Source organism: Atractosteus spatula, chromosome 8 (assembly GCF_055471065.1).
Source record: "Atractosteus spatula isolate fAtrSpa1 chromosome 8, fAtrSpa1.hap1, whole genome shotgun sequence".
NCBI lineage: Eukaryota > Metazoa > Chordata > Actinopteri > Semionotiformes > Lepisosteidae > Atractosteus > Atractosteus spatula.
In genome coordinates, this window is record NC_142713.1 from 28,110,997 (window position 1) to 28,244,230 (window position 133,234).

Below are 133,234 nucleotides of genomic sequence, written 5' to 3' on the forward strand. Positions count from 1 at the left end.
AAATTCTCTTGTGAACAAGCAGACCTGGCCCTGTACCGTGATAAGTGTGATAGTTCGGGCAGAGGCACACTCACATATCCACAAAATCAGCAATGGAAGTTTTACATATTTTTTTTCTCTACCCCACAGTAAAAACAATAAATATATACATATTCCATTGGAATACACCATTCTCTTTTTCAGATACATGCTTTCACCTCCTGAAATCAGTTATATTTTCTTTCAATTGCATTATGCTAAACATTACTGAAGAAAACTTTCTTTAAAACATTCTTCTACATATATAACAGAGCAAATTGAACTGCATACTATTCAGCTCAAAATATGTATGAATTAAATAGGGCCCGCAGTATTAGGGCATATAGGTCCTATAGTCTGTATTACTGAGAAGAAAATGTATTTACAACAAAAACAATTTTGTGAACTCTACTCCTAATATATGTTTTAAATTTATCCAAATAATGTTAGGTTTGTTTCCTAAATGTATCGTAATGTTACATATTGTGAAACATTTGTAAATGTGTGGCTTCTGCTAGCTTTATGGATTTCAAAATATTTCTTAAATGTCTCATGCATGAAGTGAAAAAAGATCTAACAAATAGTTCTGTTTCTTTACTCCTTTTTAATACAGCATGTTTCTCATTAAAGATCTTAGAACAAGACCCTTCTGCTTGTCCCCAAGTCACTGATTCATAGTTATTTAACTATTTGCTCAGTTACACATATTTAACTGCTAGTAAGAAACTTTGTAGTTCACAAATTTGAAATACACGCATTTCTTTTTGCTTTGCTTGTAAAAAATCCAAGTCCCCTCATTTCTCTGGCGTGAGAAATAAAAATATGACCCGTTCATTTCACAAGTAAAACATATTCCATCCATCCATTTTTTATTTACCACTTCAGGTAATTCAGGGTCACTGGGGAGCTGGAGCCTGTCACGGCAAGCAACAGACACAAGGCGGGGTACATCCTGGACAGGACACCAGCCCATCGCAAGGCAGACCGATACAGACACTCACACACTCACACCAGGGCCAATTTTCCCAGAAGCCAATCAAACTTCCAGTATGTCTTAGGATTGTGGGAGGAAGCCAGAGCACCCGGAGTAAATCCAACATGCAAACTCCACACAGATAGCACCCCAGAACCTGAACCCAGCGTCCCAGCACCACAAGGCTTCAATGCTAATCACTGCACCACCACTCTGCCCTGTAACATTTTCAAATACCGAAATTCTTTACAACTTGAAATAAAGGGACCCAAAATGTTTAAGACATTTCAGTATAACAGTAAGGCTTCAAAGGCAAGATACAAAACTCGTCTGAAACCACAAATTGTGTGAAAAAAACCGAGTAAGATTCAGTTTGTGATCACTTTCACTGTGTAATCTTCAATGCAACGTTTTGTTTTAGAAATAGTTTTATATATGATTTTGATATTCTGAATGAAAGCGAGGAATAAGGAATAATATATTAATAAGTTATAAGTTCTATAGCAGCAAACATAAGTCTGGCAGGTTAGTAATGTGTCAAAAAGGATTTCATTCTGCTAGGCAGATACTGTATCTTTAGCCTGGTTTCGTGTTTTTAATGTCTGTGTGAGATTCATATTTACAGTATAACTACGTTAACCTCTTAAGCAGAGTTGGATGGACATTAAGGACATTTAAGGAGTCGGGGACATTTAAAATCATTAGCAGAAGACTTTTACGTTATCCTTAGCTGCATTCAATGATCTATGCTGCAATAACTTTAATGCCACCCTATGTGGGGTGATTATATTGCACTACTTGCAGAGGTTCTGAGCTGAATAATTCTCATGTTCAATGCCAAACCCAGGCTAGCTTGATTGGTAACAGGTAATTAAGCATGACTTTCATTGCCCTACCCCACAGAGCACTTAAATATCTTATACCTACAAAAACAAAAAACATTCACATATCTGACTTATTTAATTGATAAGGAACAAGTAAAGGTTTATTCCATGCTGAAAAGAGAAGAAAAAAAACCATAACGTTTCAGCAGCCAAAATGTTGTGTTTCTTTCCTTCTCTCCTCAGCATGGAATAAACCTTTACTTGTTCCTTTGCAGCCTACACATGCTGACCTACAGTACATGAACTGCTTATTTAATTGATGTCAAGTGCTTCTTTGGAGTGAAATCTTTCAAGGTGTGGTGAACAACTTTTTGTATCACTCAGCAGTGTCTCCCTTACACACTGTTTAGGGTGACAGACTAAAATACCAGTCTTCCTACATAAGCAAAAGGAGCAGACACATAAACTATATACACATGTACAACAACATAACATATTCAGACACATACCATACCTCTTCTGCTCTTTAAAACTTTAATGAAAAGTAAACCCACTGGTTAATTCATTCTGAAAAATCATTGATCATTGTGGAGCCACTTGTTATTCAGCACAAAACTCTCACATGATTCAACTGGCCTCTCTCACTTTGTTTCTTGCTGTGCGCTGTTGGAGCCTCAGGCCTGGCCTACATGTCTGCGTCTAGTACAGGACGGGAGGGATCTAGAGAATCCAGAGAAGGGATCTGTTGCTCCACACAAAGGTGGGGACCCACAGAAGGGCACAACCCAATAGGAAGCAGCTTCAGCACCACATTTTGGAAAGAATAATGCACTGCATTCAACTGGTGTTGTGTTTAGCGTGTCTACAGTATGGAGAAACAGAAGAATCTTGTCATACTCATTTTCGCCAAAGGCCTTGGCATTCCATTTGGACTTCTAATGCAACAGGTGGGTCAGAGAAACGGGCTATTACCACTCGCTGAGGTAGAACAACCCGTTCCACCTGCGCTTTCAACTCAGGGCTATTTAAGACTACCTTGTGGAGTGCCACAACGCTTAGTCCTAATGATTCATTGCTTGTCTCAGTATTCTCATTGTATTTATCCTCCATGCTCTGACTGTGTTTGGATGATCTAGTTTCTGTCTCCAGTTCTCTCTTTGGTACTTCTGCCAACATCCTCTGGTTTTGATCTTTCCCCTGCCTTCAGATTACGGTTCTGGACTGTGTTTTGTTTTTGCCAGCATCTCTCCGCCTGCCTAATTTCTCACCTTTGCCTGCTTCCGGATCTAGTCTCTATCCTCCAATCACTGCACCATATTGTAAGAACAACAATCTCACACTTCCTACACAATGTTTGTCAATTCTCTACAGTATCCATAGCACTGTTTGGAGTTTTAGGGAACAGAAAAGCCTCTATGTTTGAAACTCGGTAATAGCTCCTAATGTCTATGTGATTTGTCCTGCTGTTTCCTTCTTCTGAGCATGAACTACGTCACCTGTATCACCTTCCTTATACAGTATATCATGGAGGACTGTATGCTATGCTACACATTTTCAGCCATCATTCAAAACCTCTGAATCTGAATAAAAATGGGGAAAGTAAGATAAGACCACTTTATTAGCCATGTACAATTTCTTGCGTTAGGAATTTGTCTTTTCACATACCCTAGCTTGCTCTCCATGAGACACACAAACACACAGACAGGGAGAGAGAAGCTTGGGGTCAGAGCACAGGGTCAGACATTTATACGGCGCCCCTGGGGCAGCTAGGGTTAAGGGCCTTACTTAGGGGCCCACTGGACTAGGATTCCTCTGCCGGCCACGGGATTTGAATCGGCAACCTTCCAGCCACAGGCACAGATCCTTAGCCACAGAGCCTCTGCACCGCCCACTACTGCCCGGTAGTGGTAATAAGACCTTTAAGTGATTTTTAATAAACAGCTATTTGCTTAAGGAGGACTCCTGTAGGAGGAGAACAGAATCAAAATCAGATGTTCTCTGATTTCTACACTCCAAAACAGGGCTTTTATTAGCAAAAAATAAATAAATCATGTTTGACCACACACAGGAAATTTAAAGTTCCCCAAATGGAAAAAATAAAAACCAGGTTTAATGTCAGTGATTGATTCTCAGTTTTGCTCCATAGGTCAGGTGTCCAACCTTGGTCCCAGAAACATAGAGCATTTTTTTTTCTTTTTAGCTGAGCTGTGCTGTAATTTAACTGGTAGCATAATTTAGCAGAAATTCTTCAGCAGGACTCAGGAGCCTGTTGTTGTAGTGTTGTATTTATTACTGAAGTGAAGTCAGTTTTGGTTTTTGCTTGAATCCTCTTTTCCTTGGTAAAAAGGAAAAGTGGTATCTCTTTCAAAACCATTCGCATCAGTAGTGAGAGCACTGGTACTGTAGACCTTGACGTTCTTGTACAGAGAATCTGTCACCATATGTTGTTTCAAAGTTTTGTTTTATAATACACTATTACAGAGACTGAGAACTTTGATACTAGAAATGTTTAAAAGCCTGTCTTTCTTAATATATAGCATATGCACTCTGTAACATGATACGAACACAAGATTGGAGAAAATACACAGGACATTCCTCAATATTGCAAGATACAAGTCATTAATGTTATGTCACTGTCAAGTTAGTATTCTATGGAAGGTTAACTCTTTGATTCAGCTGCATCTTAAAACTGGAAAAAAAAAATTGTAAAGTTTTTGCAGCACAGTCAGACTCTTTTTAGGGTATCCAGACACTGGAAGTTCGGCCTGTGTGTGCTTCATGAAGGTCACGGCAGTGTTCTGCGAAGGGATCAGATTTCCCTTCCTTTTTCTCTTTACAACAGATTGAAGTTGTAATGTGTGCTTTATGCCAGCGATGCAAAACCCACTACTTGCAGAACTGGATTTACATACTCTTTACATTAAACTGCCCCAGACAACTGCTTCTTATTGTTTTCTGTCCTAAATCATTTAGACCGATTTTAAAGTATTTTAAAGATAAAAGGGTACTCTGTGGTATTTGTAATATACACATTGTTTCATATTGTTTTCTCCTGTACCAAATGAATTTCCAAAATATCCGGGATGACATTTTACCTACCCTGGGTTATAAATCAAATATGGACCACTAACACAAATTTCACCATCTCACACCAGCACTCCTTAATGATACTTCATTATCATTGATAATGATAATTCACAAATGTTTGGGAAAAGGTGTAAATACTCTTGTAGTGTTCCACCAGGGTAGGAATCAAGTATGTGTTCTGGGATTTCAGAGCTAAGCTAAAGCAATATTTGCAGTTTTTCAATCAAAAGTCAAAAGCTTGATCTTGCATACAGTGCCTTTAATTCTGTCCCAGAACCACAGGGTGTGAGTGAGATCAGTGCTTTAAGCTCAAAAACCCTTAGGATACCCTTATACATCTTGAAACAAAGTTAACCTACAGTATCACAATCAGTCACAAAGGTCCACGTCAAATTTACTAAAAAAATAAAGATATATCTCAATTAAGGCTTGACCTGGTCTTGCTGGGCCACAGTGCTAAATCATTATTTACTTTATACCCTAGATCTTTTTAAATCGCCAACACCTTTAGAACTAAGAAAGGACTATACGCCAATAACTAGTGGAACCAGTTGGGTAAGAGCAGAGCTGGAAACGAATACTGCAGATACAGCAACAGCCTAGGACTCTGACTGGACACTGAGGAATCTGAAGTCCTGGAGGATTTTCTGGTTTTTGTGGACTTCATAATAACCGTCATTAGCTTCACTCTCTGAAGTGTTTGGGAATTAACTCTTCACGAACATGCTCGCAGACTTCTGTGTACAGGAAAGCATTGTACTGTGAACTCAGTAAATATGTTTTGGCTTACCACATATTCAAATTCAGAATATAATGGGCTCTTGTACAGATACTATGCTGACAGGAGAGATTGTGAATGTAATTTTTGGAAACATGAGGGATATTAAAGTAAAGCGATACTGTAAATATGAAAGTTTTTTAAGAGCACAATTAAATAATAATAAACAAGGTTTTATAGCCAGACAAAAGCAGACTTACTGCATAGGCAGACCTCCATTGACTATGTCTAAGCTACATTCACAAATTACACCAAAAGCCAGAAGTAACCCTGAATCGACAGAAGCGTTTGTGTTTTCTAGCCTCATCCTGTCAATTCCCAGAAACTGTGCAATTTTGGGCCAATTCAGTACAGTCCTTAAGGAAACCAGGTTTCTGGTACAGTGCTGTTAATGGACCTAATGACGTTAAACACTTGTACTGACTACCGTGCCATTAAAAAATCCCAAGGTACTTTTCAAAAGAGCCATCCCCTCCCTAAATTTGGTGAAGCAAATTCCCCCTTCCCTGCCTTATTGGAGGTGTCCCCTCCTATCTATTAAGCTCTGTTTTGAAAAGCACTTTATAAATGCAATTTATTCTATTACAATAACATAAATCAGTGGAGAAGTCAGAGGGTTCTTTTGTTATATTTCCATCTCCAATATTAATTTGTAAATGTAATTAATAATATATCCAAATATTCTTAATCAACTTACCATTTTTTATCCAAACAGAAAGACAAAAAAATGCCCTTGTATCCAAGGGGTTCAATTACACCAATATTATGAAATTCTGATTTTCTGAGAACACTTGTGCTGCACATTCTGCACATAGATCCTGTAAGCTCATCCTGTAGTCCTGTGGAATCTTATGTGTTATTGTGCGTGTGATATCCTTAAATCTAGTGTGTATTCTCTTGGTAGTGCTTTGTGTATTTTGAGTGGAAATATTTACAGAATATCATTTTTTTTAAGTAAAACTCTGTTTGCAAGGTGGCCAGGATTGATAGGCTATGCAGAGATGTGCCAGGATTATCAATTGCTGATGCTGAGAAACGGTGGCTGAGAGCGTAAAAACTATCAATTTGCAGTATAAATAGAGCCGTGACATCCTTTACATAAATCAAAACCGAACATAAAGTACCTTGTGAAAGCGGGCTGTTGAGACGCAGCGAAAGCTGAATATTTACAACTTGGTGATGTGGAGCAAAAATATGCCAGGCTTATTGCGCAGAATTATGCAATTTATGAATGTATGTAAATTGAAATCAAATTTGATGAATTTATGAATCAATTCACAAAAAATGCAATTCAAGATAAACTTCAAAGCATATCTATTTGACACAGTATAGTTTTGCCACTGTTTATGCCATAAATTACGTTAGCCCTAATAAGGGCTAACATCTATTCTCTCCTCCAATGGAAGTCAAGAAAGATCTTCTTAAAGTTACTTTAATCTACCATTCTCTATATATGAATATAAATCAGCCTCCTCCTCCCTAGCCTGCACGGGCTGTTTGTTTTTGCTGTGTCACAAGGTAGTGGTAGCTACTTGACTCCTCTGCTCCAGGAATGCTGCAGATCTGGTAAACTAGGCACCACCGAGTTACTTTAATAACAATAACACTTACACATACAGCATAAACTTTGCAAAACAACTACTGTCATTCTATGCATCAATAAGCAGCTATTTATGTGAACTTTCCTTACTCCATCTGCCTGATGAATCTAGCAGCTCTTTCCGAAGTAGAAGGCAAACTGTTTATTTCCCTCAGATCATTACGATGCTCACTTGTTGGGTTATTTTCCTGCACATATGACAACTTTCTGTGCTCACTAGGGGCAGGGTGTTGATTTGAGCAAAGCTGTTACCTTTGATCACACAGCATTGCTACATAGCTGAATGGAAAACTCATAGAGCCTGATGGGTGAGGTCTTTAATTTACAAGGACCAAAGAAACATTCATTTATATACAGGTACATTTAAATCCAGTAAATCTGGAGTGAAAAGTGGCAGCATTAGTATTCCAACCATTCTGAAGCACACAAACATAGATTCAAAGCTGAATTCATCAGAGGATACAGGGCCTTTTTTGGAAGTGACTAACTCAGTTTTCTGTTGCAATATCTGTTATTGCAATTTCTATAACTGATCCTTTGAACTTTGTCAATTTAAAGGCTGTGAAAAAACATCTAGCAGTTTGTTCTCTAAACACGTTTGTTAAATTCACCAGATGGCCATTTTGGCATTTTAAAAAGTATCTGTGCAATTGTGAAAACAAACAAATCTTTGTATTATCCGCGGTTACAGCAATGGAATAAAAGTATATACCATTGCTTTAAATATTTGATGGTCATGTTTGATTCTAAAAGACTACAAGAAAGATCACAACACTGGTTAAGCAACACTTTAAAACAGAGACAATTTTGAAATTCATATGACAAAAATATATGCAAGTAAGAAAACTCATATTCACATTTGTGGCATTAGAGTTGTTAAAGCAAGCATTTATTTATTAACACGTTGATGTCATCCTCACTTATAGCTGAACGGACATGTCAGCCATTTTGGTTAGCTTTCCTCCTCACCGGAGTCAATATAACCTAATTTGTGCAAGAAAGGGGATTTTTTACTCCCTCTCAGAAAAATTATTGCTTAAAAACAAAGTCACAGCAGTAGTTTATTTTATTTGGAGCAATTTCAATCTCAAGTTTAATAAACCTTTTCTTTCACATATAGTTTGTGCTGTAAAATTGCGCTACAAGCTGATGTACAGTATAATGGTGCAAGGAAAAGGTAATACTAGGCTTTATTAGAAGAGGAGATTTATGAATTTCAGGAAGAGTGTTGACAAAAGGTTGACAAAAGGTATTTAGGATACTTAATCATTACAAAATTCGAATTCATTTTTATTTGTCCATTATTATAGAAAAGTTTAAAATATTAATCAATGCTTCCAAAAATAGGTTCATATTCATTTTTTGAACTTTTCAGCTGCTAAATGTCTATCACATTTTCTGATGAAGACTTGTTTGCCAAAACATCAACCAGTTTTAATAAATCATCATAAATAAATCTCTTTAGAGTAGAGAGAGTGTGCGCTCAGTGTATTCTACAATTTTCTGTGACAGAAATCAGTCATCTTAAGTGTGCATTCTTTTTCTCCTTCTTTTTGTATGACTCATCGTTGACACATACAGTAGGTTACTTCTGCTCACCGTCTTACGATTAAAGAAAATGTGTAATGTGTTTATCCAGGGTCTTTTACTTCTCAAGTTATCCCCTTACAGAATAACTTATAATATAAAATTCTTTAGGATTCTTTGGTGACTTACATGCTTACATTGATTTATTTGATGTAACCCAAAACTAAGCTTCAAACAGTTCATTTGGAGTTGCTTTTTTCAAATTACACCAAGGCCAGAGAAATAAAAAACAATATTGTTTATTCATTACTGCGATGTACTTGGTGGATTGAAAAAGAACCTATCCTGAAGCTGAAAACAATTGTTGCAGGGCTGTAAGCAGTATAGTGCTTTTCTCATACAGACTGCTTGTCTACCAGCTTATTACGGTCCAATTGACAAACTCATGGAGGACATTCTTCATTGTGTTCTTATGATGAAATCACTACTTTTATTGACCCCGAGATATTGGTAATAATATAATATTTAATAAAACATCTTGCATTAATATGAGAAACAAAAAATATAAAATGACTACGGTGAGCTGGAAATGGCACGAAATTAAAGACTCCCAATTTGAGGTCTATTTATATGATTTTCAATATTCAAGCAAATGAGGGTCTGTTCTGACTTTTTTAAGATTCTGGTAAGCAGAACCTTCTAATGCTACTTTGTTTTAGAGTGCAAACAGGTTTGAAAAGGGCCATAACCGTTCTGATGAAGATGCACACAGCCATGTACTCAGCCAGCAGCAGGACAGCTCGGCACTCTGTCCCAGCCACACTGATTATCGCCACTTCTTGCGGTGTCGCACCTGGGGCGGTCTCCTGATAGGCTGGCAGTAAATGTGCATGGGAATGTTCTTAAAATAACTGAACACCCATGGCCTGCAAAAAAAAAACACACAAAGGATTTTGTAGAATAATTGTGGGGATCTTCTTTTGTATAGTTACCAAATCCCTTGACTACAGGGGGGAAAAAATCCTAAGAATTTTCAAAGAACATTCAAGAGAAGACAAACATTGCAGAGTCTGCCACTGAATGTCCCCGCGTTCGGATGGGAACGTACTTGTTCACACGTTGGCTGAGGGCGATATAGCTGAGGTTCCTCCACCTGTCACGGTTCACCTCACTGCGTGCTCTCTCCAGGTCCTCCTGTCTCTCCAGCTCTTTGCGAGACTTTTCTCTGAGCTCCTGCTCAATGCGGGCAAGCTGCACAGGAAGGTCAGCACCATTAATCTCACAGTGTTCCCTCAGAATAACTCGTCAGGCAGCCACAGTCAAGCCTTGGCCAACAAGCGTATCTATTGCCTTTCTCTTCATTTGCAACACACAGCATTCCTCTCTCAAAGATGATTATATTATCTAAAAGCAGGAGCCTAGGACACAAACTGAAAAAAAACATTGAAAGCAGACATTTTTTAAAGCAAACCAACACAGAAAATAGAAGACAGAGTGTGAGTCTGTTTGAACTATATAGTCAAAAATGGTGACTTCTTGACACCTCAGATATATTACGGCTGGCACTTATCCTACAACTATTCAGAAATCCAATTGACCGCACATTTAATATTAACAGCCTTGGTTAATTGAACTACATGAATATACTTTCTCGGAGTGATGTTCTGCTCAATTGATTTCACTGTTAAAAAGTCAAAACAATGCAGAAAAGAACTGAGTAAGCCAGTGTTGAAAAATGAAAAAAAAATCAGATTGGCAGCTTTCATTAAAGCCAAACAAGGCAAAAGTCAAAGATAATCATGGGTCTCACAACCACCCAGCAGTACCTTCCCATTTTAATGCTGTTTTCGTCATTATCCCACATTTATTTACCCTTTAACACTCAGGAATCTGATACCTGCCTGCTCAGGGGCTTTACACAATTTAACAAAACTAAGGTGTGGATAATGACTATGACTAGAGGAATCTGGTGATAGTACTGTGGTATTGTAGACATCTATAGACAGTGACTGATGGGACACTCAGATTCCAGGATTTGGTTTGAAAATGAAATGAACTTCAAGTGCTATCTAAATTGTCCCGTCATCACAGAAATTTGATTTCCCAAATACATAAAAATAATAGTTTTGTCAGTTGAATGCAAACATTCATCATATTATATTTCTCTTTGTTGTTTACAGGCATGAATTATATAATTATAGAAGTCCCTTGAATTTGAAGTTGGAACAGTTGGTAAAAGCCCTTAATTCATTATTCTTATATTTAATGGATATAAAGCAGCTTCTTTAGAGAAAATAAAGACCAAACAATAAAAGAAAGTTATAACTAGGAAAGGAAACAGACTTCATCTTAAAATCAGTTGGGGGGAAGAATGATTTTAAAACAGTCAGATTGCAGAAGCTTGACGTGCATTTGGCCATGACACTGAGATTACAATTCCCAGACATTCACGAGTGTAATGTTACCCATTAGAAAAATAAATACTGAGAAACCTGATCTGAAAGGCAGAAGAAACACCCAAGTGTGTCTTATGACAATGCTTGAGTATTGGCTAAGATTTTCTGATTCAATGAATGCTATGAATGTAATATTAAGTTAATGACCTTGCACTGTAAAAGCTACCGCAACACTTGGCTGTCAATTTGTAGTAGATGTGAGCAGCCGTGCTCCCAGTCCCACACGTTATTCGGCTGTAGAAATGAACCCATAGCTTTCATCCATACTCCAGTCTAGGGACCTGGTGAGAAAGCCTTACGGTACAAGGGGAAAGCAAGCACCACTGGCAAACTTTTCTTCTTTTTCTTTTTTTACCCATGAAAGCCGAGAGCCAATTTTTATTCTGAACGGTGTGATTGTCGGAATGAAGCATGCTTTTTGGCTTTCTACGAGGAGTCCCTCAATGTGAAAGTGTTACCTCTGCCAATAGACAGTACTCCTCTTGTCTTCTCTGCTCCTCTGAGAAACCGGTTTGACCTTTCTCCTCCCTTTCCTTCTTCTCTTTTCTCGTTCTTGATGAAAAAAAAACACACAACCATCCTGAATAAATTAGACATCTGTTTGCCCTTGCGATGTGCCAATGATGTGTTACATTTCAAGCGAAATACAAAAGGCCTGCAGAGCACAGAGCCAGGGTGTGAGGCAACTGATGATGACAAATACCTTTTGAAGAAACCCCACAGAATTATCCTGGATAGGAATTCATACATCTGAGAATCTGCAAGGGCTCAAATTGACATTTAACATTAGTCTCTCCTGACTACTCTCCCAAGTCTCTGAAAAAAGGAAGTGTTGGGAAAAAACTGTCATCCAGTTTTGCTTAAATTTCTTTTTTGTTCCAATTCTTTTTTTTCGCCTTTTCTCTCTTCATTCATTCTCTGCTTCTTCACTGCGGTTCACAATGGAAACTAAAAACGAGCTGATTCCAATGCCCCAGCACCACTGAAGTTGATGAGAGAGTGCTGTAAAACGACTGCGTTCTGGATAAACCATCCTAGGCACAGAGAGTTCCATGATGGCTCACCAGGCCCTTGGACGCTCAATACATATTTCCTTCTACCTTTGCTGGCTCTCTCAAGTCCAAGTATTTTCCTTCATCTGGTGACAAAAGCAGTCTAATGATTTGTGCTCTCCTGTTTCAAGTAGTGAGCTGTAAACAATATTAAAATGCCTGGTTTACTTACATGAGCCTCGGGTAACATGTTTCAGTAATCTTATTTTACATGTCTGCAGAAGTACAATGGCAGGGGCGGATTAGATGACAAAACGCAAATGATACAGAGAGTCTGTTATGCCGAGCAACAGGCATTTAAAATGCTGTTCTTTAAATGGTGATAAAGGCAGCTTCATGTAAATTATATGGAGGATATTTTTTCGTTGATCAATTGTGACCCGGTAAAATTACAGGTAGGATCACACTTCTTCATCAGTGGGAATAAAATAAATCTGCTGTTTTCATGTCTTCAGCACTAGATATAGTCCCTAGGAATTCATTACCTGGTACAGCTGAAAGTATGGATTTGCCTTTTAATTTGTAAGTTGCTTTTAGCTTTTAAATTATTTATGAGCTAAAGTAGAAAGAAATTCTTCTGGAAAATAAACTGAAGTAAAGAATTATTCTAGAGTTGCACAAGTGTCTCTTAACTGTGCTTTACTTGAGGTGCCTTAGAGTCAGTCTCGATCCAGTTTTACAGTAGCATTGCCACTACAGTTCTTCAGTTTCTCATGCTTGACTTAACATAACTTCTCATAACAGTAGAAACCTACCAAACCACAGATTACAAATATGGAACAAACAGGAGAATGCAGAAAGAAAAGGCTTCAGAGGAGGCCAGAGTTCCAATAATTTGAAACTTGGCAAGTACTCCACTAGAAAAGACACGGGCACAGCTCAAAACAGTTAGCAAGTAAATGTTTAATAACAAAGTGTACAGCTCTTAAGAATATAGGACAGAGCTTTTATTGTGAGGACAGATAACAAGAAAACATCAAAACATTAGATGCCAGAGCTGCCCTGAGCCAACTTCCGTTTACAAGTAGGCAGTGAAAGTATCTTTGTCTCAACAGAAGAAATGTGTGCCAAGTGCTGTATTTTTTTGCTCTTTTATCTACACCAGATAACTTATAAGTAGCCAACAGAGCCTTTAAAATGCAAAAATTCATGTTGGGGGCTCAGTTTCTAAGGGCAATTAGGCAGTTTAAACTGAAGATATTCAGCTGATTTTGAAAGTCCAGTTACATTTAAGTGGTTAACCCCACTTTTTTATTCCAGCATCCTAATTGCTTCAATCTGTGTAAAATCACATGTTGTTTTTTGTGCTTCACAACAGGCATTTTAAATTGACCCTGAAGGGTTGATCATCAGAGGTAGTATTCTCATATTATCATCGGTCAGAAACATCTCGGTCAAAGGATAAAATGTCGGGAGTTGGAGTTGTGAATGTGCAGTGCCCTGATTTTGTTTTTGCCATGTAGAGAAGGGTCATACTCCTGGGAATATAACTGGATCTTTTGAATAGGAATTTCTTTTTACACCTTGAAGTGGGAGATTGCATGAGTGTTATACAAAGAGTGGTGTCAGGTGTGACGTAACTAACTCTTACCTGCTCTCCACAAGGTCAGAGTGCTCTGTCATCTGCTTTTGAATCAGAGCTAAATTCTCCCTGTCTGAATACGGATGCAATCCAATCACATCTGTGAGGACCTGTAGTTGAAACCAATGCATGTGAATGTTTAATGATTGCTTGTGCTGTTGCACACTTACCTTTATGCGCTGTTGTTTCTGCTGTATATCATTTTTGTATTTGTATAATCTACTTTGTAAATCTAATACATTTAGTAAGACAAAACTTAAATGCAAGTGTATTGCTTTCTGTTGTATGTCCTGCATACATTTCTAATGCCTAGGCAAATGATTCATGGAAATGCTGTTTCATCTATTCAAATACTTTTTGCTTGTTAGATCTGTAGCTTGTACACTTTGTCAAGTGTCGTGTCTGTTTTCACACAGGTCACATCTGCACATTTTCTGTCACAGATATTTATTTTATTTCAGTGTATTATTTTGCAGATATCAAATGTTTTTTTCTTGCTTTCGAGATCTGATTTTATTAGCCCTATTCATCTGAGTGGACTTCGGAGTTAGACATAGGTGCTGCTCTATTATCCTGAAATATAGGAGGCTGAGACTCATACTCAGTTCTCATTTTCATTTAAAAATCAAGTTAAATTTAGGACTCTCAAGTGGCTCAACTGACAAAGACACTTAACAAAACATGGGTAAAGATATAATATATAAGCAAGGGTTCAAGCTTGGGTCATTACATTAGCTTATAGTGATTGTGACCCCCGGCAGTGGCACACAATTGGCTAAGTGCTGCTCAGGATATTGTGGAATATGCAGTCCGAGGTCTCTCAGCTCTTAATGACCCTCACAGCCTTCTGAGTAATTGTAGTCATGCGGTACAGTCAGTGAGAGGTGCAGTTCTCTCTGAACCACTAGCACAGAGCTGTGTTGCTTGTGATGTGTTAAAAGACGACTGGCTAGAAAGTGGGTGCATTGGAGGAGTCTGTGTACATTTCTTCATGCTTCCCTGAGTGCAATTATGTGATTTGTAGCTACGAACTGAGACATGAAAAACACACAACTGACTATTCAAAATTGGGTGGGTATAACATATTGGTGATTCTAAATTTTTAAAAAATCAGGTTAAATTTTAATGTGAGACTACCTTTATGCCTACGACCACTTTGAAAAGTGAGACTGGCAATGGAACTAGACACCCTCTCCCACAGAATTCAACCAGGAAGCAGCTGCTGTAACACGTAACACTGCACTTTGCTACAATGCCCAACTGCAGGAACTACCATGGCTCTCTGATGCATACTGTCACTCACTGAGGGATTTTATGACAGGTTGTCTCAGGCACTCTCTATGAACCAGTTTCTTTTTTGATGTTCAAACTGTCTGCACCACTCTGAGGACTGTCCAGAGCTGTCTTCAGCAGCTACAGAAGAGAACTGCAACAACTCTGTCACCACCGAAAGCAAAAAAGGATAAGTAGTTGGATATCCTTCAGGTGGAACAGTTTTAGACTTTGACATCATTACTGACAAGATCAAAACCATGACAACATTAGAGATTTAGAGAAGGACATGCCGCCTTTAAATGGAGTTTTTAATGAAAGTTCGGGAGGAATGAAGGCAGCCGAGCTCATTCGACACAGCTGCTGCAATTCCCACTAATTCTGACGCAAGCAACCGGTCTCCATATATATCAAACGTCACCCTCTCCTCTTCCTCGTTCGGTTTCTGCATCCATCCTCCACCCCCTCCCTACCTTTGCAGCTACCCAATTGGTCGCATGGGGGTCCTATCCTCCCCATCCAACGGCCGGGAGGTTGGCCTTCAGCCAAGCGGGTTACTCCAAATCTCCACATCCCAATAAACGATTCTAATTTCTCCCAAGCTTTCGGCTGCTGTCATTCCTCGTGAAATTGTTTCTAGCCAAACTGCCTCTTGTTGTCTGTTGTTGACCTGCCAGAGTGAGCCAGGGGATACGATTCTATTCATATTTTTCAGATCATAGTATGAAAGTGACCACCCTTGCTGGCCACACATCACCATGTCCATTGAAGTAATGAGGGTATGTTGATTTTATATTATTATGAGGCAGTTTAACATGCCAGCAGCCATATAACCCTGCAACTCACAACTGGCAGCCCACTGAAGCTAAGCAGGTGTGAGCCTGGTCAGTACCTGGATGGGAGACCTCCTGGGAAAAACTAAGGTTGCTGCTAGAAGAGGTGTTAGTGGGGTCAGCAGGGGGCACTCACCCTGTGGTCCATGTGGGTCCTCATGCCCCAGTATAGTGACGGGGACACTATACTGTAAACAAGCGCCGTCCTTTGGATGAGATGTAAAACCGAGGTCCTGACTCTCTGTGGTCATTAAAAATCCCAGGGTGTTTCTCAAAAAGAGTAGGGGTGTAACCCTGGCGTCCTGGCCAAATTTCCCATGCCTCCTAATAATCCCCCTCTATGAATTGGCTACATTACTTTGTTCTCCTCCCCCCCCCCCTCCCACTCCGACGGCAGGTGGAGCGACGCGCCGGTTGGAGTATTTCTCGGTCGCAGTTAATAGCAACGTCAGTTCAAAGATTTGGTTCAAACCACCAAATGGAGACTGGTGTGCTAACAAGCGGACCCTGCTGATGTGGGATTAACGCTAGGAAAGAGAGAGATGAGGCAGCTTTCATGTAATCATGTTACTTGTTTGTTATGGGATGAAGAATATTATGTTTTGTTCTCTCCTAGTGTGTGCGGTTTTTTTTTTAACAGTTTGGTGTTGCACCAGTTCCCAGGGAGAAGATATAAATATATATGTACTGTATCTGTCTGGGCTGATTCTTTACACCAGGAGGACATTCACATTGTGTCATTTCAGGAAACCTATCTCCAGTCTGCAAATGTTGACAGATTTCAAAATAAACATTACAAAAGTAATTTAACTTTCTTGTAAGGTTTGTCAATGAGTTATATATGGTATACAGTATATAGTAAAATATAAATACATATTACTGTCAAGTGACACACTAGCATAGTGATTAGCACTGCCTCTCAGCACTGGGCTATTTACATGGAGTTTGTATGTTCTACCTGTGTTCACATGGGTTTCCTCCCACAGTCCAAAGACATGCTGTTAGGTTAACTGGATTCTATGAAAGTGTGATGCATTATTGGTAATGTTTTAAGTAGTAATAGTGAAGGTAAAATCCAACATGAGACAGTAGCAGAAGTGTTGTGTTTGTTTCTGGGCTATGTTAGGCTTAGACGCTTTCAGAATCTGTGAAGTACAGTATGTAGACATGCCAAGCACTGACAATTACCTTGAGGGCACAGGCAGCTCAAAATAACTGTGACGTAAGCACTGTGACATTGTAACGTGTAAGTCAATAGTAAACTATTACACAGAATGAAACATGGGCTGTTTGTAAAACGCGTGGAGAATTATATACCAGACAGAGCCCAGATCCAGTCTATTGACTCTATGTATTTGATACAACAAATACATTTGATTCAGTCTATTTACTTGATACAGGACAACACCTTTCCTAGCAAAATATCTCAAGACAGTTACTCCACAGCCCAGTCTGATGCAGAACAACACTTTTTGTTTGGTTGCCTCTAAAAAAAGCAACTGTCAATAAGTTAGAATTTTTAAATGTCATGAATAACAACATTCATTTCTCCCCTGCTAAAGTAAATAAGGCAGAGGTAGTGGCTGTAAAAAATAAAAACTAAGATTTTTCAGTCTTTTTGATTTTGCCTAGTAATTGTCCAAACTTTTTTTTCTCAAGGAGCTCTTCTCTTCTCTCTCTTTCCTGACATCTCCCTCATCTGTGAATCATTCACTGCTGACTCCACAGGAAGAGCAGAGTAAACGGAGCCTTGTTTCACGTCTGTCACTATTGTTAGCTGTAATCAAATCTCCCGGCAGTGTGAGAGTGCTGCTGTGGGAGGAACTCGACACCTGGCCTCCTGCAGTGGCTTTGAAGTTATTTACTGCATTATCTTCACTCAGGTGCAGTAAGGCTTGGGCTAAAAAAAGTACTGTCCCGGTGAGTGATGTGATCTTCACAAAGGAAGCGGGAGGTAGCATCACTTCCTCCAAAACAATACATCTTATCCCCAATCAGTTAGTAAGCCTTAAAAATTCTGCCTTAGATCCAAGGTTACCTCATATTCCCCCAATATATATATACACTTTATGGACAGCATTTACGTATTTTAGGACATGTTGATATAACATAACAGCACTCTAAACTATCATATCTCTCTCTGAGACCAGCAGTCTCTCAGTCATCATGTTAATGTTGCTTTTTTAGCCCTATACAATTTCTTGCATTAGGAATTCATCTTTTCACATACCCCAGCTTGCTCTCCATGAGAGACAGACACACAGACAGGGAGAGAAGCTTGGGGTCAGAGGGCAGAGTCAGCCATTGTACAGCACCCCTGGAGCAGTTGGGGGTTAAGAGCCTTGCTCAGGGGCCCAACGGAGTTCCTCTGCCGGCTACAGGATTTGAACTGGCAACCTTCCAGTCAGAGGCACAGATCCTTAGCCACAGAGCCACTGCTCCACCCCAACTGAATAGACTGGATCTGGAGTCTATCTGGTCTATTAGTCTCCAGGTGTTTCACAAACAGCCGATACTTCGTGCAGTGTAAAAATGCATGCAGCTCTCATTTGAATTTGCTACAGACCCACACACACTGCCATGTCACACACAACACATTGTCTTGCCCTTCGAGCTGCCTGTCAGTGTTAGCGTGCCAGGTTGTGACCAGCCCCAGGCAGACAGGGACAGAGTGTAGCTGCCATTTGCCCTGCCAAAAAGCAGCAGGTGGAGGCTCAGGAGGACAAGGCCAATGCCAGCCAAGAATGCACTGATTGAGGAGAATGACAAAATCTGTTTCTGGGTGTTGATGATTGTTTATGAGTTATCAGATGGGATGCGGGCTGCTCAGGCAGACATGATTAGTGGCGTAGTGTATGTGGAAGGCTGCGGTGAAGCGTGCCATATGAATGTGCTTTGAAGTGTTTCCTGACTTGTTTTTACAGGATTGGAAATGACAGCCCTGGCTGAACTGCTCTTTTGCTGAATTCGTTTTGCATTGAACTCATCCTGAGCAAAGCAGAGGAAATTAATTCATTATTGGTGGATGAATTCCATTTCTATCAAAGACAAAGCACAAATGGAAATCTTTGTTTTCATTGCTTGGCCTTGACTACGCTTGTAAATCTCTACTGGGAGAACTATGATTAGTGCATGTGTGTGAATAAAACCAGGATCCATCCCATCAGCTGCTGGCCCCAGTTCTGTAAAGTGATGCATTGCAAAATCACCTAAATATGCCATAACATTTGCAGATAAAGGAAGATATTGAAAGTTGCATTGAGTTCATTGTAAGAACATAAATTACATTTTCTTAGTAACATTAGTAAGCAGATTAGATTATTTTTGTGTTTAATTTGATGCATGCATGCTTGTATATTATTGTATGTGTGTTAACCTTTCCTTTTTCACATGGGTACACAACAGCTATGGGTTGCTTCATATAGTCCTGTACCGTACATTTATTGTGAACACAGCTACTGTGTTACAGTACATGCAGTGTGCCGTTCCATTAGCAGAAAGATAAAAGTCTACCCTTTTAAAACTGAGTATTTGCATCGTATGTGTGAAGAACATATAAAGACAATGAATATTATAACAAGAAACAAGCATTTCAACTTCAACTGCCTTCAACTTGTCATGAAACCTTTTAAAAAACCTGTGTTAAAAAAATAGCTGTCAAGTTAACCACTAAAACACATATACACACTTTTCGCCTACTGTCCATATGCTGTTTTTCATTATTTTTCTGTTTCTGTCCATGAGAAATGCAGGAGCCATTGGACATTACTTCACAAATATTCCATTTTCATTGTAGCCAATTAACAGCTTTCTTTTTATAACGTAACTCACCTCGCCCTCTTTTTCCATGCTGGCTGGTGGTGTGTAGGTATCTGTGAGGATCCTGAGCTGAAGCACGAGGTCTTGAACGCGCCGCCGTCACTCTGACTGCTGCTGGCGGCTGTCCTGCCAGTCCTGCTCGGCAACATTGCTTCTTTCTTAAATAATGCATCCGAGAAGAATCTACTGTTTCTCTTCCACTCTCAAGTGGAGCAGAAAGATGCATTTCCTCTCAGGTGACTTGGCCCCCCTCTTATCATCAATCTTATTCGCGTAGCCACTGGCTAATTAGTCTTCTGAGAATGACCAGTTCTCACTGAATAAGTCATAAGAGCCATAGGTTAGGATAACACGCTACACCAGTAGCGGTGCAGTGTCATTGCTTCACAGTTACTTTAGTTGTTCTTTTTTCTTTAATTTCTCCTTTTATTTTTAAATGATTGAGAGCACTCCTGTCGTGTGCCCTGGTGAAAATAAATAGACTCCATCACCACCAATGTGTAGCCCTACCTGGATGATGCACCAACAGCCAAAGTGCACCAGAACTATATTGGCTATGCTTTGTTGTAGTTTCCTCTTTCCATGTACCATGCTTTCAGGCATTTAATGCATTAAATATTAATTGTACTAAATATTTTTATTATTGTGACCCGCCCATCTTGGAATCACCGATTGGTTTGTGTGTTGCTGTCTCAGTTCATTCATCATTCATCTCCTGGCAAGCTGCAAGTTCTACGGACGTACACTATACAGAAGACTTTGGCACTAGCTGCCAGAGCAGAGGCCTGCAGGTGCCAGGGAAACTGGGAGACAAGAGAGCAAACCATACCTTGGTCAACCCTAGTCCCAGTTGGTAAGAGCCTCTTAGTCAAAGTCTGTCTTTCAGAGCTCAGTCAGTTCCCACAGCCCTTAATGAGTCTCTCAGTAGCCATCATCAACGTTAACATTTTAAGGTCAACATCGGAAGCTTATTTTTCTAAAATGTGCTCCATATTTCTCTAATTTCAGACACATTTCAGATGATTTTGCAAATATGTGTTTAAGACATCTCTTGTCCATTTATATGTTGCCTCCATTAGCACCTTCACCCTTTTCTGATTTCTTTCGTGACGCAGGGGACAATTATTATTTTTTTAGATCAATTTGAAAATTGATTGGCATGTTTATAACTGTTGAATATAACGAGCCATAGGCAGAGCTTTAAAAAACAAAACTGCATCTACATCTTGCCTGCACATCTACATGATCAAATTCTGTCTGTATAGGCCATATATTTCCTCCGCCAGATGTTTTTAATCAGTGGTGTTGATTGTCTTTTCCAAATAGTATATAGCATGTGGTATATACTGAGTTTTGGCAGAAGCAAAAAAGTCGCCCATGCTTAAAAGAACATCTGTTTATTCTGGACCCATTCATAGTACAGGCACAATCTGAGTGGAATTGATGCTTTTTACTGCTTTTATTCCTAATGATACCAGGAGTGTGCATATGCATTTGTGAGGATTAATCAGTCATCCTGATCAGTGGGATTGTAATGCATTCCTGGTACAAATCTGAGAAAGTAGGTTAACTGACACACATTTCCAAAGATAGGCTCGTGTCAAAGAGGTTCACTGGCTAGTCTATTGCAAAGTTGGGCCATCATGACTGCTTTCATGGGTTTGCCTTGAAAGGCCAGTGCGAGCTGGGCTACCATCTGTCACAAAAAGACTGAGCTCTTTCTCTTTTATACAATACCTGTCCAATGTGCAATCACCAATTGGCTATCAACCCAGCAGCATAGCTCCATCTGCATGGGACTAATGCGCTCTTCTGACATGCAAAGGCATTTATCTTTTGACACACGGCATGTCTTGCAGAAGAGTTAGCACCAACTGGAGGAGCTGCCCGTCTCCCATTGATGTCATTGCGAATTTGTAGGCAACTTAGTCAGGGTCAGGGTGTGCTGTTACACTGAATGCTATATGCTATGGAAACTGTAGCTGACTAAACCTGCCTGAGCTACAGCAGAACCTGGACCATCGCTTGCTACCTGAGGAATACCAGTCACCTAGTGACATCTAGTGACATCTAGTGACATGAACCAGGCTCAAACCAGACACTTCAAGGACACAGACCTCAAAATTCTGCCTGAGCACATTCCTTCACCAGATGAGCCACAAGAGAACATTCAGAATACTACAATTTTGACTGCTACTAGCAGAGAGAGACAGAGGTCTTTCTGAAGCATTTTGATGTATTGGGCAAAAGGTTCTTTACTAGATTGGGTCACCATCTAATTGTCAAAATCACACCCCTGTTGATGACTCCCATGGAAATGAAAACTGAAGTGCTTGCACACAACTCATAGGTGAGTGTATTCTGAGAACCATGAAAGCCAATGTATTTTGAGCTTGAAATGCCCTGTTTTTTTCTTATACTATGTCCTCCAAAGGCACTGGGATGGTAAAATCAAAACACATAGTAATAAGGAGACTTTCCATTGGGTAATAAAACACAACACTGAAGCATCTGGTCACACAGTCAAATCAGCCCCTCCACAGCATAACCCTTGTAACAATATCATCAACTGAACCGAGAACTATTTTGCAATGAAGGAGCTCACAATCTTACATTACAATGGAAGGTAAATAACACGATAGCCAGTGTGTCTCTGTATTTACGGCAATAACATGAAAGCTGGATTATATTCGTCTGTGTTCAAACAATATTGTAGAGGGGATTGAGAATTAAGCCTTGGGGATCTCCAAGCCTAGCAGCTGCTACTTGTCAAGACTCCAATGAAACATTGAAAGAGCTTTTGTGCATGAAATTAAACTGGTCTTTAAATGCTTCCAAAAAAGCCTTGACATTTACTGCTCCATAAAGATCACAAGTGAATCAGTGACCGAAGCACTCGTCATTGTCCCTGACCTTCAGGGGTCCAGGCAAACCCAAGCACTGTTAAATAAAGGCCCTCATAGCTTCAAAACCACAAGTGACCAGAGCTCTTTGGCAGAAATGTACCTTGGTAGCATTAAAAACACGGAGTAAAAGGAAAATTGCCAACAGCCTGTATAATTTAATATAGTGCAGATGTCAAGATGAACAGCTGGATGGAAATCAATCACAGCTGTCCTCAAGGACAACAACTACTTGCGAAGAACAAGAGACCTCCTGGAACGCCATCAAAAAGTTCCAGTGTTTTTATTAACCAGCTAAACCAAGAGTACTTGGTATACGTTTTAAGTTCAATTCTAAAATAAACATTTGAACAGCTTCACCAATTACACAGTAACAAAAGGAGAGGATGACCTATATTCCTTTGAGAGTTTCTAAATATTTGTGTATGCTGGGAAGAGTGTGACTTCATAAAGGTGTGTTGAGATATACTCCATTGAGAGACATAAAAACTGATTTAAAACTCACCAGTTCGTTTTTACATCAACGTTTGCTAAAATCCAGCCTTAAGATGTTAAAAAGGTTGAGTAAACCTTGTCTTCAGTAAATGCAACTTTCAAGTATTGATTGTAACCTGAAAGCAGCAAGCAAAGTAACTGAGAAACTGCCCAGTAATCCTGGAAGATCCACTGTCCATGAACTTCACCACACATGAAAGTGGATATGAATAAAGACAGGGTAAACTGTTATACATTCCATCCATCAGCCGTGTCTCTCTGTGCTTTCTAAAGTTCTTTATCACAGAAAAATTAAATGATTTCTACATAGATACTGGGTGCTTTTTCATCACACCAGCAGCTGTATCACCCTCCATCTCACACCTGGCGGCCTACTGAAGCTCAGCAGGTGTGTGCCTGGCCAGTACCTGGATGGGAGACCTCCTGGGAAAAACTAAGGGTTGCTGCTGGAAGAGGTATTAGAAGGGCCAGTAGGGGGACGCTCACCCAGCAGCCTGTGTGGGTCCCAATGCCCCCAGTATAGTAATGGGGACACTATACTGTAAAAAGGTGCAGTCCTTCGTATGAGATGTAAAACTGAGGTCCTGACTCTCTAGAGCCTCTCAAAAATTGTAGGGGTGTTACCCTGGTGTCCTGGCCAAATTTCCCATTGGCCTTTAACAGTTGTGGCCTCCTAATAATCCCCATCTCTGAATTGTCTTCATCACTATGTTCTCCCCCCCACTAATAGCTGGTGCTTCTCTCCCCATTTGTGTGTATCATGGAGAGTAAGCTGGGGGATGTGAAAAGAGAGATTCTTAATACAAGAAATTGTATATGGCCAATAAAGTGATCTTAACTCTTATCTCTTATCCAGGTGGATGCTGCACATTGGTGGTGGTGGAGGGGAGTCCCCATTACCTGTAAAGTCATTTGAGTGGAGAGTCCAGAAAAGCGCTATATAAGTGTAAGCACTTATCATTATCTATTACTGTTGTAAATCTGTACAAAAGGAAGTTGTTTTGGTTTCATTAGAGGAAGCAAAGTTGGTCTGTTAGGTGAAAGTCAGGCTTTAAACTTTTGAATTACTACAGCTTTAACTGAGCTGGCCAGAAGTATACAGTAGGTCTTGGGTGGAATTTTTTTTCAATCTGATTTCCAGATTAGATTTAAAATGGATTCATTCCACAATGTTTTCTGTGTTTCTCAGATAAAGTGCAATATATTTCCTTCACAAAAAGCACAAAATTCCATTCCCACCTTACATTGTCATGTATCACAATATTCTTATAATCAAATTATTCTTTCTGTCATCTGCCTGCCAGTCTGCAGTTCTTCAATTAAATAGCATGTGGATTGAAACATTTAGGAGGCCTTCTATTATTAATTTGACATTTGCACAAAGAGAGAACCCTTCCATTCTTTGTTTGTGGTGCATTTGTTTGTGTAGTGCTAGGTGCTTATGGTTATTGTCAATCACCACTGTTTTTTTTTTCATTAAAGAAAGAATTCCTGAGTATTGTCAGCAGAGAAGTGTAAATACTGCTCACATTCATTCTTAATAAGATGCAGTGAGTGCATGTGAGTGTGCCGGCAGACCAGACACGTGTGGATGGCTTTCAGCAGAGCTGGCCAGGCCCAGCTGGGAGGGAGCTCCATCTGTCACTGTATTCCAGGACCAAGCTCCCTCGCTGCTCCCTCAACCCACAGACTAACATGTAATGGAGTCTGCAGCCTCTGCGTTCTCAACACCCTCACCCCGTCTCATCCTATCTTCAGGGAGTGACATATTAACATTGGGCTCTGTAGATCGCCAATCAAATCAGGCTCTTTGTTTCTCTCAACATATTTTCACCCCCATGTTTACACATTAGCCATGTTTCAAATGTGATCTGTGCAAACATATTCATGAATGCTGTTAATTTTCAATCGCTGGTGCAGTTCATGTTTACTTCACCCTGTGCACACCCTAGAAGTGATTACCCTTGCAGAAAAGAACAGCGGCCTTTTCTCAGCTGAAGAGGATGGCTCCGGCTTCTCAGACTGGGACAAACCTGGACCTGTGCTACTACTTTGTCTCTGACCCTCTGGGTGGATTGCAGCACGTCTCAAAGGAAACAAAGCCAGGTCACCGCTGGCTTCACAGCTTTGATCTGACGGGAACAATATACACACATTGCTGCCAAAGCACAGCTGATTGCAAAAAAAAGTTAAAACTGTACTTTCGTATCTATAAAGGGAAATACCAGAATCCAGGTGTCTCTGTATGACATACTGTCACAATTTAAGCTGATATTTACATGGGTCTGGGCACAGTACACGCCAGGAAAAATGCCAAAACTGTGTACTATTCCGCACCCTTTCTAGATGTCACTCAGAAACTTTAAATAAAGCATTTTGAAGGTGATACACTTCTGGCGCATGGTCTATGAACCATTTCTATCAGCCCTTTGACATCTGGATCACATGATCTTGCCGTATGTATGTAGAGTGTACTTTATTATTACCAAGCTAAAGTGGGTTTCATCTCTCCCTTGATGGAAACAAGGCGAGAATGTCTCAGTCATGTGAAAGGAATTGCTGTGTGGTTAACATTAAAGATATTGTAATCAAAGCCGTGGCTGTGGAAGAAAGGAGAGACTCTTATGGCAAAACCTAAGAGCAGAGGCCTACCCCCTCCTCTGTTCTCCCCTTTCAAACACGTTAGGCTGTTCTGGAGTAGTCGGCTTCATAAACTCAGGGAATCTAACAAAATACGTCAGCTTCAGTGGTACATGTACACAATTGTGCTGTATTTTTCTGAACAAAGTCCAAGAGATTAAAGAAAATGGAAAATAAAGATCTTCAACACAATGCACTGCAAGTGAGCCAAATCCCTGAATGAAAACACAACAGACTACATATCACTTTGGCAATGAGAAACCTATGGCTCAGACTCAAGTCTGGGTCTAGGCAGAGAAATACAGAAAGGTCCTATTAACTTAATAGTTAATGATCAGTAGCTGGGTGGGCATCTAGTTTAACTTAGAAAACACAGAACAAACATCATACTGTATTGCAAATTATTTCAAGACAGAAAACTTTGTTCTAGACAGCATCTGGAATCTAATATATAGAACATTTTCAGTAGATACAATTTTCACCTTTTTGTAACCTCTGGTTTGCATGACCCCAAGGTTTGACTGTAACATTAATGTATAAGTCTTGCAGCAGGAAGCAGGCATAAACAAAATTAATTCTGTTGACTTGCACTTCCTCTTTTGGACATTGTACTGCCCTCTAGTGGAACAACGTTGTAAGTTTTTTTTGCAGTATATACAGTATAAGAGGATAGTATTCATCACAATTTAAAACTGAGAACAATGTACTGAAACAGAAACGTAATGCCAGCCTATTATGAACATAACTATATATTTTTGTAATTATTTTCTGATAAATCCGTGGATATAAGACTACATTTCACTTTCTCCTGACAGCAATTGAGAAAAAATACAAAGTATTGAACAGGAATAAACAACATATTAATTGTGATTACTTTGAAGACTGAAATATTCTGCTGATCAGTGAAAGTGATCTCACTTTCCCAGAGGGACCAATACTTTTAGTAATCTCCGTGCTTTGAGTAAAACCAAATCTACCTGATACTTTTATGTAAGGGAGCATAACAAAAAAATGTGTGGCAATCTTTTTGGTTCATAACAGTCATTTCATCACAGCTCTGCATGTACAAACCATACAATGTGCACTTTTATTTTTACATATATTTCACAGAAATACACTGACACGCTGTGTCACTGGACGAACATAGTTCACCTACAGCAGAGAGCAAAGACTCTACACCTCTGTTTGAAAGGTGATTAATCAGGTGCATCTTCGATAGAAGTAGATGTGATAGTCTGTGAACAGCACTCCAACATAGTTAGGGTCTGTGTTGCAATCTGCTTGTCCCTGTGGGAAACAAACACATTTCATATTTTTCTTTTCAAGTCTTAACCAGTTTATCCATCTACAGCTGGCAGTATTATCACATGGTTAAAGAATTAAAACAGGATTCAGTTTTTGTGGTGCTAATAGCATGAAACAAGTTCCAGATAGATCTGTAATCTCAGGATACAAGAGGATTACTGCAGCTATATCATAGTCTCGCACGATAGAATCAGAACAATCAAGGTGCATTTTGGTAAGCATAACATCCTCATGTACAACCTAAATTTGACCCTAATATTGAAACAATTCTAATGTTCTTAGCTTTAAAATAAGTCCAGAATCAAATCAAGTTATAGCCCCAAACCCCTAGTCTTGAAAATAATAAACATTCAGCCTAATGGTTACCATAATGCTCACCTAAAATCTAGCCAAAAATTACAAAGTATTGAACTTTTGAAATTACTTTTAATTTCAAAAGTAACAACGATCCTATTCCACATTCTGGTCCTACTGTATATTCTAAGTATTAGCCTTAAACCTTACTTTAAGAGAGCTGTAGAGATAATTATTTATTAAACATAAAGCTTTAGGGGCCCTGTGTTTAACTACACTCAATATTAACTAAACAAACTCGTAAAATAAGGAAATGCCTGTGACTATACTATAAACTCTAAGTGACGGACTGTTTAGCACTGCAGCTGTGAATACTGTCATACAGAGCATATGACAGACTTACATTATGTTGTGCTTGAAGTCAGAAATGCAGGATAAATCAATTGACATATTATGGAAAATTGCCGATTCCTAAAATCATTCCCTAACTCGGACTTTCACATCTATCCTTGCCCAGATTCCAACCTCAGTCCTAGCTCCCACTATCTGCCAAACTATGACCTTAATCCCACAGCCCCGGTCCTAGTTTCAACTCTAAAATCAGTCCTAGCCCTATCACACAACCCAAACATCCTTCGACGCAGCTATGCTTATCTCAACTTATCCGGTAATGCAAAACACTCACTTTAAATCATTCCCTCACCCTAACCCTTCCCCCAGTCCCATACCTTTACTTAAAGTGTGGCAGAAATATGCTTTCAAGGGTTTAACAAACCACCGAGCTCCAAATAATACGTTTTTGCCATCATTAAATAGCTGCCTGTAATTCTCATTAAGAAGGCAAACAAAAAAGTCAGGTTCAATTTATTAAAAGCCCTTACCGCTACCACCACTCGGAAGTGGTAAGAACTCCAATACAGGTGCGCCACAGGCAGGGGCCATATGTGCTCATATCCCTGGGGAAGGTAAAGAAAAATCAAAAGGCAAATTGCCTGTTCAGTTGTTAAGAGCAACCATTTTGAAATGATTGCTCTTAACTAGCTAAGCTAAGAACATTAGATGGCTAAGAACATTAGATGGCTAAGAACATTAGATGGCTACAATTACTCTTGGACCTGATCGGTGGCCACACTCTGCCCTCTAATGGGTTGTGCTTAAATGGCAAACATCAATACTGTACAGTTTGCGTCCTTAGCCAAGGACCTCAAATACAAGAGTGAACTTTTTTGCACACAATATGCAATTGTATGCTTATTCAGTCCCTACTCCCTAATAATCCTTTTTGCGTGAGCCTAGAGATCTACCTCTAATTAAAGTATGTGTATCTCAGGTATAACATTCACCAGTATACTGAAAGCCTAGTCTGTGCATGTGACCTTCACAAAAAGCAATATGTGTTGGTCAGAAAACCAGGCCTGAGTTCTGTGTACCTTTGTAGACACTGTCTCCTGTGCACAACACTGCGTTGTTCTTGATATACTGCAAAGGCAGGCCATACCCATTATTTTGACCTTTCATCTCTGGCCACACTCAGCCAGGTGCCATGCAGTGAGTTAGCAACACCCACCCTTTTTCAGAGCAACTATGAAACAGATGCCATATGAGTCTGATGCTATTTTGTTTAGCGCAATGATTGAATGCTTTGTTTTTAAATGTTTTTCATTAGGGGAAAAAAAAGCAACTATACAGTACATATGTAGAGTCCACAGGAGGTCTAATTAGGTCACGGGCTTCCAGAACAACAAAGAAATATTTGTAGAAGCAAAATAAAGCTTAAAGGCTGCCTAGGAAGAGTAGGCTGGAGGCAACCAAATTTCCATGCTATGTTTAGCTGTTGTGTCTGGTCAGTATTGTCAGTCCTGGCCTGCTTAGTATTTAAGAGAAGCCAGTTACCTGTGTGTTACTTAACAGGTTTTCAGGACTGTTCTCTTCTTGCAATCCCACGCAGTCTGTCCCTTTGTAGCTCTTGCACAGGTATATGACTAGTGCTTCAGTGGTGCTGCAGAGGGAACAGAACACAGAGGGGTCAGACAGTAGTGATCTGATGAGACACTTTCAACCTGGTAATGTATGTTACCTATGGGGTTAAGTAAGACCAGTTGAGAACAAACAACTTCACAACATAGATGTTATATTACAGGTTATATTACAATAGCGTAAAAATAATCTGAAGAAAGGGCTTAAGAAGCTGTGGCTGTGGAGACTGTCACAGGCTGGTTCTGTCTGCATGTTGGTCTTTTCCTTGTATTTTATTTATTTGTAATTATTTTTTTTCCAATATTTTGCTAGACCATGTCCATACCAATAAAATGGTTTGGAGGTGCATGTAAAAAAAAAGGATATTAGAAAAGGACAAGAGATACAGAAAGGAAAACTGCAATGGAGACTAAAATTCATAATAAAAGGTTCTTTCAGCATTACAGTAACAAAAGAACCAGAAAGAATATGGTAAAATGTATTTTGGGGTGACGTAGCTAGAGGGGTACCACATAGATCTGTACTTGGACCCCCGCTTTTCTTAATGTATATCAATGATCTACGTTCTTTTAAAGTAAGTAAACTAGTCAGGTTTTTAGATGATTCCAAAATAGGAGGAATACTGTAGCAACACTGTAAAAGCATGAAAGAAAATGAAAACAGATTTAGATTTAGAATTTAACACTGGGCAAACACCTAGTATATAATGCTTAATACAGACAAGTGCACTACATGCAGGTAGCAAAAACATATACTACAGATCCACAATGGGAAACACTACACTTGAAGAAACAATCTATGAAAAAGATTTAGGACCTTAAACTGACAGATCATTTACATATTTTAGACAATGTGGAGGAGTAATAAAATAAGGCCAACACAAAAGTTAGAATACAGAATTAAAAGTGAATAATTTAAATCACATTAAAATTATACAATAAACTAGTATGGCCCCATTTAGAATATTGTGCATAATTCTAGTCATCACATATAAAAAATAATTCCTGCTCTGAAATCAGTCCAGAGAAGAAAAAGCAGAAAGTTTAAGCTTTCCTAAGCTTAAAAGAATATCCTACACTGGAGGGTCAAAAGTACAGAAACGTGGTGTGTTCGCTGGCTTTAAAATAACTACGAAGGAAACTTGATTCAAGTATTCACAAACCACAAATGCACTTACAAACTAAAATCCAATTTAAAGCCAATTACAGTTGGCATTTATTTGCACAAAGGCTTGTGAAAATATGAAACAAATTTATGAAGTATGAAGCCGATTTCCTAATGTTTTCCAAGAAATGGTTGGATGAGATCCTTGGAACAGTCACCTACTAGCAACCAAAGGGGTTAGATGAACCAGTTTGTTGTGTAAAAGGATTCTTACAATCTTATTCACCCTTTGGATTGTGCTTATGTTCATAAAGAGCTCAAAACTGTTCCTTGCATTAAATCTGTCAGTGAGTATCTCCCTGTCAGTCCCTGCACCGTCAACAGCGGTCTCTGACTGCAGTAAGTCCAAACTAATAAATATGTCGGCGCTTGAATAGGCAGCTCTGCAGCAGCCAGAACCAGAGTGGCCTGGAGCTCACATTCCGTTTAACAGCCACCCCAATGAGAGACATTCTGACGGCTGGTGACAGAAGACGAGGCAGGATACCACCCCCCACTTACTTCATCTGCAGTGTGACTCGCATGTCCTCATGCATGTACTTGCTAATGGGAATGACATAGGTGTAGTTCCCAGACCTACACATTTCACACAAAGGCAAAAATGAAAGATTAACGCAAAGACCTGTAAGGCAGAGAGTGAGAACAGTGTACATTAATGGAAAGATATCTTGGAACTCAGCACTGAACATTTTTGTGATAACAGCACAGCCTCTTATGTAGCCAATATAAATATCGGTCCCTGCCTATCTACGAAAACACCAAAAAGTCATATTTCTTTTTTCTTTAAATATATATACACAGAAATCTGAAAAAGCGCAAGATGGACAAGCAAAACAAAGATAAAACACTATTATTTTTAAGTCTGTGCCATATTTGTTTTTTAAATCTGAGTGTCTCTCTGTTCTGCGCTGGACTTTTTTAAGCTAGACGTACTTGAAAAAATACAAAAATAAACCTCTAAATTATTTAGTGTGATGATGTTCAGCATAATCAATTAAAAGCTGGTTTGTCGATTTCCAAGACAAATACCAGCTTGGTTTAAATATCATGTCTTTCACTAACTGAAAAATGTACATTTGTGTTACTGGCTGCTGTCGAGTGGAGTTCTTGAAAAGGGTATTAGTTGAGACTGTTTAATTGATCAATTATTTAAATGAATAAATTAACTTAAGTTCCAGACCGATGACTGTTTCAAAGTGTAACTACTTGAAAGTGAATGTGTATTTCAATCCTCTTCAACAGACACAGAAACAACACACAGCAAGAGTAACTTCAACGGTGCATTTCTTCAAGTAAGAATCCTACAGTAATTCCCAGACAGAACTACAAAGAACACACTGAAATGCATTCAGCACAGAAGGTGTTTTCTAAAATCGCCCTGCAAATTAGATCAATGGGTAAAGAATATTCAGAGTCAGAGTAACAGGTCCTGACTCTACAAACATCAAAAACATCGGCTAAATGTGCAGGGTGACCATTTACCAGTCTTAGTAAGATGTGTCACTCTAGTATCATGTAAGTAAAGTAGAAATTTACTCCTTTCAGACCTATTCATATGTCCTTCTTTGTTTTCAGTTACATTCCAAAGGGGGGCAGTTACATTTAAATCTACAGTGTGAGAGTTACAATGTTTCAGGCATCCTGCCAGACGAATATAGCACGGGTTCAGGTCAGGTGACATGGGTGACTAAGCCAGTGCTCTGACTTTGGAAATCAGGGGACCTGTTTTCCCCTGTTGAAAGTTTTTGAGTTGAAACTTGTTGAGACATCTCAAGTCAGACTCTGTACAAAAATTTATTTGCATAGTCACAGCAGAACCCCTGCTCCTGTAGTAATTGTTCACAATCAACACTTTCTCTCCACACTATAAGATGCTACCTGGACGTTCTGCTCTTGTGTTGAGTTCTGGGACACCAGCTGTTTAAGATATAGGTATATAGGCCTCCTGCACAAAGATTTACTAAAAATCTACAACAGAATTATGTATCCAATTAGATGAGTGCAGTAACCAGAGGTTTGTATTAGGTGAAAGCTCCTTATCTAGATGTGTGCAATGGAACTCATTGGCAGATCATTAGCACAGCTACCTGAAACTAAGTAACACCATGGTGCTACTGTACTTGAGTGCTGATCAATAAAAAGATGCTCCTGATCAGAAGGAGCATCTGAAGATAAGACTGAGTGTAATGACAGGCCTGACTGTAAAGAATGGAGCAGGAGAATGTGAGAGAGTGCACTGTGACAGATACTCTGGGATTAGAGAAACATTCTTCCCTAAATTCAGAAATCTAATCCCAGAGTTCCCACACCTGCCCGAATCACAACGGGTCCCAATCCTACTGGGAGAGGGAGGAGGGAACTCAGTTGAACTGGCAGCCCAGTATGTGATCTCCTGTCACAGCCTGAGGAACAGTGAGTCTGTCTCCCAATAATGCTCAATCTGTCTACAGTATATGTAAATATTTTATGATATGTCTTTGTTGTAAATGTCTGTAATATGTCTGTAGATTTTATTTTACTTTTATTTTTTGTTTCATGTGAATTTCATTTTTTTTTGTTTTGGCAACACTGATTGTACCCATCGGTCATGCTAATAAAGCACCTGGAATTGAATTGAACTGAATTGAGTGAGTAAAAAATACTTTTTTTGAAAAATGTAAAACATGGAAAAAGATTTATCTTAACATCACCATGTTACATATTCAAAATAATGTCAGAGGTAGTATTTTCTTCTGGAATTGTCATCGTTTCTGTTTTCATGACTGATATTCGTGCCAAATATCTGGCCTTAATTAGAGACTGGCTTTAAGAAAGATGAGAAATTTGGAAGGCTTTAACCTCCAGCTTACCCACAGTGATCCTTCACACAGTACTGCTGGTCAATTATCTGCTGGTTCTCCTTAATGAACACTGACTTGATTGTTGTATTTTTCCCTAAGGACACAAAGGGTTAACAGAAAATACTGTATATTGAAGAGGTTTCATTATCACAGATTTCGATTTCAATTAAATGCATTTTTATTGCAGAACTAAATTAATATATAATTGTTTTATCCCCGATAAGACAAAGAGGAAAATCTAACGTTTCTTTACAGACATGTTATAATCACTGTAACATATCTAAAATGAAAAAAAAATTACATCTGCTGTTTGTAAACAAAACATTACACATATTTCTTACATCTCTAGGGTAAAAATGACATGGTCAAATTTTTCACAGCATAATGTTGTGGAAAAAGTCTTTGAACAACTACTTACAGTCTTTGTCATCTTTCAGATGGCCGAAGATTCTTTCATAAATGTTGTTGTTTTCTCTACCTGAAGAAGAAACTTTGAGAACAATGTGTTAAACAACGCTATTCAGACAAATACTTCATGGTGAGCAAAGCCAGTATCACCAGTCAAGATCTCCATTTCCTTCTGAAGTCACCCTGACCTGGTTCCAGCACTGCTAGATATTTTTAGCAAATATTGAGTGTTCAAATATGATAAGTAATTTGCATTTTCACATAAAATGATTTTCGTAGTCACAAACAAGCAATCGCCAGTGAATTAAACTAACAGCAAACAGCTGGGTGAAGGCAAATGTCTCTGTTAAGACACAATTGTCCATGTTTTGAAAAAACTAAATTTCTTTCGCATGGCTCTGAAGATAGCAGTGTGAGGGGTTCAAGATGCAGGAAATGAGGATGTACAGTGTAGCAAACTGACTCTGGCCTGGGATCATCACTCTTTACCCAGCTTGAGTGCATTTTAAACAGACACCTGATGTCTGAGACATACAGTATCAGAAATTCTGTTGTAGGTGGAGTAACTGGAAGGTTAACATTACCAGGAATAGCCACTGTGTCATAAGTGGAAGTATTCTCGATGATTCCAATATGCAGTTATTGGCTAAATAAACACCCATTTCTGGTAATAACATAGGGTGACCATGGCTTAAACGCTCTGTAAGACTACTGGAATTCAGCATAATGTGGGGATACACCTTGCGTGTCTTCTCCAGTGTTCTCTGGAATGTTCCTTTTCATGGGAAATTAAAAGCAATCTCAAACCTTCGCCGAGACTGCCCTGTGACTGCTTGCATCCCTACATTAGAACGTGTTTTGCAAGTTCTGTGAGACGGCAGTGTGATCAGCATACCTGTGTGAGGAGTGTCTGTGTGGGAGACTGGAGAGGTTGTGGCTGGGAAGGGCTCTGGGCTGGACGCAGTGTTGTTACTGGGTCCCGAGGGGCAGCAGTACACAACTTCACAGTACATCAGGCCGCAGAAATCCACATCAGGAGGCTGTGGGCTTGGCGTCATTGTGGGCTGTGTAGTGCTGGAAGTACTTGCTGAGAAAACGGGGGACAGCATTACCAAATCAAGGCAAACTTTCGGCATGCTCTTGATTCATACTCCACACAAAAAATCTGTATGTCTTGTTCACTTTGGTATTCTATAGTTATAATGTGTACAATAAGTATTTTATCAGCTTTTTACTTCACTTTTCCTGTCATACACTATACCCATCCATTTTCTAACCTCTTTGTCCAGCACAGGGACAATGGGGAGCAGGAGCCTATCCTGACAAGCAACAGACGCAAGTTGGGATACACCCCTGGACAGGGGTTCCATCCATCGCAGGGCACACACAGACATAAAAACACACCAGACTCAATATACCCAAAAGCCACTTAAAAGGGAACTGCAATCCTAAATTCTCAGACTGGTTATTAAATCTCTGTAACAAAAAATGTTTTTACAAATTTAAAATTAAGCGCATAATCATGAACTTTGCAAAAGTACCGTGAGTTGCCATGTTGTTGCAAACGCCTGGACTTGCCACGGGTGAGAGTGAGAGTTCCCACAGATTGCTGTAATGTGGCCCTTCCTGCTCACTAGTCACTGTAATGGCTAATGTAATGTGATGTACACCTGAATAAGTACAGGTTGTTCAGCAAGCATTTCATCGCCAAAATCTGCATGCGGAGTTAACAAGTATTATTTGTCAGCAAAACTCTCGAAATTGAAAGCAATATTTCTATTGGATTAAAAGAAATGTATTCACAAGCCTCCTTGTTTACAATATAATAGAGCCGCACCATGTAAGCGGAAGTTTTGTTGCCTCATTCTGAATCACAGAATATAGAGCTGGAATACCTGGAAATTTAATCTATTTTGTTATATAAATTGGAGGTTTTACAAGTTACTGTGTACATAACATTTTACTTTTATTGTGGTTTGAAAAGCACTCATCAATTCTAACCCCAAAATATCAAATAGTGTTGCAGTTCCCTTTTTAACCAACTAGTATGTCTTTGGACTGCTGGAGAAAATCAGTGCACCCAGAGAAACCCTACAAACATACAAACTCCACACAGATAGTACCCCAGGAATGGATCCAAGAGCCCCAGTGTGTCACAGTTTACAAATAATGCACAAAAGGTGCACTAAAATGTACAGTAGCATAGTTTCAAACTATAACATGATGAACAAGCTCAAAGTATAAATGACACACTGCCATAATGTATACTGAGCATCAAGAGAAATGTGTTACCTAAACAGTGCCTTGCAATAGGTGCTTGTATAATTGAAACAATATATTATACTGTATATAGATCAATTATAAAACTTCATATCTTATTCAAGAATTGAAAGCCCAATATAAACATCTCTAAGGGTAAGATAAGCTTCCACTCTGTGCTTTGGATCACTGTTTTTGGTTCAGAGCAGGATTTCCTCTAAAATGTGCCATAAGATGCCATTGCTTAATTTCTCTGCTGTTCTTGAGATCTGCAAGGCTCTCTTTATCACCTGCGCCCAAACAACTCTGACTAAGTGACTTTGTGCTTATGCGACAAAGTCACTCAAGCCTGTCACATCACATGATCTGTCAGGTGCTCAATTAATCAAAATGACGAGAAAAACATTTAATCCCTATTCAGATCTTACACAGTTTCAAAAAACGTGCATAAACTAAGTATTCTGTTTTGTTTCTTTCGATGCTTCAGATATAAAAGACCTTGTAAGGAGCATAGATGGCGATGACGATCCTACCTGGGGGAGAGAAGGATGATGGGAAAGTGGTGGTGCTGGCAGGTGTGCTCGGAAGTGAAACATTACTGCAAATGGAAAACGTACACAGCCTTATCAGAAAAGAAGTCACAGAGGACAATGTGACAATGTGAATGACAGGTATGCAGAGGTCTCATACCTGTTCCCAGGGGAGGCATTATAATCATCATTCAAAGTGAGCATGTAGAGAGCCGTGATGGAAATCACACTGTTGGAAGATGCTGCACTCAGTTAACCAGTTATTTGTAATGCACAATGATGAGGAACGTGGCAGTGCAATGCCATCAGTAATGGTCAAAATTTTATAAGAGTGTGTTTTATGACACATCACTGCAAAGCACAATACATTAAAACACAGACAAAAAGAGGAGAGACCATGAGAAACTAAACCAAAGACTTAAAAAGTAAAAAAAAAAACAATATTTAAGGTAAGATTTTCAGAAACCTGCCTATGAATGCTTTTAAACTCCGGAGGAAAACATTTATTGTCTAACTATAGGGACAGAACATACATTTTTGCTTAAAGGCAAATACACTTCCATACATAAATCAAAATCTAAAGGCAAGAAAATCAAGGAAACAATAGCATTGACACAAAATACCAAGGATCAAGACTAGTAAAAATATGAACTTATTATGAAATTATTGGCATGCCCATGCAAGCTTTTAAAGTAAAAATTGATGTTTTTTGGCTTGATTAGTATTATTCAACTGTATTACTTGGCAAGAAATGAAAGCTGAAGGAAAAGAGTCAGAGAAAAGGCTTACCAAAATGCCATTGTTGACACTAGAGCGATGATGGTGGCTTGGAAGATTTTGTTGCGTGAGCAGTGCTCATATTTCTCTGACAGACATTTCTGAGGAAGAAAGCACACAGCAACAGCGTGAAAGAGTACTGACGAATATGAAAGAGAGTGAGACAGTATTTTAATGGAATTTCACTCACTTTAGCAGATGCGATTGGGGATGGCTTTGGCGAAGGCGGGATACTGCAGTTTTTGCTGACTTTCCTGAAAGCCAAAAAATACACATTTCTTTATGAAATCAGAAGTTTGAAAATTCTGATTCAGAAGAAGCGAATTATGACCAACAGGCACCTACTCTTCCACCAAAACCACCTGCAACCTCAGCAACCTGATTTTCTTACAAGTCACCAATCCAAGAAATGACCAGGACCAACTTCATAAAAAAGTGCAGCTGTCAGCACCATAATTTGTTGTTGTTTTGGACGCTCAATAGATTAGGCCTCTTGACTTTGTAATGTGTTTCTCCCTCTGCTCCTTGTTGACTGAATGAGGGTTGATAGTGCTTTTTTAGGACAAGCAAGATAACGAAAAGTCACAAGTGTCATTAATGGTGGAAATCACTGACCAAGTTTATATTTGAGAATTTGTTGTTTTAAATAGAAGTGGCAGTCGAAGATTTAAGGTCTGTTTCCTACAGATCTCTCTCAGAATGATGCTGCAGAACTTTAAGCATTTTGTTCAGGTTGTTCACAACACTCTGCCTCACTGACCTGAAATCTACTTTTAAGAGAACCTAAAACTGGGGAAAATGTATCATCTTTTTATTAATTATCTGTCCCTGGGAGCAAAATACGATCTAGTGGAGCAGAGTGGCTTTGTTTTGTATTTGAAAGTCAACTGTCTTAATGCACAGTGCTAATTACCTCAGCTTCAAGTACAATGTGCTCTCTACTGCTTTGCTCTTCATAACACAACTGTACCGAGGACGGACGTTATGCAGGAAAAAAGTCTTGAGAGCTTTTTTTTGTCGGACTTTCACAAAGAAAAATACAAAAACACAAAATGAAGCACGGTGTGTGTGTGTGTGTGTGGGGGGGGGGGTGACAGAAAGGCCCCTCTGTACTATTAAATTTGGCCCAGGCAGAGTCCTTCCTCAGACTGCCACAGTACCTGTGCGCACTCTTCGCGCTGAGGGTGGAGGTCAGACTCCCCATGCGCTTCAGCTTGGCCAGCTGCCTGTTCCACACCTCCAGCTCCTGAATGCGGTTCTCCAGGTTGTCTGTCAGCTTACACAGCTGCTTCACCGCGCCCACGTTCTCCATGAAGATCTGCTCCTGCACGGGGGGGAAGAACAGCAAGATGCACATAGAGTCTGACAACAGTTTGGAGGGCAGAAACGATCAGAATGTTTTGCTTTTGTTTGATTTTGATCCTAACCAAGCTGATTGGTTCTGCCCTGCTGAGCTGATCCTATTTAATTTGTAGGTCTTTTTCATCGCTGGCTTGGCCAGGTCCCTTGTCTTCTGCGGATAAACAGATGAATCATCTTTTTTATTTCATTTTGCAGGTTTCAGCAGCTGGGTCTCCTGTTAGAATGTAGGGGGTGATTTTTTTTCCCATCTTTGTCTGAGCCATGTCTTACATTTGATCACAAGCAGTACTAGGAGTACTTTGAACTCACAATACGAGTACTCATAGGAAACTCGATCTTGCAGGTGTCCTGATATGGACGGCCAAGCTAGTGGATAGCTCTGTGGATATCAGGGAACATGTTTGAAAGCACACTTGTGTCACTGCTTTTGCACCCAAAACATGTATGGGCATATTACAAAAGTCGGTCTTGCTACAAAAACGTCATCACAGCAGTATTTCTGCCCAGATAATAATTTTCAACAATTGACCACTGCTTCATGCAGATTGAACAGCACCATCCTGAATAACAGTTATTAAACTATAATGATAAAAATGGATTCACATCACTTTTTTGGAAAGAAAAAGGTCTTTGCTGAAGTTTGTCCGATGAACGAAAGCACTTTGTACCAAATGGTGAATAGTTGCTGTTGATGCTCAGGGCAAGTGGAGCGAGGAGTTGGAGCCTAGACACTTGAGACAACTGGCTTGAATTCAGAGAATAAAAATGAATATGTAACTCAAGCCAGATTCAAACAGGATGCTTTGCAGTTCCATTTCCTTATGTTCTAAGCATAAATCTGAATAACACCAGCATGTTACTGGAATGAATTTTGAAGAACTACTGTAGTCCCAATTATTGTTAAAAAAAGAAGCATGATGTTTGATGACAAACATTACAGGCTCTTTATCATGATTTTTTAAATGACAGGGACAGCAATCAGTCTTAATAGACTGAGTCCAATAGCCAGATCCTCATAGTTAAAGAGCCCGATGTGATCATGTGGAGTCATGCTTCTCATTTGGACTAAGAAAGAATATAGAAAGAGCACAAAACCTGTTTTATAAAACTTTAGGGGACCTTGTATTGGAGATGAATTATAATGTTCTAGTTATATTATATATTTATATATAACATGGATAGTGAATATTATTAAACTTATCTGACCACACATACAGTACATTAAATGAAGTAGGTTAGCAAATGCAGCTATAAAACAGATTTGCCAACCTACTTGCTAATAAATCCCATAATCGTTCAGAATAAAAGACAAAAGACAAAATTTATGTCTGCTCTCCCATAGTGAGAGGACTTATTTGTTCAAATTTTCTATTAACCAAAACTTCGCACACAAAATTATACAGCAAGAAATGTGACCAAAGTTAGTTCACAGCATACATTTTGACCAAAACACTGCCAGGTTATAGTAGCTCAAATGTTACATTTATATTTGCTCACTTTATTATTTTAAACAGTATGGTTAGATTTGAGGGCTGCATGTGGGTGCAGTGGTTAGCACTGCTGCCTTGCAGTGCTGAGGCCCTGGGTTCAAGTTCTGGGGTGCTATCTGTATGTTCTCTCCAGGTTCATATGGGTTTGCTCCAAGTGCTCTGGTTTCCTTCCATACTGGTAGCCTAATTGGCTTCTGGGAAAACTGGCCCTGTTGTGTGTGCATGTCTATGTGTGCCCCTTGATGAACTGGTGTCCATCTAGGGTGTACCCCACACCTTGTTCTTGTTACTTGCCAGGATAGGCTCCGGCTCCCCTGCGACCCTGAATTGGAAGAAGTGGTTTGAAAATGGATGGACGGATTTCGATTTGCAAGAGTTTACCAGAAATATTTTGAGATGGCATTTCTGAACAGTAACGTGATGAATTCCTTCACTAAAGGCCTCTAATACCTTATCCACCATGAGGAATTTGGGAATCTTCTCTCCATCAGCGCAAGTCACGTTCCCAACCTCTTTCACCGCCGAAGGCAAGAGCTCCTTCACCTCCTGGGCAATGATTCCTGAAACAAGGGCAAACACGGCAAGCTGCTCAGTCATGGGCATCTGACACCAGCCAGAGTCCAGCAGAATAAGCTCACTGCAACAAGCCATAAACAACCACGCCTTGAAGTGGGGCCTACACAGTCAGGGGTGGTCATAAATAGGGGAGATCCAACAGCCAGTGTGGGCAGTATAATATATGACCCACTGAAGAATCTTTCCAGAGTACAAGAACTACCTGCTCCTTGCAAATGAGCTGCTGTATGTCAGTCGTACTCACAAGTGGCACTTTTTCTAATGACACCCACATGTGATCGATCTGGGTAGCTCTATTCAGTGGTCAAGTTTTTTTTAAAACCTATTGTAGATGTGGGAACTGAGCTGTGTGTATGTATTGTGTCAGTGAATATTGGGAAATGAAGCCATAAAGCAAACACAAAGTGCATTTTTGACAGGATCATGCACTGCGATAATTGGGAGCATGTTCTTGTTCAGAGTGGGATGCGTGGGAAAAAAGAGAGTGTGTGGGGCCCCATCTCTGATTTGTCCCAGGGCTTGAGAATCACTAAGGGCTCCTGTACACAGTACTCATGCAGTGGTCATGAAAGTAGCCTCTATAAAGATTTGTACTGGGGCCTTGTAAAATGAAAAGCCAGTGATAGGGAATTAGAGTATCATTACCATATATACTGCACACTCTGCACACAGTTTCATAATTTTACCTGTTTCATGGGTTTGATCAATTCCCATTTGTAAAGCAAACTCTGGCTTATAATCGTACTCCACTATTCTCATCTGGGCTATCCGTTTGAGTTGCTCTGTTGAATCCACCTGCGGATTATCACAAAACACAATATTACTAGGCTATTCATTTTTCCTTATAGTGCTGCTCATGTGACTAAAAGAGCAAAGTTAACTAAAGCGCTTAGTTATCACGATGCATTAAACTACTATCTGTCTGGTGGAACAGTGATTAAGACAGCATACCAAAGCTTTAGTATACAGTATATCTGAAAGCGCCACTTAAAAGTTCAGAGATGTTAAGGTGAAATTATACAGTGCAGTAATTCATCTGCTATAACATAATTTCTGTTCATCAGATTCAGAGAAGAGCAAGTGTGGATAAGGTTATGTGTCAGGATCCTAAGACCAAGAAGTAAAGAGAATGAAGGAAGTAAATCTGTGTTCAAGACAAGGGCTGCTGCAAGACCTTTCGAAAGAAACGTTTACAAAGTCACTAGAAATACAGGCTTATCTGCAACAGTTATTTAAAATTTTGCTCATTTTTCAATACGCATTGAATATGAAAAGCAGCTTAGTAACTTAAGAGCAGATCAGAAAACTCTTTTGGAAAAACAGCTTGTGCTTTTTTTTTCCTGTGTCACTTGAACAACCAGGCGTTAAAGAAGTCATTCATCACAAGCAATTAATCAATCTTTTTCTGGATTGGAAGAATAAACCTTTTTCGGTAAGTCACTTCAATTTTGGAAAAATAAAGATTAGGACACATTAACGCTTAGGGAGTAACACGTTCATTTCCCAGTTCACTATCACAGTGTCCACCCCAGTGCTGTGTGGGGAAGAGCCTCAGTCTGACGGCTGGCAGAGTGATCTCCTCCCTGGTGTTCAGTGTGTGGAAGCTGGGCTCTGCCCGCTGTGCTTCCTACCTCCTGGATGTTCTGCTTGGCGCGTCTGTCTGATGGGTGCATGACCGTTCCCATGACTTTCATGTTCCCGCAGACCACCAGAGCCTCGTCCGGAGAATCTGTGTTGATTCCCACTCTGCCGTGACAGGCGACGGCGTCTGGAGTGTTCCCTCGCTGCCACAGGAGCTCACTGTCATTCTCGAACTGACCAGGGTTAGAAGCCTACAACAGGGGGAAAATGGCGGACATCCTCATTTTTAATGAGCCTCAGAGGATGAAGGACAAGTGAAGAAAGACTGCAATAATTAGTACTGCTGCTTTCTTCTGGTTTCACTTTCCAGGTTGTATAGCACTGCCATTTATGCTGATGACATGTTTACTTAAAAGTCAGTGTAATGGAGTTCTGGGATCAGGTTTGTTAACAACACTTATTAAAGGGCAGTTGGTTATTACAAGATTGAGGTTCTGGGCTGAACAACATTACCCAGAAGGCAACGGGGAATAATAACCTCTTAGTCACCTGACCGACTGGAAGAAGACAATTGGTTGGGTAAGAGTTAAAATCAGGAGGCGGAGACTTCCAAAGGCTGTTAACCTTGCTAGCAGGAAAGCCAACAGAACCTCTATCATGTACGACACTAGATGAGAAGCCCAAAAACAAGCAACCAATAAACTCAGGGACATGAAGCAGAAATATGTGTTTGAGAAAGCTCTAGGACAGAGAAACCAGTAAGCAGGCTGGCTGCAGAAAGAGAGGGACTTTGAAGAGGCTAGTTCAGTGAGGACCTTTCTTGGGTTTTGTTTTTAGTATTAACTTTGTTTTGCTGCACTGAAAATAAGGATTATTGACTTTACGCTTTTGACTGGTCTGTTTTGCTTCGGCCCATTGGTTTAAAAGAGCCCCAAAAATGGCACCACACTTCTGGATGTGCCACACAATATAAATCCAATCTGTCTATTAGTAGTAGTAGTTTTAGAAGTGCCAGAATTAATAGCAGTAAGCAGTAAGAAGTGTCCATAGTAACCAACTCCTCCCCTGCTGAAATGAATATACTCAGCCACAGAGAAATTGTCCAGCATTCCTGCATGATGCGCATGGCTAGCCTACCAAATAATGCTCATCTGTGTCTGCCCTGTTTGGAGAGAGGATTTTATGCATTAGCCCTTGTGATACAGCAAAGGGAGCCTCCTTAAGCACACCACCCTCTTGGCTCAGTGCCAGGGCCCTGTGGTGTGACCTTGAACAAAGATGGCAGATTGATAATTATAGAGGAATGGCTCATTCCACAGACAGATGCTCCCGACACCTCCTTTTACTCACACTGAATTCTACTCACTCAGGCCAGCCCTGCCTACTTCTGCTGCTCCCCTTCATTTTTAGCCCTCTCAGCTCAACACCACACCATATTGCCCAGGTTTGTAATGAGCGTGGCAGCGACCAGAGTAATCTCGCTTCACTATGTCCATGTTACCTCTCTTTTCCCGCAGTGCTGTTGCTAGTGCAAAACTGTTTTCACTGCTCTTCCCCTTTAAATCTGGCTGACCTCTGTAGTGTCAGCAGCAATAAAAAAAAAGCCCATAAAATGAAATTCAGAAAAACAACATGTGAGTGGTTCGCTCACAACCTATGATTTATTGCATGTTTTATCGTCCGTTTCAAGCAGGCATTACTCACCCTGACAATAATTTGTTCGGAAACGTGAGCCACCAACAAGTACTGCTCCTCCTCCACAGAAGCGTAAAGCCCCACAACCAGCATGAAGTACCTGACACAAAACCAGCAGAGCAAGGTCACAACCACATCCAAACTCTCACCCCTTGGATATGACTAAATGCACCAGATTCTCATTTTAAATGTTTTCATTTGGGTTACAATTCACAATATTTAATATACATCAGCTTCCTTTTCTAGTTGATCCTGTTTCTCTGTTTCATTCGCTTTTACATTCATTACCTATTTTAAAAAAGCAAAGTCCAATGCTGTGTATTCATTTAGGATTGTACACATCTCACAGCACTGGGTTCAATTCCTGTGGTGCTATTTGCATGGAGTTTGCATGTTCTTCCCGTGTTCATGTGGGTTTCCCCCAGGAAGTCCCCCACAGTCTCTAGAGATACTGGTAGGGTAATTAGCATATGGAAAAACTGGCTCTGGTATGAGTGTGTGCGTTTGTCTCTGTGTGTGCCCTACAATGAATTGGCGTTACGTCCAGGATGTATTCCGCCTTGTGCCTGTTGCTTGCTGGGATAGGCTCCAGCTCCCCTGTGACCCGGAATACAGAATAATGGATGATGGTTTCAGTGCTGGTTTGCTAGGTGTGGGATTTATTTCAGGTGCTTTGCTCACCTCTGGTCAGGGTTGGGTTTGCCTTTCTTTCTCATGTTGTTGGCTGTGGTCTCACTGAAGTGCAGCCTGCCGAGTGTCACCTTGGTGATCTTGTCCTCCGGAAGACTGACCCTGAAGGACAAAAGAGCAGCCATAGTCACTCCCCACTCTTCCACGCCAGCCAGGTCACAGTGGCAGAGGAAGGCAGGCCTGGCTGCTACGCCGATACACTAAGTCATCTTAGTCATGCTTTAAAACGCAAGCTAGTTCTTCCATTCCCATTGTGTCTTGAAATAAACCCTGACTTTTTAAAGCTTATCTGCAAACAAATGCACCTGCACAACTTATAACGATACAATAATTTTGATCATGGACCCTTTACTGTTTTCTTTTAGAGCTTGTGTATATGGCAAATAATTTAATCCGTACAGCTACAGCTGAAGAGCCTGTCTTTGAGAGAGCCAGCTTTTTATGTTTTACTACATGGGTTCATGCATGAAAACAGCATCAGGATACCATGATGTAAGTTGAAATAATGCAAGATGAGCCCCCTGCATGGGTTTCAGTCTTGTACAACACTAGTAATTTGGTTGCTTTCTGGGAATGAGGAAACATGTAGGATTCAGCTAGACATAGTTCCGTTATGTTTTATGTTTATGACCTGCGACAGGTCTTTATTTTGCCTGAAAAAGAAAAGTTTGACAGCTGAACTCTTGTGATGTTTGCAAACTCCAGCTCTAGCTGTTTGCAACAGTTTCCTAACACAACATTCATGGTATCAAACGAGGCTGTTGATGCTATCTGTATGGTATAAAGAGTACCTAGAAACATCGGGCTAAGAGCCAAGGGAAGGAGACAACAGTTGTGTCTCAGCTTTTTGGAGAGCCTTTTGTTATAAACAAGGACACTGTGCTGAGACTTTCTGTATCTCTACACACGTTTGCATCTTAACAACTCACATTCCTTGTTATTTCAGCCTAGCCTAAAGAAATCATGAATAACAGCTATCAGAATTTGTGCATTCACAGGAACATCATGATAGAAAGATGAATTATACATAAAAAATAACACAGTGAAAGGAAATATGACCAATCCTAAAGCACACGGGACGATGTCCCTTAATATAGGAAAGAAACCCTTACTTGACGGGCAGGAATGGCTTCTTACTACGATCTGACTGCGACTGCTCAATGGTGATGACGTGATTCTGGGCCTCCACCTGAGGAGAAGGTTTTGTGAGGTATTATAGTAATTGGGTTTGTCATAAGGTGCTGGTTAACATCCCTCGTAGTGCTGTCTGGGATTATAAATAAAATAATGACAGATATTTTTCTTTTTTAACTTCACACCACAACAGACAGGCACAACTGTAATGGCGTAAAAAATATTATTTTTCTATTATATTTCTATGAGCAAGTGCAGAGGTCCAACAAGACTGTCTGTAACTTAGAAAAACACCTGTACTTCACAGCTCACATGGAGCCAAGGAAGTCAGTGTTTCAGCTGTCGAGCTGTCTTCATTTAAGACCCATTTCAGCTCTACATACTAAACAGCTCTCCAGGTTTTGATCTTTCTGCACATTACATTAGAGGTTTCAATTACAGAGCCCTTGAGATCAACTCACATCTTGAGACCACAACTATGAATTATTATGATCACTGTGATCACTACAGTAAATGGAATTTGCTATCACACCCTGAAAAACAAATTGGCCATTTATAAATTGAATTCAAAGGATTTCTAGAAGGTAGATTTTTTTAGAAACTTTGAATACTACACACTAAGAAAAAAACAAGGTGTCATATTTACGATTCTCAGTAAATCAAAGTGCATGTCTGTTCCCCAGTCAGCACAGCAGATCAGTATGAAATTCCATCACTAACTGAATTAAAGAGGGATCTTTAGGAAGGTCAGAGTGGCATTTAACAAGGACATCAAGATTAACACCCCTCCTCTTTCTTAGAGCCAGGGGATCTTGAATGACCACAAAGACATGACCTAGTTCAACGTCTCATCTGAAGGACAACAAACCTACAGCACGGTTCACCCGGTCACCAAATTCAGAAACTTCTATCAGAGGGAAGGACGCCACCTACTGGTCCACCAACACCATTTGCAGGTGCAACTTCAATCGTGCTCTCCTATCCCAGTACTGTCATGGCACAGCCTGGCTTAGCTTCTGAGATTTGACAAAATCAGGTTACAAGGTGTCATATACCTTACTTGTCTTTTATTCAATCCTCAATATGACATTTGTTAAATGTCTTTGCGAATTAAGAAAAAATGTGCATTAAAAAGTAGGCACACTAATTTAAGCATTTTGCACCGATAGAATGTTTCAAGCCTTATGGGACGAGGATACAGGACTTGGTCTACCAATAAGCCTACAGTTACACAGAGTTTGAATGAAAAGTAAAAGGACAGGTACCCCAATTGCTGATATCTTTAATTACAGTATATGGATGATTTGGTATTGGCCTCTGAAAAACAGGAAAGAAGACAGTGCTTACCTTGATGCCGAAAACCTTCACATAAAAGTTCTCAATGGGCTTGACGCCTTGAGGTGTCTTGACATATGTGGGGTTTCCAGCCATCCCTATATGAACTGTGACCTGGAAGTGATTCTTTTTCTGGCACACAAAGGCTTCATCTGTGGCAGAATAATTGAACCCCTTGTCCGTGTCAACATGGTAGCCAGGAGCAGGGCTGAAAAAAACCCAGGCAGCAAAGCATACAGTACATGATGTGATAGGGAACTCTACTTGAATTGTCAAGAAAATACTGCAATTTTTAACAACTAATAAATAAGACAGAAAAACTCTGCTTTTCTGAATTTTTCAAAGGATGCAAAAAACATGCCAGCGTTTCAGACACATTTTGATTAGCGCTTACCAGAGGTCAGGGTTAAGGGCCTGAAACTGGAAGGTCATGAGTTCAGATCCCAGGTGGTCATGCTGTTGTACCCTTGAGCAAGGTGCTTCACTTCAGCTCTTCCAGTAAAATACCCAGTTGTATAAATCAGTACAACTATTTTTTCCAAACAAATAAATTGGATAATCCACTGTGAATTCAAATATCACTATGAAAGCAAGAGGCATTCCATTTCTTTTGCTGACTCATAACTATCTACTGATCCATTCAAAGTATGATTTTTCCACTCCAATGTAAAAGCCTATTTAGTTTATTATCAAACTTGACAAATTCTGTGCGCTTCGCTGTCAAGATTCTAGCAGGAAGTAAATCCCCACAACCTCATCAGAATATCAAAGCTGTGACTCAACATCGGCAATATTCTCCACATCCTCTGATCCCCAGAGCAGGAAGCAGGTCTCTTTTTGTCTGAGCACTGGGTGTCTTACCAACCATCTTTGAAACCCTGTATGGTGATGCGAGTGCCAGACCAACCAAAAGCAGGAAAACGTGAACAGCAGGGGAACTCACAGGCTCTTATAGCTGCTGCTGTAGAGAGCTGTCCACTGGTTGGACTGGTACACATCCCAGGTCAAGGACTGGTATGCTCCTGGGCAAGAGCTGCCATTCTGCCCATCACCGTCATAGCTGGGGGCTTCACCAGTGGGCTCAGCATTCACTGCTGGAAGTGGGGAACATGACGGACAAGTGACTCATCAGCCAGCAGAGCACTGCAGTGCACAGATTTGAGGAGGTGTATCATCTTGCCCCTAAGTATACCTTCCTTATCTAATCCTTGTACTGTTCTCAGACTATCAAAATGAATGTATCAGAAATGTTCCAAACACAACACCCTCATTTGTTTTCTATAGGAGCCTTGCTAGGTGTAATCCTAAGACATATTCTTCTAGACTTTTATTATTTTACATGTCTTAATGCATACTAAAGCCAGGGTGGGAGAGGTCCTGCATTTCTTTTACCTCTAAACTGCTAATGTTATCGATCAGCAGTTCCATCAGTATGGAACACACACTAACAGGATACCTACATGCTTGAAATTATTTTAGTTCTTACCATCTCCTTTAAGTTGTGTTTCTGTTCTCTTCAGTCTTTGAGTGGCTTTTCCACTTTCATCATTCTAAGTTCAGTGTCATTTTATTTGTTTATTTTACTGTACTTGCGGGCTACCATATACAATATTTGTAAAGCACGTCCATTTAAAAAACTTCATTATCTTACCCTGAATAGGAACGTCGACCACACTAACAGTATTAACAGCTGTGTTTCTGGGTATACCTGGCTGTGATTTTAAGGAGTTCTAGAAGCGCTTACTAATTGGCCTCTTCGGTCTGCTTGGATCATTCCAGGGGTGTGAGTCCACTCCTCCCTCAATAGAGTCCGAATGCTTCCTCTTTTTGGGCTCTGGGAACACAGTTCTGTGGGAATGCAAGATCAGGGCAGGTAAGCCAACTCCCTACTATTTCTGAGAAAAAGAACCACCCTCACCTGACACTTAGGAGTGTGAGTTTTATAATCAGGTTGAAAACTGAAAGGGCAAAGGTAATCTAATGCTGCAGACATAACCTCTCTTTCTCTACACCACTTTTTAAGGTGAAATGACCCTTATAAAGGTCAGCCCTTAAACAATATGTTATTGGTAAAGCTTCCATCTCTCCGCTAATCAGCCCTAGAACCTCCAGTATGGGGATGCTGTGCCCCTGACATGTTAATAGACAAGTATCTCGGTGTCTGCCCACACTTCCTCACTCTCTCCTGTGTGCGGTCACAGGCTTCATAGAGACTGTTGACTGTTGCAAAAAGTGTGGGGCATAACAAAAATGATTGGCACTTCTAAATTAAAAGAGATAATTGAAATGACCTTTCACACATTCTGATTCTGAGGGAGCTCAAACTACCCTCAGGGCCTTGTTCATGAGTGAGTGTAGGCCAGGAGATCTGTAGGGGGCCTGCTGTTATGAAGAAAGAGTCCAATGTTCAGACAAAGCTTTTGGTTTAGGTTTCGATCCTTACCTAGAGTCTTGAACATGAGGTAATGACCAACAGCGCATGATTAATAAATCTCAACAGAGGTTTCTCTGTTGAGTTCACCCTCTGGGATGAGGTACTCAGTGATCTAGGAGAAGCTAATCTTCAAGAGTGACATGAGCCAATCAAGGTACTGCAGGTCAGGCACCCAGGGACAACTTTTGGAATTACTCTAAGAATGACCCACTGGATGCAGACCCCATGATCAAAAAATGCCATGTTGGTGGATGGCCTGGGAACATCTGAGGATCCCCCAGGGTAACCTGGAGGGTACTCCTGGGTAGCTGAATGTCTGGTCCAATGTGCTCAGTGTGCAGCAGCTAAAAACTTCCACTGACCTTCTGTGAGATACAGTGCCTCCAACAACTAAACTAAGTATATTGCCTTGAATTCAAACTCAGATATTGATTCATAGCACTAGGTCATCACAAGAAGCTTGTTTCTGTATCAGTTCCCAGCAAACTAGGAGGTACATTCTAATCTCCATTCCCGTTTCTGGTTAATGTTGTCCAACTTACCCTGAAAGATAAGGGGGTCTGGGTGGCACATAGGGGAAGGCTGTGCCCTGACAAGGAGGTGAGGGTTCAAGGAGGCAGGGGATGGGAAGAGGAGGGGCACTGGGCTTGGCACAGCTGTTTGTCAGCGTCATGAAGTCCGGGTGCTGGGGTGGACCGGTCTGCCATCCTGGAATCCCGTCTTTAAATAGACAGGACGCGGTGCTGGGTGACTCGGCAGGAAGAGGCATCACCTGATCCGACCATGAAGAACCAGAGCGCACATCTGGAAGCAGACGTGAACGTGAAGCACCAGCTTTAACACACAGCTCCAATTGCCATTCAGCGAAATCTTTTTTTTTTCCCCAAAGAAAAAATAATAAGAATAGACAAGAAAGATTTTTAAAAATGACCAAAGCAAAACTAAATCAAGGATCATAACAGTGTAAATTGTGTTAATTTTGAATAGGGAGAGCAGCACAGGAAGAACTGCCCTTTGCAAACTATACTTTCACTGTAATTTTACAGTTTCAAACTTGATGCCCAGTGGAATAAGATACCAAGTCATGCTGTCAAGAAACCCCTAGATGAGATCCTCAGATTAATTAGCCTCTAACAAGCAAGAACTGCCAAATGACTGCTCTCCTGGCGTGTAACCTTTCTAGTGTTTGAAAGCTTGACATCGCATATTCAGGTTACTATTATAATGTAACAACAGTTACCGTGTATTAAGGGTGTCAGGATATATTAGATTCCCTAACATAAACTATTAATCTGAACAGATACTTTGAATATCTGTTCCACCACTCTACTCAATTATCCTGTTAATTATTCAAATCCATGTTTAGATCAATTTTTCACATTCAGAAAACCAATTTTTTTCTAATATAAATATTTTAATGCATATCATCTTCAACAATCGCCATAACTGACAGTAAAGGCATGGGTTTAAATACAGGGAGAATACATACTGTAAACGCACAGAAAACCATATCTTTAAACTATAGGTACACTGTGCTTCATGCTTTTATTTCAACTGTTCTTTCCCAGGTCTCTTTTCACTACAAAAAAAAACATGTGATCGGGGGTCATGTACAATAGCTACCGTATCTAATCAATTCTGCACATGGGTAACTGTGATTATTATACCGGGACATCATCTAAAGGATCAATTAAGCTTCAACCACATCTCCACTTGTCTTGCTTAAAGCATTTTGAAATTTCATGAGCTTCTGTAAACCAATTAGGGTAATTTTATCTGAATGATGTCTATGTATCAGAGGCAGGGAAATCATTTTTTTTTTTTAATTTCATGTACTGTGAGGAAGTGTATTTATGGCAGAAACGTTAGTCACTGTTTTACCTAAAATGGTGGTGTTGAGGCCCCTGATATCTTTCAGGAACAGCTGGATGTGATGTTTGGGTCACAATGTTATTGGCAAACAGAACAAACAAGATGGATGAATAGGCCTCCTAGCATTTGTAAACCAGTAAGGCTGTTATTTTTTTATGTTCTTTCGCACTTTACCTGGTATCTGAGGAGGAGAGCAGGGCTCAGATCCTGAGTCAGGAGGTGACTCTGGTAGCATACTGAACAACAGGGAAAAACACAAGAGGACTGTCAGTTCTGTTTCTGAATAGAACAGCACACAACACTGAGCAAAATGGGAGACACTCCCAGAACAACCCACCTACAAAACAAAAGTATGTTTACATATTAGTACTATAAAGCTTTAGTACTACATTTGGAACAGTCCCTTTTCTGAAGTTCCTCTTAAAATCACTTTAACGGTTTAAGGTTTGCTTATAATAGGTTTTTCATTCATCACTACTGTATGGGGCAAATTTAAAAACCTCACTTCACACAAAGAGCAGGTTTCTCTGGAGTTCCGAGTGCTTTATTATAACTCTGGCCAGCATTGAAGCAGAACTTTAAAACATCAAAAAGACATTCCAAAACCTGTGCTGGAAGTGGATATCCATTGCATAGACACAAGAATCCTTTGCCAACAGAAATCCAGCTCTTAAGCATTTTGCAACTGGCACTGTAGTCCCAGACCAACCATAAATCTAACCTTTACCTAATCGCTTAAGAGCTCTTGGCCGTTTGTGGATGCATATATTCCAGCAGAATCAGAGTGTTTTAAACAGGTAGACCAGCAACATGTGTCTCGGGCCATGTACTGTCTATATCCCTGGCTATGGCTCCGATATAATAAATGCAGGCTGCAGTAGAGCAAGCAGAGTAACGGGAGCAGAGGGGAGACACTCACAATGTGCTGGGGTCCAGGTCATTGCTGAGGTACTGCTCCAGCATGCTGGTGTCCACCACTGGACTCTCCAGCACCCCAGTGACGTCATGTCCTGATCCGGGAGGAAAAAAGAACGCAGTTCTTAGTGTCCGTTTAATTTTACCCTTCATTTTCCATTTTCTTTAATTCCATAATACTTTCTGCTTCAAAATATGAACTCAGAGAGGTGAAAATTTCTAAAGGTTTCCTATGGTATACACCACGGTAAAAGACAAAGTGAAAGACAGGTACAAACATGATAAGGTATACAGAGATACACTATAGATACTTGTAGTATAGTATACATACTGTATAAGTATTTGAGCATGGCACAACCATGAGCAAGCTGTGTTCAAATTGTGGCAACACACGATGGATGACTTGCAAAAGTCCACAAAACAGAATGGAACACACAGAACTATTCAGTGAACAGAATACTCCCTGGACAGAACGCCAGATCATCACAAGGTATTAAACACCCTAGACAGGATGCCAGTCCATCACAAGGTATTAATATTCCCTAGACAGGGTGCCAGTCCATCATTGTAGGAATATACAGAGGACAGGACGCCTGTCCATCGCCGAGTACACACAGACCCGATTAATTCAACAATCATGTTTCTGGGAGTAAACTTCTTTCTTTCTGGTGTCTGCACTAGGTCTTTCACTCAGTTGATGGGTAAGAGGTCCAACTTTAACAACAGTCCCAGGTTAAGTGGAGCAGACTAATTGAAAGGCTGTAGGATGAAGAGTAGAAGTGGTTGTGATAGCAAAAGTGATACAGGAAGACACCAGGAGAAAACCAGGAAGAGTCTGAGAAAGAGAAATGAATGAGGTCTGAGATAAAAACTAATTATACAGCAGTAAAATTAAATCACCAACATAATAGAAATCTTCAATCTTGTTGTATTTTTTGTCTTTTTCTTTATCACTATGTACAGCGTCCTTATGCATGGAAAGCACTTTATAAATTCAAGTTTATGTTTATTATTATTATTATTATTATTATTATTAGATGACCCCTGCTGGCTGCATGTGGCAGATAAGCAAAGACTGCTACAATCTGTACCTCAGTATCAGAGGGCTAAAAGTTCACATCTCAACAGGGACTGTAAATGATCAGAGAGTTTAGCTCTTGTCTCCTGACAAACTGGGTTAACAGGGCTATGTTAATCATTTATCAATCAGTTAGGTAAGTGATTTTCATCACACACCTCAGCATTGTTTTTCATGTTTTACAGATCTCTCAATGGCTCAATATAATGGTAACCTTCGCTAATTATTTCAGTAATTGAGACTGAGTTATTATAATGTACATAAATGCCAAGATGCAATAAAAAAACAGCAGACACCATATTACATAATTGTTTTCTCTGAAATACTGCAATTCAATTCATATACAAATTTCACAAATACAATTATGTATTACTGGACAAATGATCCCTAACTAAGAGGAATCAAACTATGATTTTCATTTTCAGTTTGGAGCATAACAGTACAGCAGAAAATGTAAGCAGTCACTCATAACCCTCTCTCTGATTCACAGCGTTCGAGAAACAATGAGAACAGCAGATAATCCATCCTCTTTCTTTTCATACAGCAGGTGTGGGCTAAGACAATCATCCGTTGTCTCTCTAGGGCAAGACTATTGATCGGTGTTAGTTATTAACTAATAATCCAATAAGCAAAAGTGAAATTCCAGACTTTTTAACCTGAGGAAAAAAAGACCTCTAATAAATGTTAAATGATAACCCTCAGACCCCATCTGTTTGTCTGCTACTGAAACCATTAGCGATAATGATAAGCATGAGGAGCCTGTCATAAAAGGTGGTTTTCTTCTGCTGTCCCACCATGGCGAACAGTACACTTCACCTCTTTGAAGATTCTTTACGCTCTGAAAATCTTCTGAAGAATTAGAATTATCACCTGGGCTATGGAGAGTTAAGTTACATGAACTCTAAACCAAGACGTAGAGAGCTCGGTTTCACAATAATGAAAGTATTTGCCTATAGTAATTGGTCATATAATTAGTTTGAATGTTTTATGTGAGAATTTTCAATAGAAGCAGTGAATAAATAGATCAAATAAGGCATTGTATGCATCAATATTTACATCGATATGCGATGAGAAACTGTAGTAGAGGAGAGTGATACAACATTTTTCCCCAAGAGAGCCAACGGTACACACCACTATAAGCTGAGTAGCGCAGATGAGATCATGTTTTTTCGGTTCTCTCACATCGCTTTATAACATTAAGGTTTTGCTCCAGAGAATTAGCTTTCTTTTCACTTGCACTACACACACTAACAGAAGTCTTAAAAGAGAACTGCAGTCCCAATTTCTCAGACAAGTTATTAAACCTCAGTAACTAAATAAATTGACGGTATCATGTTACAAATTCAGAATTGGGCACAAAATCTGGAACTTTGTGAAAGTACTGTATAGTCGCCATCTTGTTGCAAATGCCTAGGCGAGAGTGAGAGTTTTCACGATTTTCCATGTGAACCGGCCCTTCCTGCTCACTGATCAGTGTAATGACTAATGTAATTAGATGTAAGAGCAAATAAGTACGGGTTGTGCAGCAGACATTTCACCGCAGAAATGCGCTAACATGATACAGAGTAAACAAGTAAGTAGTATTTGTCTCAAAGTCAACAGCAACATTTCTATTGAATTAAAAGAGATATTTTCACAAGCCTTCTTGTTTACAATATTACAGGGCTGCTTCACCTCACCAGAAGTTTTGTTGCCTCGTTCTGAATCGCAGAATATGGCGCTGCGTATTCCTGGAAAGTTTGTCTGTTTTGTGATGTAAATTAGAGGTTTTACATGTTACTGTGTACATTTTACTTTGCCCTCGCCACTCATTGTAACAACAATATTTAGAGGTATATTAATATTTAAAAGAATAAAGATACAAGAGCTGAACCAAGATGCACAACGTTTTTGTGTAGGCAGGTTGTACAAAGACTGATGCCAATGTGTGAGAGAACATGCCAGCATCCCCTGCATGTGTTTCTGCACTGAGGCTGCTGCACAACTGTTTTAGTCTACGGGCGTGACCAATTACGGTATCCCCAAGTTGAGTTACCACTTATATGTCCCCACATTTGCATTATGATAACAGGTGTTACAACACAAAATGACTAGATACATGCTTCATTAACACAGTTCAACAGCAGTTTGCAGAGAATATTTCTAATGGAGTAAACCTGAAGACCACATCCAGACTGTGGACACTGGGCCATATCATGGGCCGTTTTGTAAAAACGGCAGTATCACCCCCCCCCCCCCCCAAGTGCCAGAATCAACAATGAAACATAAACCAGAGGACACCGGTGGAAACTGCTGGGCATTGCATTTCTAAGCCAGAACAGGAGGCTTGTGAAAGGCTGAAAAATGCTACCCAGTCACATTATTAAGGCTGATATCCCGATTTCTTTAAACAAATGGCTGAAACAGCTGAATTAGTTACTAGCAACCAAACAAGCCAAGTGTGCTAAATGGCCTCTTCTCATTTGTAATCTTTTCTTATGTTCCATTGATCAGTGCCAGTTTAGATAAAAAATATAGGCCAGCCTGAAATTCCCCTTCCTTAATCCGTGTAAAATTACATTGCTTGCTGCCACCTCTTGGTCTTGAGTGTTAACTCAGATCCAGGTAGGGATGTTGTGAGTCCCCTTGGTATCTGGCTTTGTCACCACAAGTAAATGCAAGCCATTGCTGTTGTAATTCTGTGATGTAACTAAATATACACTTTATCTATATTTGACTAGTGAACTCTGAGACAGTAGTGTCATTATTTTCTTTACTGGCAAAGTCTTTACCGTTTCACTGCGGTGCAATTAAATAATATGACCTTGTTGTAACTGCTTCACAACCCATTTATGAGTGCACGACCTTGCACTGTCAGTGCACCGTCATGTGGTTTGTGATTAAAGAAATATCTTCACTCTTTTGGAGCTCTTCACCTTGAGCCCGCTGCTGTCAGTGCCGAACGAGAGAGAGAAGATGGGTTAGAAAAGTTCTGCACACAGTTGGATCTCCAATGAGTTTTCTGGGTGGATTGAGTGGAGGACATTTCCTCATGTCCTGGTAGCTTTGCAGCATATTTTCTATTCGATACAATGGCAAAATGCTTTCACAGCTTTTTGTGAAAACAAATTGTACAATTTCGTCCACATTACCTATCTCGAGGTAAAATTGAGGGAATTTTCCAACAGCAAATTAATGATTTACTCTTCGCCACATCCTTACTGTTTTTTCCCACTATATACCACTGAAATCTTTGAGAACATATGTCATAACTTTCTTAGATACAAGTTTTGCTCTTGTAAAAAAGTTGCAAAATTATCCTGCTCATCTTGAAGAAAATGTTGTTGTTATGGTAATGACTCCTTATGCCTATTATCTTACCACCTTTTAATCTTGATATGTGAAAAATGCTGACCAGCATTCACAGTGTAGACATATCTTCACAAATCCCTCTATCGATTGAACTATGGATAAACTGCCCAACGTATCTCTTAAACCAGATAATTATAGAACGTACCTCTCTACAGACAGTAGTCACCTTACAGGGGTTTAATTGCAGCAGATGTAGCTGTATTCAATAAATACATCAGATAGGGGCAGAAGAAATTAGGAACTGTATCGTCGCAGAGAATACCTTCCCGTCTTGTACTTTGTTGGTGTTGAAACTGATCATTTATATATTAAAGACTTAAGGTTTTAATTGAAAAATGGAAAGAAACACACAAACTATTTTGGCAGGGAGGAAAAAACCCATTTATCTGTAGCAAAGAATATCAAACCACCTGAAAATAAACCCAAAACTCTGTTACACGACATCACAGGTAAACAAAAAACATCCACCTGTTACAGGGTTTAGAACCCTGCAGTTGGGTTAAAGTCTTTGTTTAATCTATCCTCAAGTCAGCCTTAAAAGCTCTGTAAGAAAACAAAGTACAAAGCACACATTTCATTGCCAGTTGAGGGTACACATTGCTGAAGGACATTAAGCATTAGTCATGTATCAGCTTATTGATCAAGGATGAAAAAACTCCTGGAAACTGAATAAGTCCACGTAGGAAAGGATTTTCGTAATTTCTCCTGTCCCTACTGGCAGACATAATTAAAAATTAAGATATCTTAAAAATATACACCTAAGGAAGAGATGACTTTAGAATCTTATTGATACTCTGTAACTTGTGGGCAGATGTAATGTACAGTACCTTCATTACACATGATGTACAAAGAAAATAATAATAATGATAGGTGCAGTTGTCAGTATGGGGTTGGCTTGCTAAACTAAGACCCTGGTGCTTACCTTTTGCCTTCTGATTTGTTTAGAAAAGAATTCCCTAACATGAAAGCAGGCTTCTTGCAAAGGGATTTATTTCTAGGGCCAGGGTTCAGTAAATACAGCTAAGGACAGCCAATTCAGTTTGCATAATGCTCAATCCAGTGAAAGTAGCAAACAGGCATCGGGCTGATAACTACGTTCCTATATTTGGCAGTTACGGAAGCTTAGCGCCACGGAGAAAAAAAAAATATTTATTGCGTTTGTATGAGATATAATATGTTAATATGTTGATCGCAGCAGTGTACAAACTGTATACCTAGCTGTGTGCCGTCCTGGATTTTTTTTCTGTTTGGTATTCCCCTATTTCTTCACATTCACGTCTGTGCAAACGGCCACACAAATACTTTCTTCTTCCTTCAAATGTCAATTTTACCGCATTTTGCTGTTTGATTTCAAATTCAGAAGTATATGATGTCAGCATTCTGTAGTCTAAAAGTTTTTTTAACTTAAAGGTTTAACGAGTGACCAACAATAACAGTAATCCAAAGAGTTGGTCTTACTGTCAAGTCATCGTAAATGTATTTCGTTCAATGTTTAAAGAGACGGCAAAAACCTACGTACAGTACATGTTTCTACAGTTTCACATCAAGAATAACACGCTTGATAAGTCGTGTCATTTCTGGTTTTCACAGAAACGGCGAAAACGACACGCGTTTAACACAATAATGCTTACTGACATTGTGTTGTACTTCATGTATACAAAAGACAGTACATGTGCTCCTTTAGATTTTTTTGAGTGACGGTATTCTTCTGTTGTTAAAGTCAATGCAACTTTGCATGGGACAATATTATTGCATATGTAACGGAAGATATTAATATAGGAATCAATATTGTTCACAAATTCACTAATGCTTCAAATGTAATACTATCTCGTACGAAAGCAATAATTTTCTTGATTAAACGCAATACTATCTTGTATAAACAAAATGTTCTCGTTTAAATTCATTTTTTTTCTCAGTGGCGCTAACAAGCTTCCGTAGGCAGTATGCTCTGTGATTAAAACTGGCAAGCACTATACTGTAAGGACTAAGTAGGTGTACATGGTACTGTACAATATAGTCTTTAGATTACAAAGAAATAAAGTAATGCTTTCCTATTCGTCTGAATGCCGAACGCTTGAATTCACTCCTCAGCATCTTCACAATTTCTTTGTTGTCAACAATAAGCACAGATACCAACATAATTATATCCAAATATCGAAAAACTATACGACATATTGCACTGTAAAAAAACTGAAATGATATTTAAATTCCGTTACATGATAGTGACATCATTTAAGATATACACCGCTCAAACTACACTGGCGGAAGCTTAAAAGACATTTCACACGATTATCTTTTTGTGGTGTCCTTGTATGAAAGTCTGCTGAGGTAGCATTTCATTTGTATTTCTGTAGTTGAATAATAAATTTTGAATGGATTCTGAATTGAACTTTTCACTGAAAACAAGTAGGATCAGAAAGGTTCCTACTTGCATGAGTCCATGACTGCTCATCCACAGAGTTTCTACTGACAGCTCAGTACTGAGTAGACAGCTCAGGGAAACTAGCGGCATTTGGACTCGAAAAAAGCATCCTTTTTTTCATGTAGTGATTCACTCAGACCTGATATTGTAATAGTATAATGAACAACTGAAATATCCACATTGTATTACATAACTTGCTTATGTTTTCACACTGTACTTAACACCCGTGTAAATGTAATAACTTGTTCAGAGCCTTGCGCTCTACTGCACTGCTGACGTGCTGACGTATTGCAAAACACCTTGAGCATAGAAAACGAATCCGCTGCTGGGATGCTAAAAAAAGGGCAATAAATTTGAGATACAATAAAAGGATTTCCAGCAAAGTTCAGTCTTTCCGGGCCACCGCTTAGCAACACCACCGTTGAACCTCTCGTAGAAGTGCCTTGACTATAACGTTTTAATAGATTAGCGGCTCGAAAGTGGGCGGAATCTGCCTTCTTTCCTGTGTGCGCTTGCGGAGTTCGTTGCCCGAATCGGGTGGGTATAACAAAAATAAATTTGAAATTAGACAACGTAATACTATTAAGTAACAGTGGTCTGAGGTCCTTTTAAAAGTTGTTTTCAGTGATGACCCTTGCACTGTTCAAGCCAACAGCGTTTCAACCAGTTTAAACTACTGAAACAAATTGAGCATTTTGAGCATTTCTGTTTTTATGAAAACAATGAGTGGCAACGAAGCTGCAAACTAAGCAAAAATATAGGTAAGGAAAACATTTTTTTTCCTTAAACATGTCTTTAGGAATTTTAACTGGATTTTATTCAGAGACAGATTTATTTGGAAAATTTTGCAATGTGGCTATAACTTTGCAACCTTGATATTTTAGATATGGCAGATACCTATAAATCAGTTTTGTTTTAGCTACAGGAAGCATGTGTAAGGCCTAGCTGTGGCTTGTACAGAAATCAAACAATTAAGCAGAAGTGCTCACTGAGAGACACTGTTTTTATGGTTAGATACTTCACTCACAGTCTTCAGTTTCCATGGAACAAAGATCAAAGTACCTATCGCAGTACAGAAGACTCTAAGCTCAATTTCCCTCCTGTATAAACTAGCACCTTGTCATCATGGTGATTATCTGTTATGAAAGATTTTATGGCCATTTCGGGAATCATGGAATGTGTTTAATGCACATTAATTCATTACATATCTAGTCAAGGTTTTGGCCTTGACATTTGAAAAAACAATATTACTAGCACAACTTACAAGCTACAGTTCCTAAAGAAAACCACAGACAAACATGCATTTATCAATTTGAGGGTAAATTTACAAAGAGAAAATGTTTGATTTCATGGACAAAACCAAAGTCTATTGCTTAGAATATTATCAGAGGTCACTGTTCTCTGTTCTCTTTGAGATATACAATGGCTAAAGATAGCATTGAGACCCTTTCTGTGGTGTCTCACTTTGTGATGTTACAGAATGATGTGTACACATTTTTTAAAAGTTAATATTTTATTTAAAACCTGAATGCACAAATTGAAGGCTTCTAATGATAAGATACAGAAAATGCCAGAAAAAAAATAGTACCACTTGAATTTGTACCACTGTTCTTCCTAATTTTTTTTAATGATCTAGATTGTGTGTAAAACACACAAGTTTGCAGATGATACCAAATTAGGGAGACTGGAAAAACTATATAAGCAGCGCATGAAATTCAAAAAGATTTACTAAACAAATGGGAGAAGTAATGTTTAAAGTGGACAAGTGAAAGACTTTGCATGCTGGAAATAAAATCTTCCAGAAAATGTGGGGAAGCAATCAAAAATGGCAAAGAAAATGTTGGCTAATGTAATACAAAAAAACTGTAGAATTAAAATCAAGGGATGTAATGTTAAAATGCACTTGTCTGACCTTATTTAGAATATTAAGTATAATTTTGGTGACCACATTATGGAAAAAATAATGCTGGTCTGGAGTTAGTCAAGAGAAGAGCAACCAGATGCATTCTGGGCCTTAAAGGAAGACTGAAGGAACCGACTTTTTAGTCTTGAACAGAGACGACTGTCAGACGATGTACCGTACAAGTGTTAAAAATGCTCCCAAGACTTTGATAAATTCAACCCATCAGATTTCTTCAAAATAAACATTGAAACACAAACCAGAGAACCTAAATAGAAATTATTTTGAACATTTAAAACCAAGAACAGGAGGCACTTTTTACCTAAAGGGTTGCAGGAATATGGAACAAGCTGTATATGCCATGTGCTTAAAGCCAATACTTTGTTTTTTTCTAGAGATAGCTGGATGAGATACTTACTGACAAACCGTCCAGATGGGCTGAACAGCCTCTTCTGGTTTGTAACCTTTTCATGTTCTTATGAAATATGTTGATTTCATAAGTATTCAGGGCCATGAACTCAATATACTGTATGATGGTGGCACCTTTGGCAACAATTACAGTACACCTGCAGGTCTGTTTGGTTATGTCTCTATCACTTCTGCACAACAGCTTGGTGCAATTATTACCCATTCTTTTTCACTTTAACGTTTCCTTATGAACAAAATGCTGCCATGCTTGAGCTTCAGGATATTGTTTGGACCGGGTGACTCAGTGTGTTGAGTTTGCATCAGATGAAAGACTTCGAGTTTAGACCAAAAAGCTCCACATTGCTATAATGCAATAATGCACCTCTGAGTAGACAAATTCCTCCTCAAAAATCAAGTTCAAAAAGATGGAGTAAAAAAAAAGCTTGCCAATGCTTTGATCAATAAAATATGTCATACCTGAGGCAGGCACCGAGCCAGATCAAATAGCGATGACTATGCATGAAATAACTCCCATCACCACCAAAAAAAATACTTTGTATAAAACATAATTATCCAGTGGTTTATGAAATAATACCAGTCTGTTAAAATAATAAAAATTGCCAATAGAACTATAAAGGATTAAATTATTTGTAATATAGTTACTGTCAATTACCTAGGAATGATAGCAAAAACCCTGCTCTGCCCAGACACCTTTTTCACCATTGCATTACTTACATTTCTCTCCAATATAAGAACATGAAAAAGATGGAATCCATTTGGATCATCTGCCCCATTTCGGTTTTAGTAGATAATTGATTTGAGGATCTCATTTGGCCTTTGCTTGAAATAAATTAACTTATCATTTCTTGATAGAAAAAAGAAAGTTGGAGAATGGTAGAATCAACGTTTTGGCCAATGAACACTTGACGATGTACTTCGAAAGTCTTACCTTCAAAAAACTGCTGCAGAGCTTCATTCTCGCCGAGTACATCCATTAGCCCTTGGACAGCTCCCTGCGGGTCCACAGCAACCAGCTGCCCGAGACAGACACACTTTTTTACTTCATACTGATGATACACACATCTCACGGTCAGAGTCGACAAGCGACAGTCAGACCGTCCCCTTTGCAAAGTATGAATGAGAAACATACAGTAACTGGCGAAAACAACGTCATGAGACATTACAAGAAAACTACAGATATCATATCATTAAAGAATAAGACATTCAGAATCGCATTTGTGCTGCACAGCTGCTCTTTTTCACAAAAATATTGTCTCTTTGCGATTACCGTAATAATAAAATATTTTGAGGCAAATAAAGAATGGAGATGAATAAAAGAATAAAGAAAGTACATACTACAAAAAATAAAATCGTGCTTAATTTTATTTTTAACAGGCTCAATATTATCTTATACTAGAACACAAGACACAAAGAACGACTATAATTTCTCTATAATGTTCTAACGTAAATCTCAGATCTTTGGAGATGGTGTCCGGCTCATTTACCAAGTCTAAGGGGATGTCTTCAGTTTCACAAAGCAGAGTTTCGGTTGAACCGTCAGATAAGAACATAAGATTTTGTTGTGACCAATTGCCGGTAAATATTGTTTCCATTTTTACACGTGAAAAAAACCAAATGTTACTTAAAAACAGAATAATTCAGAATGATTCCCTTTTTTTCTATTAAATATATAACTTGAACATTCCGGGTTATTTAACTCATGACAGGTGCAATCAGGAATTTTGGGCACACAAAAGAAAAGGTCGCATCCGCAGTCCGTCCTTAAATTCTTAACTGGTGAAGCGAATTCTCGATTCTCTTCCTGATCTGCTGAGCAGCGAGGCCGGCGAGCGATGGCCGCCACATGTCACTCAGCTGGGGTAAATGAACTACTGTTATAAAAAAATAGAAACTGACAACTGCTGTAGGCGATATTGTGGATTATGCTCTATTAATCAACAAATTGATCATAGAGAGAGCTATATGCTAAAATCGACCTTCACAAGTGACCATAACGAAGAGCCCTTCTTAACAATATTTATTACACATTTATTTAAATTTATTATACTTATTGTTCTGGCACTTTTAAATGATTGAGGATTCAAACAGCTTCTGTTCAGGGCTTTGTTAACCTGGGCTTGTGTGGGGAGCCCTTGGACACATTTCATGGCCTCCTCACGAGGAACTGCTTAACAGCAAAAGCTCTCCGACAAATCCTTTTGCATGACAAAAAACAATCGAGAAACGCAGACAAAGCATTCATATAATATAAGGTAATATCAGGCAAATAGTTCATTTTTTTTGTCATTAAACAATTTTTTCTTGAAGAGTGCATACTTATTTATACAGAGATGAAAGAACAGAATCTCACTTGACAAGATACTGGAATGGGCTCAACATGAATTTTGTGTTGTGTGGACATTTGGGTAGTATTTCTGAGGTTTATGCTGTTTTCAAAAATTAAAAATTAAACAAATTGATTATACTTTCCTATTTTTTCACTTGCTGGCTTAACCAATAATTATTTTAATAGCTGTCTGCTCAATTAAAATATTATATTAATCTAGGATATATTCATAATGATAATGAATAGAAACTAAAAAAAATAATGTTTCTTTAAAAACAATGGTAGACATGTTTTAAAACCCAGTAGAAGCAATTGTTTAAATGCTAATGGTACACAATCATTTAGTGGCATTTGCCTGAAACTAGATTTAAAACAGAAATTTTAAATCTAAAAATCCCCCCCCCCCAAAAAAGTATTGGGAACGTAACACTTTTAATATCACTACAAACTTTACCCTTTTAAGTTTTACCCTCCACCAATTCCAGGGAATGACTGTTCATGTTTCTTCTAAGAGTAATAACTTATGTAAGAGCAAAAAATTCAATGGCCCTAATTTAAGAGAGAACCTCCTGTTAGCTCTGAAAAAGGGTGGATTGCTTGGCCAGTCCTGTGTAGAGGCAACATTTTAGAAAAAGAAAAAGGGGATTTATTGTTCTTTAACTGCTAGCACATGCAGAAAAAAATACAAAATTAACAAATTCTTGCTACTCCTATGTCATTTATATAAAAAGAAACCTCCTGCCAACTCAAACATACAATATATATTCTTATTCAAATAAGATACAGGATAAATCTGTATCTTGTCATACCAGATCTCAGCAGGTATGTTTTAATTTAGTTTGAATGTATGTGTCATTATAAAACATAATGGTTCCCTTAGAAATAAAACTGGAGTCTTCTGTACTTCTTTGTCTTTAACTCTTTGGCGTTCTGTCAGCCCCAGAATGTTCTATCCCATACTCCCCTGCTTGTAGCACTGCTGACACACCAAGACATGGCAGTGCATCTCCACGCAGAAGTGCTCCATTATATAATGTAGAGAGGCAGCTTCTAACCTGTGTGATGCAACAAATCTTCCTATTAATCTGGATCGCTAGCTGGAGACAGCCAGAGATGTAACAGAAACATAGCCTTACACTTTCAACCTGTGGTGTTAAGCCTACAACATTCTGTGAAGTGATTAGTCCAATCTGTGCTCAGATTTAACATGATGAATTAGGAACAGCATCGCCAAACTCCCATTTGTCAACAGAAATACAAACAAAACCAGGCAAAGCAAATAAATCAAGAAACTGCTGAAAGATAACCCATAATATTATTGAGGCTTTTGAAAATTATTGGAAAAACCTGATCGCTGATAAAATAAACATTTAACCTTTTTATGAAAGAAACAGGTAATGCTTGTTTGCAAAGAACTGTGAAAAATGCAACTAAAAATGATTAATCAAATCCTCAGCAAATAAAAAAAAAATCTTTAAGAGTCAATATCCTTCTTCTATCATCTTATCGGCACTATCTGGGTGGAGGATGGCGCAGATAAATTCTAGGACAGGTGCTTACCTCTTCACAAAGATCACTCAATTAAAAAACCGTCGCCAAACTGAGGGAATCAAGTGTAATCCATTGGCAGCTGTTACGATACAATTTCTTCAAAGTCTCTGAAATATTTTTGTTCACCTTCGTTTCCATTTAGAACATTTTAGGTCCTTTATTTGAAAGAAATTCCCTCGACAACTCCCTTTCAAAACCCAAGGCACCAGGTTGTTTCTCTGCACTTCCCTGTAGACTTTGTTCCCTTGTCGCTGGGATGTAGTTGCACTCCACACCTTACGTAGGTAGGTGTACAGCTGGGGTTTTTATGATCTTATATAGAGCCATAAAGCAAGAGCTGTGGTCATGGTGAGCACACACACAAAGGGCGGGATTGAGGAGGATGCATTTTGCAAAAGATCTTGGCTCTCCCTGCCATTTTCCCAGTGAGACCATTGTGGCTGAAATACTTGAACATAGGTCAGACTAAATACATCGATATTCCCAGTAATTACACAGTTCTTCTGAAGGCTAACAGAAATCTAACAAATACTCATCAAGCTGTGAAACGTGTGAAACTTGATGGCTAGGAGACAAAATGCCGGGTTTTTGGATATTTTGTTCTCATGTTTCAGGATTTGAGACGTATATTAATAATACAAGGCTCTTTTGAAATCAACTAAAAACTTCAGTTCAGGTCATGGTAAAATTTTGCTGTAAAAAAGGGGATAAATCTCTCTCCAATGCCAACAAAATCCAGTGCCCGGTATGGGTCTGCAGATGTTCGCACTGCTGCCTCGCTGCACTGGGGCTCTGGGTGCAATTCCTGTGGTGCCATCTGTGTGGAGCCTGTATGTTCTCCCCGAGTTTGTGTGAGTTTCCTCTGAGTGTTCCTGTTTCCTCCAGCAGACCAAAGACAGTGATAGGTTGACTGGCCCTGCTGTGAGCTTGTGCAGGGCTGTCTGTGTGTGTGTGCCCTCTGGCATCCTATCCACGGAGTATCCTGCATTGTGCTTTGCTTGTTGGGATAGGCTCTGGCTCCCTTGCAGTCCTGTATTTGTTAAAGTAATTAGAGAATTTTGAGATTTCAGAGATTTTGTAATTAAGTTAAAACTGATTGGATGTAGTTTCAAAATCACTGCATATTTTCTTGCCTTTCACAGCTTTAGTAAATGGTACATACTGTAAGTTCAATTTGAATACTCCACGTTGATGTTCATAGTAATATTTTCAATGTTAGTTAACAAAGGCTCTTTTATAAAGTCCTTCACTATACGGAACTGCTGTTAAAAGGGAACTACAATGCTATGTTTATAATTTGGGGGTTAGAAAGAATCAACATTGATGAGTGCATTTCAAACCACAACAAAAAGTCAAATGTACACATTAACTTGTAAAAACCTCCAATTTACATCACGGAATAGACTAGATTTCCAGGTAGGCACAGGGCCTTACTCTTAGATTCAGAAAGAGGCAACAAAACTTCCGGTGAAGTGAAGCCTGTTTGCCTGCTTGTTTACAATCGGGAACTCCCGGTCTCACAACCACATTCCTTTGGTGCTTCCCTACCACTCTAATACACTTTCTTCCCCCAGGACCATTATTAACAACTACTCCATTTTACAAGACGATACCTTCCATCTGTTCTCTTTTTTCTGACCGCCCAATCATCTCTTAGAGCCGACCACCCAATCTATGTAAACTTCTGGTTCACAGCTCCCTTGACCGCACTCAGCAATCATCCCCACCAGGCACCTTCCCCTGCAACAGAACTCGCTGCATCACCTGCAAATACATATCTAACAACACGCTCATTCAGGGCCCCTCACGTCAATTCCAGATCACCCAGACGACATCCTGTACCTCATTTACTGTATCTCCTGCAAAAAAATGCCCAACTATCTACATTATGGAAACTAGGGGACCGCTTCAGAAACCATGTTAGGGCTGTAAAGATTAAAGATTTCTTCAAGCCCAGGGTTTCTCATTTCACCTCAGACAGCCACGATCACACTGATCTCTCCGTCTCTGTTCTCAAAGAAGGGTTTCTCAACTCTCACAGCAGAAAGACAACAGAAACAGAACCTAAAACTAGGTTCACACCATCCCCCTTCTCTCAATGACCGACTTATTTTCGATTTTAATCTTCTCTATTCTCATGCAGGTTTGGACTTCACACCTTTCTTCACTCCACTCTCCACTTCCTGAGTGGCCTCTCCCTTTTGTTCTTTTGTTCTTCTGTGCCATTTAATCTTTGCTGTCTGCCCTGTCTTTCTCACACCCGAAGAAGGCTTCACAGCCGAAACGTTGTTTTCTCTCTTCTCTTTTCAGCATGGAATAAACCTATTACTTGTTCCTTTGCAGCCTACGCATGCTGACGCTGCTACCCACCTCATCCAATAGAAATGCTGCTCTCGATTTCAAGACTGTTTTGCCGACAAATGCTACTTACTTGTTAACTCTGCAAGCAGATCATGTTGGAATACTTCTGTGGTGAAATGTCTGCGGCACAACCTGTACTTATTCACTCGTACATCACATTACATTAGTCAGTAGTGACTAGTGAGCAAGAAGGGCCACATCACATCACAGTTTGTGGGAACTTTCACTCTTGCCCGTGCTAAGACCAGATGTTTGTGACACCATGACAACGTACAGTACTTTCACAAAGTTCATGATTTTGTCAAATTTTTCTACAACATCAACAAATTTATTTTGTTAAGACATTTAATAACCAGTGTGAGAAACTGGGACTGCAGTTCCCCTTTGATGCCTCAAATACTGAAATAGCTTTGGTTTAAGTCCCGACTACAAAATATGCAAAGATATTAGAACAATGTACTAGTCCATCGGACCCCCAAAATATAGCACTGAACCCCTTAAAGAGTTTTATTGAAGTTGGCATGGAAGGATCTGTGAATGCTCCCCTGGAGTTTCAGGGAGATAAATTTAACAATAAAAGAGGAAAAAAAATACAAACCGATATGTCATCCATTTCCTGACATGATGGGCCTTGGTTTGCAGATCTCTTTGTGTCTTCAGTCATGTTGTGATTCCTTCATTAATAATTTTCACTTAAAAAATGCAACATACAAGACAGAAATAACACGATGTCAAGGCTAGTAACGCAGACGTTTCAGTATCAGTGAACAACTTCAGCCAGGCATTTTCTAAAGCAATCATTACCAGCACAATAATTATAATGTGCCAAATCAGGGTCCTACTGCAGTTCAAACACTATATTTAAAAATCTGCTTATTGAATGCATTTTCCTGCTTCTGAGTGTCATGTAAAAATGAAGGTATTCTTGGCTGGTGGTAAAAAAGACTCCATCACATACACAGAATCACACAGTATATGAGGCTATTTTAAAAAGTAAAGGCTAAAGTTTCTGCCTGCCTACCCATTAAAAAGCACTGCTCTTCACCTGCACCCTACAAGCAGACAATCTCAAACTCCACAAGTTGGACCTGGTTCCTAAACTATGGCTTTTCTAGAAAAATCCATCTAAGGCAAAATGATACAACATTATGGAGTGCCGTTGGGTCCTTAAAGATTGCAGGCATTTGGCAGAGGCCGGATCATAGAACATACTGCATCGCTTTAACTAAATTAAAACTACGTAAGTACATATCCACCTCCGCTTTCTACACGTATCAGCACTCCCAAGACTCTCAGAGGTATACAATTTTATTTAATATGTTCCAGAAAGGCACTAAATCAAATTAAGGAAAGCTTTTGTGATTCCAGTGCAGAAAGGTAAAATGATACATCAAACATACAATGATATAGATATACTTACATACAATAAATACATAACTATGATGCCACTGACTGGCGACTAGTTTGTATTAAGAACTATGAGCCTATTATGAGGGAGCAGTTCTGCTGTTACTGTATGAATCACTTTGGATTCCACATGGACTTACTTCAGCATCACATGTACAGGTTTTTCCATAAATGGAGAGAACACAAACGCAAACAGGATCAAACTTTGAATAAATTCATTCATTAACAAAGAGCGGACATCTTCAGCAGCTTCTTCCTTCTGCCTTTCGAAACACACAAAAACCTTCATTTTCAGTTCACCAGAAAAAAAGCCCAATGCAATTTGTTCAGCTGCGACATATTGGGTGTATTGAGAACACAGTACTTGAAATACAGGGTGGGCAGGTCGAGGAGGGTGAAATGTCTTACAGCCAGTCCGTGGTACTGAGGATCACTGAAAAGAGTCCTCCTGCCTTTAGAGATGTGCCTCGTTGAAAGAAACGTTCAAATCCCTGCTCTTCACAGTCACAGCTCATCCCTGTAATACCCCAGTTTTGCAAAAGACATTTCTTTCCGCAGCTGCATAACTTCCCAAAACATCTGTTCAGCTGGAAAACACATAAAAAAAGCAGTTCACCAATTCATTTTTATTGGTATTCGCAACAGTTACACAAAATATTACAAATGACGGGAATAAAGGGGTTTTCTAAATTGGGTCTAAATTAAACAGAAAAACTGCACTCAGAGGGGCTTGCTTCCTTGGGTGTTTAATGGTACAGTACAACCCGATTCAAGCCTCTAGACTGGAGAGTGCGATAATCATTGAAGCAGGTTTAAAACCGAGTCAGCACTAAGCAGTGTCAAACGCCCTCTCTCCACCTACAGGAAAATACCCTTCAAGGCAGAGGCAGGGATAGCCAAAATGAAAAAAAATAATAATATGAAACAAAATTGAACCAATACATGTGCAACTACACCAAAGCAGTTGGACACATTCCCAATCTTTAATGTAAAAAAGGCTTGATAGTGCTAAAAGCAGTAAATACGTTTCAACCAGGGCAATAAATGATAAAACGATTTTGTTACGGCTCTTTTTGAATAAGCTGGGGTGAAATAAAAAACAACAAAATTCTCACCCTAAGGCAACATGCCTCTTTGACTTGGTTTTAGTTTTCTCCTGATTTGGCAAATATCCCATGACCCTGGTTTCGGCCAGCCACGCTTTTAAGTAGCTGAGAAAAGACTTACCGTCTTGTTGTTTGACGAGTCCTTGATGGATGTACCGGATATAGGTGAAGAAGTTGCAGACAGAGGTGATCTGGAGAACAGGGACAGAGGAGACGGAGAGGAAGGGGAGCAAGATGTGAGCTGGCCGTCTCCAGTCTGATTCCAACCATCGTTGATTTCAGAAGCTGTCTATGTCTTTACAAACACAGGCATCCCTCGATTTTTATTAGCATAATTCCATTATGAAAACACAGATACTAAAAATGAAAGGACCATTACTTTACCTGTAAAAGCCTCTAACTGATCCAGAGTTCCACAAAAATGTAATTTTCATAACTTTGAGACTAGTAACTAGTGAATTTCAGATACGTGACCAAATGCTGCGTTGACAATTTTCAAAGAAGTCAAAGTGTTCTTGTCTGCATAGGCTGAACGTATACAGTAATTGGGTCTGCTCTGAGCTTGGAGAGCTTAATTAAATTTGCAGTGAAGCTTGTGTATCAAATTACGGAAGGATTAGACTGAAAAGCAGTAAAGGAATCCCATTTTTAACTCTTCTCTTTCTTTCCCAAATAGATATCTACTCCACTTACAGGTCTCACTACTTAAGTTTCACATTCACACAAATCTGCACTCCATGGGCACACTGCACAAGCAGACAAAATCTTTTTTCTACGTTTTTTTGTCTGTTGTAAATCTGATCTCAGTGGAATCCAAGAGTGGGCAGATATATATAAAAAAATACATGCATCTGTACTGCAGTTTGTATTATATCTGACCACAGTATTGAGCCTTCAATACAATCTACCCTCAATACTTACTGTGAAGACAGGTGACATAACTGAAATGTACAGCACAACTTAAAAGCCAGCACTAAACTGACTTGAATAGAAAATGGAGGGAACAAAAGCATAATGTTCATTTACTGAAAGTAAACAAAGCACTAAAGATGAAAGCACTGAACTCTTGAAGTGGCACTAGTAAAAACTCTCAGCTCAGTTCTCGGAACGGCCTGAATTTGATCTGCTGCCATCATTACCAAAGCCATTTTACATTTTTTCTTCACATTTAAAAAGTGAATGACTTGTCCCAATATAGGCAGATACATAAGGGAGGAACAACACTGTACTTGTGTTCTCTGACTTACCCTGTACCGACAGAAGGGCGACACATAGTAGTAGTTGCTGGAGTCGCCAAACTTGATTCTGTGCTTGCAGGTTTTGGTCTGGCCACTGAGTGCACACTTTCTGAAGACAAAGACACAAACACTGAGCACTGCTGAGGCTGCCCTATGAAAATACAAGCCTTTCCCTTTTTTTACCCCCTACCTAGAGTTTGTGATTCACGGATGAGTTTCTGTAGTTTTGCACAGTTTTTTTCCTGACCACTCCCACTTTTCCTCAGGGCACTCCAGGGCTAGAGGTTTTCCAGTTATTTTTAAAGCACCGGCATGGTTAAAGACGTGGAAATAACAACTAATTTGTTAAATTACCAGGTTGAAAGCAGAGATGGGAAGAAATCCTGAAAGCCCTGTGGCACCTGAGTACCGGCCTGACAGAAAGCTAATTGTCTGCAACACATTCCTGCGGATCAGTTAAAGCCGACGATGGCTTGCTCCTGACCTCAGGGTTTATTGGGACAATAACTTGATTTTGCTTTCTACATTTTCAACAGCAGAGAGGCTATGCTCTTGCTGAATCTCATCCAACTATCCCTCACCAAAATCCCTGAGGAGTAGGGCATCCCAAAATTTAAAACTCCCCCTTTTGAGTGACTGTGTCGTTCTCGACGTCCACTATCAGGAAAAAAAAGAAGCCAGACCGCTTCATGACACCTCAGGAATGTGAATATTTTTCCACTACAAGTGTGAAGAGCACAGCTTTCCCTGCCCCTTCTGGGTTTCAATCGTGGTGGCAAACAGGAACAGCTTCACTCCCAGACAGCAGATAACTCTGCAACGTCTAAAACAGCAGGTCTCCTGCCACGCCAGCGTTTTACGCTGTCTAGACTTCAGAGAGCGGCCATGTCGCTGCTGTGACTGGTTCAGCGTACTGAGCCCTGTTACACCACAAGAACCTCGTTTTATCTTTGCCTAAAAGTCTTTCCAGTCTAACTAATCTGTAATCTGTACTAAAAAACCCCCACTAAGAATTAATACTGACAGAGGCCCTGCTCTGTACAGGCATATTTACATATGGGCCACTGGAACTAAAATTCTTTCATCCGAAACCAACCTCTTTCTAAAAATGCAGACGAGAGCGCAGGATTGTGGAAGTGGGGAAGATGGCCGACACGCGAGGCAACTTACGTTATAATTTCAGACCTCCAGCCACTAAGGCAAGACAACAGAAAGAAAAGAAATGAAGAGGCAATGAAAAAGAGGCCAAGCAAACAACGAAGAAAGCTGAAACAAGAGAACGAAAGTGAAAATAAAGAGAACGCTCAGCGAACAAGCAAGAAGGACACCTCCAGTTAGAATATTGGATTTTACTTAACCAAACTAAGTACTAGTTATCCTTACTGCGTAGGATTTAGACAAGCCAATCTGCATTACTTTAAGCCACTAATTCACTTATTTTCTAAAATGTTTCTTTCGCTACCCTTGCATCCAATATGCTAACGAAGACTGTAAGCGCAGACCTGCAGGTTAACAGAAAGGAGTATGGCGGGAGAGATCTCCGATGTACTGCAGAGTGGCAGGGGAGAATTAACATTATGGGGAAGATTTCAAGGCTCTGAGAAATTCCCTGGGATAAATATGAACCCAATTCCAGTTATAAACCACAAGACGTCAATCAAGTGACTTAAATCAAGGTTGGGATCCTACTCAAATTCACCCTGAATTTCACAGGGCCTTCAAATTATCTGATTAATCTCTTAGAAATCAACTTTAATATGTAGCCAAGGCTGTTACGAATTGTAAGCCGAAAGGAATGATAGGCCAAAACAGGAAGAGAAAGTAAGCTGAGATGGCCATGGTCATGATCATCATCATCTGCGGCCAAGCCGCTGCTGCTCTGGACTCACTTCGGTCCCCCGCACTCCACGGCTGAGGCCTTGACCACAGGCAGCGGCTGGAAGCCCACCGGCTCCACACTCAGCGTGTTCTTCTCCACCGCCTCCAAGATGGCCGACGCCAGCTGCCAACACAGGGGGAGGAAAGAGAGGGAATGGGACTGCTGTTGGCACGCACAGTTGGTGTGCTGCGGAGTGTGGGCGGGAGAGAGGAAAAGCGGGCAAGCACCTGAAGCAACAGCACAATGTTAAAAATCCAGAGCCGGGAGGAAGGGGCTCTTTTACAACTTAGTGCTAAATTTTAATACTAAAGTCCTTAAACAAAGCACTGCCTGTACTCTATAAACTACAGGCAGAATAGTTATTTTAAAAAAGTCTTATAAAAGGTCTCATCATTACCTTCCTACTAATACTGCCTCTGTTAGATATGCAGTAAGCCTGCTCTATCTTTGAAGGAATGAGTAACAGCAGCTTGGGACTACAGAAGACCTGACGTCAGGGACTCAGTTTTTCATTAATCAGAATCGGCATCATGGCAGGGTATCTTATTACAATGTCAAATAAGGGACTAGACTAGCTTGTGTTTTTTCCAGCTTTTCTTCTGAGTCCGTAGGTGTGCTGTATATATCAGTTGATGCATCTTATAAAGTATTAACAGCAGACTTGGCTGGAAGCATGTTCCATACTCGAAATTGTATTTAAAAATTGTCAACATTTCAGCAAACAAGCCTTCATCATGACAATTTGGCAGGACATTTGTCCTGATGAAAGCTTGTTTGCTGAAATGTTGACAAATGCTAAATAAAATGTATTCTGTTATTAATGTTGGAGTACTGAACGCACATCCAGCTGGTTCTAGTGTTTATATTGCTTTTGCCTGTGGAAAGCGGCTCGCTTTTTGAGTGTTTTTTTCTCTCTTTATATCTTATACAGTACATTGGCAGAAGGAAATAAGCACCTTTGAAAGACAGAAAGGACAGCTCTTTAATTTCAGTCATGAAGCGCTACCAGTGAGTTATACTATCAGTGCCTAACAAAAAAAAAGGCTACTGCCCAGTCATAGAAGTGCTGGCAAAAAGCTTGCAGAAGCAGAGTACTCTGGAGTTGTGGGCAAGGACACCAGTGGCAAGCATGGGAACAACTCGCTGACACTGCCGCCATCAGTGAGGAACCCTGACACAGCTCGCCCAGCCACACAGACAAGCACAGTCCCCCGCCAGCTGAGAGCTCAGGTACAGGACTGCCAGAAACCCAGAGGCCTACAAGCTGGCCTAGCTTTTTCAGATGAAGCCTTCGTGAGCTCCGATTCCCCAACAAAGGAGTGTAGAAAACACTATGGCAGCCAGAGCCACAGGCAACAGCAAAAAAAGAAACAACAATAACCACAATTCAGTACAATGAGCAATAGCAAAACAGAAAATAAGAAAGGGAATTGTCCGTCTCGAAGCAGAAGAACCTGCCAAAGAGCGAAGGACAATATGGCCAAGAGGCGAAGTGTAACCCCCATGTGGTGGTAGGGATGTGCAAATGGAAAGGTTCCAGGTTCTGTTATTTGTTATGCAGGAGCGTGTTCGTCAACATCTCCGACCCCACGTGTGCTCAACGGGGTTGATATCAGGATTCCGTGGAACATACTGCGGATGTGCGATGCCTTTTTATTTCCTTCCACATTACTGCCATGTAGGCTGAGCAGGAAATTTCATCGTCTGTGTGACAGGGGAAGCAAACACGTGGGTGTGAGACTTAAAATACCTCAATAGCAGAGTGGCAGGAGGCCATCTTGTCAATCAAAGTAAGCCAACCTGTACAAGGTACGTTTTTTTAATGGTGATGCACAGCATAGCACCAGTACTATGTCAACAGGGTGGTTGGAATTTGCGGCCTCCCGATCTCCACGTTCTTACATCTGCTGGAGCAAAAACAGATGAAACCACGATTCACCAGAGAAGATCACTAATCAACAGAACTGCCTGGGACAGCGTCACATTTCGGTAGCCTAGAGAAAATCACAGCTTTGATCGACCATACCTGTGTAAGGCATTCTCCTAGCTGCAACCCTGGGGAAGATATGATGAACTGCACCTTCCTTCCTGCTATTTTTGCTATATCTGACAGGCTCTGATGAGGAGGTTTTGAAACCAGCCTTAAGAATGCCCTTTTGTTGAGCAGTACAATGCCTGACGTGTTTGGGGTTGACAGCTGGCAGCTGCAAAACCACAGTCACTAAACCTGGCAGTGTTGAGATTCCAACATCAATTTGACAGGTCATGAGCTCATGCTTTGATTCTTATTCTAGACACATTCAAATGAATCTAAAACACAGCCTTGGTAAGGAGCAAAAACCCATAGGCATCAAAATTGCACAAACTCATTTTCTGGCAACTCACAGCTCCCACTTGTGTCATTTTCACAGAACCAATATGGGTAACCGGCAACTTCATCATTTTCGGGTCATTTCACTGCAAGGGCACGCTTAACCGTGGTAAGGGAAATATTTCTGTACTCCCAGAACTTCCTAATCAAACTTTACATGACATCATGGGACTTGGTGAAATCATGCGTTTTCCAGTACAATGCTTTTTTGCTAAATAATTAATGTGTTAAGTCATTAAAGTCATTAAACATTAAAATACACAGATTTTAGTTCGCCAACTCTGGGGGGAACAAAACTGTTGGCTGAGCATTCATACAGATCTTTAATAAAATTAGAGAAGCCATATTCTGCAAACTACAGGGATCAATGGAAACGACTGCAAATGGAGATCTCCAGTGCAGGAAGACCAGCCCAAGAGAAATTCTGGACTAGGGGCCATGTGCTCACAGAATCAGTCACTGCATAAAACAAACTTGCCTGCAGTTCTTAAAGACCAAATTCAAAAGGTCCATGCAGGAGGAGGTTAATACTTCTTCAGTATATGCAACTGAAGCTTAAAACTTTCGGCAAAAATAAGTAACTGCAAAAACGTGTCCTTCGTATCAGGATTTTAAGCTTTACAGCTGCATTTTGCCCTTTGAAACAAAAAATGCTCCAGAAGCAAATGCACTCCGATGTTTCAGATTGGTTATTCCACTGAAATGGTACCATGGCACTGAAACATTTGAGCAACCTTTAAACATGTTATTTCTAATGCATTCATGCTGATCATAGACATGAATCCCCAACAGAGCTCCTTCCACATGATGTTCTGAAGTGTGAAGTGGAACAAGGGGCCTGTTTACTAAAGGTGTAAGCAGGCTTGTTCACGGACAGGAACACGTCTGAGGGGGCAGTCTCGTGCTACTTCAGAGAACGACAGCACTTGAATTATTAATTATTTTGAAGAAGTGTTTTTAACCGTAGTTTTCCTTTTACACTGGCAATCTATCCGCTGTCAAATATTAATAGAGTTTGCTGGAATATCTATGCATTTAAAAAATGCTATGAAAAAGAGAGAAAATCCAGCCTTGGGCTGTCAGGGTACAAATCAGGGATTCCCAGCTCTAGTCCTAGAGGGCTTTCTGTTGTATATGTCTCTTTAGCACATGAGGAGCAAAGCAAATCTGTTACACAGCTCCAACCAAGTCAATAACTAGTTAAAGCAGATCAGTAAGAGCTGTGCTGCAATCCAATCCTGCCCAACTGGTCTGGGGAATATATACTGTATACATTTGTATTACATAAGCTGAACTGAAGCTGCACTCCTCTCCTGCCATTGTGTAGCTGCTTAGATGCTGCTTCTCTGTTCTTTAACACAAATTGAACACAATTTATGGGCACAGCCTTCAAAAGCGATGTCCTCACCTCACTTTTTGAGAAAGTCAAGCAGGGGTAGATGTCTTCTTTGTAGATCCGATCCAAAAAGGAACAAGACCTCTCAAGAGTGGGCTCTTCTCTCCATGCCTTGAACTCGCTGAAAAGTAGAGTGTCCACCTGCGAGGAAAACAAAAGTCACAAACTACCACAAAAAGTGCAATATAACACACAGAATGTAAACAGAGGAATAAATGTACAGTAAATTGTTTTAAGAGAATCACTGGGTTAATCACTGAGTTTATTAGTGGTATGTGACCAGCACTGTTCTTACTGAATCCAGAACCTTTAGGGAAGATGGCTTTCTTTCATTTTAATCTTTTGCAATCAATAGCAGAACCTAGTTCCTGACAGAACCCTAACCTCCATTTTCCTGTGTAGTGTGAAACAGGAGTTTGGGTGAATATCAGTACTGCTACGTAAGACTTCACATGAGAAACACTGTTTGCTCATATCAGTAAGCAACAAGGTTTAAAACCCAGCATCAATCCAGCATATTTCTTCAGAATGAACAGAGAAACAGGTACTACAGTGCACTAGTGGAAAGTACATGGAAGAGTATTTTAAACAGAAAACAAAGTACTTTTGCCCAATGGAACAAGCTACATAGACATGTTGCTGAAGGCGATACTTTTTTTTCCCCCAGGAAATGGCTGGATGAAATCCTTGGATTAATTATTAACTACCAAACAGCAGTGGCCTTGTCTCATTTGTAACCTTTTCCATATTCTAGTCATTTTCCTTATTAATACATTACTCTATGGATTAATATTTGGCATTTAAATGAAAAATTCCCAGCTTTGTAACTTATGTCTCAAATAAACACTGAACTATCATGTTCTCACCTCCCTTCACTTGCACATGAGTAAATCCAGTGAGGAAAAGGGATGTTTTTAAAAACAACCAAATTGAAGTATGCATAACTTTCAACAAGTCTAAATTCAGAAAATACCTGCATTCAGCATCATCTCAGCTTTCACAATTTCAAGACTGCAGTGAATAACCAGAAAGAACCTCTCGAGTAGGTATCCTGAAGTAACTTGGAAAGGAAGTCCTAACTGTATGGTGTAATGAAGGCAGTGTGAGATGATGGTTTACTGCCCGAGGCTGGCTTAGAAGTGTCCAGCAGAGGGCAGTGTGACAGCACAAGGAGCCAGCAGGCCGATACCTCTCTGCAGTCCCTGACAATGGGCTGAGTGGCGCTGAACTCTTGCTGACTGCCCACCATGGCACTGCTGGTGCTCTTGTTCCGGGCGTGGCCCTTCTTGAAAGGGGCTCTGGGGCCCGGGGGCAGGTCCTTACTGGGAGAGGTGGGGGAGGTGGACAACACCAGGGTCTTTAGAGCTGCTACCTCTGCCTGCAGCACATCAATCTGCAAATGGGCACAACGACACAAATGGTGAGGCTTTTTTTTTGCATTGTTTTTGCCATTAGTTCTTATACACTGCCGGCACTCTTTATCGTGATGAAAAGAGTGTCTCTTTCCACACACACACACACAAAGGACCACAAGCATTTCTGTTGTTTAAATGTATTCAACATTTTTTCCCTTCTCTTTTCAGCAAGGAACAAACCTTTACTTGTTCCTTTGCAGCCTACGCATGCTGACGCATAATATCAATCAATATCAATTAAGATCAAAGTCCAACATTGTTATGTTAATTCTGCTTTCTTCCCAGAAGAACGTGCGTTGTGAAATAAAACATGCTAGAGACAGTCAATACCGGTGCACTCATTCTAGTTGGGATTAGGGCTACTCTTCTCTTTCAAATTCACATACACACAAAAAATGTTACTGATCAGGGTGCTAAAGGCGTCCTTCTGCACTACGTGTTGTTCAACTGGAAGGTGCTGTTCTTTGAGTGCCCTCATCTTCCTCAACAGCTACCTCGGTGCCGCACTGATCCGGTACCTACTGCAGCACTGAAACCACTGCACTGTGTGCAAAGCAACAGCCTTGTTAATGTTTCACCTGCTCCACCTGAATGAGCCCATTCAGAGGGCCGTGTGCTCTCCACTCACCTTCCCATGAGCCTCCTTCAGCTGCTTCTCTGCGGCACACTGTTTCACGTTGGCCTCTCTCACCATCTTGTGGGCCTCCTGTGGAGCAGCACACGGTTAAAGGCCAAAGCCGCCACCTGGGCGCACCTCCTGTCACAAGCCTTAACCACCCACCTCTAAACCAACCTCAACCAACGTCCCAAGCAAGCCAAGCCCTTCTGAAAGTCCACCCCCAAAACAAAGCCTGTCAGTCCCTTTAAGACACAGCTTTAAAACGAAAAAAGGAAGAAAGAGGAAAACAAACGTTAAGCTAGGAAGATAGATTCCAGACAGATTTGATTAGAGAGGAACTAACAACTAAAACGGCATAGAGCTAATGGACTGATTTAGCACAGCTTAACTGTAAATCTGCTGGTGGTTGTTTATGCATGGCTCCAATTCTTTATTATGGCAGAGACGAATTTATTGGACAAGCTTCTTTTCTCTGTGCTGTGTGAAATGGTACTCAATTGTAAGAGATCTGCTACAGGAAGAGTCGGGAACAAGCTACCCAGGCATGCTGCTAATGAAGATGCCTTGGCTTATTTCAAGAAACAATGGATGAGATCCTTGGTCAAGCAGCTTGTAGCAACCAAATGAGCTAGATGAGCCGAATGCCTTCCTCTATAACCTTTCTTTTGGACTATATTAACCTGAGCAAACTTATTTCTGCAGATTCTCCAACAGGGGGCAGACTCACCCCCTTACTGTACACCTACCCACAAGGAAAGTGGAGAAACAAATTCTTGATAAGAATAATATGAACACATTAGCAGTATCTGTGAAACCACATGTGAAATCCACTTATCACACCTCAGTGAGTGCAGAAATGTTGCACCTTTATGATGTGAATGGGGGCAGATTTCATCTGAAAATATTTTATAAAAACGGTGAGAAAAAAAATGCTATTTTTTCTGGATTAAGCCACGGCACTTTTTTGGGGGGGGAATTGCTCTGTGGGAATTAATGACACAAATTCAAGTTCAAATTAATGCATAATTTCCCCAAAATCTTTTTTTTTTACAAAACAAGATTTTGAGACCAGCTTATAACAACCCTATAGAAGAGAAAAGGGTAATCAGATGTGCTAAACCAACTGAATAGCTTTATGTCTTTCCATCCGTACTGGCTCAAAGTGCTCAATCACAGAAACTCAGTGGTTCATTGTGATGAAGAATCCAAACAAACCTCAAACAGGCTAGCTGTGAGTTCTTCCAGTTCTTGCCCAAGTTGGTCCCTTACTTTAGATAGTCTTTCACATTCTTCGTCTTTTAACTTAAGTTCCTTAAAAATAAAATAAAATAAAAAATAAAAGGAAAAGGCCTTATTTCTCTGCCGAAACTGTAAAGTATATGCTGTACAGTACGTTCAGATTCTTTAAAGCAAGTGTACTGCGGGTCTGCAGTTTGCACCTCAGCAACCCTCCTATCCAACATACAAGAAAACACCCCTGCAAGCCAGCAATACAGCTTTGATTCTGTCAAGAGTTTTTCAGAAATAAAAACACCTTTTCCCAAGCGCCACTGGCCACTGGAATTCAGACATCCAGGAACTGCAAGGATATGTGCAAAGACTCAAAAGAAAGTTGAGTTAGCCATTTCTACATTACTCAACTAAGTGAGCACTTTCACATACTGTCAATAAGCAATAATGGTTTTAATGGTGAGCGCTATGACAGACCAACAAAAAAAAAGCAGAAATTAGAATGGTCTTAATACGTGCTGCGATATAAAATGATAGAAATGTGAAATGTGCTTGGGAAAACACCTTTCAGTACCTGTGGTATAAAGATTGCTATGTTTCACACCACCCAAACACTGCTTGTCCAGGCTCTACAAGAGGAAAGGGACAGATTCTCATAACACTGTACCTGCAACCGGGTGCAAAGCATGCACTGCTGATGTACTGCTTGTAGTGCTTCCAGCGATAGTTACAAACACACGTAGATTTTCACAACACAGCCCTGCTTATCAATCCCTGCTCATAACGAAAGTTATTCAGCATAATGAATTTACCATGTCATGTCTTTTCAATAAAATGACAGTGTACCTGCTACAAAAATGAGTGAAATACTGAAGTAACGATAGGCTTGTTTTAATGTTCAGTATACCATTGGGCTGTGACAGAATCTTCTTCTTCCACACCTTCAGGCTACAGCACTGAACTGTGGGCAGTCCACCCCCTATCCCCGCCCTCCCGATCAAGCCACTGAAGTCCAGACCCACATGTCCTTTACACCTTCCTGCAGATCCCTCATACATACACAGCACTGTCAGGATTAGCACCATGGCAACAGGCCAAATGCCTCTGCCCTGAAATAAGTGATAAGGTAATGGGTGAAAATACTTAACAACAAACAAGGTCAGCCATGCTTCTTAGGCTAACACACTCTGCATGCGGATTCAGAGTCTGTAATTACAAAGGGAGTAAGAAAGGTTTTCAGCCTTTCTCCACAGTCCTTGCAAGCTGAACCTGTGTGTCCCACCATCATCCCTCCTGGTCTTTGTTAATTTGTTTCAAAGCGGACTGACAAGTCGGCAAGCCTCTGCAATCTTTTGCATACGTGCCTTTTCTGTCTTTTTGAAACCACAGCCCCCTCTTCCACAGGATGGTCCTTCAGAGAAGACTTCAAAGACGCGTTCTGACACTGACGTGCACAGTCAAAGGGAATTTAATTCAGTACACTAAGCCTCTGTAGTCTTTCTCCAGCACTGGGGTTCTCGGCTGTATTGCCATTCAAAACAACTGAATTTGTCATTTCTGTAGGACAGGCACAACGAAGCAATTCCGTAGGATCTGAGCTTTGTACATATCCTTGATTGTTTAATGCATAAAATCATTTAGTAATTACTTTTATCACAGATTTCAACTCGTAAACTTATCTTTATTAGAAATCTGTAAAAAGGCATAAGCAAGTGTGAGCTTTCTGTTCAGCGTCTGGCTGTTTTTGTCTTGTTTTCTGTGTTTTTTAGTGTATGTTAGTTTTGTAAAAAAAATTCAACTTTCAAACGCATAAAAACAGAATCTGGCTTATATTTGGAATTTGAATTGCTATGTCTCTTTTTGTGCACGTGCTTCAGTATCACAGTTCTCCAAATCCTGCTCCAATCTCACCCTCATGTTTTGGACCCATATACTTAATGGTATGTTAATTGTCTGTCCCTGCTGTATATAGCCAATAAATTGCAAAAAGTAACTTTGTATGGTAATAAAGGTATGCATACACTAGTAAGCTTGCAAGGCCTCATGGGTAGAATAGTTTATAATACAGGAACAGGAGAGAACATACAGTGTAAACATAATGCTACTGAGGGACACTATACTTCAGCTAAACAAAAATATAGGAGGAATTACAGTTCCCCAAAACGGATACCTCAAAAAGAGAAAAATCTCAGCAAACCCTGTACAGGTGATAGCCTAAGCAGTTGGCTTGTGGAAGGGCAGAGGTATATACGAGATGTTAGTATCCATTTAGAAAAATGTAACTCATTCATTTCTTGTTAGCCTTTTAAGTTGTTTATCCATGACCAACTGGGAGCTGAGTTCACATTACTCTGTAGGAAACTGTCAAAGAAATTGAAATGCATTCCTGCCCATTAAAGAAAACATGCTTTTGTTTCAAATGGGAAATGACAACAGCTCTCAACTGCAAACTTAGGTGTTCTGGATGGCTGCAGCATGCATTATGTATTACAAGGGGAAAAAAGCACAAAGTGGATTAGAACAGTGAAGCAAGTACACATTACGGTAAGTTAACGGACTTCAGAGAGCAGATTAACGAAGAAACCTGTCTATGCAGTGTTTATTACAAGGATGTAGGAGAATTCAAATTGTGCTTAGGATGCAGAAATGCATAAGGACACTTACAATACTGTACTTGTTAATATTAGAATCTTCAGTGTACCACTAAGCACTTATTTGGAAGTTCCTAATAAGAAGGCTAAGCTCCTAGTTGTGCAGAGAGACTGCATTCCAGAGAGGAATAAAGTTTCCTTTCACAGTACAACCTGTGCTTTCGCTGGCATGCCAGACAGATCTCTCTGGATTTCTCAATGTCAGCACAGATTAAGGCCTCTGACACATGGCTCCTCTGAGCTGGTGATTAACCTATTTTCCACCTGGGAATCTGCACGCTTACGAGTGGCTTGGAAACAAGGGCAAATTCAAATAAGGGACTAAAGTCTCAAAACACATGTTTTATAGTTACAGTACATTCTAAGCACTGGTTTTCAATACCGTAGTTAAACTTTTCCAACTGTTTTTCTTTACCATGGTTGTGTATCTATCTGTATTATTAATTTACCAGAGCTAGAAAGGGGATTTTTAAAACATACAAATAAGTATATATAAGCATTTTATCATGAGGAAAAACACTGCAATGCTATTTGTAAGACCTGCTGCAGGACAGCACTTGGGGCGGAATAAACTCAACACACTGCTACCACATGGGACACTCTTGAGACTTGAACTGCCTCTTTTGCCATATCTTGTCATAAAAATAACTGACTACGTTACAATAATTATATATGTAAATGTATTTTCTCCCATTTGAATTCCAGCTCCAGCTATACAGGGAAGCCCATATGTCAGGGAAGAAGGTTTTGGATATGCTGGGTATCCCCATCTCACTACAAGTCCCATTTTCCTCTGGTGATCCCTGTCTGCAACAGAGATTCACAAGGCCAGTCAAATCGAACACTGGCTCCCTTCTTAACCCATAACGATATCCATAGGAACTTGGATATTCCACAGTTTTTTTAAGAGCAAAATGCATTCTTTCCTATTGTGCTGTAGGGTGCCAGAGAAGGGCAATGTTTCTTTTCCAACATTTTTAGTAATCAAATGCAACTGGTTTATATACATTACTTTAAGCATTACCTTTAGTCCAACACAGAATCATCACTAATTGTATGAACAAAAGCCAGTCAGAAATACACACAGCAATTATTTTGGAAGTGTTTACACAGCAGACAAGGACCTGACTGATTCCAGGTAACTCCAGGATATGAATGATGGAAACCGAATGGAACCCCCTTCAGTTTTAACACTGAAACACAGCTGGAAACGAAGAGGATTTTGGTCTAATTTCCTGTTGAAGAACTACCGTGTTACACACTGCCCTGCTCCATTCCCGTGAAAGCTGTCTTTGTCAGGATCAGACATTCAGACTAGGGCAAACCGAAAGACTTTTCCAATTCTTCTCCTATGCCTTCACCATCAACAGAGCTCTCAGTATGAACAGGCCAAGGATGGAAGAGGCTCCTTTTTCACGGGCTCGTCAGAAAAGAATAAAATCAAACTGCCACACTGTTTCTTAATATCATTCTTAATTATCACACATTAATTATGTTTGTCTTAATAAAATTCAGAAATGTCTTAATTTTGCTTTTAGATTTTATTTTACTATTTTTCCTGAAATAATAACCAATTGTTATATCAAGCTGCTGGGGTGACACATTAACCTTTAATGCCTAACAGTTCCAATTTCAAATTAAAATGGTAGAATTTTCATTGCAAAATCTTTTTTAAAAATAGTCACAAGATCGGTGACCAACTAAGTTACAATGATTTTTTATTTCTCCTGATGGTAAAAGTCATTAAAATACGCTTGATATTAAAAGATAAGACATTTGAGCTGAATACACCTTTTGCCATTGTGTTTTGTACAGTATTTAGAACAATACCGCCACGTCTGTGAATTTGTAACGCTGCTCAGCCTGCTCTTGAGCCTTAACACCTTGCATTAGTCTGTGTAGGACAGGGACGGCAACAAGTACAGCTCAGGGCTCTGGACTTGACACTGGAACGATGCAGGTTCAAATCCCAAATGGGACACTGCTGCCATACCCTTGAACAAGGTACTTCGCCCAGACTGCTTCTGGAAAGTTCTGTGGACAGCTGTGGAAGAGTACAGACTGTGAAGGGTCATGTGCGCGTGCAGTGCTGGGGATGCCTTACCCTTTGCGCTTTAGCAAGCTCCTCCTTCAACCTCTCATACCCTTTCTCTCTTACTTCCATGACCGAGGGGCTCCTGAGGTGGGACAGGCTGTCGGTGCTGAGGCCCAGAGTCTCCTCGCCGTCCTCCCCTCCCGATACCCCCTCCTGGAAGTCAGCCTCCAGCCGGGCACCGTGGGAGAACGGAGCGTCCGCCCCTGGGACACTGGAATGACACGGGCGGTACAGTTCACGCTGGCCTGCCAAGCAGCAGCAGGGCAAAGGAGGCCGTTCTCTGTTCCCGGAGGAAATCCTGGGGAGCCCAGGAATCATTGTTCATCACAACAACAGCACAAAAGCAACTCGTGACCTGAGCCAAAGTGTACACTCTTGCTCTGGAAGCAAGAATTTCAGACTGCATTGAGATGAATGACAAATGGCCAATGCCCCTGGTTTTAGATAAAACACAAGAGCACAATACTCACTGTACAATAAAGGCATAGCTACTACCATAGCTTTTCCATTTTACACTGGTCACACTGATCTTTCTGGAGAAACTGGATGTCTGCTTCAAGCTACATTTACGCCATAAAATTACATTTACATTATTTCTATTAAATATTTAGAGATCTATGAAATATTCATGATCCCCGGCAGTAACCCTACACCTTTACAGATGCAGTAATAGTCTGAATATCTAAGCACAAAATAAAAGGAAGAAAAATATAGGATTTTTCACAAGGTGAACCGATTTAAATTGTAGGCTTCAACAGATTCAGACAACTGACAAGTTAATAAAAAGCCTTTTGTTGTTGTTGTTGTTGTTGTTGTTGTTGTTGTTGATGAAGTTGGCAAGCACCATCTTTACATCATCAAAGAAAACCGAATTGCATTTTGAAAAAATAACATCTGGAAAATGAAACCTGTGAATGCAGCTGAAGTGGGTGGCATGGTGGTGCAGTGGTCAGCATTGCTGCCTCGCAGTGCTGGGGGCCTGAGTTCAATTCAAGACTCGGGGTGCTGTCTGTGTGGAGTTTGTATGATCTCCCTTTATTCGTGTGGTTTCCTCCCACAGTCCAAAGACATGCTGGTAGGTTAACCGGCTTCTGGGAAAATTGGCCCTGGTGTGAATGTGTACGTCTGTGTCTGTGTGTGATGGACTGGCGTCCCATCCAGGCTGAATCTTGCCTTGTGCCCCTTGCTTGCCAGGCTCAAACCCCCCGACCCTGAACTGGATGAAAAAGGACGGATGGACCACCGCTGGCTTCCCTCTACAAGACCACCAACCTGCCATTGTGGGGCTCCTCGCTGCCCAGGTGCCTGGGGGCGGAGTACACGGGCTGAGTAGGCAGCTGGTCAGCGCGCAGGGCGCTGGGCGGGCAGGGGCCGGTGCTCACAGAGGGGGGGGTACGGTACAGGACGTTGGGCGAGGAGCTGTGTTTAAGGGCTCGGGTCTCCGCTAAGCCATGCAGGTCGGGAGTGGTGGGTGAAGCTAGGTTAACTTCATGGAAGCCTTCAAGGGGTTCGCTGGCCATAGCCCCAGACTCATCATACAGACGGCTGCAGGGACACAGCAAGGTTAAGGGAAGGACACAAGAAGAAACACAAATTACCTTCTGGTTACGCTGCAATCTAATTAAAACAAAATAATGGTCTGGACCAGTTCAAGTCTTGTGAAGTGGTTTGGAACACGCCAGATCTGATGTCTACCACGGTCCTTCATATTACAGTTCCAGTGCAGTTTCAACACTGATCATTACAGCAAAGCTTGTAGTGCACAAAAGATCCACAATGTTGTACAAAAATGTATTTTTTTTAAGAAAAAAAAAGCAAAAATCAGCACATAGCACAGCGTACTTCCATCACATACTGGCACAGGAAATTCACTTGATTCTCCAATATCAAATATAAGAGACTAAACGCAGCCTCCAATTAAAAATCTGGTTTACCTGAGCTTGAGAAACAATTGGTTTTATTACAATTATATTTACAATGGCACTAGCCTAGGAATGAAGGCCTAGAAAGGAACGAAAACGCGTGTATCTGTAACGTAAACTTTCTGTCTTTTATTCGAAACTTCATCGTCAAAATGAAACGCCTCAGCAAAAGGGTGTCAGAGCTACTGGTAGAATTAGCATCTGTTGCGAACAGTTCACACCTTTACCTTTTGGTATATACTATGACATGCTGTGGTATTTACCATCTGACAGGGATCAAAAAGGAACTACATTACGTTAAACAGAGAGCAGCTTCTGTCTACAGTACGTGCTCTTTGGCACATCAGAAATGGATCAGGTTCTTGGGGTTAGTGTAATTGTTGGGGGGAGGAGTCAATTTACACAGAGTTCTGGATTCCTGTAGGAATGGTGCGAAACTAATACGTTATAAGTAAATAGTTATGTAACAATGTTAACTTGTACTGTCCAATTTATTTTGAAGTTTTTGATGTGTAAAACACAACTGCTTTGATGTAAGACAGGTTTCTGTGAAAGCAGACAGTAAAGTATTAAGCTCTTTATACCCACTGGTCCACCATCCTACCATCGCTGGCATGAAAGTGGCTATTTCAGCACCTTTGCAACAAGCAAACAATCAAACCCAAAATAAATCAGATGACAATAAGAACCGCATACCATTCGGAACAACGTTACAGTGATTCCACAGGGGGACGCACTTAAAAATAAAACGCGAAGCAGGAGAGATTCTTGTGCAGCTGTCTTCTCAACTCAGCCGATCATCATTTGTGCACCTCTGGAGCTTATCCTGAAATACAGCAGACAAAACAATGGGCCATTACACACTAGAAACATAAATAAGATCCAACACTTCTTTTGTACAAAGACTGACTGACAGAATTCTGGACTAATTGTAATGACGATGTTCTGTTGTATTACTCGCCTATAAATTATTTAGGAAAAGGGGGGGAAGCCACTGTATCCGACTTATAACCCACGACCAGGTGTACAGAGTTGCTCTTAGTAATCAAGATGAACAATTAGTGACTGCTGGAGAAAAATGTACAGTAGCAGAGTCTAGACAAACATGCTAGGGGGATCTAGTCAACAGTAATGAGAAATTAAGATGGAATAATGAATTTTAAAACACAAAAAAAGACTTGTAGACCACCTGTGATATTTGCATTGGTGGAAAAACATTTTTGCTCCTTAAATTTCATGGTAAGGGTACCTACACCACTTCCACAGAAACACAGTTTGAGACTGAGGACCCGTGGGAGTAAAAGGATTTTTTTACCTCTCTGCTTGTTTCTGAGAAATCAAACTACAAATCCGCATACATCTACATGACTATCAAAAGGCTTCTAAAAACTTAATCTCAAATCCGTAGTTGTCAAACAAACAGCAACGTGACCTTTAAGCAAAGAATGTTACATCCAAATAAATTCAAATTCAAAAAGACAGCTGTTCTAATCTGCTCCATTGTTCGGCGCTTAGCGTGTAATGCATTCCGTAATCAGCCAGTTGATTGCTGAAATAATTAAAGAACTGCTTTGTAAGATGTTTGTCTAGATGAAGAGTCATGAAGCACTGCTGTTGAGCTGTTTAAACTACCATCAAGAGTCTCACAGTTTACGAGCACACAACCATATTCATATTCCAAAGGTTAAATGGAAGAGCGTGAGAGAATCATTAAACAACAACAACAGGAAGAACCTGGAAACCTGTCGTTTCCGCTGGAGTAAGAAATCTCTGTAAACAAAAGGAAATAACACAAGTAGCATTACCAAGAGCTAACCACACCCTCAGTTACACCCCCCGAAAAAACAATAGTTTTGAGATGTTGTAGACAGATGTTGTAGACATTAAAATGTCTCCCTCAGAGCACAAAAATTGAAAGTTATCCAATAAAGTGCTCACCAGCAGCCACAGAGGCAATCAGGTGCATATAATTAAAATCAATTGCGACAGCTGTTTCAATTAATTATTTCTAGTAATGGGTACAGAAAAGGTTAAATGTTCCAGGAGGCATAGTAATTTGAATTATTACCTTTTAAATGTGAACACTTCCTAGATTTGTAACCTTAAACCTCTGACTCCCCATTGGATAAATGTCAAATTCAACCTTTCATCCTTCTTGGAGTGTAATATACTGCAGTTCTTATCTTACCCTTCACGTTAATAAGTAATTTACAGGATTAAACTCGCTTCTGTCTTATGACATTTCTTATGTTAAAGATCTACCACTTTCTCTAAATTTAACATTTAACTGAAGCACTGTTATTCTAAGAATATTTACCTGCCACATGTTTATTTTATGTTTATTGCACAGCGTGAAGTGTGTTTTGACACTCTAATGAAGACCTTTTGGTCGCAAAATGTTCAGGTCTCATCTTACAAGAACACACTAAATCAAAGACATTCGTTGGTCTCTACTAAGGTAAAACCGAGTGTGGCTTGCTTTCTTTTGCTTATCTGGAGCTATGACCCAGTGACCTGCATTGTCCTGTGTGAATAGACATTATTTGAACATCCCTCAGCGCAACATGGGAGGACATGGGTATTTACCAGGCCTTTCTTCTCTCTGTGCGAGTGGTATAATCACATCGCGCAGAGCCATTCAGCCTGCCGGGGCATTGAGGCCTTCTGCAGGGCACAGTCCCAGCACATCAGGCTGGGCTCCATAGAAACAGAACTCCCGCAAGTCTCCGCCTCCCCACCCCAGGCTCCGGTCATGGGTCTCCAACTGGCCTTCACAGTGGCCTTGAAGCGAGGGGAAGTCTCTTCTTTCTCGCTGCCTGTTGTTTAAGCAAGGTCTGCTCATGGTTTTTTAGACGCGACCTATTTCATTATTCATTTGCTAAGCAGTTTCCCTTAATATAACGAGAATACTTTGGCATTACAACGAGGCTGAACATGAACATACAACTGCACTGTGCAAACCCTGAATACCTGCTTTATACCAACAAATTCAACAGAACAATTCAATCATATCTGAGCATAACTGGCAGATTTAATAAATCACCAATTCTTACACTTGTTGTTGTTTACAGAGTTTAACGGCTTTGCTTTGACTGGTTTCTTCGCTGTATGTCTAATGCAAGAGCTTTTCAGCATCCAGATACTTACAGTACAGTAGGTTTAGCAGAGCGCTGGGGAGAAAGAGCCTATACAACCGGAGGCAAGGCGATGAGACTAATTAAAGATCACAGCTGTACATGGAGCACTGCGATCAATTCAATTCCTCTGCTGCAGGCCCTTTGTCTTTTCATCTCCACAGATTTGCAGACCAGAGAAGCCTACCATGAGGCAGCAGCTGTGTGTTCATCACCCATGACAAGAGGGTACCGTTGCCAACCCACACCACTAAATGCAAAGCAGAACTGCAGTCGGACACATAGTTCAGAACAGAAGAGGAGCGATTTGAAACCTACCTACTGGTTTTAAAAGCAGTGCATGCAAAATATGTGTATACAATATGTAGGCTCCTCAAATCCAGTCCTTAAGGGCAAAGGTCAATCAATCCTCAACAATGAGATTCTTGCACATGAAACCATTTTAATATATCAGTTTGGATATTCGGAAGATATTCACAGGATCCCGACATTTGCTAAAGAGAAGCTGCTTCTACAGCACGGACAGACTTCATCACTGTAAGAGGGATACCGACAGGCAGCACCTGAGACAATCTCTGCTGCCATCATCCTAGAGTTTCCGCCTCTAGACTACTTTTCTGAATGTGATGGTCTACCTTGCCACCTGAAATAATCAGCCACTTCTCGGATGTGAATCTGAAGACGTCAGCAGGGCACAGTCTGAACTAACTTGAACGTTAAAAGTCAAATGCCATGATGCACCAAGCCACAGCTAGAAGGATTTCAGTGTTCTTACAGACATTCATGCCATCAAACCATCTGTGGTGTATGGCCTGCCTGGAAGCCAGCAGAGATTTCCAGAACCTGTACACTTTGCACACAGTTGATCACATTACAAATTAATCTCTACTCAATAACATCATATCTTCAACGTTCTAGATGGTTTATCGCTTATTAAACCTGAAAAGAATATTCCACCATCGCTATTTGCACGCGTGTGCCAGTCTTTTAATAATTATGTCTGAATGTTTGTAAAACCTGTAAATTTGCCAAGTTAAAAAAAACAATCGCGTACCCATCACCATTAGATCAAATTCAGGCCAACCAAAATAAATTTGGTTCAGCTCGAATTTCAAACACGGAGAGCGTGTGCAGATCTACAATATTACCCACAGATGAGTTCACAGCAGAAATGATTCGCCATGACAAAACTACTCAAGTTTTACACTGAAACCTTTAATAATAAATAACAACCCTGAGGCTGCAGGCCTGCCAGGGGACACTTTTCTTCCCCTGGTTAAAAACCTCTGGATGCTGCAGCCGGTTTCCTCCCAGACTGAGAGCCCAACTGGCAGCATTACGACACCTCATTCGTCCCCAGCCTGGCACTGCGGGCGCCGCATCTCCGCTTCAGGGTGGAGGGGAAAGTGCCTGGCATCCGTGTCCCTTTCAGTTAATTCAACAGCAGGCTGCTCGTGCAGTTACATGGTTGCAAATCAAAATGCTGAATGAAGAATGCTGTTCTTTTTGCTGTGCACAAGAACGGCATTCTTCTTCTTCCTGCCCGCAGTACAGCGCGCTTTCTTTTACGTTATGAAGCTAAACAGCAGTGCTCTGTGGCTATTGTGTGAGAAAGAGGAGAAGGAGGGCTTGTTTAAAAGTGCAGTGAAAAATTATCAACAGAGATAATCGGCATTACAGTACTGACCACATCTATCACTCCCCACTGAGACGGGCCTTCTGGTAGAAACAGGCACACTGCGCTGTTGGAAGAGAAGGGTTTTTTTTTCTGTGCTGCAAACACAGAGCTGGAGCCACCTGTCATGTGAAAATGTCAAACTCTGCCAGGCAGCTAGACCGTCTGCGGAATACTAAAAGCTTGGCAATATTTACTTAAAACGCAGAGAATTCAGAAGGGTACGCTCTCGATAAGAGGAATGATAATGGATGGTCAAGAACACTGCGACTGTTAAAAACAGAAGGACAAGTACTGTATTTAAGTATAAACTGTATAAGAATTTGGGGAGTTTCATTAAGCTCGTCTCCCCTGTTGAGAGGGAACTGGCACATAATCCCTGTGCACAGCGACACCGTTTCAATTTTAAAGCGGCACACAGAATTGTGCGCTTTGCACTTTCCAGTGCCAAGAGTGATAACCATTCCCCACGCACGCCTTCCTTCCTCCAAATCCAAACTGACGAACTCCAGGTCCTCTACCCTTTAACCAGCCGCCAGCTCCTCGGAGAGGAAGGACACTGAATGGAAGGCTCTATCCAACGACAAGCCCGCAGGCCCTTACAGAACTGCGGGGCCTAGTCCAAGTGATTTAACTGAAGACGTGTTGCATTCTCTTTCGAGTCAAATGTTCAGAGAAAACAAAAACGCCTAACTGGTTTTAGGAAAAATGTCGCACTTCCAACCCACTTTGAAATAAGGTTTGTTGACACATTGGTGGTGGTGGAGGTGAGTCCCTATTACCTGTAAAGCGCTTTCAGTGGAGTGTCCAGAAAAGTGCTATATAAGTGTAGGCAATTATTATTACCATTATTGAAAGCATCTTAAATTACTGTTACTAAACTAAAGGATCAGACATCAGTCCTACAAATTGTACAGGATGGGGGGAAATAATGGACAAAAGTAGCACAATATTTAGAGTAAATCAGATCAGCCTGAATGCCCTCTTCAAACACAGGGCACTGAAGAAGGAATCAGTATTGCTGAGTGCGTGTCTCAACCCTTCCATTGCAAATTTACCCTACTCCCGTCTGGGAAATGCCTCTGTGCCTTTAGGTGCAACAGTAAACACTTAGTCCCCGGTGCAATTTCACAACTATTTGACATGCACTGAAATGTTGTTCTTCCCACAATCTGGTTGGTGATGGTTATTTTTGTTGTCCTTTTATGCTGGGCACAAAACAAATTTCCCCTAGAGGTTCATAAGCCTGAATCAAATTGAAAAATATGTCTCTTACACTAAGATCACATTCTTGCACACAGCTGTTAGGACAACGTGCACAACCCTATGAAAAACAGAATTATAGCAATAACTCTTTCCACACTACAGCTGTGGCACGCCTTAAAGACCATTATTAAGGTTTCAATGAATTGCTGATTAAGCTTTTACTAACAACTTAAATAGCTAAAAAAACATTTTACTGTTCAAAGATGACCTCTTTTGCTCTCAAACTCACAACCATGATGAAAAAGGCAATTATTTTTTCTGCAAAGCTTTTTCAAATCCACACATTCTGCAGTGGTTGTGTACACTTTATGAGGCGTTACTGTATGTTTCAGAAAAGTCCTATCCGATACATTAAAACCACCGTAGAAGTGTGCTGTAAAAATTGGACACGCACTGTCTCTCCCCACTGCACTCAATCTTGCCTATCGAACATTTCTTCAGCACTTCCAGTAAGCCTTCCACATTGCTCTTTTCTTCTCTGCACCTACAGTACTGAAACACAGCTGCCCGTTACCTTGGAAACCAGCCGTGTTTCAGACAAGTCTCCACCCCCGTGGAAACCTTAAACTGCAACAGGACGACAAGGGGAGAACGATCTCTTTACAAGTCTGGACCCAGGGGACCCGGACCATGAGGCTCATCTGTCCCGTCACCCGTATCGATATCTTCTCACTGCGCCGAGAGACCGGGATCACGAACTGACGCAGGTGAGCAGAGACTCCCGTAGGCCGAGAACCTCTGCTCATACCACTCTCCCTCTTGACATCTCCCTTCTGCTCATTTCCCCACAAGTTAATTTTGCGGCATCAGTCGTTGAAAGCTGGTGGCAAAGCTGTGGTGGCAGCCCAGAGGCCATGATTCGGAACATATACTGTCTAGCAGGCAAAAATGTTTTTTTAGTTACACGCACCACACATTTCATCAGTAACAAGGACCAGGAAAAGGGTCTGATTAAAACTAAAAAACAGATCCTATTGGATCAGATAGCAGTAATATCCCTTGTTTTGATGTACAAATCATATTCTAACATCACATCTAATTTAAAAGAGGTGCTAAAGACATTTGTGACTTGCGTATATAAAGAATTTTTCCACTTCTCCATTTCTCAGGGTACTCAACCTTTATCCCAAAGCACTCTGACTTTTTTTGTCTTTTAAACCACTTGTAAATGGTGGACTTCAAGGAATCGCTGTCATGAAACTGTACATCTTGCAAGGTAAGATCACTTTATTGGCCATATACAATTTCTTGCATTAGGAGTTTGTCTTTTTGCATGCCCCAGCTTGCCCTCCATGAGACACACAGACAGGGAGAGAGAAGCTAGGGGTCAGAGCGCAGGGTCAGCCATTTATACTGCACCCCTGTAGCAGCTGGGGTTAAGGGCCTTGCTCAGGGGCCCCACAGAGTAGGATTCCTCTGCCGGCCGCAGGATTTGAGCCAGTAACCTTCCAGCCACAGGCGCAGATCGTTAGCCACAGAGCCACCGCACCGCCCTCACTATAATAAATGTCAAAATTAATAATGGCCATGCAAGCCTTTAGGCTTATTGCTCCCACATTAATGAATGAAGACATTGTCAAGCTGCAGCAGAACATCATGTGACAATTTCATAGATGGCTTACAAAGCCGAAGCAGCAAGTCTGCATAATATTAACCAGTGACTGAACCGTGGTGGGGCATGTAATCAATTATCCATACATGTTTTGAACCCCAGATGCTGGCTATAATCTTGCCATCTTAGAATGCCGTGTGGAACTTCCTCAGGGGAGGAAACGTGATGCTTTTCCACAGCTCTGACGCAACCTTGGGCCCAGAATCGCAGTAACAAACCCGAATCTCACAACCAGTCCTCGGAAATGCCACTGGGTGGGTGCTGATGGGCTCCAGCAGCTCCTCACTAAACTCCACTCTCTGGTAGCGATCTTGCGAGCCCAGGTTTTGGGACACTCACCCTGGAGAACCCTTTGACAAGCCAGGATACACACAGAGAATGGTTTCAATGCCTCCACACAGAAACGCCTAACTCTTCTGCAAGTTCGGCAGCCTTGATTCCGCTATCATTCACTAGCATGCCTTCCGAAACGGGAAAGGTTCAAGGACTTGCAGTCACGGGTCGTCTTGACTAGGAGCTGCTGTTAACTCACATTGTGCCACTATGGGACAATGGAACAAAGCAACTGCTTGTCCGTGGATCTGCTTTGTAGCGCAGGCTTCCTTGCACAGAAATCTAATGTTCACATTGCTCAAACTCTGGAAAACCCAGAATTACATGACCCTGGAAAGACCACATTAGCAATCCCCTGCTCAGGATATGGACATGAAACTAAGCATGAAATGTAAATGAACTGTTTATTCAGCTTTCAATAACGAGCTCTTACCACAGTCTAAGCAAAAGCTGCACAATTTTCCTCAACTCCATTGTGTATATTCCTGGAACTAAAGCCATTTTATATGCAGAATAATCATCTACTTGGTAATTTATCTTAAAACAAATCTGGATTAAATTCGCAATATTTTCTTTTCATACCACCCATAAGGAATCGCCTCCCAATAACCAGATTTACTTATTGCTTTATATCTTTAGATCAGCATTGGATACGAGGAAAGAGAGAACCATAAACAAGCATTCCTCCAAAACTTGCACCCTTCAAAGGTCATCCACCACTTCAAGCAGCTTGTCCCATTGAAACCCCAAGAGAGTCAGCATCAACGATGGGCTCTTACACCCACCTACAGTGGTGTGAAAAAGTAAGTACACCCCTTGAAAAGGTTTGTCTTTCTTTACATTTTTGGACAAAAGGATATTTGATCATCATTTCAACAGTACTGATAGGTAAAGGTGATGTTATTTTAAAAAATAAATCACATTTTGCACTCATTTGTACTATTTAAATAAACAGAAATGCAATTTCCTTGTGTGGAAAAAGTTAGTACACCCCTACCTTTATCATTGCATCAAATGCCTAAAATTACAATAAGGTGCACTACAACAGGTGCAAATGATTAGAACATCACTAGAGTAACTTGGAGGGCACTGCCTTATATAAACACATCAGAAACCGGTGGTCTGGTTTGGTCTTAGCAATTGAGGTGTGTGGCTAGATCATGCCAAGATCCAAAGAGCTCTCTGAGGCCCTCTGAAGAAAGACTGTTAATGCCTGCGAGTCTGGGAAGGGTTTTAAAGCCATTTCCAAGCAATTTGTTGTCATTCACTCCACTGTCCAAAAGATCATCTACAAATGGAGAAAATGTCAAACCACTGGCAATCTATCTAGGCCAAGTTGTCCCACCAAATTCAGCCCAAGAGCTGCAGGAAGTCTCCAAGAACCCCAGGATAACATCAAGGGATTGACAGGCAAGTCTTGCCTCAGTCAATGTCAAAGTGCATGAGCCAACCATCCAAAAGAGACTGCACACCTTTTCCCTACATGCGAGGTCAGGAAAGAAGAAGCCTCTGCTCTCAAAAATGAATATAGATGCATGACTGAAGTTTGCTAGACACCTAGGTGAAGATCAGGACTATTGGAACAATGTGCTCTGGATGAGACAAAGGTAGAGCTGTTTGGCCACAATGTCAGACGTCATGTTTGGCGAAAACCAAAAGCTGCCTTTGACCAAAAGAACTGTAAAGCATGGTGGTGGAAGCATTATGGTTTGGGGCTGCTCTTCTGCCTCAGGGCCTGGCCAGCTTGGCATCATAGAGTCAACCATGAATTTCACATTGTACCAGAGAGTACTTGAGGAGAATGTGAGGCCATCTGTCAAAAAGCTGAAGCTGAATCGTGAGTTCATCTGTTTTCTGTCACCACACATCAAACCTATCAGTGATCATTCAGTGACCTGCTCACAGGGCCAGAAGTCAGTTTTCATGGAGGGCACCCCTGTAATTGTGAATACTGACCCCCAAGCCACAAACTGTAGCCCTGAGTCAGTCTGTTATCTGATTACACATGCAACTTTGGATGGTCTATCACTACATCTGGCGTGAAGAACCCCTGTGGACTCCTATGAAGTACCCTACGTGGTCCTAGGTGGCCCCCTTCCAGAGAAGCCTGTGTAGTCATGAAATAAGTTCAGCTCACAGAGGTTATATTCTCATAGTCACTTCAGTTCCTCTTCCTCTCATATGGATCAACTCATCACTCTTTAATATAATCACCAGGAGGGCTAGAACATTTGTCATAAGGAATCCAAAACTCTCCATTCAAAAAACACATTCTTCCATTTCCTACTCTGGAACACCCTCATACATAACTTGGTTTAACCTCAGATGGTCAGGTTTCCCCTTTAACTGGAAGATGCATGTTCCTGGTCTCCTCAGAGATATTCTAGTGTGCCACTTGGCTTAGGCTTTTTATGCCCACATTTCCAACTGATCTTTACTTAACATCTCCACACAAACTCTGAAGCTTTAAAACTGATTTCCGGAAATTGTACCTAAGCAAATGAGCTACAGTATAATATACTCTGGATCCAATTTTCATCAATTATGACAAAGCCTTAAAGAAAACCCTTCCACATTTTTCTTTAACATTCTCAATCCTTCAAACCTTTACTGGTCTGAGACCTCAAGGCAGAACAGCAAAAGAGTCAAATATCTACTCCTGTGCTATCTGGCTCAGACCCCAAGTCCCTGTCGCCTACTGTACACCAATAGTTACTTCTGTGGAATGTCCTCCTGTGGGAATCACTAATCAGGCAATTCAGACAAAGCCTAAGTGTGCAACCTCCCATTACCTCCCCTCTCCTACAGTAGTTCACTATGAGTAAAACTGGAGTGAAAATTAGATAAGCAGGCTTGACAGACCACCAGGCTGGCGGGACGGCTCTATAGGGGAACTACAGCAATGCGAAGTAATATGTTATTCTACCAGACCAAAACAAGGTGCCTGTAGGGTCCAGGCAACCATTACTGCAATAATTAAATTTAAACAGCGGGTTTATAGCAATGTTATGAGATTCGGAAGAATAAGTGGTGTTATGTCACTACAAATGAAATAAAAGGAAGTTTCAAGTGAATCAAACGTTTTAATAAAATTGCAATATATGCTTAAGCTCAACATGTTGACCCTTAGGTTGTTCAGAGCATTGACGTTTATGCTCATGAGAGACTCCAGTCTGCTCAGGGTATAAAGAAATAAAGGGAACATTTGTCCCACTATTTCCTTTTTGTTTTTTCCGGTGACACATATCTTAATTTCCATTAGCTCTCTAAATGAGGAACAACGGGTCTCTTAAGAAAGCTATTACAGGTAGTTCTTGATTTACACGACAGATGGGTCCCAGGAATATGCTGCATAACTCAGAAACATGTATATTAACATCTCCCATAAGAATGTGTGTAAAGAGGAGGGGCTGCATTCTGAGTCCATGCCTAGCCAGAGGGCCTGATGTTGGATGCATATCAGCAAATACTGTTACAGCGTTAGTACTTACTATGCATGGAATAATTACTGAAATATGATACTTCACTATACATCTCTGTTCCAGTCACTGGACTGCCTTAAGGTCTGGTAAAGTACAATAAGACCTTGTAAAAACAACAGTAACTGATCTGCTCCTAACAAAGTTATCAAGAGAAAGAGTGATCATCTTTAAAGAACAGGACATAAACTACATGAGCATGAAAGGAACCAAACTGTCATGTACCACACAAGACCACACTTGGGCAGACCCAACACTAAGGTGCGGTCTTTTTGGGGCCAAATCCCCAAAAATCAACACACACAATTGCACACAACTCACAGAAATATTTATATACTGCAGTTGTATGAAAAGTCAGTTTTAAAAGAGTTGTTATTTTTATCCCAATTGTGTAAAAATGTAAATGGAAGGTTTTTAACTGGATATTAATTCTTGACTGGTTTTGTTTAATCTTTTTATTAAATTGTGACATTAGCCATTGTGTTCTATGGGCGCTTTAAAAAATGACCTTAAATAACATTTTAATTACAAACTCTTCTTTAATTTTGTTAAGATTTTCACATTGTAGCATACTTGGAACGGCTTTGATTTTACAAGACATATTGTAAATATAGGGTACAGACCAAAACAAAGACATTTCATTGATTTCTTTAGTGACACTTCATTTCTTTACTGAAAAACTATGTTGGCTGGAATAACACAGAGACAAAGATCACCCACCGTACAGTGTATACAGGCTCATCATCCCTGTTGCTGGCAAAATGAGAACTAACCTTGCCTAAATTAAGAAGTGGCAGATATTTTTAAGAAACCAAAAACCCACCAACTAAGACCCTCTAGTAAAACTACCTGCACCTGAATGAATCAATCTACTTTTATGCAGCATTTTAAATGCTAAATGTTTATCAAGAACATGAACATTACTATGGCTTGAAACACTGAGAGGCGTCTAATTAGGAAAATTAGGTTTGAGAATGAAGTGATCCGTTAAATGTTAAAATTCTCTAATAATGGGAATGCAAAATAGCAGCATATTTCCTCTGTGAAGTCAGACAAAAGGAAGCCTAGGTGATTGCAACATCGGCTGCTCTCACGGCTTCATGATTTCATATTGATTTTACTTCCTCACATCTTGGTGTGCTTCACTTAGGGTCACAGTGTACAGAGGATTACCTGAATTCTAAGAGAAATACGAGACCCGTACATTCATTTGTGGCTCGTGTCCGCTGAACAGAAGAAAGGTTACAAGCCGAGAAGAGGTCACCCATCCCGTTTACCTTGGTCGGTTGCTTGTAGCCAATGGATCTGAGGATCTCCTCCAGACATTTCTTGAAAGAAATATAGTAGAGGCTTCGACACCATAACTTGGTAACTTGTTCCATACTTCCACATGGCTTCGTATAAAAACAAAGGAATGTTGGGGAACAGGGGCTTTTTAAAGAATCTTCTCTTGAAATCTGAGGCTTTTTAACCCATCAGTGCAGGACATTCCTCTAAGCCTAGGGAGGTACCCTGTTGCTCTTCTCTGGACTGAAATATCTATTCTCTAATGCAGTGACCAAAAATGTACACCAAGTTGTAAATGAAGCCTTTCTAGTGCATTGTACAATTTTAACATAGCATTCATCAATTTGAATTCACTGTTTACTATTTACTTTTATAGTTTTTACACGTATTATGAGATGTAAATGATGCACCCACAATCATTTGCAAACATAGCTTTCACAAGCTCAATGGTTATTGTCTTATATTTATACTTTGCCCCTCAATACTTCTTTGTAAATATTGTACTGTATATGTGGATGCAAACAAGTGTACCTGTAAACAAGTATTTGCTTAAAATGTATTAATAAGCACTTCAGAATTATGTATTTTTTTAGATCGCTAGCAAATCAGTTCAGATTTAATACATTATAGATCTGCAATAGGTTTAGCAAGGTACGTGGATTATACTGTACTTAAAACAGTTGTACTTGCACTACTTAATGTCATATTTTGTACTTTTAAAGCTGGCAGCAAACCAAATTACTTTATTTTGTACTGAATTACGTGACACTTTTTGAACGAAACTCCAAAGAGAACATAATTATGATGAACTGTTTGATACACTTCTGCACAAAGAGAAAATAATATTTCCAGTATGGATTTCACTTCAAAAGCTTGCTTCCCTTCTGTGACAATTTAACGGTTTATACATTTTGATGCTGATGACAGAAGATTAATGGCGTGCATCTGTGAGGGAGGACTTCTTCATGTTGGCATTAACATAGACGTTTAATTAAAGTGGATTATTGACCTGAATAGGCAACGTCTTTCAAGCTGGAGGCAAAAGGCTTTCAGAAAGAATATTAATCTGGACTCGGCTGAATAGGCACTTCTGACTTCTTACAGTAGATTTGCCCTTGGATCCAAATCCTCAAACTGATTCCAGTTCTAATATGACCATGAGATTAACACTAAAGACATCTGTATGCTGTACCAAAAACTGCTTAGCAAGAAGATGCCATGGAAACAACCATATCCAGTACTTCTAAACCTTCTCCTTTAATATGCATTATTTCATTATTCAGTTATTGAAGTGATGGGCAGATATTGCAATCTAGCCATACACTAGAACTGCTTTAACAGGAGTTTTACTGAGGTGACATCCAACCACGAGCTGCCTCAAGAGGATCATGAAACAGACAACATAAGAATATTTTTAATTACATAAGGAGAAGTCCATTTCCACCACACATCTTTGCATTCCCCCCTTTTGACAGATGTGTCTCGTGTTTTCTCCTGGTGCCAAGTAGCTCACTTTTGTCCAAGCGTCTTGTTATTGAATGAAATCCTTAAAGTGTCACATTTTACTCTCCAAGGTGGTTTAAAATAAAGGGTTAAAAAGGAAAATGGTCTCAAGGCTCGGCAGCCATTTCACTCCTTAACTCCGCATTTCACACAACCTCCTGTCGTGCCTACAGTCAAAGTGATAATTAAGCTTCTAAAATCATCTACATGGTTAAGTGTACCCGATCATACCCAGGAGCTCCTAAAGAGACAGAACCCTGACAAAGACAAATTCCTAATGCAAGAAACTGCATATGGCTAATAAAGTGATCTTATTTCTGCTCCTCAAGTTCTGTTTTCAAGGAAAAAAGATGATCAGTAACAAAACAGCTACAATTATTTCATTTGGTATTATGCAAAGTAAAAGAATTGAGTGATTTACCATTATTCTGATTGATATCTTACTTGGTGTCGAGAGACAATCACTGTGAAGAATGAAGTCAATGCAAAAATAACTGAACTGCTTTAAAGAGATGGCCCATCATATATTATGCAGTATATGCAACTGAAGCTAGAAAGGTTTAGCTTTTAAGAGCTGCAGTGATACATTTCAGTCTTCTGGACTGTTAACGTGCAGATTTGCCGAGTTGCAAACGCTCCCTTATCTCATAAGATTCCAAGTGTTTCAGAAGCATCCTCACATCTGTGCACCTGCCTCACTCCGCCGCACACAGTGGAGAGCAGAGCCCGGGCAGCCAGCCACACGCACACAGCCAGGAAAGCAGAGCCAGGCAAGCAGAGCAGATGGCCTGTGCTGCAGATCAGTGAAGGCCAGGAGCTCACAAGCTAGCAGGCTTTCCACAGAAACACATGCCATTGTAGGAAATGGAGCTAGAAAGAATATTACAGTATTTTATAAAGCAGGAACAGCTTGGAGAGTGATAACTTATGCAACAGCTAAGAAAGAAGAAACAGATTTCGGGCCAAGACTCAGAAAATAAAAACAAAGCAATATTCAGTACGTGTACTCCTCAGAAGGCTTTAATTCCAGTTTTCCGAAAAACACAAAACTAGAAGCTTCTGTATTAAAATTCACTGTTCTCACGACATGCTCAGGTGCTCTAGAAAATCCTAAAAGTGTCAACTCTGCACAGGTGAGGCGTGAAGCGATATAACCTGCAGGAACAATTTTAAGACGAGGTGTGGAGATCCAGAGGAGACATCCGAGTATGTTAAAGAGCTGCGTGTTCAGGGTTGACCTGTGAAATATAATTTCACACATCATGATAAAGGTCTTTAAAAACAGGACCCACTGACTCATGGATTGGACTGACACTTGGCAAATGAAATCCAACACCGATAGGTGCAAAGTAATCCCCACTGGTTGTAGGGACACACACTATGCATACTGCAAGGGTGTTTCTGATCAGGAAGTTACACATGAAAGGAATCTGGTTGTCAATATACATTGTTCTATGTTCTCATCAAGACAATAAGGGGAAGCAATGAAAAAGCAAACAGAAAAAGCTATATATAGCAGCATCTGTGGATTCAATCCAGGAAAGTTATGGGTTACAGATAAAATCTCATCTACAATATTGTGTTCAGTTTTGGCCACCATATCACAAAAGAGATTATTATAGCCAGAGTTCAAAGCACAAAAACAGAAGTGATTCCTAGTCTCAGGGAACTTTTGTATGCAGACAGGTTGAGGAATATAGATCTCTTCAGTCTAGAACAGAGGAGATTGAGAAGAGACTCGATCCAGTGGACTGTTTCACACTCAGTAGTAAAGCAAGGACATAGGGTCACAAGTGGAAAATTAAGAGGACTTCAGTTAGGGAAGAGAAGAGGAGAACACTTCTTTATGCAAATAGTACCTGGAAAGGGGTTTCCAGCCAGCATGGTTGGAAATGTGGTTGAAGCCCACATTTTGGGTACTTTAAGAAACAACTGGATATTTTAAATTTGTTTAGATACTAAACTACCAAAGCAGGAAGATGGGACAAATGGCCCCCTCTCATTTACCATTTGTTTTTACGTCTGCTGTTTAACCAAACCTTCACTTCGGTGCTTGAAGTAGGCAAAATACTAGAAAAGTATAATACTTTTGGTATTATATATTTGAGAGAAACAAGCTAGATAATAACTGAATAGCCCTGTCTTTGGCAATGGAGTACAAAGACAGACATTTGTCGTTAGAGAAAAAAAAACTGACTCCCATACTCAGACAAGGCTCAGAATTAGTCTCGGGAAGGTCAAAATGATTGGACAGTAAATGTAAAGACAATCTTGGACAGAAAGTCTTATGAACTGCCCAGCTTTTCTTTCATTGACAATTAAAGGCGCCTCCATGGGCCCAAATGTTCAGTTTTTTCCATCTTACTTTTCAACGTGAAATTCTTCTTTCTCCTTTGCAGTGTGCACACCAACACAGCTCCCCAGTGCAAACTTCACCTCCACACACTCAAGACACAAATGTGACAGTACCACACGCTGGAAACATTTTCTAGCCTGGGTTTATCACTGGCACAGTCCACATAGTTGAATATGTGCAGTGAGCTTCACATTGTAACATAAGAAAGGATATCCCTGTCCAAAACAACTTCACATTGGGTACATATGCTACCACCCATATCTCCATACACAGTTTTTCCAACACTTCTCTAAATCTGGCTAAGACAGTAATCTGTCAGCCTATCTTCTGCTCATGTTGTGGTATTAGCTAAAAAGGAAGCTACTGTATATGCAGACTCTAAGCAGCAAGGTCAAAGTTCACAACCAACCCACCAATCACAAGTTCCAAAAACAAGGTGTAATGTCTGAATGCCATTGGGCTGGCATCAAAACGACAGGTGGGTCTTTTTTTTTGTTCAGTCCAGGCCCCAAAAAAGGCAGCTGAAAACAAACTGCCAGTTAAGGGAACACAAACTTTTGCACTTGTGCAACACTTTCTAAATGAACCACAAATAGTCTTAAATAATCAGAAAAAGATAATTAAAACAGCAATCTCCAGGTTTGATATGAATTTACTTTATCTGTTGCTGAAAAATCAGTGAATAGTCAAAAGTGTGTGTGTATTAACTCCTTAAAGTATTTGAAAGAATTCACAGAACACACTGGAGACAACGTTGTTACTTACTGTACATTCATTTCTAGGGCTTTGGAAGGTACTAGACTAAACCAAAATCTGACCTGCAAGGTACTGCCATTCATCCTAAGCACAAAGTGAGGCCAAGACGCACATTACTAGACTGAGACAGTCACTTCAGTGGAGAGCTGCCTCTTGGCACTGCCTCTTTCTCCTACCACAAAGCACTAATCTGGGATCATTCCCTTGAAAGAGCCATTAAATGGCAAACACACTGTAAATCTGTTCAGCATTTTTAATTTCTCCACTGGTAGAGAATCCTGGTTCCCACAACCGGGACTCTCTACCAGTGCTAAGTGACTAGTTAACGGGGTAAGGTCACATTCATCTTTGAAGGCTGAACTTGAAGGATACACTTGTTACTGGGGTTTTATTATTAAACTGCTTTTGTTAAGGAAATTGTTCAAGCCTACAACGTGGTTAAACAATCTGTTCCCTTCAGTTGATTTACAGGACAAACACGAAAACAGCTTAAAAGTCACTGGAGTGAGATTGTCTGCCTGACAGTATGACCTCGCCTGTAAGGGTGTGTATTTAACGTCAATAAATAAGGTCGTCAAGGAGTCGAAAGCAGCCAGCAGCCGGCTAGCTCTGCTTCACCGGCTGCGTCACAGAGCTCGAGTGGAACACAAGTCAAAAACTAGTGACTGAGACCCAACAAGTACAGTTTTTATGTAAAAACTAGGACTTTAGGGGAAGTCGCAGAATATTCCAAAGGAAAGGTAAATTATTCTGGCAACCCCATTCCTGATACTGCGGTTCGGGTTTCAAAAAACACAAGCAATCAGCATCTGTAAAGAAGCAAAAACGAACGGAACGTTGTCTTCCTACGCACTGGAAATCAAGCTTTGCTGCTCTCTTGTTTCACTGAGTCCACATTGACCAAGAAAGGAGGAATTAACACATTTCTTGGTCTCTTCTCTTACGCACAGAAACAGGCTCTCAATCCAAAGCAAGATACTACCCGTTACAAATACATTTTCACACAACCCCCCCACAAATACTAAACGAAAGCTACGGCCTCCAGTCTATTGGAGTATCTCGGTAGCGATGTCACACACAGCGCACCTCCATGAAGCTCACGATACCAGTACGCCCTCAATAAACACACAGGGCGTGTACGTTTGACACAACAGAGCTGTGACGGGCAGGAAGGGGGATCACACTCACTGGGAGAAATCGTTGAGCTGAAGTCTACCAAACAGACAGGACCAAACAATCAAGAGGAAAACAATACAGGTAAAAACAAAGCCGACTTGTTGTACCAGCGCGTGTACAGTGTACGCAAAAGGCAGGTGACAGCTCATCCAGGAGAGACATGTTTACTGCCCTTTGCTAGCACACATGCGATGATATAGTGCACCCTGCCTCACGTGCGCCAGAGAAAGAGAAACATTCGGGGGCCCAGTTCTTAAAGGGACTGGGAGTTATCCGACACCCCCTCCCCCCACAACCCACAACCCCAGCTTCATAATTACAATAGGAATTTGCAGACTGCATAAATCTTGAAGGCAAAAAAAACTTAAATCTTCTGAAGAAAAGGCGCATAAATCAAAAACAGAGGCTGCCGAAAGCATCAGCCTGTCAATTATTCATTTTCTGAGAGAAACCATTTACCGCCGTTCGTCTTCTCTCGCACTGCCGCTATAATGGGCCCTTGACTTCACCCACCCTTTCAGCAGCTCCCCGACCCCCCGCCTCCCCCGCCTCTGCGTTACCTAATTGCCTCCAGCTGGAAGAGGTGCTGCTTCCTTACTTATTCAGACCACAGGGGCACCATGAATTATAAATGAGGGCCGCAAACGCACCGTACGACAGGTCACATTTGTCAGGATACAGACGTCAGCTAATGAAATTAAAAAAGATCAGTTTCTCCTGTTAGCTTTGCTAGGGCATGATTAATTATGAAGATGTGGTCTTAAAGTCTCCTCCCCCCCCACCCCCCAACACGTTTCGGAAAGCTTCGGCTTTCATATAAAGAAATTGCAGGACTTGTAAAATGACTTAGTAGTCTAATTTAATAAGAAGAAACAACGCTGGGCATTTAGCAGGAGATGCCCTGGGAGATAAAGTACGTCATCAAAAGTTCAGCAGACCATTAAACCTGCGATACTTAAACCCATGTGGAGGAGCAAGAACAGCTTAGCTGGAAGACCATAGCTGGGGCTTCCTGACTGTATTCTCAGGGAGGCTTTAAATGATGAGCATTTTCTAAAATTAACAGTAAAGTCCTGAATAGGACAAGCACCTTTCCCTGAAATCGCAAAAATGCTGCCAAGCATTCTGTTTCACCTGGTGCATTTGCCAAAGCTGAGAACAAAATTCTTGTACAGACCACACTATTCCCTTCAGACACACTCACAAATGGGCAGAAAAAAAAATATGGACAAGAAGGATATCCCTTTATAGTTCAGATATTTGAACGACGGTATTTTTCCCATAAACAACTATGAAGAGAATTACAAGACCGGCACTACACATATACACCGGAGAAATTCAATATTTTGGGCACGGTGTTTTACACAGTACAGTTCTGCGTTGTAATGTGCCTCTCAGGAGTGTCCTATTGTGACTAAAATAAACAAAGTGTCAGCACAGCCCCTGCCTCTGTTGGTTTAACTGCACATTTCCTCCAGTTGCATTGTCAAAAAACGAACCACGCTCATATTTCAGGGCTTTGTATCCAGTGTTACATTATAAACGGGCCTCACTCTTTTTATCCTGTCACTAGCTTGTCGTTGCTAGTGAAAAAAAGGAAAAATGCAAAAACCTGATGCTTTCTGAATGCCTGTTTTGTTGGCTATTTATGCTCCAACTCTTTCCGCAATTAACTGCGGTTTAGACGCTTGTGCAATATGCCTAATATTTAACGTTATGACTAAAATATTAAGAAGAATTAAGATAAACTCAAATGTATCGATGCGAAATTCCGTCAGCAAAAAAAAATCAACATAAAATCAACATGACATACCGTTACTGAAAGGATTTTAATATGCACAAAGCGTTTTCGTCACAAATTTTGTTTGATTTGACTAGGCTACCTCACTAGTTCTGTCGGCATATTATGTCCACTAAAGCACGTCAATCACAGACATCTCATGCAGGATTAGTAATCGTTTGGTTTCAACAAACTAGGGCAACAGGAATGTGAATGTACTCAATATTGCACCTAAAATAGTCAAATTGCCTTCGAATATGAAACAAATTTAATAGTGTATTTTGGCTCAACACACCCAGATTATTTTTAGCGACAGTAGTTTAAGCACAAAATACGAAATTGCGTCCCCGTGTCTAACCAATTATTTTTGGACCTCCTGTCTTGTCGCACGTGTCTACCTATACAGTACAGGCGTGACAGAAAAACCACGATTCCTTTCGCATAAAATAAAGCTTTTCAATCTCAGACCAAACTATGAGGAATACAGGACGGAAATTAAGACTCAAACAAAAACGGTTGTTAAACTATGGATTTGAAAAAATAGACAAGATAATCCAATGCTCTTACTCGATTATGCACATATTAAACGTCAACAGCAAGTTTTATTTTTAATGTACGGAGCGGAGTTTTTCGACGCGAGACATTCCCCATTTTTTCCCATAATCAGGGATTTTTGTTTTGTCAACTGACACATTACTGTTGCCCTGGTATTAAAAACTGCAGGACCGAAAATAAAAAAGGCAAAAAAAAACAGCCTTGCCCCTTTTCGTTGTTACAAAGGAGATCAACAGCATGCACAATCAAATTTCGTGCCTTTGGCTGTTATTGGGGTTTTTTTTTGTCTGTTTTTGATTGAAACCAACAATGCATCCTGCGGCCCTTTTTCTAAAATCCCACTAAAGGGAAATAATCCTCTTACAAAGCATTATGTATCAGTTCGTTTCATGTCTAGGTAGGATGTCCACCGAGACCGGCTGGTGTGAAGGCTGAAATCTTCACCCCTAATTACATCATTTTGCAGGGACCCGCTAGAAAACTAAATCCCGAAAAAAAATAGTAATTTGCGACGTTTAATGGGGGGCCGTGGAATACCTTGAGGCTAAATCAAAAAAGCGTTTTCAGAGGTTGATTCGCTTCGGAATCCACACAGTCCTGGCGTTAATCGTCTACTACGAATCTCGAAATGCGACAAAAAAAAACTACGAACGCGTAAAAGTCCAGAAACATAACATGCAATGTGGTTTCGGCGATATTTCTCCCCTTTATTTTAAAAACACACTGGCTGTAAACATTTGATTGCTAGAGTATCGCACAGCACAACACCAGGCGAAGCTCGCTACCTGCACAACTGTGCCAGGATCGGATCAAGATAAGTCAGTTATTTCAGTAGCTACCTACCTATGGCTTAGGAAAGCGAATGAAGAAAATTCCCTGCAGGCCAGGAAAAATGTCGACTTCAAAGAGACGGGTAACTTCTCTGAGACAAGGATGGCGAAAGACAGACAGCTCACAGCCAGATCAGCTCCAGTCACACCTGCTCCCTCTTCTGCGTGTGAACACGACTGCAAACCGCGCATGCGCGCCCCGGCGGCCGCCCTGTGTTTACACAGGCGTAGCTACCCGGTCACAACCGTAATACAAATGGTACACACGCATCTGTGATTTGATGGTGGAAATTTCAAACTCCTGTACGTCCAGTAATAACATATCAACACATGAACCCCGTATGTGGATTAATGTGATAAGTGGATGCATGGACTGGGGCAAAAAAGAAAAACAAATATCCTTCGCATCTGAATTGACGTACGGTTGCGGAAACGGCCATTTTTCATTCATGAATGAAAACATTCTTCTAAAAGCGCTTACCCTCCGGGTTCTCTTGCAAAATAATACAATTACATTGTTGAGGAAATTATATTTCTATTTTGTTTCATAATAACCCTTATTGATGCGTTGCACACCCAGAATCGTGATTTCTGCTGCATGTCGATCAGAAACCCGATTTAAACTAATCCAAGAAATTCCTTTATTTAACCAGATAAATCAGTTGAGAATCAACCTTTGTTTAAAGTGGCGACCTGGCCAAGAGACGCACACCATTACTGTACAGAAGACAAAGCAAAAGAAAAGAAAAAGCTCTAAAATGAAAATTGCGTTAGCAGGACGTTGTAACGTTATCAAGAGTGACTTTTGTTTTAGCCAAAAGAAAAGGGCGTGATTTGTTCAAGAATATTAATACACTACTTATAATGTCCTGAAAGTACAGTATAACTCCCCTACCACAATCTGTCACGTCCAGTATACCCAGAGGGCGCTCTACTTCTGTCCTGTTCCTAGTTCCCTGTGATTATTCATGTCTTTCCCGTGTGTTGTTGTTGTGTAGCCTATTTACTTCCTGTGTCTGCTCTACTCCTTGCTCAGCATTGAGGGTATGGATGTCCAGAGACCCGCCTGGCACCAGGTCGCTCCTGTCTGTGGCCTGAGGGCGTAGGTTTCTTTCCGATATCATCTGACCCCCTGAGCCTGGGCTAACCCCTGTGTTGCCCCTTTCACCACTACGCTCTCCTTGTAATTCCACGGCTTGCCCTTCCGACATCTGTGACATATTACCATGCATAGGGAGAGATAATCTAGCAAAACGTTCTGCATCATTAACCTTGGCCTTTTTTAAATCAAGGACTGCTGCTGTCTTATAACACGAAAATACACAGAACCAGAATACTGACTGACACAGGCCCCAAAATCAACAATTCAGTCTCACAAAACTTCCAAACTCCACCATATGTAGCTGGTCAGAAGTGAATCAGAATATTCTAGTCAGCCCCCCCACCTCAGAGCTCTTCACTACAGCCAGCCAGAGGTGACACAGCCAAGGTGTGACAGGCCAGCCTCCAGACTGAAGGACCCGTCATGTACTGTCAGCTGAGCCAAATGGAAACCCAAACACTTGCTTTAACATTTCAACTGCCTCGAGCAGAACAAACAAGCACTCTCCCGCAAACAGTACAGAAGTTTTGACAGACTGATCTGCTGTCCACTAAAGGTAATGTCTGGGTTCAACTATTGTTTTTAGAAATAGCCCAAAACAGAAAAATAAATATTTTGGGTAAGAGAACAAAAACTAAAAATAATTTTCAAAATGTATTGTAGTTTCATTCATATTTGATCACTTCAGCACCGATCATCCTGTTCAGCAGCTCATCCTGTGAAGTCCTGCAGAACGAGTTCATGCTCGTGTGTGTTAAGTGCCAGTCAGTCACTCCGGCACAATGGTGGAACTCAGAGCGCTGAGTTGTGTTTTCACACTGGTCATCGCCCCTGACCTACGGCAGTCACACATGGAGTAAGGCCTGGTTTAGCTCTTAGCTAGCGGGGCTGTATTACGAACATACAGTACTTGTCTTACACAATGTCCACAAAAGACAGGAGATTCCAGATGAAAGGGGTGGGAGATACGATAGCACCTGGAATACCTTCCCAAAAGCAACAGAACTGAAAATCAAACAACCATCAAAATAGTGAAGAGACCACACAGGGCAAAGGGCTGCAAATATCCCAGGCAATTTGAATATAGATTTGTATACAGAAGATGTTTGTTTTTGAAAGCAGGAGTCAATTCTAAAATAATAGGTTTGACATATTAATATTCTAAAGCTACCCCTTAATCTGGCTAACTAAAACTGGGGCTGGATCACAATAGAACACATTTCTGAGCACAGAAGCAATGGGAGATGAAAATGAAGGCTGGGGAAAAAAATAATTGCCTGGATCCACATCATATGTACTGAAATAATTGTACTGAAAATAGTAACACACAAGCCCGCTGTCACAGGCCACTCAGTTGTGATAGCTAACCAGAATCCATTCAAAATGTAATATATATTTATTGTGGACCATCAAAATAATTGGAAATGTCACAACTGAATTTAAAAAAAATACTTACTTCTTTCCCTTTTCAAGGAAAAGCATTTCCTATTTTTGTTAATACAGATACACAAGGAAACCCTGAGTCAACACATGCATTTATAAAACACAAGGTTAATAACAATAAACAGCGCCTCTGTCTCACAGTCACATAGTGATAGCATAGCTTTACAGTGTTTTCTGCCAAAAAAGCAACAACAGTTATAGTTTTACATTTTAATTTTGAGAAAAAACTTTGCCTTCCATACAATTCCATAACAGTTTTATGAAAATGATAAGCTTGCCTGGAAATTATATATTAGGAAAAGACATTAATAATCCAATAAATAATTTTTCAAAATCATGCAATCACATTAAAAATAATTGGATTGAAGCATATTGTCCCAGGGCGTTAGTCAGATCACTCTTCGAATGCAGTTAAGGTTTTCAATGAGGCATTGTAACCAACAACGGCTCTTTTAACAGCTTGTTCTGACCCAGTAAGAAATAAACAAATGGTAAGTTCAGAAACTGCTGTTAAAATAGCATCCAGCTTTCATAATAAAGTTTTCCTCTAAGCTTGCATCCATACATGTCTGTCAGCTGTTTAAAAAAATAAAAGTTTATATTAAGCAGTTTACACTACTTGTGTTGAACTCTGATAACTTTAAGCAGAAGACTATAAAAGGAAATGGGGCCTTATAAACTAAAAGGCAAAGAATTAAAGATGCTACATCTGAAAAATGTTCAAAAAGTCCAAGAGGTTACTCAGAAACTGTATACTGTCTTCACAATGTCATGTTAAGTTTTGGTTTATTTTCAACAAAATTATGCCTTTTCTTTAGCAAGCTTAATTATTATACAATATATTCAGGGTTAAAGTGGGATGACTTACAAATGTGCAGCACATGACGTCCTGTGCATGCTGATTTTTTGTTGTGTGACTAAAGTATGTAATATCCAAATGCCTCAACTCAACAGTTCCCAACTCTAGTATTTGTTCATCAGACATCAGACAGCAAAATGCAGAACTACAAGATGGCAGGTATATTGAAAATGAAGGTGTCTGTTGAGTCGCACTATTTGCGATCAGTACCAATTTTTGAGTTTCAGAACTGCCTTCATTCACTTACTGTATATTGCCTGATTGGGACCAAACGAGTTTCTGCAGATGGAAAAAAAGCTCATTCCAGGAACTGTCTGATACAGTGACATTCTCACCCTTGTCTATCAGAAATTGATCACCTTCAAAGGGCTGTTTAGTGAGAAATAATAGTAAGTGAGTTGAAAAGATACTGTTTACATTTATTATCACACAACAGGAGGGCAAAACTGGAGGACAAAAGCTGGCAGGACATTTAGCCATCTTAGTCTGCACACACGAAGTAGAACGTACCTGGGTTTGTCAGGCACCGAGTCTGTTAGGAGATTATGACAGGCCTCTGGACATTGGAAAGAAAACCACAGCGGAAAGAAAAACACCCTGGAGGGAGATTTTATGCTAGCAACGGTCTTCACCACACACAAACACTCACGCTTAAACATAAACTCGTGAGAAGGGGACTTTCTGCTCTTCCCCTAATTAATCAACAATACTCCATGTCTGAATAGATTTCGAAACCACAGAGGCCCAAACGACCTCTAGTGGCAGGTCAGCTGAAACTACTAGGCTAATTACTGCTGGCCTGCCCCACGTCGTCGAAATAGTTATTTTGCTTATAGAAATTCGTAACTGCAAAGTTAATACAGTCAATATAATACATTGTTTATTTTTGGGTAATCCCATGCATAGGTTGGATCATAATAGAACAAAAAATGTCAACTCAGTGATGGAATCGCAGTCTATCACAGGGCAGACACTCAGACCAGGCCCAGTTTTCCCAGGAGATAATTAACCTACCAGTAGGTCTTTGGACAGTGGGAAGAAACCAGAGCACCCAGACGAAACCCACTCAGACACAGGGAGAATGTACCAACTCCACACAGATAGCAACCCAGGAATTGAACCCAGGGCCCCAGTGCTGTGAGGTGGCAATGCTAACCACTGTGCCACCATTTATTATTGCTTGAGCCAATAACTGTGTGAAGTCTGCGACCCATTGAACTCAAAACGCCTTGTATAAGCATGTGTGTTGCTACACTTTTTGCTTAAGATTAAGGTGTATCCCTCTTAGGGATAAGAGAAAAACATGATGAAGTGCCTGAATGCCTCAGCAGCTTTGCTGCAGACATGAGGTGAAGGCAAACATGGTGCTCATCAAAGGACCACAGCCCTAGTCTGTTGGCGGGGCAGTCCTCTAGGATTGCTCAAACATCTGCCCCATCCCTCAGGAACACAGAGGGCCTGAACTGATTCCCCATCTATAGGGAATCTATAAGGAGGCTGGCAAGACATGGACCATGACCAGTCCTAAGGGTGGACCACTCTTTACTTGGGAGATGAAAGTCGAGCGGTTGTTGGGTAGGACATGTGATGAGGTGCTTGTTTCTCAAGTCTGGTGATTCCCTGTCTTGAGCCCAGCTGGAGTCTTGTTAGGGAAGGGTTTTCCTAATTGACTTTCTTGAAGGCAGATGCGTCTTTGATTGATCAAATATGTCCTGGTGTAGGAGCAGGTGAGAAACGTTTTGGATCTTTTGGAGCATTGTGAGGGATTGTTGCGAGTCATCAGATGTGTGGAGGAGTGATGTTTGCAAGGACAGGGAGTCAGGGAAGTGGAGTGGAGTGTAGAGCTCCAGTCGTGATGCACAGGGTTGCATTCAGCTGGGTGTCTACTCTGTGAGTCTATTGTTTATCTTGACCAGACAGGGACACAGCATTCTGCAGCTGAGACAGTGCAAGAGCTGAGGTCCAGAGGATGATCGTGGCAGTGCCCTAGGCTGTACCAGCAAGTGTGGAGATAAGCATCCTGTCTATGGTTGCTCCAAGGTATGTTGGAGTAGGATGCTGCTGCAATTTCTGATTGTTCATATGAAAGTTGAGCTTTTCTGTATCTTTTGCATCATGGCTATAATAATAATAATTGCGTACACTTATATAGTGCTTTTCTGGATACTCCACTCCAAGCGCTTTACAGGTAATGGGGACTCCCCTCCACCAATGTGCAGCACCCACCAGGATGATGCGACAGCAGCCATAGTGCACCAGTATGATCACCACACATCAACTATCAGTAGGGAGGAGAAGAGAGTGATGAAGCCAATTCATAGATGGGGATTATTAGGAGGCCATGAGTGATAAAGGCCAATGGGAAATTTAGCCAGGACGCCGGGGTTACACCCCTACTCTTTTCGAGAAACGCTCTGGGATTTTTAATGACCAGAGAGAGTCAAGAACTCAGTTTTACATCTCATCCGAAGGAAGGCACCTTTGTTTTTACAGTATAGTGGCCTGCCACTATACTGGGACATTAGGACTCACACATACTGCAGGGAGCCCCCTTCGGGCCCCACTAACACGACTTCCAGCAGCAACTTTAGTTTTTCCCGGGATGTCTCTCATCCAGGTACTGATGAGACTGACACCTGCTGAGCTTCAGTGGGCTGCCAGCTGTGAAGTGCAGGGTGATATGGCTACTGTATAGTGTTTATTTATTTTACTGGGAAAGAAGCTTTGAGATATACACTCCAGTTCAGAGGGGTCCTGGCACGACGAGGCAGCAAAAACAATGTAGAATGTGTTAAAACAAATCTATTCTCATCCATCTCAGGTAAAATACACCAGCAAAGCTCAGTTGTGAATCAATGGTGTCCTGAAATAAGACACATTAAGCAGAGGAATGTCCTTATCAACAAACTGCAGATGCAGGAGTGGTGCAGTGACCCAGAAAATCCACTATAACATTCTGTGGGTTCCGTCACTTCGAAGCACGTCTCACAGGCTTCCAGGTGGACAGGGATAAGGAACAAAATTAAAACCCCAAGCCTGATGGTGCATTTGTACAGGAACAGCTGATAAGGTTTTTCTTGTCAACGGTGGATTATATTCCCATAATAGATGGTTGACGGAAGTAAACGTGAAACCTTAAATAAACGATGCCCACCGAGTGCCCATCCGCCTGTACTGTATGAGCAGGCGCTTACTCAATTAACAAGCATAAAGGCGCTGTCAATTAAATTTATGGACCTGATATTGGGAGCACAGTAGTCTATACTGTACCTCCGTGGTGTATCCAACAGCTCGCCGTAGTAACAGCCTGTCCAGACTGGTAAAACAGTTGCAACGATAAATATAGCAAGAGCAACATCAGCAAATAATTGTGTTTGTTTCAAGGCATTGGCTATCTCCACTTACGCGGTCGGTTGGCAATAACAGCCTTCTAAAAGTGGAAAGCACTGTCATCGTAGCGTCCTAGACTTGAATCATCGTTAAGGAAATATAACACATAATCAAGTTGCACAGTAGCTCTGTGAAGGTAAGAGAATGACGCTACTTCTCCAACACGTGTTTAATTCTTACTTGACTGGGTCAAGAGATTTTTTAAATTTCAGTTACGCGGAGCGCAACTTGACGCAGGTATCCGATTAAACGGGTTTAAAACAGTTCGTATTGCCTTGTAGATATCTGCTTTACTGTTTAGTAGAATCTGAATAATCTTGATCAGGCTCTCCGTTTAATTAATTAGCATTAATTAGCAATTAGCATGAATTAAAGTTGATGTAAAATATTTGGCTGACTAAGTTGTTTTTCTACAGTTAGTACCCTGAAGATGACGGTGACTTACTCCAGTAAAGTAGCCAACGCCACGTTCTTCGGTTTTCACAGATTGCTTCTGCGATGGAAAGGCAGCATCTATAAACTGCTCTATCGAGAGTTCACCGTTTTCGTTGTGCTGTACAGTTTCCTCAGCATCGTATACAGGTAATTCTTTTTGCATGGGACAAATCCTCAACATTTAAATGACCCCTTGGGTGTAATTTTTATTTGTGTTTGTTTTATCGATCGCTTTGAAATCGGCTAAAAATAGCCCGATATAAGGTTTCTGCTCCGTTGACATGACGCTTTCATTCAGAACTTTGATTTGAAAACCAAATGTTTAGTGGTTTTGATTGGAGACGTAATAAATTCTACCTTTTTAACTCACCTTCATTGAGTGTGAATTGTAGGCATGATCGGCACCAAGTGTAACTAGATTATGCACTCTGGATTCATGGTAAACCTAAAGGTATTAGGTGTAAAAATGTATTACTAATTTATCTAACAAAAAATGAAAAAGAAAGCATGGCCAAGAATCTTACGCATGTGCCAGTTTTAAGGCTTTTTTAAACAGTTTTTTTAGGTTAAGAACTGCACTGCAGAAAAAGCTAATCCATTAGTAAGGCCTTGTTGGTATTTTTTAATGAATGAGAAATGAAAAAGAGGGGGGGGGGGATCTGAGATTCTGGGGGAGATTAGATGCAAATATTTACTTTATCCTTATAATACAAAACTGTCCACCCCCCACCCCCCTTGTGTCTTAATGGTGGTCCAGTTCTGCTGAGATCTGCTTTGTTTGCTTTACCTGCTGTGAGTACGAGTCATATTGGTATGAACTGTTCTTGGAAAAAAAGTGTCCCAAACATCTATTTCTATCCACTCTAGATTCTTTCTTTCAGAAACTCAAAAACGTTACTTTGAAAAGTTGTCTCTTTACTGCGATAAATACGCTGAGCAAATTCCAGTAACGTTTGTGCTAGGTAAGTAAATTGTCTCGGAGGCACACGTGCACAAAGACAGCTGCCTGCGGTCTTTGAATTAGCACAGCTGACATTGCATGAGGCTGTTGGGGTGAAGCATTAGGTCACAAAGAGCAGATATACACTTGGTTCTGTTTATGCTTCTTGGCGTTGGGTGTGAGGCTGTGTATTTGATATAGCATCGCCTAACATTTTGTAGACCATGATTTTTGTCTTCCTCTTCTTGCTTTTTTCTCAAGCCTTCTTTCTGCCTCGGCTGTTTTTACAACCTAAAGTCTAAGGGCCCAGTTTTCAGAGCTGCTGCCAAATATACCCCAGCATTAATTATCCCTGCCTTAAACGTCCTCAGGTACTTATTGTTAAGCTCTGTATGGGGAGTTACTCATAGCCCACACAGACAGCTCATAAATAATGAAACAGTGCCACGCAACATACCAGCCCCGTCATAAGATTTTTTTTCATATGGAACAACACAGGTGCAGACACAGCAATGTACAAACAGACATGCAGTTGAAAAACATCTTAGTGAAGGTCTGGAAATCAGACTACTGAATTAACAGAAATACATGAGGATGACATTGCTTATTCTGATGATGAGATCTTATTTGTTGGAGCAGAGGGAGACTAGATGCATTAAAGTTTATTGTCAGTTTGTCTCAATTGAAACAGCCCTATTCTCAGCAAAGTTCTGGTCAGCAGGAAAGTAATGATGTCTTTGCCTTTAACTTGCTCTCCATTAGACATCCCTCTGCTGCAAGTGTAACGGGTTCTCAAAAGGAAACAGGTGCTATATTGTGGCACATCCATTACTACAACACACACAGGATAAGAAGGGGAATAAACACAAATACATGCATTGGACACTATTAAGATGACCTAAAACTGTTATGTTAAACCAATAAGCCTCAAATAAAATAAATCTGGCATTCCTGTAGGTGCATTGGGTCTTGTAGTTGAGACGTATGTACATTGGCTCTACAAAATATCTGTGCACCAGATGTACAAGTACTGATTGGAACCACTGTGCATCCCTTCTGTGCTTCACGGTTTTCGGTGGCAGATCCCTGCTTTCAATTTTGTGTTTCTGGAAGTGTCTGTGTAAGGGGAATGACTTATTATATCTGTCTGTTTCTTCTTTTCCTGCTTATCTTTTGCTCCATTGCAAAATTTGCGACATTTCCCTAAGCTCCTCAGGATGACACAAACAGCACATTGTCTGAATACTCTTTTTTCAGTTTTTAGAGCAACAAGAACAGCTTCCTTTTGAACATATCCTCTTTTACAATTTGTCTCACTGTTGCCACCCACAAGAAAAGAACTGGACTGGGAGTCACGGCCTTCCTGGAACCCAGTCTGTTGGCTCTCAGTGTACCTAATCAGCCAATATTGGTGAAGTATAGAATACTTAAAGCTGCTGTCTTCATGGCTTATGTGCTACACAGGCCCAAATTTCACCTCCCCAGTGAGCTGGGAGCTAAGACTAAGGCAACATCAGATTTGTATCCTGTATGACAGGGATTCAAATTGACAAAGCTCACCTGGCATACAGCAAAAGCTATATCATGGCAGAAAAAGCAAGCACGTCTCACAAGCCAATACCCCATTAAGACTGATTTTCAGCTATGTCCTGAAATGGCCAGTCTGACTACAGTATGGTTTTCTTGCATCTTGGAAGGCAACAGGAGCGCACATTAGGCCTGTTTGAAAGCTGCAGCCTATTTTTCAATGGAGTACAAGCTTGCGCTGTCTGGAAGCAGCCCGGTTTGTCTTTCCCGAGCCCCCCGCTTTTAAAGCGAGTAAAGGTATCGCCCGGCCCCAGGTTTCTACGTGACGCTGGTGGTGAACCGCTGGTGGAACCAGTTTGTGAACCTGCCGTGGCCCGACCGGCTGATGCTGCTGATCTCCAGCTGCGTGCAGGGCCGGGACGAGCACGGCCGCCTGCTGCGCAGGACGCTGATGCGCTACGTCAACCTGGCCTCGCTGCTCATCTTCCGCTCCGTCAGCACCGCCGTCTGCAAGCGCTTCCCCACCATAGACCACGTGGTGGAAGCAGGTACGTCGGGCTTTTCATTTAAAAAAATAGAATAATTGCTTACACTTATATAGCGCTTTTCTGGACACTCCACTCAAAGCGCTTTACAGGTGATGGGCACTCCCCTCCACCACCACCAATGTGCAGCATCCACCTGGATGATGCGACGGCAGCCATAGTGCGCCAGAACGCTCACCACACATCAGCTATCATTGGGGAGGAGAGCAGTGTGATGAAGCCAGTTCATAGATGGGGATTATTAGGAGGCCATGATTGGCCAATGGGAAATTTGGCCAGGACACCGGGGTTACACCCCTACTCTTTTTGAGAACCACCCTGGAATTTTTTAATCACCACAGAGAGACAGGACCTTGGCTTTATGTCTCATATGAAGGATGGCGCCTTTTTACAGTATCGTGTCCCCATCACTGTACTGGGACATTAGGACCCACACAGACCACAGGGTGGGCACCCCCTGCTGGCCCCTCTAACACCTCTTCCATCAGCAAATCTAGAAGGTCTCCCATCCAGGTACTGGCCAGGCTCACACCTGCTGAGCTTCAGTGGGTTGTCAGCTATGAGATGCAGGGTGATATAGCTGTAGGCTAATAACATGCTTGAAAGGGCTGACGTAAATGCTTGTTGTGCCAGGAAAGAACATCAGAGAGGAGGCCTGTTTGGTTCATTAATGGCCTGTTTTAGTTAATGTGCAGAGCTGGTAGAGACATGACCAAACAGCCTTGCAGCTGTAACTGCTGCCAAAGGTGCCTCCATCATATATTGAGTTCATGGCCCTGAATACTTATGCAATCAACATATTTCATAAGAACATGAAAACGTTACAAACCAGAGGAGGCTGTTCAGCCCATCTGGACTGTTTCTCAGTATCTCATCCAGCTATCTCTAGAAAAAACCAAAGTACTGGCTTTAAGCACATGGCTATACAACTTGTTCCATATTCCTGCAACCCTTTTGTAAAGAGGTTCTCAGTTGTAAATACACTTCCATGTAGTTTCTACTTGAGTCCTCTGGTTCATGTTGCACTGTTTGTTTTGAAGGCAGTTGGGTTGACCTTGTGTATGTCTTTGAGTGAGGATTTGGAATACTTTTATCCAGTCCCCTCTCAGTCTTTTCTATTCAAGATTAAATGGGGTAAAACCCAGTCTTTCAAGAATATTGCCAGGCATGAGGAAACTATTGTCCCTACCAGTAATACTCAACTGGGGCTGCACATTGGTGGTGGTGGAGGGGAGTCCCCATTATCTGTAAAGTGCTTTGAGTGGAGTGTCCAGAAAAGTGCTATGTAAGTGTAAGGAATCGTTATTAATAATATAGAACTCAAATCAATTTCCAATACTTCCTTGTTTAGGCTTTTGCAACTTTTTACATCGGGCCCTTTAAAACTGTATCCCAGAACACTTCAAATTACAACAAATCCATTCTAAACATATTTCATTTCAAAATGGGCCTTGGAGTTAAGCCCCATGAAAACACCGAACCGATTCCAAGATTGTACCAAAGGAAAGCTTCACGTGAATAATTTATAACCCAGACGCTACGAGAGAAAGGCTATGCAACAGTGGAAACAGAAAAGAAACTCAGGGCTTCTTAAGAAGGCATAAGGTTCTTATTCCAACATTTAATTTCATTTCAAGCCAAGAAAAACCCCAGGGAGGCCATGAGAAACAACCATAAAGCAGCACCAACATTTAAAATGACTGACTTTGCAGAACAGTTGAAAGTCAAGCAAGCAGTTGTGAGCTGAGCTGACAGCTACGGTTAACATCAATATCTCTGTCTAGAGCTGTTAGAAGGGGCCTGGATACTGCACGTAATAACTGCAGAAATCCTGCAGGAATACCACTACCTTACAACCACCTAAAAAAGTTTCAGACATTTTTTTAGCAAAAAAAATCACCAACCTAGATTTGTTTCCTGAATAAATCAAGAATACGGGCCTGAATGTCTACAGACAATGCACTATTTTGTCAGTTGAAAGGCGGGCAGTGAAGGTTAAAATTCATAATGTCTTCTGAGAATGCTCTTGTTCACCTTTGCAGGTTGGAAAGGAAAAAAAATAGAACTAGCACTGTCATTTTCAGTTTAATTTGACATTTTTATGCATAAAGATTTTCTTGCATCCTAAAGTTGCCAGGGGATGAGAGACTCCTTTGGTATGAACTAGTGGGTATCCAGGGGAACATGTTCCTCCTGGTTCTGTTTGCATTGTTCCATGGTGCACTATGTTCACACTACAGTTGCTTCAAGACATTATCTTATTTTATCAAACAGGAGGGTAGGATAATGCACCAAATTGTGTCCACTGAGCTGTCTATTTCCTTGGTCCAAGGTTTTATGACAGCAGATGAAAGGAAGGTATTTGAAAATCTCAAATCACCCCATCTGAAATACTGGATCCCAGTAGTGTGGTTTGCGAATCTGGCCTCTAAAGCCCGGAAGGAGGGCAGAATACAGGACAGCGTGGACCTGCAGACCATCATGAATGTGAGTTCACTGCCTCGTTTACATCCCCGTTAAAAATCAAACACATAGGAAAGGTTACAAAGGGGAGGAGGTCATCTGGCCCGTTAGTCTTATTTGGTTGCTAGAGGTTAGCTGTTTGGCAAATCTCTTCCAGTTATTTCCTGGAAGTAGCTGGAGTATCAGTTTCAGCAGCATGGCTGGGCAGCACGTCCCAGTCTTCTACAACCAACTGCGTAAAAAGTACCTCCTGTTCCCAGTGTTTAACTAATTTCCGCATAGGATCAACTTGCTTGCCCTGGTTTGTGTTTCACTGTTTATTCTGAAGAAGTCATTTTGTCATTGCCTTTGAGGACTTTGAATGCTTGAATCATGGCCCCTTCTTCTCAAGTATTAAACAAACTCATTTTTTTAGCCTCTTCTTAATAAGAAATTCAAAGTTCTTTTTTTTTTGACAGATTCCAGAGCAGCAATATCTTTTATTCAGTTTACACATTATTTTGACACATTTACATCTTCTAGACAAACAGAGGTCTTCTTCAAGCTGGGTGTAATCTTGCAGTTATAATTCATGCGTTTGTTAAAAGCATGTAATATTTTTTGGGCTATATTATACGTCAATTGGCAGATGTTTGCCCAGTTTTGAGTTTTCCCTTGTTTTTTATTTAAATTTACAGCTTCTACAGTTTTTGCTAATCCTCCTATTTTGGTAACATCTGTAAATGTGAGAAGCCTTCCATGTATACTCGTGATCTAGATCACTGATATAAATGCAGAAAAGCTGTGGTCCTAATACATAGTTAAATTCCTCTAACTACATCACCCCAATTAATGCATTTACACCTTAAACCTCTGTAAATCTGTACTGTTTCCTCTCCATTAAACAGTTCTCAATCCAACTATAAATACTTTCAGTAAGTTCAATTAAAAAATTAGTGTTTTATGAGGATGATCATGAAAATAATCTAAATATACTGAGACATTCTCTGTTGGTATCCATTACAGCTATTTCTTATTTTAAAAAAGCCCTAATGTGTTCTATAATACTGTTCCCCAGTTTCCTGTGCCTTATTTGCATAGCTTTGATTCCTGCTTTTCTTAAAGAGTTTTTACAGTAGGGTAGCATTTTATCTCTCTTATACAGCTGTAGTTTTCCATGTCTTTTCTTCCGCATGCTGTTCCAAAAGCTAATCTGGCTTCAGAGATTTCTAATTTTTTCTCACGTCAAAAAATAATATTATGGTTCGTTGTCACTGTCACTTTAGCAGACTTATTTTTCCTTCATGATCACACAGGAAATGAACAAATTCAGAACTTGGTGTTCAACCCTGTTTGGCTATGACTGGGTGGGAATTCCTCTTGTCTACACGCAGGTAAAGATTGAATTTATTATTTTAATTTGATGGATGGAGCACTGGCAATGAAAAAAAAACAACATTTATTCACTACTGATGTGAAAGCCTGGATATTGGCACACACGTTCTCCTGTTTTGACATGGAGCTAGCTCACAAGAAGAACAGGAGACTGGATTGTGACTGGACAGTAGCACAAGTCAGCCTTTGTGCTTCAGATCTGCCTTCTGTCGAAAAGCTGTGTGAATCTTCGACAATGGGTCAGGATAGTCAAGCTCCAGGACCCAAAGGATACTGGTACTTTGGGTTTTCACTCAATCTTTCACTTGCTGACATGACCTTACTATTTAACTCCTCTGGGAAACCCAGACATTTTTTTTGTGGAACTGCACATCTGGTACTGCTCTACAGACCTTTATTAATAAACAATGATATATTAAAGAGTGCTCCTTATTGTAACAAGCTTAACACTCTTTGACACATTACTATTTAACATCCTCACCAACAGCTGAAAAAGAAATTCAGTCCTAAAATGACCAATTTATATAAATTGTTATTATATACAATAACACTGCAATTCATGTGTAGCTCAACTCTCATCTCATTGTCACGTGCTATCCATTAACGTTGGTCTGAAGTCCAGCTGAGGCTTTGTGAGGAAATGATGCCACACACAACCCAAGAAAATGTGGCACTGAAGGCGTTTTCTGAAATGACTGGGGTTCTCTCCCATCCCATGGGTGTTCCTGGCAGAACAGGACAGGGGGAATCAGGAGGCCGAGCAGCAGTTTTCATAGCCTCTGTCAGAACGCCCCATGTTCTGTCACCGAGAGTGCCTTTAACCCACCATCTCCTTACGATGTTTAATATGCGCACTTCCTGTAAGAAAATGATCACTCCTACAAGTAACAACGGGAGCCCAGACATGACCTACTGTATCTCGGGCGCCTCCGTGCCCCTGACCCACACCTGCAGCAGTGACATCACTGCAGGAGACTTGTCTTGCTCAATGAGACCCACTGGAGGAGCCCTGGGGAGCGATGTCACCACATCAGTCCCCTCTTCCACGATAAGACGCAACACGCAACGAGAACGAGTGAGGAGTGGTGGACCAAAAACAAAAACATTCAAGATTAGTTTTAGACTCATGAGGAAGACACCTTACAGATTGCCCAGTAACATTCACAAGCCTTTGAAGGGTCCCTAATGCACACATAGTTTTTTAAAACAACGTAGAATATTGAAAAGCAATTTTTTGTCTCCTCTCTAGTACTGCAGTTCTCCCTCCCCCTCCCCTCTCAGACCGGTCGCTGTGTCTCCTCAGGTCGTCACTCTGGCAGTCTACACCTTTTTCTTTGCCTGTCTGATTGGGCGACAGTTCCTGGACCCTAAACAGGGCTACCCTGGCCACGACCTGGACCTCTACGTGCCCGCCTTCACCCTACTGCAGTTCTTCTTCTATGCCGGCTGGCTCAAGGTCAGGCTCCTGCTGACATGTCTCATTTTACTTTCTCTCTCAGTTTGTTTTAATACCAGCGCGGGAGACTGTAGTGTCCAGTACAGAACACTGTGGAGATCTGGACAGGCTGTCACATTAACCACATGATGAAGACGTTAAAATTAATTTTAAAAGTCCGATTTTACATTTTTAAATTGCATTCTCTCCATGAAATATATATATATATTACTCTAATAAGCACTAAGAAATGTTAATAAATAGAAGAGTTTTCAGCTGTTCCTGAAATTTAAAAAAATGTTTTGAAGTTTATTCCAAAGGGAGAGGTTCAAACCCAACTGTGGGATTATTTCAGTGGTTCAGGCAGATTTTTCTACTTGGTCTTAATTACATCAAAAAACCAGCCTGCTCAGACTGTCACTCTCCAAGACTTAGAGGAAACTCTGAGAATAGAAATATCGAATGAGCAATCATAAAAAATCTCACTGTGAGAGGGGCTGAGATATCTCTTCCATTCCCTATACAATGTCTATAGTTTAGTTCTGAACAGGAGTTGGAACATGCTTTCTCATACATGAAGGAAAACATCAGTTCAAGGCTTGGTATACAGTGGTGGTTAGTGCTTCTACCTCATGGATCTTGAAGCAATCAGTTTGACTGGGGTATATTTTCTAGGTGCTTGAGTTTCTTCCTACCTTCCAAGACGTGCTGTATAGGTGTATTGATGAAATTATTGGTGAAAGGGTGTGTGTGGTGTATACGCATGTACAGCATAGGCATGGTGTGTGCATTTGTGCATGTGTACAGCAATGGACTGATACCTTCTAGGACTTAGTCCCTCAGTGTGCCTTTTCTTTCCAAGATAGACTCAGTCCTAACCAGGAACTGGCTTTCTGTTAATGGATGGATGGCTTATTGTGCAAATAATCTGACTGCCAGTAAAGTTTATTGTCTTATCTGCATAAATAATAGATGTGTATCTTGTGTAACAAGATGCAGAACACATCTCTGTTTTCAGCAAACCTCTTTAGTTATGCTGACACACAATCGTCTTAGTTTCACATCAGTAAGTCCCTGCACAAGTCACATATACATTTTAATTAGTGAGCAGATGTGTGGGCATTGTTAGAGTGGTGAATTTAAGTAATGTGATTTCAGAAAAAGCAACAGATGGTCGGTCAATATTCGGTTTGCGGGTTGGGTTAAAATGACCAAAATGTGTTGATTAAAAATTTGTTTAACCAACAAATCAAAAATAATTTTCAGTAAAGCAACAACAGTGAAATATACCATATGACCACTTGCTAATGGCAAAATTTGGCATGGAGATGGAGATGTTTACATCAGGAAATAAGACTAAGCAGGAAACTGTCTCTGTGAGCAGGCTACGTCCTGCAAGGCAGGGTTTTGTATTAGTTACTATGAGAATTACAGATACCATGACATTTTGTCTTTGTTTTTTATTCCATATTTGATGTATTTAGTATTTATGATATTAGGCATTTGAGCATGCATAGGTCCAAAAAATTCAAAAAGTTATAAATTAAGTCCATTCTATTACTGAAACTCACTTATTTTGCCCTCACAGAAACACAATGGCTACCTTGGCTCAGTTCAAACTGTGATAGATCTTCTCATCCTAACCATCGCTGGAATGTTCCCTAACACTACTAGTGTACTTTCTCAGCAGTGACTTTAGCATCAGATCATTCTGAGACTCAAAGCATTGGGCTGACAGTTGTGTTGTCCTGGTCAAAAGGGAGGAGTGGGGGTGTGATCACGTGGCAAGGAACACAAAAACACCTTTGTGCACGTTGAAGCTGATAACAAGCTTTCTTTCAAGTCACAACTTGTTGAGATCCTGGGATCAGTTCGCCATTAGCACCTGGTTAGATAGGTTAAATGGCCTCCTCTCATTTTGAAACCTTAATTTACACATCCAAAGTTAGTCATTCAGCAGCAGAACACAACAATAATGGAGATCTGCTTGGCAGACATCATTTTTTTCTCTTAGTCTTTAGCACATTAAGTCAGCAGTCTGTTAGAAAATGCTGTACTAGTACTGCTTTTAACTGAACTGTCTGTGGGTCGATTTTGGCTTAACATAGCTTGGGAGATTTGCACAATCTGGAATACAGCGATGTACAGTGATGTGCCATATAGTTACTGCTTGTTCTTCACAAATTAGTGGACCTTTGTCTCTTCGAAGGAAAACTACACTAAAAAATGTATCTAAGTACTAAATGCTGAAACAGTCGGATCAGAGTTTCCAGGCGTGATGTGATAAAGAAGAGACCCAGAACTTCCACGTATATCGAAAGGTATGGCTGCTAATGTACAGCTTTGCAAAGACATTCAGAGCAGAAGAACCCCAATTGTTTTCTCAGTTGGAATCCACTCGAAACATACGTATAGAGAGACACTCTGTCAAATATCAACTGAAAGGGTTAACAAGGTGGAAAGAGATTAATGAGCGCTACACAGTGAAAATGTATGGATTGTAATTATACACATTTCCACAAAGCAGTGAGTCAATGACTGTGGAATTGGGTAGAGCAAGCCACCCTCCCTGCCTACAGAGACTTAAATTAACAGGCTACTGGCAGGAAATGAGCAGGGGATTGTCAGAAGTGGTGATTAAATTGCAGAGCTTTTTGAATATCCTGCTGGGTGCAGTTTCAGACCAATTAAAGCAGAGCACAGTACATCACGTTCAGTGACCCTTTAGGAAATGGGTGTGGGTGGTGTATTAGGAGCAGATGGAATACGCTAGGCAGTGACCAAAGCAGCAGCGTATATTAATGTGTCCCATGTGTGAAATGTGGTGGATGGTATTACTTAAGATAAGCTGTAGCTATATCTAGTGCTGGCACCTGCCATCGCAATCTTTCTTACTATCGGGAGCATAGTATCTTTTTACAGTATGTTACCAATTATAAAAACATACACAAATAATAGGAAACCCCATGTTTATTTCTGCTAGAAGAATTCTTTTGGGAAAAAAAGGGCACATCACACCCATGGAATACCCCTACATTGAAAACAATAGCAGCTTTGGCGTGTCACATCTAGTGCTGTACTCTCAAATTCATTTCTTCCAGTATTTTAATTGAGTGAAATGAAGGGACTCGGTATAGCTAACTCATTCAGACATTTAAGAGTGATCATCATACATAGACCAGTCTCATTTCCCTTGAACCCTAAATCCATGGAACAAGAAAAAAAAACAGATCCTGGAAAATCAATATAGTTTGAAAATGACAGGCGGATGTCTGAAAGATCATTGGCAAGTACCCTGTTTGAGAACAAAACAAAGGAAAAGAACAAGAAATCCAATTGCATGATGTCTGAAAAAAACAACAAACATCCAAAACTGAAGTGAAAGCAGGTCCATTCTAAACAAGAACTTCTAACAAAATTACAGGTTGTCCTGTAGTCAGGCAGCCAAACGGTCTTCAATGACAGGGAAGGTAAGACTTACTGTACTTCTAATGCCATTGTCAGCAAGCCACTGAGTGATCCACTGATTGTGGAAAAAGTGAATTCTTAAAAGTTGTGACGATACGATTCGTCTCAGGAAGAACTGCTGCAATGTTACAGCCATCAAGTAGGTATTGGGAAGTAAGAACTCTTCCCACAATTCCTTTTTGAGGATGTGCCATTCCTCTCCCTTTCCTCAGGTAGCAGAGCAGCTCATCAACCCCTTTGGAGAGGATGATGACGACTTCGAGGCAAACTGGTGTATCGACAGAAACCTGCAGGTCAGTGGGTTTTCCCAGCACGTTGCCAGAAAAAGGCGAATGAAGTGCCTTTCCTACCAATGTTATAAGCAAACACAAATCAAATACATTTTTTGAAACCTGGGATCCTATTTTTTACTGGATGAATGTATTGTTCCCATGTAAATGAGCCGAGAGGAGCTGAGGGCCGAGTCTGGCTTGAAAACCTGGGTAACATCCTTTTTTTTTGCCTGCTAACTTGCCTGCTCGTGTAATAGAGCGTGACAGCACAGCGGAATAATTCTGTCCCTTAGGAAATCGAGCTGCATGTTTCTGTAATTGTCAAGTGGGGTTTTCTGTAACGGGCAGGTGTCTCTGATGGCTGTGGACGAAATGCACATGAACGTCCCTCGGATGATGAAGGATATCTACTGGAACGACTCCGATGTCCGGCCTCCCTACACCCTGGCCGCTGCAGACTACTGTATTCCCTCCTTCCTGGGCTCCACCACTGACATGGGGTGAGCACTGAGACTCCCACCTGCTCCTTCAGCTGATAGGCATGTCCCTCAGGAGGGCAGAGAAACACAAGTATTTAGAGAGGGCAGTTTCTGACCACTCAACAACACCCCTGGGCAGCCTTTCGAGGGACAAGAGAGGGGAGGAATCTTTTACAGGTGAGGTGCATACAACACAGCACAGAAACCTAAAGTAATTTGGAAACAAGAGTGCCAGAGACCTGTTTATGAATGCACACGCAACACACAAGAGGCTGCAAGGCAAACAAAAGAAAATAGTTTTTACTTTGAGCTCCAGCTGACTTCGTAACATTTCCCGGCTGAGGCTGGACAGATAGGCAGTTTACCAGTTTACATAAAAAAAAAAACAGGAGAGCTCTACCAAATGTGAGGATTTTTCCAGGTTGGGACCAATGCTGAAGTCCGTTTCTCGTCCAAGCAAAGGTGGTAACCCAAAGTGCTTCTAATCAGTTTCTGTCACCCCGTGCAACACACCACCACGCACTATACACCACACCCAGCTTTGTTAATAAGCCTCCTGTACCTGTGGCGATCGCTTCTGTACCGTACATACGCGTCAGTTCAGCAGGTGTTCATCCTCGTTTGATCGTTCTTCAGCACTTACAGTTCCCAAATCTGCTCCCCTGCGTGTGTCCTCCAGCGGTCGGATTGAAGCGGCCCGCCCGAGCTCGTGTTGAGCTCCATGATCACGGGGTCAGGCTCATGTGAAGCAACTCAGTGCTCCCGACAGCGTTGTGGATTAGCCGGCAGGGACGTGCCTGGCTCTCAGTTACAGGAGTCGGTATACTCGGTACTGTCGGTGAGGGACGCGTCTCTCCTCTCATCGGCGCTGAACCTCTGAAACTGGGCTGCGTTGCCTGTAAGGAGTAAAACTACGAGCGTCTCCAGGCAGGCGGGTCAGAGGCTTCTACATACACCTCCTCATTCTCTCCGGCGTGAGGTCACGGGATTTGAAACTGCGGACCGAAGTGTGAAAACACGCAATTGGCAAATCCAACTCAAGTGGGATTAACAAACAATTTGCAGTTCTATATTTACGAGAAAAAAATCCAAATGGAAAGCAGGCTATTTAATCCATACTTTTATATATCGGGTTTTTAACAAGTAACAAGGACAGCAGGATGCATTTTAGACCTGTGGATTTTCCTGATCGATAGCAATTATTTTAATTCTGGTCTAGTTCGCAAACAAGCTAGATTTAGAAGTGATACAAAAATAAGGTGGCAAACATAAACTCTGCAGCAAGGGAATTAAAGAAAGACTTAGATCAACTCTACTGGGTGGAAACAATAAAAAAAAATTAACATTGAGAAGTGCAAAGCGATCCACACAGTGAATAGGACCGTTGCTGATTCAATGCAATGTAAGAAAGAGATCTGGGTGTTTGTGTAGACTCTTCTACGTTATCAAGCCACCATAATTAAAAAAGGCAGGTGAGATGCTTGAGTACATAGCAAGAGGTATGTGACATTCCCTTCCATTTAAGGAAAGAAAAAATTATTTCTTCTCGTCACTGAAAACCCAATGGAACCAGGTCGTTTATCCCAAGAGAGGAGTAAGGAAGGGGGAGGGTTCAAAAATGAGGAAAAGTGGACACAGTGAAGTCCAGTACCAGTACAAAAAGAGCTTTATGGGGTTGATAAGGAAACAGGCCGAGAGGGCCTCACACTCCAGTATTCTGAGCAGTCAGTGATGCCACATTTTGCCTGCTGTGTTTCAGCCTCTCGGACATCGATGTTCTTTACTACGACGACGTCATGCCGGAGGATTACCAGCCCCGCCGGCAGATGTCGGTGTTGGGCAGAGTGCGCCGGCTGCTCAGCGTGCAGGACCCCCCCGACCTCTCCCCCCGCCGCCCCTCTTTCAAGCGCAACAGCAGTGAGTTCTCCAGCGTCTTCTTCCCTTTCCCCCTGGACCAAAACCTCCAGCTTGGTGCTGAGGAGATGGGCAACAAATTCAACTTGTCGGGCCTGCAGGAGCCCCAGGCGAAAGCCTGCCCAGACCACCTTTCCACGCTGCAGGAGGTCAGCGCCCCCTCTACCCCCGAAAAGCTGCTCCGCTCGCCCACCTTGCGGAAGTTTCCGGAAGTGGTGGTCATTCCACCCAGAGGCAACAGCCTGCACAGGCAGCAGGACAATCGAGACACCCAGGGGCCTGAGCTCCCCCAGGAAAGCCCTGGGAAGGGGATAAGAGAGTCTTCCAGCGAGCGGGAGCCAGACCAGGCAGTAGGGAGGCCAAAGGATCAGGGTTCCAGCAAACAGAGGTGGAGCGTACCGGCGCCAAAAAAGAAACCGAAGAACCGTCAGCTCTTCCGCCGGGTCTCCAAGGCCTCGTTAAGTAGCCTGCACAGTCCCAAGGGCCTGGTGGGGAGGAAGAGCCTCACTGGGGAGACCAACACCCCTTCGAAGCCAGCCCTGAGCACCAGCCAGGCTGCGACCAGTGACTCAGAGGAGCTCCGGGAAACGGACATCTTGGAATCCAACAGCGAGGAGAGCCAGAGCACGATGCAGACGCACTCTCCGGACTCCTAGCAGGCGGTCTTCCAGTAGGGCCTTCGATGTAGTTAGATCTCAAATACAGAGCGGTGGGATTCGTTTACTAAAATGTGAAACAACTTCTTTTTTATACACCAAATCTTATTTTTTAGCAGAGAAGACGTACTGCATTGTCACTGGATTAAAATTTTCTTATGTTATGCTTAACAGCGGTGCTTCATTTAATTGAGATTTTTTTTTCCCCTCTCAAAGTTCTCCGACCAGTTATTAAATTCTCTTTATCAGATTTTTGTGAAGGGATTTTTCACCCTTTTTGTGTGCATGTCCCTGCCTAGGCCCCAGCCTGTCACTGGTTTCCTCCTTTGTGCCTTACCCATCACACTAAACTGGTACTTTTGTCCCGACAGAGATAAATATGCATCAGATTGCGGAGGGGTTTTCTTCTGGCAGCTGTGCCTCTCCTTGAATAGCAGATCTCTCGGTTAATTCTGATTAAATAGACTGGGCTACGGTCCGACTCTGTGCTAACCAGCCATTTAGAGCAATAAATCATAAGGTACTTCAGTTAAAGATTTTTAATAAACTTTATTGTACTCTGGAGAAATTGATGGATGAAGATCCACAGCACAGGTCTGGGTCTTAAATGCAATATTGATAAAGGATCAATAACACTCCTATTATAGGAAATGCCTGCACCTACAGTTCTTTTGGACAGCCACAACACAGAAAACACCCAGTCACCTGGATACCCTGTTAATTGACTATTACTAATATTTTTGACTCTTTGTATTGTTGCTAAAGAGCTACCTTGCGCAGACAGTTGGACAATACGCGGCAATTCCAGATGGAATGGGACTAGGAGCGCGATTTAGGAGAGACAGAGAACCCACTCACAGAAAGAGCAGGCGGCTGAGTTCGGCAGGCTGCAAACAGCACACAGGGAAGTGCCCAGAGCTGCACATTACCGAGACTGGAGGGGGTGGGAAACATTTAATAATAAAATTAAAATAATAAACATGCCCTCCAAACCTGGGGTGGTGGTGGTGGAAAGGCAGGAAAAAAAAGCTTTCCAAAATGTTTATAATGCTTAACAAAATATTATAGATAACGTTGTTGTAGCCTATTTCAAAGGAAGTAGAATTACCTTTATTCTTCAAAATATCAGGGTACAAACATTCTATACAGAATCACCACAAGAGGGGGTTCTCATCCGCAGAGACTCAAGTTTGATCCTCTAGATTCCTCTAAAGATGTGTTGTACTACAGTATGAGAAAGAGTCTTGTCTCTTCCCCACACCCTTTGAAATGACAAAAATAAATCTAGACAGCTGGATGACATCTTAACATTGATATTTTTGCACCTCTTGGCATTTAGAATCCACGTACACTACTGTAGCACAAAACCATAAAAAGGTACCCCTGCTTTTTTAACAGAAAGTGTCAAAGTGATGCACAAAGTAAGGGCAACAATTCAAAATTTATATTAAAATACTAATTCCTTACACTTATATAGCCCTTTTCTGGACACTCCACTCAAAGCGCTTTACAGGTAATGGGGACTCTCCTCCACCACCACCAATGTGCAGCACCACCTGGATGATGCGACAGCAGCCGTAGTGCGCCAGTCTGCTCACCACACATCAGCTATCAGTGGGGAGGAAAACAGAGTGATGAAGCCAATTCATAGATGTTATTAGGAGGCCATGATTGCCCAGGGCCAATGGGAAATTTGCCCAGGACACCCCTGGGATTTTTAATGACCACAGAGAGTCAGGACCTCAGTTTTACGTCTCATGTGAAGGACGGCACCTTTTTACAGTGTGTCCCTGTCACTATACTGGAGCATTAAGACCAACACAGACTGCAGGGTGAGCACCCCCTGCTAGCCCCACTAATACCACTTCAAGCAGCAACCTTAGTTTTTCCCAGGAGGTCTCCCATCCAGGTACTGACCAGGCTCACACCTGCTGAGCTTCACTGGG

General features: G+C 40.8%; 3 protein-coding genes across 9 annotated transcripts; 1 reads left to right on the plus strand and 2 right to left on the minus strand.

Annotated features, from left to right (window-relative positions):
• Positions 1–25,985: 25,985 nt before the first annotated feature.
• myrfl (myelin regulatory factor like) lies at positions 25,986–65,761 on the minus strand. 4 transcript variants are annotated; one of them, XM_088923704.1, is made up of 26 exons: positions 65,564–65,761; positions 62,606–62,690; positions 52,502–52,592; positions 51,757–51,818; positions 50,253–50,514; positions 49,021–49,124; positions 48,220–48,370; positions 47,289–47,484; positions 45,920–45,996; positions 44,799–44,909; positions 44,127–44,217; positions 42,473–42,673; positions 41,528–41,636; positions 40,716–40,825; positions 38,574–38,737; positions 37,604–37,667; positions 37,426–37,514; positions 36,797–36,865; positions 36,640–36,704; positions 34,743–34,934; positions 33,858–33,917; positions 33,449–33,533; positions 31,101–31,175; positions 29,352–29,457; positions 28,340–28,414; positions 25,986–27,146 (listed from the first exon to the last, which is right to left on the minus strand). In XM_088923704.1, exons 2-26 carry the CDS (start codon positions 62,649–62,651, stop codon positions 27,060–27,062), a joined length of 2,742 nt encoding a protein of 913 aa, XP_088779830.1. In that variant the 5' UTR covers positions 62,652–62,690; positions 65,564–65,761; the 3' UTR covers positions 25,986–27,059. The 4 variants fall into 4 exon arrangements, with proteins under 4 accessions (XP_088779830.1, XP_088779828.1, XP_088779829.1 ...); XM_088923702.1 differs by having other exon boundaries at positions 33,858–33,929; XM_088923703.1 differs by lacking the exon at positions 65,564–65,761 and adding an exon at positions 64,458–64,470 and having other exon boundaries at positions 33,858–33,929.
• Positions 65,762–69,210: 3,449 nt separating this feature from the next.
• On the minus strand, positions 69,211–109,179 carry rab3ip (RAB3A interacting protein (rabin3)). 3 transcript variants are annotated; one of them, XM_088922806.1, is made up of 12 exons: positions 109,000–109,179; positions 87,941–88,070; positions 86,595–86,867; positions 85,332–85,533; positions 80,562–80,657; positions 79,356–79,433; positions 78,502–78,705; positions 77,325–77,453; positions 73,556–73,668; positions 71,676–71,775; positions 70,550–70,619; positions 69,211–69,909 (listed from the first exon to the last, which is right to left on the minus strand). In XM_088922806.1, exons 3-12 carry the CDS (start codon positions 86,840–86,842, stop codon positions 69,827–69,829), a joined length of 1,323 nt encoding a protein of 440 aa, XP_088778932.1. In that variant the 5' UTR covers positions 86,843–86,867; positions 87,941–88,070; positions 109,000–109,179; the 3' UTR covers positions 69,211–69,826. The 3 variants fall into 3 exon arrangements, with proteins under 3 accessions (XP_088778932.1, XP_088778934.1, XP_088778935.1); XM_088922808.1 differs by having other exon boundaries at positions 87,982–88,070; positions 109,000–109,165; XM_088922809.1 differs by lacking the exon at positions 80,562–80,657.
• Positions 109,180–115,809: 6,630 nt separating this feature from the next.
• LOC148829352 (bestrophin-3-like) lies at positions 115,810–131,453 on the plus strand. Of its 2 annotated transcripts, XM_088923647.1 has the most exons (10): positions 115,810–115,916; positions 116,197–116,362; positions 117,083–117,177; positions 118,997–119,230; positions 121,560–121,714; positions 122,986–123,063; positions 124,368–124,520; positions 128,180–128,260; positions 128,588–128,739; positions 130,478–131,453. In XM_088923647.1, exons 2-10 carry the CDS (start codon positions 116,211–116,213, stop codon positions 131,286–131,288), a joined length of 1,911 nt encoding a protein of 636 aa, XP_088779773.1. In that variant the 5' UTR covers positions 115,810–115,916; positions 116,197–116,210; the 3' UTR covers positions 131,289–131,453. The 2 variants fall into 2 exon arrangements, with proteins under 2 accessions (XP_088779773.1, XP_088779772.1); XM_088923646.1 differs by lacking the exon at positions 117,083–117,177 and having other exon boundaries at positions 115,874–115,916; positions 116,267–116,362.
• Positions 131,454–133,234: the final 1,781 nt, after the last annotated feature.

What these genes read in the sequence shown, in the direction of transcription:
- myrfl (XM_088923702.1), bottom strand. Translation starts at nt 62,651, where the DNA reads ATGGATGTACTCGGCGAGAATGAAGCTCTGCAGCAGTTTTTTGAAG. An exon ending in AGACCCCCTTATCTTTCAGG is followed by an intron (nt 49,125 to 50,252) that starts GTAAGTTGGACA and finishes GCATTCCCACAG; the next exon opens with AACTGTGTTCCCAGAGCCCA. An exon ending in TCTGAAAGATGACAAAGACT is followed by an intron (nt 33,534 to 33,857) that starts GTAAGTAGTTGT and finishes TTGTGTCCTTAG; the next exon opens with GGAAAAATACAACAATCAAG.
- LOC148829352 (XM_088923647.1), top strand. Translation starts at nt 116,211, where the DNA reads ATGACGGTGACTTACTCCAGTAAAGTAGCCAACGCCACGTTCTTCGGT. An exon ending in TTCCTCAGCATCGTATACAG is followed by an intron (nt 116,363 to 117,082) that starts GTAATTCTTTTT and finishes TATCCACTCTAG; the next exon opens with ATTCTTTCTTTCAGAAACTC. An exon ending in TTCCTCTTGTCTACACGCAG is followed by an intron (nt 123,064 to 124,367) that starts GTAAAGATTGAA and finishes GTGTCTCCTCAG; the next exon opens with GTCGTCACTCTGGCAGTCTA.
- rab3ip (XM_088922806.1), bottom strand. Translation starts at nt 86,842, where the DNA reads ATGGCCAGCGAACCCCTTGAAGGCTTCCATGAAGTTAACCTAGCTTCA. An exon ending in TCACAGCTAGCCTGTTTGAG is followed by an intron (nt 79,434 to 80,561) that starts GTTTGTTTGGAT and finishes GCTGCTCCACAG; the next exon opens with GAGGCCCACAAGATGGTGAG. An exon ending in TGAAGGAGGCTCATGGGAAG is followed by an intron (nt 78,706 to 79,355) that starts GTGAGTGGAGAG and finishes GCCCATTTGCAG; the next exon opens with ATTGATGTGCTGCAGGCAGA.